This window comes from Heptranchias perlo, chromosome 32 (genome assembly GCF_035084215.1).
Source record: "Heptranchias perlo isolate sHepPer1 chromosome 32, sHepPer1.hap1, whole genome shotgun sequence".
NCBI classification, from domain to species: Eukaryota; Metazoa; Chordata; class Chondrichthyes; order Hexanchiformes; family Hexanchidae; genus Heptranchias; species Heptranchias perlo.
This window is the reverse complement of record NC_090356.1, coordinates 13470768-13587186: the sequence shown is the minus strand read 5'-3', so window position 1 is coordinate 13587186 and position 116419 is coordinate 13470768. Positions and strand designations below refer to the sequence as shown.

Genomic DNA, 116419 nt, shown 5'->3' with positions numbered 1-116419 from the left:
CAAAGGATTTTAATTTTTATTTACTAGTAAGTTGTCCACGGTTAGTTGATAAGTACATTTTAAAAAAATATATAAGATGGTGACAAAGTTGCGAGACTTCAGAAACCCACTTCACAGAACTGCCTAGTGGCCAGAGCCCGCAACTACATCAAGACAATTGACATTGGACGATTGAAAAGAAAATGTTGACATAGCAATTTCAATAGTAAATGTTGACAGAAAAGCGTTAGCAAAAATTGTGATAACAGGAGTAAGGTTTGTGCACAGGAAGTGTGCATCCTATGGAATAATACCATATATAGTTTTTTTTTGCCTCTTTGTTCTTTGTCCCAATATGTATTTCATAAAAATACAACTATCAGAAGTTGTTTTGAATCCAATATCTAATTTATTCCAACATCTCCAGAATTTGGAAATATATATATATATAAACTATATGTCATAATGTATGTTTTGTGATACAATGTGTGTGGAATACAAGACAAGTATTTTTAATGTGACGGTGATCCTGGGCCTAATTTAAAGTGTGGCTCAACTTTATGAGCCATGTTATAAACACAGATGCCAGCATTTCTGCACCTATATAAATTGACAACTATGAGATGGTCATTTTTTCATAGCTGCACATTTGTTGATAGATTTTCAAAACATTTGTGGTTATTAAAATGCATGTGTGCTGCTTATTTCCAGTGAGTTTGGAAAATGTGACTATTTGCATTGGTGAAGCAGCTCTGAGGAAATTCCCAGCCAAAATTTAACTTGACAGAAATAAACATTGCTCTGCAGCACTACCTGGTGGTCACAGCCTGCAACTGTACAAGACAAAGCAATTCTTTTCAATATATTTTGCTGTGACAGGCCTAGATACACCACAAGGCGTATTAACGCATTACAGCGCCACCTACATGGGGATAATGTGTGAATTAAGACACAGGTCACAAATGTGAAAGCATTGTGTTCTAACTAGGGGTGAGTGCCAACCCTAAATTAGAACAATATTTGGATATTCAGAAGTATTTAGGCCAATTCGACTTAGTTTAGAGTCTGGTTCAGATGTGGCTGTTACTTTTTAAAAAAAGTTTTGATACTCAAAAATGGCAGCACTTTGTAGCTGCCCTGAGAGAATCTACAAAAGTATAAGTGACTGAACTCAAACTAAATTAAAACATTCTGCACAATTTAAAAGCCAATGTGTCACCCCATCCATGTACAAAGGCTGGAGTCTCATGCTTAAACAGATCAAACCTGTGTGAGAATTCTAATGAGACTCTTAACGTTAACCCAGCCCCTGTCTACTGATGTTTTGTTAGCAGTTCTTGTCTTCCTTTGAATAGAGTCAGTCATATTATATTGATCTCAGGAAAACAATTTACCAAAATGCTGACTGCTCCTTTCGGTATATTTTCAAAGAACTGTCAGTGAGGCTGCTGTGCTAGCAGTGAAAGATTTCAGCTACAGATTCACTCTGTGCATCACGGCGAATGATGGAAATCTAACACAACTTACTTTTGGAAAATTCACCTGCAATGTCTATCTTTACTGTAGCTCATCGAAAACATTAATTGAGATTCAAATGCTGTGACATCCCTCATGTGTGGAAGGATTATCATTCCATGGCTGACCTAATGACCTGTCACTGAAAACCTCATCAAAAACCCATCTTTTCAACATAGCCTCAGTCACTTCTCCTAAACTTAGTCCATGGCCCAGAGTACATTCCCCTTATTATTCCTTTGTAAAGCATCGTGGAACATATTAACCAATTCTTCATGTTTTCTGTTCATTGTTGAATGTCCTTTAATGACTTTGAAGTGCCTTGTTTTGCAGTGAAAGTTAGCCCTTGAAATTCCAGTAACAGTAAAATATAAAGCAGTTGCTCCCTATTGAGAGGAATGACAGAACATTTGAGTTTCTCTGAATGTTTTGGATGACCTACAGTAAAGATAGACAACACAGCAGTATTGTCCAAAAGTTTTTCATTTGAATTTGTTGTTTGCTCCATTTTATTTTTTTTCTCTCTTCCCCTTCATGTCCTCCCATTCCATGCATTGTATGTTGTCCCCAAATTACCTGCCTCCATTCCTCTTTCTCATCCCCATATATTTGCCTCCATTCCCCCAGGCCTCCAAAGTTGCCAGTGCCAGGATTAAGCCCTACTCTTTCTTTCCCTCTGGTGAGATAAACAAGGGAATGCTGTAAGGACCCAGGGCTATTCTGGCCTCTATGTAATAAGGAATGGGCAGGTAACTCTTCCAGGGATGTAAAGGTTGTTGAGTACTTATCCAAAAGGTAACTGAAAAGTGCAAATTTGTAATTAAAACATTGTGCAAGGCCCACCCCAAATGTACAGGAAATATTATTTATTTTAAGATATTTTTATTTCCTTCCTCTCCTTTTTTCTGAAATGTTCCTAAGCCACGCACCATCCAGGTGAGAGGATGAAGGAGTGGTCTGGGCCCAAACCTCTGTGAAGATCTTGAATCCAGCTTTTGAATTGTGCGTGAGGGCACCCAGAGGCCACCTTCCAAATGTTTGTCTCTCACTGCACTGAAGCACCTGATCTCTGCCAGCACCTCTGTACAGCTGAGCTGGGAATTCAAGAGTGTGGAAGGTGCCGAACATGAACATGCATCGTACCATTCTGTGACAGAGCATGTTTGGGACACTGCATGAGCATCTTCTGAAAGTGAAGCAAGTAGTCTATAGATTATCATTAAATGCACTATGTTAGCCGAAAAAAAGTTTACAATTAGAGTGAATATTTGTTTACATATGAAAGTAAGAAATTACATTTATACACAAAGAACAGCTTATTTGGTGGTTTGTTTATTGACATATTATGAGTTGTCATTAAATTAGATCTAGTTTAGCACACATCTGTCTTCCAGATGATACGTTAAACCAAGGTCCCATCTGCCCTCTCAGGTGGACATACACGATCCCACGGCACTATTTCGAAGAAGAGCATGGGATTTCTCCCCAGTGTCCTGGCCAATATTTATCCTTCAACCAGCACCTAAAAACAGTTGATCTGGTCATCACCACATTGCTGTTTGTGGGATCTTGCTGTGCGCAAATTGGCTGCTGCATTTCCTACATTACAACAGTGACTACACTTCAAAAAAGTAATTCATTGACTGTAAAGTGCTTTGGGAGATCCTGAAGTTGTGAAAGGCGCTATATAAATGCATGTCTTTTTTTTTCTTTATTATGATTTTCCATTCAAATGGTGCAACAGGCAGGGTCACACTTATGAAAATACCAGCCGTTTAAAGTTTCATTGTTGTTTTGGTAAAAATTGTTCAGTTAATTTCAGTTGCAGAATGTTCCAGTCAATTATTGATTGTGTTCCAAATTTTTCCAGGTAAACAATTAAGACCTTCTTGGATGTATTTGTTTGTGGATAGTGGTTTTGTCTTGGGGCCTCTTAAATGAATCCATGTGACTAGAATTGTGCGGTGCTCATATTTTGTACATGTAACTAACTAATGAAAGCCCCTGAGGTACTAAACTGGCAGTTACCAAAAGAAAAACATTCCGTCTCTTTAAACCCTTTGTGTAGACATAGTCCTTGTAAATTGAACTTATCACATGGCAGATAAATCCTCAAATTAAATTAAATCTTCAGAGATGAGCATCCTTCAGTTGTCAGTGATGCAGATCGAGAGAGATGGGGGAATTGCAGGCAGAGAACGAGCAAACCCCATACTTTACTGAATCCCATTCGTATCCTTACTACTGGATCACAAGATCACACGATACTTATGGATGAACAAGGCCATTCTCTTTCAACTTCCAGCTTAGCTATTTTAACATCATTCATGGAATATGTGTTGCACATTTCCTTGCTTTATGCAGTACTTTATATTTGTCTGCACTAAATGTCATCTTCCACTCTAATATGTCTTATGAGGAGAGATTGTGTTGAATGGGCCTATATTCTCTGGAGTTTAGAAGAATGAGAGGTGATCTCATTGAAACGTATAAAATTTTTAGAGGGCTTGACAGGACTGATGCTGAGAGGCTGTTTCCCCTGGCTGGAGAGTCTAGAACTAGGGGTCATAGTCTCAAGATAAGAAGTCGGCCATTTAGGACCGAGATGAGGAAAAATTTCTTCACTCACAGGGTTGTGAATCTTTGGAATTCTCTACCCCAGAGGGCTGTGGATGCTCAGTTGTTGAGTATATTCAAGACTGAGATTGATAGATTTTGGACACTAAAGAAATCAAGGGACATGGGGATCGGACAGGAAAGTGGAGTGGAGATAGAAGATCAGTCATGATCTTATTGAACGGCGGAGCAGGCTCGAGGGGCCGTATGGCATACTCCTGCTCCTATTTCTTATATTATTAATAATGTCAAATATATGGAGTACACTGTGCGTCCCAGAGCAACTCTATTGCAGTTGCAGGGGTACAGCTTCAGACCAGCCTGAGAGCTGCTCTGGAGACACCTGACCTTGATGTACCTACATTCCCAGGCTGTTGTATATTTTCTTGGGGTTGGGAGGCTCCAGATCGGCTGTCAGGCCAGTCTAAAATCACACTTTCCCCCTGCTGATTGCAAAAGAATCATTTCAGGATATTCCTTGTGCCTGATGTCACTGAAGCAGCTTAGCAAGGAGGGACACCCTACTCACAAGTCTGTCTATCAAAAATAAACAAAGGATTTGTTTAAACTGTTAAATTGATTTACAGAAAATAACTGGCATACCTACCTAGTGCCACTCATTAAAAATAGCAATCACCCATTTTGGTTTAAAAATGTCTCTGGTCAGATCATACCTTGAGTCCAATGACAGGTTCTGGTTACTGAGGCACAAGAAAGAAATCCAAACCCTAGAAGCATTTAATAGAACAATAATGAAGCTTATCTTTAGGATCAGAAGACTGAAGTATGAGGAAAAATTGGTGAAATTTAGGCTATCTAGCCTTGAAAAGAGAAGATTGAGAGGTGACCTTATGTCGGAAAATCAGTTAGTAAATAGCTGCCTCTGCTTCACCCCTTCCTCTTGCCTACCAAGCCAAACCTCCCCCTGGGATCCCCCTCATCCTAGCCCTAGTGAGGTTGGAGTGGTGTTGAGTGTTCCTTGTTGGAAAAAATAAAGTGAGATCTACATTTATAATTGCAATAGGCTCCAAAATGCTAGAGAGTGCTCCATAACAGGTATCAAAAATCTAAATTTTCTAGAGGGCGTGTCCCCAAACCCTACCCTACAACTAATTCTCATGCTGTCAGCGTTGACATCCACCTTCAGTAATTTCTAAATCCAACAGTGCTGCAAACTCTCATTTAGTGTACTACAATAAAAGTGATTAAAGTCATATGGATGTAGCTGCTGAAGTTAAGATAAGCCCTGTGCCACCATTGTTTTAAGTCCTACACCCTGCAGGTCTAAATCCAGGGCTGCTTTGAGCAGTCAGTTTTGAGGGTGGCGATGCTTTTTAGATGCTATTCGTCAGCTTTCTTTTAGGTTTTGTGAGTTGCAGTGTATGGCCACTGCCTCAGGCATACACTTCACACCGAAAATCTCTCCCTTCCGAACCCGGGTGGCCTTGGCGAAGGAACACGCGGTGCCCATCTACGCTTGAGACCTTTCGCGATTCGTGGGCACCACAGGGACTGGAGTGCATAGTGGACATTGATAATATTATTATCTAAGTTTCCTTTGTTTTATGGTTTAGTTCTTTATTTGTTACGTCCCTCTAAAATGGGGAGCACTTCTGTTTGGTTTTTTTTGATGACACTGGGGCAACCCTTATTGGATTATTTAAAAAAGGCTGCACTGAAAATCTGGCATCTAGGGTTTGCCCTGTTCTAGCATATATGTCACTCTTGAAAATGAACACAGTTTAAGTTTTCAACCCTGTTATTCCTAAACACCTTCCCTGGTGTTGCTAACTCTAGCAGTCAGCCATATGGCTAGCTAGAGTTTGTTTCATTGTTGATTGATGGAAGCTGTTGCCTTGGCTGATACCCAGCAGCCCACAATGCCCAGCGGGAGGACACTCTTGACGGCGACAGGCGCTCTTTGTGTTTCACTGGTGTTTTTAAACGTACGCAGCGTTCAGTCGGGCGGTTAAGTTTGCCGGTCGTTGCTGCTGCTGCTGCTCTTGGTCGAGTTAAGCAGCTAGCGGGGAAGGGGGTGGTAGTAGTCTGTCGTCAAAACGCGTGTCTTACCAAAAATATATATGTGTATATACACACAATGATGCGAGAGGCGCGGTTAGGACGTTTGGGGAAAGGTTGATACGGCCTTTGTCTGTGGCGAGAAGCAGCAGCGGGAGCGGAGGGTGAGTGATGCGGACCGGAGAGGAGCAACGAGCCGGGTCCCGGGGCGGCTCACGAGCGCCGTGGCTGCATATTTTAAAGAGACCGACTATCCTGGGGCCGAGCGATTTTTTTTCCTCTCTTTAATATTGTGCGCTCTGGACTCCTGCTGTTTGACATGCTTTCGGTTATTTTCAATCCATTGCAAACTGTAGAATGCGCTAAATGGAAGACTAGTCTGTTACTTTAAATTGATCTTTTTTTTTGTACATTAACGGTAAAGAGTCAGACGCCCCGTTGTGAAACCTGGATGTCCTTGTGTGTAGATTAATCAGGAGCCCTGTTGAGTTTCTAAAAGTCGATTTGTGCGTTTTCTTTTTGTCCAGAAAATAAATGAATCTCGTATCAATTAATTCAGTTTGGTTTTTTGGTGTGCACACGATTAAATGCAAAAAAAAGGTTAATTTTTCTTGTGAAGAGTGCTTTGGCTGAGAGCATCGCAATCCTGTGGGGAAAAAAACATTAGCAGTTACATCTACGTGTGCAGCCATCAGACCAGAATTTCATAAAGTCAGCTTTTTCACCTGATTTCTCATCTCTTACCAAGTAACAATGTAATCAGAAACTATTGTTTCACTAAAAGCTGATTTCCTTCACTGGATACAAGTGCTGCAATTCCCTTTAAAGAAATTCTAATTCTAGACTTTGAATGCTAATTAAAAACAGTTTAACATGTATTTTTTTAAAATCAGCACAAACTATTTTTGATAAATGTAATGTGTTAGATGAAAATCCAGTGCATTCGTCACGTTTTTGTGAGGTTTTATCATGCACTGATCTGGGAGTAAATCTGTTTAGTATATAGTATTTTCAGCTTGCAGCTAGTATAAAAGTAGCAAAGATGTTAGAGAGGGTAACTTGCAGTCTATGTTTAAAAGTTGACAAATAACAGGTGGAATAAAATTCTCTTCCCTGGGGGTCGACCAGCATTTGTGGAACTTGCATTTATATTGTGCCTTTCATGACCTCTGGATGCTCCAATGTGCTTTACAGCCAATTAATAATTTTGAACTGCAGCCAGCATTGTAATGTAGAAAACGTGGCAGCCAATTCCATAAGATCCCACAAATAACAATTAAATAAATGATCAGATCATCTGTTAGTTGAGGGATAAATATTGTCCAGAATGTAGGGAGAGCTCCCCTGCTCTTCGAATAGTGCCGAGAGGGCAGACAGGGCCTCGGTTTAGCGCCTTATCTGAAAGACGGCAACCCTAACCATGTAGCACTCCCTCAAAACTGCATTGAAGAGCTAGCTTAGATTGTGTGTTGTAAACAATTTTACAACACCAAGTTATAGTCCAGCAATTTTATTTTAAATTCACAAGCTTTCGGAGATTTTCTCCTTCCTCAGGCAAATGTTTCAAGATCTCCTTGAAGCCTACGCATTTATACATATTGAACAATAATACATGGTGTTTACAGACTGCCCCTGCAACTGCCCGTTGCCAAGGCAATCACCGTGTTCAGACAGAGAGGTGTTACCTGCAGAACCTCCGAATACACATTCAACAAAAAAACAAACAGGGAAAAAAAACAGAGAAAAAAAAACAGAGAGAGGCAGAAACATCCGGAAGGCAGAGAGAGCCAGCAAATGACCCATTATATTAAAAACAGATAACATTTGTTCGCTGGTGGGGTAACGTGTAGCGTGACATGAACCCAAGATCCCGGTTGAGGCCGTCCTCATGGGTGCGGAACTTGGCTATCAATTTCTGCTCGACAATTTTGCGTTGTCGTGTGTCTCGAAGGTCGCCTTGGAGTACGCTTACCCGAAGGTCGGTGGATGAATGTCCATGACTGCTGAAGTGTTCCCCGACTGGGAGGGAACCCTCCTGTTTGGCGATTGTTGCGCGGTGTCCGTTCATCCGTTGTCGCAGCGTCTGCATGGTCTCGCCAATGTACCATGCTCTGGGGCATCCTTTCCTGCAACGTATGAGGTAGACAACGTTGGCTGAGTCACAGGAGTATGAACCATGCACCTGGTGGGTGGTGTCATCTCGTGTGATGGTGGTATCTGTGTCGATGATCTGGCATGTCTTGCAGAGGTTACCGTGGCAGGGTTGTGTGGCGTCGTGGACGCTGTTCTCTTGAAAGCTAGGTAGTTTGCTGCGAACGATGGTCTGTTTGAGGTTGGGTGGCTGTTTAAAGGCGAGTAGTGGAGGTGTGGGGATGGCCATAGCGAGGTGTTTGTCCTCATTGATGACATGTTGAAGGCTGCGGAGAACATGGCGTAGTTTCTCCGCTCCGGGGAAGTACTGGACGACAAAGGGTACTCTGTTGGTTGCGTCCCGTGTTAGTCTCCTGAGGAGGTCTATGCGATTTTTTGCTGTGGCCCGTCGGAACTGTCGATCGATGAGTCGAGCGTCATATCCCGTTCTTACTAGGGCGTCTTTCAGCGTCTGTAGGTGTCCATCGCGTTCCTCCTCGTCTGAGCAGACCCTGTGTATTCGCAGGGCCTGTCCATAGGGGATGGCCTCTTTGACGTGGTTAGGGTGGAAGCTGGAAAAGTGGAGCATCGTGAGGTTGTCCGTGGGCTTGCGGTAGAGTGAGGTGCTGAGGTGCCCGTCTTTGATGGAGATTCGTGTGTCCAAGAAAGAAACTGATTCTGAGGAGTAGTCCATGGTGAGCTTGATGGTGGGATGGAACTTGTTGATGTTATCGTGTAGTCTCTTTAGTGATTCCTTGCCGTGGGTCCATAGAAAGAAAATGTCGTCGATGTATCTGGTGTATAGTGTTGGTTGGAGGTCTTGTGCAGTGAAGAAGTCCTGCTCGAACTTGTGCATGAAAATGTTGGCGTATTGGGGTGCGAATTTGGTCCCCATGGCTGTTCCGTGTGTTTGGGTAAAGAACTGGTTATCGAAGGTGAAGACATTGTGATCCAGGATGAAGCGGATGAGTTGTAGGATGGCTTCCGGAGATTGGCTGTTGTTGGTGTTGAGTATTGATGCTGTCGCAGCGATGCCGTCATCGTGGGGGATACTGGTGTATAGTGCCGAGACGTCCATCGTGGTGAGAAGTGTTCCTGGTTCAACTGGTCCGTGGGTACTGAGTTTTTGTAGGAAGTCTGTAGTGTCACGACAGAAGCTGGGGGTTCCCTGTACGATGGGTTTCAGGATGCCCTCGATGTATCCAGAGAGGTTCTCACACAGGGTTCCGTTGCCTGATACGATGGGACGTCCGGGTGTGTTGGCTTTGTGTATCTTTGGGAGGCAGTAGAAGTCTCCCACGCGGGGATTACGTGGGATGAGAATGCGTAGGATGCTTTGAAGGTCTGGATCGAAGGTCTTGATCAGTTTGTTGAGCTGGTGGGTGTGTTCTTTGGTCGGATCTGCGGGTAACCGTCTGTAGTGTTCCTGGTTGTCCAGTTGTCGGTATGCTTCTTTGCAATAGTCTGTTCTGTTCTGTATGACTATGGCTCCTCCTTTGTCCGCTGGTTTGATGACGATGTTGCGGTTGGTCTTGAGAGCGTTGATGGCGTTGCGTTGTGCTTGGGTGACATTCTGGACTGTCTTCTGAGTGCGGCTGATGAATCTGGCATTGACGCATTTCCTGACAGCTTGAGCATACATGTCCAGCTGAGGGCAGCGACCCTCCGGAGGAGTCCAGTTTGACTCTTTCCTCTTCGGTTGCTGTACCGCGGATCCCTCTGTCTGCTGTTCCGGATCGTCGATTGTCTCATTGGGTTCGCTGTTGAAATCTTGGGGTTTGTGGTAGAATTCCCGGAGCCTCATTCTCCTGATGAATTCCTCTGTGTCCGCCGCGAGACTAGTGGGGTCCATTTTGGTAGTGGGGCAGAAATTGAGCCCTCGGCTGAGAACTTCGATTTCGTCTGGTTGAAGGGTGTGATCACACATTTAGATTGTGTGATTTAATTGTCGAGAGTGGGACTTGAACCCATGACCTTCTGATTTAGGCAAGAGTGCTACCACTGACACCTATAAGACAGCAAACATGCCATGCCGAAGAACCTTCTGGAAAGCCTGCCCTCCCCTTTGTCAATTGTGGGATATTTTATAGCCATCATAAAATCTTGCTAATCTTAAAACTCAAATCTTTGTTTCTCAGCATAAAATCTTACTCAATTGTTGAGAGATTGCCAGAGGATCCTGCTTTCCTACCCTTTGTTACACAATACCACCAAAATATGAGCTATTTTAGCTATAACCTGGTGTCTGCATGTTGTTTACAGTGGTATCCATGAACAGAATGGCTTCACCAAATAAATAAAATCATATCAAACTGTAGTGTTCAATATTTTTAAAGTAACTAGTACACTGCTTTTTATAGTAGTTGTGGGATCCCTCCAAGACTTTGCCAATATATTCATTGCAGGGCTAGATTAATTGTTTGCTATTAGATACATGCTTCCCTTGCCCAAGTTATTTTCTCCTCTTTTCAGCTATCACTGGGCCATGAACCTGCTTTGGCCTCTCCATCTGTGCTACTTTTCAGCCCAAGAGCAGGTTCTTCCCCCTCCTCACACTGGACTCTTAATAGCACTGTTTTCCACAGCTGCCACAGTTGAGATCAGCAACTCTACAGTGTGGAGCACTGGAGGGATCAGTTCATATCCCATCACTTCATGAGGCTGTGAATTGGAGTTCCATATGGCATGTAATGCCTTATGCAAAGTTTGTGAGCTCAAGCCCCATTCCAGGACTTGAGCAGTTAACCTAGCCAGTTGCATTAGTGAGTGAGGGTGTGCTGAATTGTCTGAAGTACTGTCCTTCAGGTGAGATATTAAATCTGTCTGTCTGTTCTGATGGTTCAAGTGGACAGTAAAGATTCCATGGCATTATTTGAAGAAGAGTGGGGTGTGTTTCTACTACCTTGACCAATATTCTTCCTTCAACCAACACCATCAAAAATGGATTAACTGGTCATTAATATAATTATTGTTTGAGGGCCATGTTGGGTGCAAAATGGCACATTTGTCCAAATAACAACAGTGATTTAATTTCAAAGACTAATTTGTTGTATGCAAAGTACTTTGTGACATGCAACAAATATGATAAGGCTTTATATAAACGCAACATCTTTCCTAAAGAACCGTAGTAAATTACACAAGATTATTGTAACTAAATTATATGAAAAGTATTGAAATATTCTAGTGAGAAATACTTTGAACATAAATGACTTTGGTGTTATTTCAAGTGTGTGCAAGTGATAGGTATGTTTTTCTAGTATGTGGTAATATTTAGACTCCATATGCGAAGCTTAGGTGTTGTCTTTTTCAAAAATTTGCTGATATTGAAGTATTGTGGGTTAAAGTCCTATTCCAGTGACTTGAACACAAAATCTAGTTTAACACTGCAGTGCAGTACTGAGAGTGTTGTACTGCCGGAAGTGCTGTCTTTCAGATGAGACATTAAACCCTGTCTGTCCTCACAGGTCTGGAGGTCCAAGGTAGAATGCATCCGCAGGGCCACCATGTACAAGACCCCAGACAGGGGAGGGGAGGGAGCGTCCCCAACGCTGCTCTGATCCTGATGGCCATCTTTGTGTGTGGCTGCCTCAGGATATGTGTAAAGCCCCAGTACACAAACACCAAGTGTCACTACGTGCTGGGTTTCTACCTGTCCAACACACTGAGAAGGCTGGGTCTGGCCACGCTGGCCAAGCAGGTGCAGGACTTCCCGTCCAATCCAGCTGGACCGTCTGTTGTTCTCCTCTTCCCCCCCCCCCCCCCCCCCCCCCCACTGTTCCAGGTGGAAAAGTTCCTGAGGAGGAACCCCATCAACCACAAGGCCGTCAGACGGTGGTCGACACAAAACGTTCATAGTCCTGCAAGGAACTGAGAGGGTGGACTCGATTGGTTTCTTCCCCGACCAGATGTCGATGCCATTTGGTAGAACGTCTCGTCGCCGGAACTGACCAACAGGCACCAGGATGTAACCTGGATGGTGGTGAGATAGGCCCTCCCAGTGCGGTCCTTCCAACACGCACGGAACCTCAGCGCTGCCGTGAACTGCCCTTGAGGCTGTGGCGGGGAGGAGACCGTTTTCCACCTCCTGATGGGCTGCCCCTTGGCACGGAGGGTGTGGAGAGAGATGCGTTGGTATCTGTCCCGGTTCATCCCAAACAGTTCGGTAACACAGGACGCTGTGCTCTATGGACGCGCACTGAGACAGATATCACCTGCGGCTGGAAGACCACCAACTCGTTGAAGGAGGCCCTTTGAACCTCCTGAAACATGCTGGTCTTCCAGCTGAAGGAGCTGTCCACGACCGAGTGTTGCCGACTGGCACACTCCAAGGTCCAGGAGTACGTGCTGCGGGACGCACTGAGGTGAGGTGCGACCTATGCAAGGGCTCTATGGGGAAAGGCCACCCCTTGTATATTCACTGAGTCATAAGAAATAGTGTGTTTGAATTGTAATGAGATTGCTTTGTACAATCTGTAGTGTTTTGGTTTGAATTGTACTGGTTTTTGAATTGTGATATTCACATTGAACTGTGTGGATCCTTAAATTCGAAGAAATAAAGTATATTTTGAAATAAAAAATAAAGTCAAAGATCCCATGGCACTATTTCAAAGACGAGCAGGGGAGTTCTCCCCGGTGTTCTGGCCAATATTTATCCCTCAACCAACATCACTAAAACAGATTATCTGGCCATTATCACATTGTGCTTTGGGATGTCCCGAGGTCATGAAATATGCTTTATAAATGCAAGTCTTTCTTCCAGGTTAAATTGGCCAAGCAGAAAAATGGCTCAATGCTCAATTTTTCCTTTGTAGCTAAATTATCAATGCAGTATAAAAGTATGAGACTGAAAGTTTGAAATTCAGACTAATTATTCAAGTGATTACATTTTATTTGAAAGCAGTGTCCTCCATGGTCAACTTGTTTGGAAATAAAAGGTCCAGTCATCTTTGAACAATTGCTATTTGTATACAGAACTCTGAAGGTTTATTCCAGATTTAGTATTAAATATCATATGCTAAAGGCTGTCGCCTGAGCATGTCCATAGTTGTAGTTTGTTCTGTCCATGCACGTCGTGACATGTTTTGGCACATCATGTCATGGCATTGTATTTGAGAGTCGCTGACACCTGCTGCTTCTGCTATGCTTTCAGACTTCTGTGGTATTTCTGAGTAACCATTGTTCTTTAACATTATGTTGTTCAAGAAGACCAATAGACGGTGACTTGCTGCTCTCTTTACAATGAAAAACAAATTAAACTTCAGTCAATGCTGGAGTACTTTGTATAAAATTATATGCATGAAATCCAACAATTGACTATTACCTAGTAATTTGTTGGCTTAAAGAAGTGTATTGAATTCACTAAATGTGTATTTGCTCAATTTATCTTTATGAAAGAAACAGAATAATTATGGATCATTAGAACATACTAAACTGATTTACTGCAATTATAATAGTGAAAATCACGTGCATTGTGGCAGAGAATGCTGTCAATATGTGTTGAATCTAATCCAGAGTCTTAAATTTCTGGCAGAGGGTTCTCCACAGAGTTCCTGTTGGAATAATTAAAATACTAACTAATGGGATTAAATGCAGATGTGTTTAAAAAAGACACATTTATGCTCTCTATATTAAAACTAGAACTGGTTCCATAGTATTCTGGAGCTGTGGAATCCACCCCCATTCATGCTGCAGGAAGGATTGTTCAGCAGCAGCATGTTCAGTTCATTAGTAATTTTATTTTCTGGTGCTGTTTCTTTGCTGATGAGGAAATTCTGCATCAGCTGCTGACGAGAATTGTTGGGCTGTGTACTGAGCTCGCCCATGGCTAGAAAAAATGTCAGCTTGCATCATCACTATGAGCTGTTCACATTTACTAATGCTTGTGTTGCCTTTAAAGCAGCAGCTGAGTACCAGTGTTTCTTGGCCTCTCTAGCGGCAGTAACCAATTACTTGGACATATGAGGGGCTCGGGGTAATTCACTCCTTGATAGCCCCTCTCTTCCTATGGGGATCTGGTTGGCTTTTGACCTGTTCCTCCCACTAGCTTCTAGGCAAGATCAGCATCCTGAATTTTAAACAGTATCCTACAATATAAGTGGGCTACTTCCACAGTGCTGGCAGCCCAGTGTTTTACAGAATCATCTCGTTGAAGTGGTTCTCTTGTACAAAAGGGGGATAAGTTTGCTCTTTCAAAACATTTAATTCAGTTAAACAGCTGTTTAATAATTCAAACATAAACTCTGTGGGGAGAACTCTCATTGTGAAGGGCTTGCTGGGTACAAACACGTTCTATCTCTCAGTGGCTCAGAACAATAGTACAGCTATATTTTCAATTTAAGTTCTGTTTATGGCTATTTGTAAAAGTTGTGGTATTTTGGAACAAGTTATAATTATCTATACATTTACCCCCATGAAAGCTAATGTGCCAATATGCTAACTAATGTAAAAGGAATAGTATTCAGAAATAAAAATATCACCAATTGAAGTTCATCCCCCTAGTTTTCCAATCATTGCAGCTTTTCTTCTAAATAAAAAAACTTTTTCCAATTTACTCTTATTCCTTCCGCTTCTCCAATTTTCCCTTACCTCCTTTCTTGATGGCGAGTTACTTTTGCTCTTAGTGTTCTGTTCCCCACCCTGTCGTCCTCTCCACCCCCCCATCCCCCTCCCTGCACAGTGCATTCGTGAAATGTCAGTAGGTCTGCTGAGGCTTTTGTCTTAATACTGTAACTTGGAAGCAGCTGACCGGACTGAACAAATGTGAATGTTATCCACTTAGCACACGCGTGCAGTGCTAAGTGATTAACATACCAGTAAATGCTGGTATGTGTGCGGTGTTTTTTTTAAATTTTAAAACAGAATTTAAAATTGAACTTCTGTTCAGTTTTCAGTTGTAAACAATTTTACAACGCTAAGTTATAGTCCAACAATTTTATTTGAAATGAGTTTTCAGTGATCATAATTATCAGATTGGCAGCCCCAAAAACAGTCTACCAAATTCAGCATCTTGCTGAGGTACATCGAGGGAATAGGTGTGTCAAGGATATACAACCAGTTGGTGCAGAGGCATTATTGTAACTGGCACCTGACCAAATTATGTTGTGCACTATCAAATTGTAAAATATGATTTACAACTATTATACAATAGCATAAGAAAAAAATGTTTCCTGGGATGTGGGCCACTTCTCTTGCCCTGAGAAGGTGGAGGTTAGGCTTTCTTTTGAACCGCTATAGTCCTTGTGATGGTGCTCCCAAAATGGTGTTAGATTGTAAAGATACCTTTGGTTTGTTGAGCAGAATGTTTGCCTTGATTTCTTACCCCCCCCCCCCCCCCCCCCCAACCCCATTCCATCACCACTGCCGCCACCAAGCCATGGCAGATGTTTTATTGCCATTTTGTCATTGAGAAATCCTGGGAAAATGGTGGTTGAAAGACTTCTGGTACATCGCTCTCTGTCTCTGCCTTGGAAAGTCTTTGCACAGAAGGTATATTTCTGTCCCCTCCCCCAACCATCTCTGCAGATCACTGCTGAAAATATTGTTTGCTTCTGCCTTTGTGTTGGAAATTCTCTCTCGCTTCCCTTCCCCATCATGAACAATATGAAATATGATTGGGGGAGGGTGGAACGAAGAAAAGGGTGGTTTGCACTGCTGATGTAGCTGAAATTCACAACCCATTAGTTTCAATTTCAGTAAAAAGGATCCTTCTGACTGCTTTGTCCATAGCATGGCATGAAAGCAGTCAGAACCATCCAACAAATGTAGTTTTTACCCTTAAAACCTGTTTGGATTTAAATGTTTATTAGAACATCAGAAAAGGCAAGGACGCAAAAAGGCAATTTTCATACAAGGCACATTATATACTAAATATTTTTGCTGGTTAGTTTTTAAAACAAACTTTTTTTTTCCTTCTTCTTTCAGCTGCTGATTGGATGTTGTAGCATTAATAAGGTGGAAATTATCAATGCTGAAAAAACTGGATAGTGACCAAATTACACATTTGACATTAACAGAGCCTTATACATAAACCTTTCTTGGCTTTAAGTTATTGGCAGAGTGACTAATTGACCTACTGTAGATTTCAAACATTCGCTTTCAGTAACAGACCAAGCCGCAGACTGCTAGCTAGAACATGTCTTTAAAGGAGAATTCCCAACCTCTGCTGGACAATAAAAAGCCTCCTGATGAGAATCTGCCAAAAGAAAAGAACTTTCCAAGTCGTTTCTCCCTCTTCAATAGGAATGAAAAGATTGTAATTACAAGAAGTGACAGCTGCACAGATGAAAGTGTGTTAAAAATCACCATCACAGAGACGACAGTGATTGAATCAAACTCTGGAGTTTGGAGTGCCAAGGCCATGATATACCTCAGTCTCTGGTATATTTTCAGTTTCTGTACACTCTTCCTTAACAAATACATCCTGACTTTGTTGGAAGGAGAGCCAGGAACGCTGGGTAAATATCTAATATTATTCATAAATCAAATCTTTAATGTTAATGTATTTCTGCTTTCACACTGACCGTGCTGGGCCTAAGTCTGGCTAGCTTGCCAATTCTAACTCTACTCACACAATAAGTAGTTTTGACCTAAATGACTTTTTAAGATTCTGTACATGCTCAGTGCTACCTACTCCCCACCCCTATTCAGGCTAAGTGTATTCATTATAATTTTATAAAACTGACAATTATATATGAAGCCAGAGGCAAAATTAGTGAGTTCATCCTTCTTTGAAATGCTGATCTCTTATGAAATCACTTCAAAGATTTTTGTTAAAAGGAGTAATAGTTGTGCTACTGTATTTTCTTTTTCTGCTATCAATATGTAGGAAAATGTGTTTGTATAAAAAGATTGTATATGGAGATTATATTTTTAACCACCCAGGATCACTGTGGTGTTGGATACTACAGACCTGTTTTATTTGTATTAGGAATGTCTATCTTAAATCTAGAAACCTCCCCTGTTTCTCCCCCCACCCCAATCCCATATCAGTTTCACTGCTGATTATGACCAACTGGTTCAGAATTAGTGCCATTGATCACTGTAATTAAATACTGAATTCGTGATTAATGAAGATTGACAAGTGGTGCTTGTACAAATCCTTGATTATCTTTTGTTGCTGTGTCAATTTTTGCAGGTGCTGTCCAGATACTTTCAACTACTGTGATTGGCTGTATCAAAATGTACATCCCGTGTTGTTTGTATCAGCATAAAACCCGAGCTGAATACCCACCAAACTTCCTTATGATTATGTTCTTTGTAGGATTAATGAGGTGAGCTGGAGAAGGAGAGGCGAATTGTATCGGTCAATCAACCAATCCTATTTTGATATTTTTATGTACCATTTTGCTCTTTAGATTTCTGTGCTTCACTCTTGGGTATACAGGGTAGGCAAGAAACCTGTTCCAGGCTGGTTGCTGTATAAATGGATATTAATTAAAACAGAAGAACATCTTGTGTAGAAGCACCTTTTGTCTCTGCAAGTCAGCTGTTACTTAACTGACTATCAGTTCAGATAGTCAAATATTCTACCCAAAGTGGACTGACTGGGAAGGTAATCTTAAATTTAGATTATTGCATTGTAGTGACATTATAAACATCTAGTTTTGAAAATATGCTGAAGATTTTCCTTGTATTCTCATCTACAAGAGGTTTTGTCCTAGTAAAAAAAAGTACTCGATTGAAAAATGTAATCATCCTGTCAGTTGAACCCTGGTCCTGTGTTTATCTTTTTACTTTAAAACATATTTTGATGTCATTTAAAGCTACACAGCAAAATGTTATAATGGGAGTAGGAAAAATGATGAGAATAATAGAAGCTAACAATCCAAAAGCAGAATTCACAAAGGAAGAGAAAGCTAAACTCCCCAATGGCTTAGTGGATAAATTCACCACCGTGTGTGGTATTGAGACACTCCCTCTTTTTTTTTAAAAAAAGGTTCCAGGTTTAATTGCTGTTCCTGAGATAACTGAGAGCTAGGCGATGTTATGGATGTTACATTTGACCTCGGCAACACTGGATTACATTGGAGAAAATTTGCCTGGTTTCCTGCTTTTGACTGCTATCTAGTGACCCATGTTGGGAAAAGGGGATGTGTGTGTACATGCATGCATGTGGATACTGGAGGAGCACATGATTGAGTTTAGCTGTATTGCCCCTCATGATAGAATAGTTTACCAGCATGTATTGTCTAGACTTTTGCTGATATTAAACCAAACCCCACAAGGAGTGAAGAAAATTTGAGAAAAAGGTTTTGAAGTAGGCAGAAGGTTTGACTGGAGTGTAGTTACTTAACACTGCCCTGTCATGTCTGAGACTTGGATTCAAATCCAGCCCAAACTGATGGGATGAAAGTAACCTTGTCTGCTGGTTGTAAAGGTCTTGTGTGAAACAAGTTTGTGCAGTCTCAATCCAGTTTCTAGTGGGTAAGGGCAGCAGAAAATTGGACTGGATGGCCTACTGCCGCAGTTCCACCCCGACCTCAAGTTTCCTTCCCCCCCCCCCTGCCCTAGCAGGGAAGGCAGCCAGCTGTCCCTTTGCTGCCCCACTCTATGTAAAGGGATCAGCAACCTACCTGTTTCCCTACCTTCCAGCACTACTATCACTTAACCCGAGGGAATGCCAGGAGAGGGGTGGCGGTAGTTCCTGGGGCAGTTGCTCAGTCCAAGACCTAAAACACAATTTTGATGCGGATCTTTGGTCTCTTCTGTCCCTTCAGCTGCTGCAGCAGGTGCCCCACTACTGCAAGACCATATCTCCCTCTCCTGACAGCAGTGGGCTCCCTCCATCAGATTCTGCTCGGAGCCTGTCCTGCACAATAAATGAGGCCCATCCCAAGAAACTGGGCCGGGGTCGCAATGAGGTCACGTGGTGGGCGTATGGCGTTGGCCTATTGCTCCTGGGGCAGGTTGAGGGAAATGAAAAAAAAAAGTCACACTCATGGAGTAGGGGTGCTCTTCTGAGGTTTGGACTGAGGCATGTTGGGGCTGAGTATAAGTAACTTTGTGTGTGGCCATGTATATTGTGTTTGGCCATGTATATTGTGTTTATGCATGCACACAAATTATTGAATTTATGATGTAATTAAACATGAGAGGCTTCATGCATAACATATAGAAATGGGAACAGATCATTAGGCCCATCAAGCTGGTCCCTTTCAGATTCATCTTGACCCCACTCCAACCCTCAATCCCATCTCTCCAGAAACACATTTTGTTGCCTCAGGAGCCAATTAACATTTTTCTGTTGTTAAAAATTCTTGTCCTCCTTTTCCTTTTTTTCTACGGGCTTTTAAGATCATAGTATCGTGATGCCCTTTCCCTGCATTTCAATTTATAAACAAATACCATTCACTTCACTGCCTTCTCTAGTAACTTATTGCACAACTCTATAACCCACTCTGTACAAGGTCACTGCCTAGCTTTCCTTTCTATTCCTGACTTCCTAATTTTTAGCGCATAAACACTAGTATTTGAGCTGTTCATCAATTTATTCATTATAGTGATCAACTTTCGGTCTTTATCTTCAGTTTGTAAACTTCAGAAGATCCATATCAAAATTCTTTTTTGTAAAAAGAACCAACTCAACCTTTTTAACCTTGCTGCAAAACTTAGATTCTTGATGCTCACAATTGTCTTAGTTAGTCATACTCAATTTCTTCTACAACTTCCTTTTTTGGTATTGGTAAAGGTTACAGCCTCGTAACATACTCCTGTTGTAATTGTAGGCTCAGAATATCCCAGAGATTTGTGCAATTATAATGGGGCCTGATTTACGGTGTGAAAGTCCCAGGAAATTATGGAGTGAGTAACTTCAGCCATTACTTAAGCCACTCCATAATTTTCTGAGACTTTTGCACCACTCTGCCGTTCCCCTTGCTGAGACAGTTGAACAGCTAATTATCATAGTTCTGCCCGCCATTAAAATCAGTGGTGAAATCAGAGTTTGCCACCGCCACTTAGACCGTTGTAGAATCGCGCTGGCAGGCTCAATATGTTTGGTGTAATCACAGGAATCATAGTTTACTATTTGAATTAAGAAATAATTGTGTCGCCCTCTTTAGGTGCTCTTTTTAAATTATTCAGTGGCGTAGTTATGACAGTGTCTAGGATCATTGGTACGAAGTACAAAGTAACAGAAATGGTATATACCTGGGGAGATTGGGTTGCCAGGCCCGAGCCTTAAGCTACCATCCGAATGTGACTTTTTTATTTGTAATATGGATCGTTAATGCTATGCGTTGTGAATATGGTCGTCGGTGATCACAATGTGTCCATTCACACCTTAGTACAATCGAAGTTACAAGTCGGAAGTAGCACCGAGATCACAGACTGCTTGAGCAACTGAAAACTAAAAACCTCTGGTTTCCGTATTGTCTGTACAACCTCAATGAGCAGGGAGGGGGCCACTATTCCATCTAATGAACTAACCAGATAAAAACAGTCTTTAAGGTGAATCAGCTCTCCATAACTTGAATTTGTGCTTGTTTCTGCCCATCAGTTCAACCTTTAAACATCTATTTAAACACTTACGATCCTGAGTAGCATCACATTGCAATGAGTTTTTACTTCGACCATTGGCCGTGGTTCTGATTTGCCGACGCTTGCTGCGGTGCATTCTAATCAGTTCTCCAGCAAATTTTGGCTGAAGGATCAGGGTGCACAATGGGCGAGCTTGTGGCGTGTGTCACCAATATCGCCATTGCAGCAAATTCAGGGCTGTAGTCAGTTATTCAATACATTCCTACCCAACTATTGGAGGAATGATCAATGTTCCTGTGTACCAACAGCTTGAGTAAGGGACTGAGGTACTTATCACTATGAGGCATCAAATTAAACATATTGGGAATTCTTTATTAGGTAACTTTCGATTCCTGTAAATATGTCATGTTACTAAATTAAACATCAAAATGTGATAAAAGTGATGCCTCCCAAGTTAATTGCAATAACTCTTGTGAACTTTACCTCTCATTAATGCAAATTGTCTTAGACAATCTGTATTTGTTCACGATTAATACTGAGTATAGCTACGCCACTAAATACTATCTGCTTGCTTTTAAATTTCACTAAAGGGATTTGTTGATATGCTGTTTGTTTGTTGTGCAGGTTTACTACTGTAGTTTTGGGATTGGTAAGCCTAAAGAATGTAGCCGTTTCATTTGCAGAGACTGTAAAAAGTTCAGCACCAATCTTCACCGTAATTATGTCTAGGCTTATTCTGGGAGAATACACAGGTAAGGATGCCTGTTTCAATATAAATATCATTGTAATATTGCCACAAATCTGTCCCCAATGTAATCATGGATTGTAGTAATAAGTGTCTATTTACCTGTGCAAATAATGTTGGAAAATAGACTTCCCTTATTGCTCAAGCTCTTGTCCTATCTTTATGGAACTTGGAGGGTACTTGGGATCTTTAGGGATTTTTGTAGATTATACATCACAACAAATATTTAAATCCTAGTTTATTAAATATGTACACGTTTTTTATATCTAACACAAGAATCCCATGCAAGTATAATGGTATTACTGCATTATCTCTTCTGCTTTGTAATCCTAGGTTTATGGGTTAACCTGTCTTTAATACCTATAATGGGTGGATTGGCATTCTGTACAGCCACAGAAATCAGTTTTAACATGCTTGGCTTCTCAGCTGCTTTGTCCACCAATATCATGGATTGGTAAGTGTACTTTTTGTATACATTCCCATTTTTTAAAAAAAAGACAAATTTTGATACTTTCTTGCTTGTAAATCACAAAGCTGTGCAGTATTTAGCTGCAGTGTTGCAAGTTTACAGATCCCATATTAGAACTGTTGGCCTAGCAGTATTGGATCTGGAATAGAACTTGTAATGTTGCTGGTCTGATTTCTTCCTTACAAATACCAAAAATATTTTTACTCTAGTATATTTTCTTTTACATTGAGGATTACTGCATGATTTCTAAATCCCAAAGAATGAATGCAGTTATTTTAGGAGAAAAGGACTTGAATTTATATAGTGCCTTGTCATCTCTCTACCGTCTCCAAGTGCTTCCTGTGCAATGAACAATTTTTGAAGTGCAATCACTTACATTGATAAATACAGCAAAGTCTCTCAAACGTTAATGAGATGAATGATCAGTTAACCAGTTTTTGTTGGTGGTAGTTGAGGGAAAAATGTTGGCTAGGGTCCCAGAAGGACTTCGGTTTAATTTTGATGTGAAGAACAAGACCTGTAAGGATGCAGGACTTCCTTATAACTCACTAGATTATATGATCACCTCCTGAAATGTGGCTTGAACCCATGACCTTCTGACTACAACCTGCAGTGCCATGGAGTTCTATCTGCTAGTTCTAGTGTTAACAAATGAGCCTTCCAGGCATGCAGTTTTAGTTCAATTTTCTACTTGAATACGGGCTTCTACAGCAGATGGATAAAACTATTTGTTCTCATTTGTTGATTTTTGTTATCTAGTTAATTAAATTCTCAAAACATTACACCACTATTAAACAGATGCTTTAAATTCATTAGAATGTATAGATTATATTTTGCACATTCAGGTGCAATTTTTCACACTGCATGTTTACATCAGCAAAGTGATGGGAAGTGTCATTGAAAAGTGCTATCAAGCGGCACTTACTCACCAATAACCCCTGCTCACTAATGCTCAGTTTGGGTTCCGCCAGGACCACTCTGCTCCAGACCTCATTACAGCCTTGGTCCAAACATGGGCAAAAGAGCTGAATTACAGACGTGAGGTGAGAGTGACTGCCCTTGACATCAAGGCATCATTTGACCGAGTATGGCACCAAGGAGCCCAAGTAAAATTGAAGTCAATGGGCATCAGGGGGAAAACTCTCCAGTGGCTGGAGTCATACCTAGCATAAAGGAAGATGGTAGTGGTTGTTGGAGGCCAATCATCTCAGCCCCAGGACATTGCTGCAGGAGTACCTCAGTACAGTGTCCTAGGCCCAACCATCTTCAGCTGCTTCATCAATGACCTTCCCTCCACAATAAGGTCAGAAATGAGGATATTCGCTGATGATTGCAGTGTTCAGTTCCATTCGCAACCCCTCAGATAATAAAGCAGTCCGTGCCTGCGTGCAGCAAGACCTCGACAACATCCAGGCTTGGGCAGATAAGTGGCAAGTAACATTCACATCAGACAAGTGCCAGGCAATGACCATCTCCAACAAGAGAGAGTCTAACCACCTTCCCTTGACATTCAACGGCATTACCATCGCCGAATTCCCCCCATCAACATCCTGGGGGTCACCACTGACCAAAAACTTAACTGGACCAGCCATATAAATACTGTGGCTACAAGAGCAGGTCAGAGGCTTTGTATTCTGCGGCGAGTGACTCACCTCCTGACTCCCCAAAGCCTTTCCACCATCTACAAGGCACATGGGAACAACACCACCTGCACGTTCCCCTCCAAGACACGCACCATCCCGACTTCGAAATATATCGCCGTTCCTTCATCGTCGCTGGGTCAAAATCCTGGAACTTCCTACCTCACAGCACTGTGGGAGAACCTTCACCACACGGACTGCAGCGGTTCAAGAAGGCGGCTCACCACCACCTTCTCAAGGGCAATTAGGGATGGGCAATAAATGCTGGCCTTGCCAGCGACGCCCACGTCCCATGAACGAATAAAAAAAAATATGCGGCAGGATTACAGGTCAAACGTGGCAACGCTTTTCTGTTTTAAGCTTGGATAATTATCCACCTGATCTAATAGCAAATTTTGTGCGTCTTTCCCATTCACTTCAAATTTGCACTACTACTCATCTAAGTATAAATTTTCCAATGTACACTTCAATCAACTCATGATACATAAAAGTTAATCTGAAGATATTTCATGGTTTATAATATAGCATTTTGCTAACAAGGGAGCCTTGGACAAATGTAACACTTGTGGCCTGTACTAATTAGGTAATTAAAAGACCAATGCATTTTTTGTAAATAATATCCAATTTCTAAATGAACCATCTATAGGTCACGATAGGTTAGTCACACACACACCTGATGGCACAGCAGGCTGTATGATAGAAAACTAGCCAGACATAGAATAATGTTCCTTTCACACTTTTCCAGTAGTTAAGTTATCATTAAACAGCTGTGAGTGACAGATTTTTGTGATCCAGCCATGGAGTGGACAAAATGGCTTAATGAAAATGTACCAAATGCCAGTTTACCCATGAAGCTCAATCTTTCCAGAAAGTCCCAGATCTAAAAATTGATGCTGTTCCACAAGCAGGATACACTCTGCCTACCAATCACAGAAAATCCAGTGGAGTCAATGATGCACATTATAGTTAAATAACTTCAAATTTACAGTGCTAAATATAATGAGTTTATCATTAACAGTTAATGACTGGATCCATGAATGGAATGTAGATAAATTGGACATGGAATTTGGATCACATCAGTAAGTTTAAATATCGCAAGAAATGTAGGAATAGGTCGTTGAGTCCTGGAGGCTGAAACTGTGACGCCAGGCAATCGCCCAATTGTATATCAAAAGGCAGGCGCAGTGGATTACAGATAAATATTTATTGATCATTTGCCTTTTATTGCTGGGTACACAAATTCCATTAAAACACTTACTTTAAATGAAAATCATAGTTATTAAAATCTTTCCCATTCTATATTAACTCTCAGAACTGAACATGTTAATTTTTGTTTCTATATTCCCCTCGCCCCCACCTCCATGTATTTCTCCTGATTGACCTAAGTAGCCTTTAACAAGCACATTTTTTCATAAATGTATTTTAGCATAAGAGTAAGTCTCAGCATAGCTGTGAAAACAAAATTCTATCAGTCTAATTCACCTGTTTGTTCACACCACTGTCAAAATCACAAATCCTTTCCAAATGTAGTGATTTAATGCCTGCTAAATCTAGCTTATTACAGCCTTTGGAATCTTGTATAATATGACAGTTACATTGTGGGCATATTTAGCACTGTTATCCTAAATTCCTGTCTCCCACTCGCATTGCAATTTGCCTCATCTATAGCATGCTGTTTTGGTGTAATATGATAAGGGACTACTATATTAATTTTAAACTTTAGGTTTTTAGCCAAGAAAATGGTTGCTGACTTAGCTGTATAAATTAGTCAGTTATGTTGAAGCATACTCTTAAGTGGCACATGTGGTAACAATTTTTTTTAAGTTTACAGAATGTCTTCTCTAAAAAATTACTTAGCGGAGACAAGTATAAATTCTCGTAAGTATCAATCCCTTTCAATTTCATGTTTAGTATCACTGCAGTCTTGTTACTTAATGCGACTCATTCTGTATCATGCAATTTGATCAAAACAAAATCAAACTTTTTTTCCTCCCTCTCTGGGGAAGTGTTTTGGTATTTGTTCAGTAATTCCCCTGTGACACCGCGACTGAGATTGGGAACTTTCCACGTATAGAATTGAAGATAATGCTTATCACTTCACTATATGCCATAGTGCATTGGAGCTTTAGTGCACTGTTCGACTCACAAAAATCTCTAGTCTAAATATATGGGTTCACATACACTTTTGGAAGCATGTGCTCCCTTGAGGATTTGGGTGTTAGACTCGGTCGTTATAAATGGTAGAAAAGTTTCAAGGATCTTTATGCTCTCTGAATATGGTTCTATTGATGATCGTAGCACCAATGCCTCTTAACAGCATCCAGAGGTTTGTAACTAAGCATTTGGCTTATATTTTTTGGACTCAATTACACATGTTTCAATGTTTGTGAGGTATTCAGATCTCTCCATATAAGTATATATGCAAATAGCAAGACAAATAATTTTTATTTCTATAAAATTTAAAATCTTAGTTTATTAATTTAAATTTATCTAGATGTGTCCAGCCAGATAGCTTGAGAAAAATCTGTTCTTGGGGTTTTGAAATTCTTTACTGAAATTTTTCACTGACAAGTATTCCATTAAAAATATTAATAGTTCCTTTTACAATTTAAATGAATTTACTTTTGAACATGTGCCCTTCCCTCCTATATTTGCTAACCAGTATTTTCCCAGCCTTCCTCCCACCGACTCACTTTTTCTCTTGGTCTTGCTGCTGCTTCCTTTGGGTTTGCTTCTTCAATCACATTGCCTGAGCTCAGACTCTATTGCATTACGTTTTGCCTTTCTGCACAGAAAATGTGATGGATGAATTTTAGGATGTATTTACACACCAACTTTAATATTGCAGAAAAGTTTATGCTATGCTGCCATTCCTGGTTGGTGTGTTTAAAAAAAGAATAAATACCCCTGAACTGCAGATTCCAGACTGCAGTATAAACATGATATAACCTTAAAATCAGAGCCAGGCCATTCAGGAGAGAAGTTCGGAAACACTTCTTCACGCAAAGGGTGGTAGACGTGTGGAACTCTCTCCCACAAAAAGCAGTAGATGCTAGCTCAATCAATAATTTTAAATCTGAGATCGACAGTTTTTTGCTAGCCTAGGGTACTGAGGGATATGGAGTGGGTGGATGGAGTTAGGATACAGATCAGCCATAATCTCGTTGAATGGCAGAATAGGCTTGCGGGGCTGAATGGCGTATTCCTGTTCCTATGCAGTTTGGGTTTCAAAGACCACACTGGAGTAAGGGAAGGCCTAGAACTTTGACAACAAGGCAAGAAAGATGGAAAGTTTAATGAAGTATTGGATATCTGACATTTTTCATTGCTGGTACATTTTAGAAACTTTAGAAACTATTGCATGTGCATGCGCTTTGAGTATTATGGCATCACACACATGATACAACATTGTCAACAAGCTTCCGAATGATTTGAAAGCCAGGATGTAAGATTGGGTTTTGGCTGAAGCAGTCTAAATTGGCTCGCCAATCCTAAACCGGACTTTAGGGCAATTTTCGCTCAATTTATTTGATGCAGTATAAATGCGTCCCGACGAAGACTCTACCACAGCCATGTGATATAAACTAGATAAACTACTTAGAAATTTTCATTAATGAAAAGCGAAGGATACAGGTTGCATCAAATATCATTTTGGGCTTTTAAATATATGTTTGATTTATTTAGATATAAACACTGTTGTCATTTTAATCATTATGTACTAATGCATGTAAAGAAGTTGTTTCCTGGTGGTAGAAAGTGGCAAATAATGATTTTTTTTTTAAGTTAGTTGTACTAAGTGCTCAGTAGCAGAATTGTAAATGTTTTAAGTTGCTGGCTGAAATCAGACTTCTAGGATAGCTATAGAATTCTACCAGAACACTTTCATTACAACAGCATGTATACTGTGTCAAATGCTGTTATCGACTTGTATGCATTTGTAGTCTTGGCTTTTAGCCTGAAACAATCTATAATGTATAATATTTGGTCACTTCAGAAGCTATATTTAAATTCTCAATTTAACAATCTTTTATAGCAGTGTGAAACTGCCATTACAGGTATACTCCAATCTGCTGGGGTAAAACAGTTTTTCAGTGAAGTAGGATGTTCTCAGTTGATCTCAATGTTGTAAGATATACCTATTTTACAATATGTTCTCTTTGGATTTCTAGACCATCTGAACTACAGTTCTACACCAGTGCTGCTGCAGTGGTAATGCTAATTCCTACATGGATTTTTCTTATGGTAAGAGGACTTATTTAGGAGCTGTAGTACTAGTTTTTAGCTAACCAAAATAAATATCTGGTTCCCCTCGACCTAAGCACCATTCTTTTTGAACATAGATATTTTTGGGAATGAATCACAAGCAATATCTCAAATCAGGTTCTTATTTCTGTTAAATTCCAAGGTTTTAATCTTTATATAAGGTTTTTATCCTGGATCAATCTGAGAAACCAGAAATAATTCAACCTGGTTCCAGTGTACTTTCCTTGAAACAGTCTAGCATTTCAAAGTCATTTTACATGTGCTTTTTGTTTTTTCAAATGTGGGAGGGATGTAATGCAATGCAGCCTTTTGAGAATGTATTGCCCCTTTTTAAGAAAACCTGGTTTTACTCCTTTTTGATCCTCCTATGCTAAGCACCTCCTGTAGCTGAAAGGATGGAGCAGGCAGCTTGTCCTTGGACCTCATTCAAAATTTGAGGCCTTAAATCAGCACTAACGTCGGAAGCATTTTATATAAAATGCATAAAATTAACAAAGTATCGAAGTCTAGTTCTGCGAAAAGAGTGGAATGAATTATTTTGGTTACTGTGTGTGTTACCTCTTGTAATTGTTTTTGGCGAGTGCATTCGGGGTGGGTGGGGAAATCACATTTCATGAAGTAAATGTAGAGAAATGCATGGACCAGTGGAACATATCTCTATTCAGTGTCTTGTTTTTACATTTTATTTTCTTTCTCTCTGCTTTGGTTCTCCCACACTATCCAATGTAAGAATGAGCAGGCGACTTCCTCCCCAACTTTTTGACTATCATTCTATGAAAGAAGAGCACAAGATTAGCCAGTCATCTTCTAGTGGCTTAGTTAAACCTGAATGCTTGAGTGAGGATTTGTGGGTATTAGCCCATGTTGTGCAGTGTCTTCATGCAGGTGTTTTTTTTTAAGTAAAATTTTGATTTGAATTATTACTGTAGTGTACAAAAGATTTAAAGGATTGTGTGAAGACTGTAGTCATAAGAAACTATTGTGGAATTATATAAAGAGGGGTTTAACTTGGCATTTTTAACTCTTCATCCTATTTCAGGAGAGCATTCTCCATATGCTGTTCTGCTTTTACACCCTGAGTTGGAATCTGGTCTTGGTAGGCACATTGGAATCTACTTTTAATACTGAGAGTGAGCAAGTGCTGGCTCCTTGATTTTACATAACTAAAACCAGCAGTCTTATCCCAACTGCAGAATCATAGACCCACTATCCTGAAGATCTGTGCAATGGCATCTCCTCTCACGGACATCTCTGGAATACCTCAAGGTGCTGTCCTTGGCCCCTTCCTTTTGCTAATGTGCATGTTATCATTAGCCATGAGGTGAGCTTCCACATAAATGCTACCAACGTCCAGCTCTAGATCTATTTTCCCACCAATACCCTTAACTCCATTGTCAACTCTGGTGTCAGTTTGCTTTTCTCACATTAAGTTGTGGATAGCCAGAACTTGTTCAACTGAGCATTAGGTAGACCAAAGTACCGATTTAGCTTCTGCTGAAAATTCTTACCCTTGACCTGACTCCATCCCTGTTCCCGTCTGATAGCTCAGGATGAATCAGATGGGTTACTTCAGTGTCCTGTTTGATCTCCAGTTTCAAACCCATGTTATCCATAATCAAGACTGCTTGCTTCCATTACTGCCTGTGCCTTTACCTCAACCCCCACCACCACTGAAACCCTTATCCACACTTTTGTTACCCCCGTACTTGACTTCTCAGATGTCCTCCGTACGAGCCCAATGCTACACCAAGAAAAAGACGTAGAGACAGATGCACACAAACTATATGATGGACAGACACAGACCAGTCAGAAGGAAGGACAGACTTACAGAAAGTGAAACAGACTTGGAGACAGGGATACAGAAATGACAACAGTAAAATGTCTTGCAGCCATAAACTTAGAGTGCGAAAAAGGAGGGAGACTGAAAGTGGAAGTTAAATAAAAGGCATAGAGAGGGAGACACAGTGTAGATGCATACATTTTTTGCCCATGAGCAACATTTGAGGGGAGATACTTTTATTAATAAAATGTCAAAAGGGTATCATGCAACTGGCATATGGTCTTCTCTATGTGTATGTGATTTATAGTGGTTGTTGGAGGCCAATCATCTCAGCCCCAGGACATTGTTGCAGGAGTTCCCAGGCCCAACCATCTTCAGCTGCTTCATCAATGACCTTCCCTCCATCATAAGGTCAGAAATGGGGATGTTCGCTGATGATTGCACAGTGTTCAGTTCCATTCGCAGCCCCTCAGATAATGAAGCAGTCCGAGCCTGCATGCAGCAAGACCTGGACAACATCCAGGCTTGGGCTGATAAGTGGCAAGTAACGTTCGTGTCAGGCAATGACCATCTCCAACAAGAGAGAGTCTAACCACCTCCCCTTGACATTCAACGGCATTACCATCACCGAATCCCCCACCATCGACATCCTGGGGGTCACCATTGACCAGAAACTTAACTGGACCAGCCACATAAATACTGTGGCTACAAGTGCAGGTCAGAGGCTGTGTATTCTGCGGTGAGTGACTCACCTCCTGACTCCCCAAAGCCTTTCCACCATCTACAAGGCACAAGTCAGGAGTGTGATGGAATACTCTCCACCTGCCTGGATGAGTGCAGCTCCAACAACACTCAAGAAGCTCGACACCATCCAGGACAAATCAGCCCGCTTGATTGGCACCCCATTCACTCCCTTCACCACCGGCGCACAGTGGCTGCAGTGTACCATCCATAGGATGCACTGCAACAACTCGCCAAGGCTTCTTCAACAGCACCTCCCAAACCCGCGACCTCTACCACCTAGAAGGACAAGAGCAGCAGGCACATGGGAACAACACCACCTGCACGTTCCCCTCCAAGTCACACACCATCCCGACTTGAAAATATATTGTCATTCTTTCATTGTCGCTCGGTCAAAATCCTGGAACTCCCTTCCTAACAGCACTGTGGGAGAACCGTCACCACACGGACTGCAGCGGTTCAAGAAGGCGGCTCACCACCACGTTCTCAAGGGCAATTAGGGATGGGCAATAAATGCTGGCCTTGCCAGCGACGCCCACATCCCATGAATGAATTTTTAAAAATCCATATTTTATATTGTAATGGTTATGTTTGCTGATCGTTAAATGGAGCTAGCCATTTGTAAGTACGCTGACTCCGGGCTGTTGGAATGTAGTGATTAATATATATAGACCCAAAGCAGTCCATGCATTGGTTGCCTTTGTGCAATTGGTAAATACCAGCTCCTTTCCTTTGTCTTGTAGGATATTCCAGTCCTTGGAAAGAGTGGACAAAGTTTCAGTTTTAACCAAGACATTATGATGCTGCTTCTTACTGATGGAATCTTATTCCATATTCAGAGTGTGACTGCATATGCTTTAATGGGAAAGATATCACCTGTTACTTTCAGGTAGGCTAATGTGTAGAGAGACAAAAGCCAGTAAAAATTGTATATATGTTTGAAAAGGAAAGTGAAGGCATACCTGAAAGTTATGCAACTCAATCTGGAAGTGCAAGAAGGTATTGCATCAAGAGACTTAAGCTCAGAGCACGGTGCTTGTCTGAACTTCTAAGTGTAACTGCCTTGGAATACCAGGGTCTACTTTCCTGTTACTATTACTGAGAGTTGTTTTTCACTAACATCAGCAAAAAGAGGAACACCCACATGTCAGTAAATTTTGCTGTACATTTGCAAAGTCTGTATTCAGATGCATGTAGGTTCTACACATTTAATTCAAAAATTATTCTATAACTATATATTCTTTTATAATTTAAAATATATACTAGAACAATTCCACAGAAGTGAGTCACACATTAAGTAAAAGTCATAATATCCAATCAGTGATTTCCAAAACACGAGAAATCTATTTGAAAACGATCATGAAAGAACTTGCATTTATATGGTGCCTTTAACAACCTCAGGACGTCCCAAAGCGTTTTAAAGCCAACAAACTACCATTAAAGTGTAGTCACTGTTGTAATGTCGGAAAGGCGGCAGCCAATTTGCGCACAGCGAGCTCCTACAAACATCAATGTGATAATGACCATCTAATCTGTTTAAGATGTTGGTTGAGGGATAAATATTTGCCAGGGCACCAGGGAGAACTCCCCTGCTCTTCTTCGAATAGTGCTATGGGACCTTTTACATCCACCTGATAGGGCAGACGGGGCCTCGGTTTACTGTCTCATCCGAAAGCTAGGCACTTCCAACATTGCAACACTCCCTCGGTACTGCACTGAAGTGTCGTCTAGATTATGGATTCAAGTCTCTGGAGTGGGACTTGAAGCCACGACCGTCTGACTATATTGACCTAACAGTTAATAACAGCAAAAAAACCACAAAAATGAAATGAAAAATACATAGTGTGTGTGTGGTAGGGGGGGGTGAAGGAAGAGAAGTACTAGTGCCATAGTTCTGGGGAACAGAAAAATAAGTGGCAAAGAGTCAATCAAAAATGTTAAACTGACACCTGTCTGACCAGCAGATGCATATCCGAATCATAGGGAAGAAAAGTGAGAACCTCACGTTTATGTGCGTGCACTTCTGTAAAATCTAATGTTGTAAATACATCAATACAGGAATCTTGTTAATAGCCACTGAAATATGTAAACTACACTTTCTGCAGTTTACCTTACTGGGAATTTTGTTTTTATTGCTAAAACTCCCCTGCAGAAATTTGGCCTTGATATATTTATCATTATCATCTGTTACAAAACTTTCAATACAGATTCATAAATATTTCTTCCTCTTCCCTAAAGCTACACATTTTGTTGCATTTTCAGTTTGTCAGCTGTGCCTGTTAAATTCTTCTCTTTGTGAAGTGGCTACATCTTGATTGTCTCCAATCCCTTTGTGTCAACTTGTCTGTCTTTTTGCATGTGCATAGAGGGCTCATAGAACGATGCAAAAACAAATTGCCTTGCCATACACAAGTGAACATTTGAACCCTCCAGATGCAGACTTATATTCAATGTTAGTTTACAGATTATTTATTCAGGTTCTATTATTTTTATCTGATTTTGTATTACAAACATTTTTAGACTGGTTTAATTTGACAATACATAAAAGCAGCTTTTTTTTCTTAAAAGGCTGCTTTGCTAATTATAATTTTAATAATTAGAGTTGAAACGGTGGAAGCTTACAAACTTGGGAGTGGAAATATTTGCAATGAGAAATAAAGATTTGCTATTAAAAAAGTTTAACTAATTCTTTGCTTCCAACAATTTAGTGTTGCTAGTACTGTGAAGCATGCCCTTTCGATTTGGCTTAGTATCATCATCTTCAGTAACAAGATTACTGCACACTCAGCCTTTGGGACGTCTTTGGTCATCGTTGGAGTGTTTCTGTATAACCGAGCCCGGCAGTATCAACAAGAGAAAATCCAGGCTTTGGCATCTTGTAATAATAATGGGCAGGAAGTTCAGGCTCTGCGGAGTGAGGACCTTTAACAATCTCGAAAGTAAACAGATTTAAAGATTTTTAAAATTCCAATTGTGAAAATTGTAACTGTTTCTAAAAGATGGCATTGTACTTCAGTAAAGCTTGGGGAAGCACCAATCACTAGAGAGATCTGTTTGGGACTGCTTAGTACTGTGTGTCCATTTTATTCAGCTAAAGGTTTTCTTTTGACTTGAGCCAAAGTATAACTTCATTAGGCCAAGGAAAGTTAACTATTCTTACTGATCTATGTTTGGTCCAAAAAATAGATTCTCGCACTTATTTTTAACATACAGAAGTTAACCTGTCCAGCTTAATTTCTGTTTTTTAAAGTGTATTGTTGCTTTTTCATTGAGAACGGTTAATGATTTTATACATTAATATGCTTTTTCACACTAACATCAAGCACCCAGAATTTGTTTAAAGCTGTAAAGACATTTGTGTAATCATTGAACCTACTCCCTCAGGGTTTACTACTCCGAACTGTTTGTCAAATGCTGAACTTTCACCAATGAATGGAGTGTGTGCAGTATTGTAGCATTTCAAGGATTTATGTTTGAATTTGAGCACAAGTTGCATGAAACCATCCGTGTACTTTGGTGCCCTGAACTGAGCTTTTTACATGAAACAGCAATTACTTGTTTACTGTGTAAATTTAAACTTAGGTGGAAAGTTTGAATATGATGTAATTAGATTAGATTAACTTTTGAAAAGTATTTTGTGTGAAAGTTTTTTCTATAGTTGTACTGTCTATTGAGCTCAATATTAAAAATTGTTGCTTTACCCAGGGCAAGTAGCTACTCCTCCAGGCAACTGAACTTTGTCAAGTGCTTGATATTTCAGACAAGTTGCCCTTATTGAAATTACTTGAAGTTTTACTAGTTGAAGCACAGAAAGATTCTCTTCTCCCAAATGCACTTTAAGACTTCATGTAAACCACTATATTCAAAACCTAACTTCTTTTTCCCCTTGGAAAGGCTTTTCTTGCCAACATTGTTTATAATTGGCTAAATACTCGAAGTGTTTTTAATTCTTCATTTAATCTAGAGCAGTATTATGGATTCAAAATGGAGAAGTCTGTGATTTTGATGATTGGAGTCCTCCTGTCTGATTAATTGAGGTCTGGTTACAAGCTCATTTCATGGAGTCTGTCATTCCTTATATTTTATAGTGTTGGAGTTTGAGTAATCTGTATTATTAAACTTGCACAAAACCAAAATTATCTTGTTAGATTTTACATATCAAATCAATGATTTGCTGAATCCCCATAATTTTAAGAATGATGTATGAGCAGTGACCAGCTTGGCAAGTGGAACTGATCGCCATGATTGCTCATGTACCACAATTTGTATGGAATTGATTTTGATCTGTTATTATGAACGCTCTGCTATATATTGTAAACATTTTTCCATATTTGATTAAAAAATCATCTGACTTTTTCTGAGTGGTCCCTGTTGAATGTTTTATTACAAACCTGTTTGAGGATCAAGCTGTGATAGGTTCTATATTCTTTCTTTACTCTTTCATAACCTCAGGATGTCCCAGAGCACTTCACAGCCAATTAAGTACTTTTGAACTGTAGTCACCTGTTGTAATGTAGGAAACATGGCAGCCAATTTGCAAACAGCAGTGGTCCCACAAATAGCAATGTGATAAATGATCCAGATATCCTGATTTAATGATGGTGATGGAAAAATAAATATTGGCTAGCACATCACTGTGAACTCACCTGCATTTCTTCAAATATTGCCATGGGATCTTTTACATCCACCTGAGAGGGTAGGCAAGGCCTCGATTTAACTTCTCATCCAAAAGTCAGCACCTCTTACAGTGCAGCAGTCCACTGGTACTGCAATGTAGTGTCAGCCTAGATTATGTGCTCCAGTCTCTAGAATGGGGCTTGAAGCCATGACCTTTTGACTGAGGTGAGTGCGCTAGCACTGAGGTAAAGTAAAATTCTGTTGTATATTTGAGTACCTTCATTAACATAGAAGTTACAACATGAAACCAGGCCATTTGGTCCAACCAGTCTGTCGGCATTTACCCTCCATGTGCACAAGTAGTTCTAATCACATTTACCCTCCCTGTTCCCATATCACCTTTTCCTTCATCCATCTGAGTCTCTCTCAAAAGCCTAGACTTGCAGTTGATATTTTTCCCATAGCAATCAATCTGCTTGCAATTCCTGAATGCTGCTGTCTGAGCATGTATAGAGTACAGAAATTCCTGTACATCCAAAGTCTGAGTCTCTGTACAACTTTTTTTTTTCACCTATAACAGAATTTGAATTTCTTTTCATTCTCCAGCTTTGTAAAAACAATTTTAAAATCTCTTTTTCAGGTAATGACACATTCAGACTATAATCAAGCCCTTAAGTTTTACTTTAGAGAGACAGCATCTGCCTCCTTGCATTATGCTGTAACATTGCATGCATTGTGCATAAATAAGCTGACCTCACCAGGTAGTGCAAAGTGAGATCATTTATATAATTTTCTGGCACTCTGGGCACATTGTGCAGGGATCACCAGAGCCACAATGTTGGGTACCAGAAGCCAGTGAAGGACTGCCCATTCTGCATTGATTTTCTGGAGTAGGGGAGGGACACCGGGCATGGGCGTAAGGGGCAGATATAGCATCAGGACACCAGGTGATGGAAATAGGAATATTGGGACAACAGCCATGACTTATTTCCATTAATGCTGGTCTCCCCTTCAGTCCTATTTCAAATGGATGCTGTGTGGTCAGAATGCTGCTCGGTTGTAAAATTAATGGTGAGGTTAATGACGCGCTCTGTTATTTATGCGCAAATGCTACAGCAACTTCAGGTGAGGGACAGATGCATGGTTAAATGCGAATATCCAAAAGTTGCTGGCGGAGATGCGCCACTCCGTCTTTAGCTCTGAATAAGGAATTTCGCTGCCTGGCTCACTATTAAAATGCATTGAATGGCATGAAGTTGCTGCATTTGCGCATTAGGTACGAACTAAACACGTCACAGAAAGTTAAGTCTTGTCCATTTCAGTCTAAGTACCCTTTTACCATGTGACAATAGTTAATTACTGCCAATCAACCTCTGGCACTGAAAATTAATTATTACAAATGTAGAGTCTAATTTCTTCAGGCTTTAATTGTTGGAGTTTTTTTTACTTTTCCTTTTTGTCCTTTTCTCTTAATCCAATCCTTCTGTCCCTCTTTTTTTTCTATACCTGATTTGACATTGAATTTACACTTCCTTCTCAGTCCTTGCCCTGTTAATTTCATAATTCAACCTGATTGGTTAAGGAGATACACAGTTGCTTGATCTGTTCACTCAGGTCCTAGGTGCCCAGTTTCCCTAGATGTACTGTTATCAGGTTGCACTTTCAGCAACTTGCCATGCAAAAAACCTAACTGGGCAAGGGTAAGTCTAACTAATGGCAGATCCCGTTAGATGCCCTGCTGTATCAAATTATGGTCCATTAAAAATGATGAAGCCATTGGTTTTCATTTTTCCAGAAAAACAAACTGAATTATGGAATGTGATCCCAGAACATTACAAATCCTAAAATCCAATGTAATAAAAAGGAATTTAAATTATTCAGTCTTTATAAAGCAGTGCCCTTGTTCTTATGTTTTCATTCGGGGCTGTTTTTAAGTTTTACTGTTTTTTGAACTGTCAGCTTTTATGAAGCTCTTAATTAGCTTTTGCAAGTTTTGTAGGTTGGCATTTGTGGTGTTTTAAGAGTGGTCTGGTAAAATTCCAATGATAACAGTGACATTAAATTCTGAGATTTTTATTGGTGTTGTGCAATTGCATCTGTGATTTTGTCCAGTTATAATTAAGGCTACTGGTGGTGGAAGTCAAATTCTGCTTTTATGTAATTCTATTAATTTTGTCATGAAAACCACAAAACAGCAGCCTTGAAAATGAGTGATTATCTTTCCTAAATAGTGAACTTGGCAGGTGTGCGTACAGCTATTTTGTTCCTCCTAGGAGGTAAGATCCAAAAGTCCTCCAACCCCTACAGAAAGTAGCAAGTTCATCCTACACTGGAAACATCTGTGAACGCATGCGTAAGGCTTCAGTCGCGCCGGAAGTGACGCGTTGGACGCGACGCCGTGGATGAGGTGCGGGTGCTGGGGGTCTGCGGAACGAGGTGAGGCCGAGGACTGGAGCGTTTCATTCCGCGGATTTGTGCTCGTTGTGGTTATTTAGGCGGGAGACCCTCAGCTCCGTGTGTTAAATACCGTGACCTGACGGTACTTTTTTCCCTTCCGTTTTAATGCACGGAAATCGTGGGCCTGAAGCGGGCGACACCGCGCATTGAGCGCCCGGGGGTCGGGGGTGGCCTCTGCTGTCGGCCCCCGGCCCCCGGACGCCCTGCTGTGAGGTGCTAGATCGTTAATCAACTACTGTGGGTCAGGAAAGGCTTTTATTTCTTTTGTCCAGAGCACTAGTTGGTGATGTTTGAGACGCCACAACCTTTGAATCATTGATTTGTCCACATGATGGAAACCTGTCACTGAGTGTGTGCTAACACTGTCATGTTTTCAGAAAACGTGCCGAAAAGAACAATTATATTTTCACTAAGAGACAGGGCAAACTGGCCAATTATTTGAAAATGAATAAGACCCTTCATTAGTTTGAAAGGCTGTATGAAGTTCTTCTCCAATTTTTCAGCTACCCCTTTAAGAGTATGTTTTGATCTACTTTCATTCTGAGGCAAACTCTGGATTGCAATGGGGAAGAGAAGAGAGCTGGCCCTAGTCAAATCAAACTGAGGTAACTAATGAAAAGATCCCATTTGATGCTAAATCCAGGTTTCATTTCGAATTCTGCTATTGCACCCACTGCCTCAGCCCCACAGGATGCAAGTACTGACCTATTGTAGTCATGAATGATCAATGTTAAAAAGTATCATGAAACAACTACACTGCACAAAGTTATATGTTCATTTTTTTCCATTTGTCTCCCCTCCTCTCCTGAAGGTGCTGACTGTTGATGGGCTATGGGTCCATAGGTGCTAGCAGTCCTAGTATCTTGCCCAAGTATCCATTCTTCATATGTGAACCTGGACAGGGAGTGTTGGTAGGTTATTTGATCATGAAGGGCATCATAGCTGAGTCCAAACCTGTTTGGACCTGGTACCCTTATACATGCACTTTTCAGCAAGGGTCACTCAATGGTGATTAGGAGCAGTAATTCTGGTTTATTTCTTTTTCCCTGCTGCCTTGGCTAAGATCAGCAAACTTCAAATGACTAGGAATGAAACCTCTGACTTAAGTAGTCCCTTTACCTACTAGTCTTCAGGAAGCTGTGATTCATTTATACGTTGAAAGTCTATGACTGACAAATCAGTACCACTTCATTTAACTGTAATCTTCTTTGGTTGCAAGTGTACCAAATGTTATGCTTTAGAGGATTATATTTGTTTATAGCAGAGAACTGGATCTAGTGCTATTAAAGTTGGTACCCTAATTACTGACATTTGTTAAGGTACAAAAAATAGGTTGAAAGTTTAACTACTGTTGACTATGAAACTCATTTCTCATTTGTGTCATTTTCTAGTGAGGCACGGATGTAGTTACTTGCTAATAATGTGCCCAGAACATGGTTTGGAAACAAAGTCACATTGCAAAAGTTAATTTTATTCCCAACAAAAATCCCACTAGGATAATCTCTGTTCTAGAATTGTGTTAGTTCTTCACATGATAAAATGCAACCCACATCCTTTTGAGGCAGTCATGAAGGCATAAAGGTCACTATAAATTGTTTCCTTTAGTAGTCTTAGTTTCTGATGTGCAAATAGCACCATTCCTGCACACTGTAAGTGATGAAGATTAAAACTTATAGAAAGCATATTTTCCCATAATGTTATTTGCTAATGATGGACTATTAAGTAAGGAATTATCCCTTTGAATGATTTCAGACTGAGTACATTTTTTACATTTATTGGCAGCTCTTGAGAAATTTTAATACCAGAAAACAAAATTACTTAGTCTCTACTAATCAAATATGTGTATTGCTTTATTATTCTCAAGTTACAATGTTGCGGCCCAAATAAGCATTTCTCAGTTTGGTATTAACTTAAGTAGCAATTTTTTGATTTACAAAATGCAATTCTGTTCTAGGAACTATACTGATATTTCTGTATAGCACTTGAAAGCAAAATTCAGTGCAGTTGTCCTAGTGTATAATGTAACAAAGGATGAATTGATTGCACAGTAAAGGATAGAAATTATATAACTCTTAATACCTTTTGCTTTCAGTGTGCTGTATAAAAACATTCGCAATTCTCTTGGAGCAAGAGTTCATTTGTAAGTCTGAACAGTCACCACAATGAGACTTGTAGCAACATCCATTTTCTCAGCATCCTTCTAGTGGTAAAGTTACACTTGTGTTTACTGTACTGCATAGAGTTGAAGTTTAGTGATTGGATTTAGATCTTGTTCTCTGCTAGAAACCGTTAACATGTAGCTTTCCTTTAAATTCTCTGTAGACGGGTTGTTGGAAATACAGTAGAGTCCACGTTTTTCTCCCTCATCATAACACACTTTGTTTGAAATCCCAACTCGTGAATGGACACCAATTAATTTTTGGTCTAAAAATGCTGCCATTTTTTATTGTCAATTCCTGCCAACTTTTTAATTTTTACACAAAAATGTTCATGTACATGTAGGCTTTATTGTGATTTTTTTTTTGTCACTTCAGGTTAACTGCATATCAAGGGACAAGGAAAGACACTTGAATGGGAGCTTTTTTCAAACCAAGCATTAATTCTGGTTATTACATTTTATTGACTTTTGAGACGGCAAGGCTCATCAGGAAATGAGATTTACAAATGAGCAGTGACATATCCATCACACAATGTAAAAAGAATGCAATTAATTCAAATATATATCTGTATTTTATGTTAAGTTTCTAATATATGCATTTGTATGAAGTTCTACAGTAATTTTGCTGTGCTGTTTTACAGCATAACTAGTCAGATGCAAGTGTTTACAGGTCCTTCTAGATGGTAGAACAATGTTAAGCTCCACAACAATGGCAGTAGCAGTTACAGCAAAAAGTGATTCTTATTTATTTTCTATTGATTTCGCAGAGTATTTCATCATGAATGTTCTTCTAATAAAAACAATTTCCCATGGGAGAACAGCTACCATTTATTGTCACTTTTTTTAGCTGGCAAATTGAAAGTGACAATAAAAGGGCTCCACTGTACTGCAGTAATAAATTAACTGTATTATCTAATCTAAGAACTATGATACATGCCTGTATCAGTGCAATTACACGTTCAAAATAAATACAGGGAGCTTCATGAGAAGCCAAGTAACACGTTGATATGAAGTTTTTTATTTTTACATGTACCTGCACAAGCTGATTTATAGCAGCGATGTCTCTCACCGTATGTCTAAAGAGTTTGATTTTGTTTGCCTAAATTCAAATTGTGGAGCTATTTTGAAATGATTTTATGGTTAACTGTAGCTTGAGCTGTTATTTGAGTGGGATGAAAGATAGTTATCTTAGCAGTAAAGTAAAAGCTTATGAACTGCCTGGAATACTTTTTTAAAAAAATGTATATGTATAAATTGGCTTGAAATCCAAGGCCCAAACACAATTTGACTTTATTTTATACTTGTATTGAATATCATTTGGGTCGGAAGTCTAAGTTAGAATGACTTGAGTGTTGCTGCTGAGGTGTACAGTATAGTTTGCAAAAGTGATTCTGAACTGAATTTTCTTGACTATCCAAACAAATAATGACCAGTACCTGGTCTTAAATAAGTCATTTTCAGTCTCTGCCCCAGCCGCTGGCAATGCATCATTTACTGGGAGGGAATAGATACCTGCTTGCAAGCTAGTAACAGATTGAATTGGTGGTGGTAGCGATAAGCAGCAGATGGAATTTGGTAATTGTTCAGTATAGTGGTATCAGTTTGACCTGACATTTCTTTTTGCAAGAGCCTTATGCATTATGGATGGGGTAAGATTTTGAAAAGGGTTTCTGAGAATTTTAGTGTGCAGATCAGAAGGAAGAAAATGTCTGCACCTTAAGAAGTGGAAGTGGTCTGCGTATAACTTTTTTAAAAAGTTTTTTTTTGAAGTCCAGCATGAGAAGGTTGAGACAAAGAGATTGTGTCTCTTCTAACCTAATGACTAGCATGTAACTGATTCTGTTTTAGCTCAGTGTGGTCTGTACCAATGGGAGATGAAAAGGATAACTGGAAAGTAAAAACTCTTGAAGAAATTTTGCAGGAAAAGAAACGACGAAAAGAGCAGGAGGAAAAGGTTGATGTGAAACGTCCAAAAAATGTAAGTAGTAATGCTGTCAGCATTTTGTATCCTAAGTTAGTGTGTTTTTGTGGTGTTGCTTACTTTAATAACTATTGTCAAACTTTATTTGCAGTATTCAGCTAAACCAGTGATACTCCTAATTCAGCCTAGGAACCACTTGTGCCCAATACCCATCCATATGTGGCCTCCACTCACAGCCCACCTACTGTAGGATGTTGGCAGAGTTGGGATTTAGCCCCTTTCTCTCTCCTTTTGCTTTCCAGTAAGAGAAGCACTAGGAATTTGTGCCATCCCTAGATCATATGAAAGTGCTGTATCAAACTATAGGACCTATAGTTTAATAGAGCTATCAGTCCTATAGTTTTCTTTTCCTCCACTTGGCAACTGCTGAGATTGACATGCTTGAAATCAGAAGCTCACTGTGTGGGGAATCATGGGCGCAGACCCACAATCCATCACTCTGTGGTGCAGCATGTTGGATCATTCCTGGGAGTGGCCCTCGAGCAAGAGACTGCTCAGGATTGTAGCTGTCGACAAGTTAGCGAATAACACTGAATTAAAGAAACAAAAAATAGGTTCCAGAGTACACTGATGAATCTTTATTTCCCTCCATCCTGCAGTACTTGTATATGCTAAAGTCTATGAAAATGCTGTTAGAGTAGATCATTATTATAATGAAATCTTGTTTGTCAGGGCAAGATTTCACTACATCAGGAGTCAACTGATTGAGCCTTACTGACTGACAGTTGAATGAATTGGAGAACGCAGCAAGTTGTGATCCTCAGACTGCCTATGTACCAGTGCTGTAGAGGTGCCCAGAAAGCTTGCTAAGACTGTTACCTGAACTCGGGTGGAACTGTAACTTACTGCATTCTCTGCTGCCTCAGGTCATTTTACCTGAAACTGCTTGTATATTTTGCAAAAAAGAAATAAAATGGAAATTTTGACTTTTTTGTAGTTGAACACTTATAAAAGTGAGATTCAGTTAGTGTACAACAACAACTGAGCACCTTCTTGATTGAAGGCCCTTGTTGCCTTTGATCCAGGAGATTTGTGATGCTGCATCTGGGTTAAACAATGGCAGACGTTCACTGAAAGTGGATAATAGCAGGAATGTTCTGAACCAGCCATATGAGTGAATTGTGGCCTTGCAATCTTTTACTATAACATACTCAGCTTTGCAATAAGTATTAAATTGATGCTTAAATAATTCTGACAAGCATTTAAAGTTGATGATTTTTGAACACTATTTTGCTCCGTACTGGCAAACTGCATTCCCACTTTTGCTACAAGATACCAGAAGAAAAATGTAGAATGCGTGTTCTGTACTCAATTTTTTAAAGAAAAAAGGTTCTTTCCTCTAATTTGATGGGTATGTTAGCCTAATGGTTATGATACTGGAGGCCCACAGGCCGTGAGTTCAAATCCCGTTATGGCAAGTTACGAAATTGAAATTCAATAAATCTGGTTATTTGTGGACTACTATCACAAAATGACCACGAAAGCTGCCTGATTGACGTAAAAACCTAACTAGTTCACTAATGTCCTTCGGGGAAGGGAACCTGCCATCCCCACCTGATCTGGCCTACGTGTGACTCCAGTTCCACACTACGTGGTTGACTCAATGCCTTCATGGCTACTAGCAATGGGCAATAAATATTGTTTTACCAGCATCCCAAGAACAAAGAATTTTTTAAAAATTCCCAGCTTGGAGTTCACTAACGTCCTGGTGAACATCTGTGAGCAGCTTAGCAGTAAGAAGAAATCAGGTTAATTCAGTTCAGAAACTTTTCTTCTTAATCTCACAACATATTTTAGTATGTACTGCTAGAGTCAAATAATTGGAGAGTGCAGCTTTTAAAAGTAAGTCCTCATTGTGACTTGGATTGCTTGTTCCAAATATTTGTTTATGCTGAAACTTGAGGCAAACTAAAAAGGGAAACTTCGGACTGCAAATATACCTATTATTTAATTACATAGAGCACTTCTTCAGTATTTTCTTCCTGGAAAAATATATTTTCCTCAGTTCATTTATACCTCACATTGTGGCGGTGCCCAAGCCGGATTCTGGTTAGTTATTTTTTCCTGAATTTTTCTGGCAGTATATTCAGTCTATTGTTGACCCACTATAAGAATTAGCATACTTTGTCACATGTTTAAATTAAGTGTGTATGACTCATTCAGATTTACTTTGTTTCTAAAATCTATACCATCTTTTTGTTTCATTCAGTGTCTCCACTGAAAAGGTGCAGATTTTATTCAGTTCAATTACATTTTCTTTTATTAGTTCGACCTAGTTAAAGGCAGATTGGCAAAAGGAAATAATAAAATGTATTTGGCCTTATCTGACAATACTTTATACCAGTTTTTAACTCTCCTGGTGTAATGGACATGTTTACTTGTCTAGGTGCCATTAAGCTCCAGGGGCCACCAACAAGGAGACTTGTTCGCAGCCTCTTCCATGTTGTGATGCATAAAAGTGCGCCCAAGGTTGAGCTGTGGCATCTATGATGTGACCATGTCAGTTTTAAAGGTGTGGGCTTTCAATTGCCTGGAAAACTCAATGTTTTTAAAAGCATATCTGCATCTGGAAATCAACCTAGAGGCAAAAGGAGAAAGATAAGTAAAATATTTTAAATTAATTTTTTTACGGGAAAGGGGGATTAGAACAGATAGATGTTAAATAATGTCTTTAAAAGTTCTGTAAGGTAATAAAGCTACTTTTTCATTACTATAACATTAAAATTTATTTCAGCATCACAGGGCTGTGAGCTGAAAGCATACAAAACATTGCCATCCAGGACACAGGTTCTTCATGTTTCTTGCACGTCTAAACAACAGCGAACACGTCTTAATTTGATGACTGCACCCATTATTCCATCATATATTCATGATGTTGGTCTCACCATCTCATGTGATCGCAAATGGAATTCTCTTCCAGGCGCTTGATTTCCTCATTTGTGTTAAACTACTTTCCTCATCAGTGTTTCTTAACACTCTGTAATAAAGCCCAAGTCCATCCAAGAGTAGAATACTGCTCCCATATCTGGGGAGTCTTCTCACTCCTTGCTCACACTTCTGAACAGGATACATAAACAATGTCTTGTGATAGGCTTCTCTTTCACATCACCTCCAAACTCCCCCTCTCACTTGTAAAGTTTCTTGTTTTTTTTGTATTTATCAATGCTATTGTGGTTATTGCTTCTCTGATATTTCCTCTTATGCTCCACATATGTTCTTTCTCCTCACTAGGTTGCTACCCAGTTGGTTTTTCCAACAACCCAGAGAAGTTTTTGAAATTGCTGCCAGTTACCCTTTTAACCAGCAGTGCACGAACCTTTTTTAAAAAAATGTATTGCATGTCAAGATACAACAACTGCAAGTTTTAAAGCTGCCCTGAACTTTGGATTTTAGTCAACACCGTAAACTGTGGAAGTATTTTACAGCTTACTGAGTGAAAGCACTCCACAGACATAGAGGGCTTTGCATATCTTGCGAATTGACGTTAGTGGTAGAAATCTGTCTAATAGGGTGAAGAAAGAGTGGAAAATTTAAAAATATACAACTTGAAGTTAATGGTGAACACTTGTTCCTAAGCTGTCAAAAATTTCTTGATTTCAAAATAATATTGGATAGAGTGTATTGTATGTACCACAGTGGAGTCCTTTTATTGTCCCTTTCAATTTGCCAGCCCAAAGAAAAACTTTAAGGAGGTGACAATAAAGGGTTTTTTCTCCAACATAATGTAGTTTTCTTGTAAGAAATGTCGCATTTTGCAATATAGGCGCAGGGAAACAAATCCTTTTTCCAGCAACTGCTACTGTGTTTTTATGAAAGCTTTATTTACATTGTTGATTCGGAAGCGGCTCTTAGCACTTCGTTGTGATTGAGCTGCAGAATGATGAACGCCAAAAGAGCCACAACTTTGCATTGTCATCGATGCTGCTAAGAAACCTGTCAAACGTGTGATATCAGGTGTATTGACTAAATTGTGTGACTTCTCTATGCCACTGTTTTTCATTTTTAGATTCTTTACAAGCCTTGCCATTCTCAAAACTATCAGTAACTCATGAAAATGACATTTCAAGTCCACTGATGTTTAATGAACCAGATATGATGAGAAAATTGCAATAAAGTATATACGGAGATGGAAAAATGAACATAAGTGGGAATTGATAATGAAAAGTATGTCATAAGAACAGATGAATTGGAACATGAGAAAAGTGTCATAGACAAGATGTGAAAACTAAATTGTTAACAATAAGTGTACCAGTTCAAGATTACCATCCTATTTTTATACATCTCAGTTGGATGACAGGGATTCTAAACGGGACTCACTGGAGGAAGGAGAGCTTCAAGAACACAGGGACAAGATGGAGATAACTATACGCAATTCACCACACAGACGAGAAGGATCTATAGAAGATCGGTATGTTAATCTTAAAAAAAAAGTAAAACCACCTATTTTCTCGTCCTCCCAATGCACTTCATTGTAAATGCATTTTAAAAAAATTATTCAGGTCACTTACTTTTTTTTGCAGATCGGTGAAAGAAGTCATTGGCCCTTCATGTAGACCCTTCACCAGTTTGATCCTCTTCTGATCCCGTTCTTCAGACTTAAAATGTTTTCTAGCCATTGCTAAAATAGGATTTTGCAAGATGTGTTTGTTGCCTTGTTTTGAGACTTTAGACTATTTAAAATAGAGAACCCAGAGGACACCTAATTGGCAGCTTTTCTTCTAACAACAACTTTGGCAGTTTATCTTTTTAGAAGGTTGATCCATTGTGAGACACATCTTAGTTTGAGAACTAAGGGCATGTTATAGGTGTATGAGTTAGGCCTCTACGCCTCCTTTTTTGTCACGCTTGGTAACTTCATGTACTGGTGTAGTGGAACCCTCTTCCCCATCCCCAGTGGAAAATAAAAGTTAGTCCAATGTGTGATGAGAAATAGAAAACTCTGCTGTAGCTTAAATTCTACTGAGGAAGCCCAGAGCAAGCATTAAAAAAATTCCAGTCTATTGTCTGTATAAATTGCCCATATAACCACTGTTATTGTACTCCAAAAAAAAAAGTTAATTCATTTTGTGAAGCCTTTGAGATGTTTTGACAACTGGATAAGGCACTATATAAATACAAGTATTTTTCTTTCCTTTTATGATTATCTGTGGATTTTTTTTAAAGCTTAGACAATTTGCTGTTAGCTGCATGAGGGGAGTCATACATTTAGTATCACATGGATTGTTTATCCCTTTTTTAAAAATAAAATATAGAAGTTGCAAATTTTAAACTTCATACCATTTTATTGTACTGGTTTCAATAGAGAACATATTGAATAGCAGTTCTTAAGTTTCTAGCCAGATCCATAAATACAGTTGACAGGTCTTTATCCTCTTCTGAATAAAACTAAGATGGTTAATTAGAAGTAAACCTTCTCTCTCGGCTAGAAAGCCTTTTAAAAAATTATTTTGTGGCTCTTTTAGTGCTCTTGAGCCCACAGATTTTGAGAACTAGGCTATCAAGTTTTCTTTAACAACGATTCTGCATCTTTCTGGGCAGTGTGTTTGCAATTCAAATGCATCAGTTTTAATAATGTTGCTAATGATATATGTTTTTTTAAAACATCTAGAGGTGAGGAGGATGATTCTTTGGCAATTAAACCTCCTCAGCAAACCTCCAAAAAAGAAAAATCGCATCACAGAAAAGAAGAAAGGAGAAAGGAAAAACGAAGACATAGAAGTAGATCTGTTGAAGGTGAGGGATGGCAATTTGATGAAGATTCACAGTGTTTAATGTTTTATTTTAGATGACTTTACATAATGTGAAAAATACTGCAGCATTTGGAAGAATTAGTGTTGTCGTGTGTCCTCTAAAGTAACATTTCTGATTTTTGTTTTGAAATGCATTAGAAAGATGAAAGACGAGCCCTTGATTCTTAATGAAAATTCTAAAACATTGCAGTAACCATGTTGGGCATCATGTAGAACACACTTCTTTGCAGTTAGGTTAAACAAGATGGAGGTTAGGTTATTTAAACAAGATGGAACAGGAAAATAATTAATTTGCTAATAACTTTGGTAGGCAGATGAGCAAATAGTTATTGCTGATCGAGAGATAAGAAAATGTAATATTCAGAGTAAAGAAATGCAGATATAATAAGGTGTTTAGATATTGAGCCTCAGGGTTTTTTGCCATTAAAGAGGAAAATAGATAAATAGAGGCATCTCAAAACATGATTCCACTCGTTAAAAAGGGACAAGATGTAGCTCCGAGGGCATGGTGTGTTTCCCAGATGGGACTTCCACACAAGGTGAAGAATAAAAAGATTAGATGCAAGTGTAAAGAAGACAGCAGAAGTAATACGGATAGAAATTGCTGAACAGGGCAAAAAGTAGTAATTGGCAACTGCTACTCACTGTCATTCGGCAAACAGATAGATAGGGAACTGTTTAAGGCTCATAAAAGGGGCCACAGGAAAACATAACAACAACTTGCCTTTATGTAGCGCCTTCAACATAGTAAAACGTCCCAAGGTGTTTCACATGAGCGTTATCAAACAAAATTTGACACCGAGCCACAGAAGAAGTCAGGTGACCAAAACCTTGGTCAAAGAGGTAGGTTTTTAGGAGTGTCTTAAAGGAGGAAAGGTGGAGAGGTTTAGGGAGGGAATTCCAGAGCTTAAGGCCTAGGCAGCTGAAGGCACAGCCGCCAATGGTAGAGCAATGAAAATCTGGGATCCGCAAGAGTAATGCAACAATCCTTGAACTACAGAACAAACAAGGGATGCCAGAAAGAGAGAAGTGAAAGTACAAAATTTCATAGAGCTATAACTTAAAATAATTGAAATCTGGATATTAAGATGCATGTTATGTTAAATGTAGTGTTTGAATGTTAAATTTAATATTTAGCAGGTAACCAAAAACAGTTAACCTGCTAATAGTTGGATTCTTAGGTTCTATAGATCATTGTGCTTATTTTTAATATTGCATTAAAGGATCAGGACAAAAATCATACCGATTTGTAAGATTTTAGAGGAACAAACTTATGAGAAGAGTGCTAGGCAGTAGAACTGAAGAAAAATGGGCTGCTTCATGACCACGTTTTTTTGTGTGGCAAGAAGAAAAATTGCAAGGTCAAGACTGCAGTGGCTGTATAAGGAGGCCATAAAGTGGTGAAGAATTAAAAATTAGTTGAGGGTAACTGAAATGATTGTTAGGATAGTAGAACAATAGAAAGATGGATAATAGAGGGATCTACAAAATGTTGTTTTAAACTGTGTATGAAGTAGATGGGAGTGTTTTGAACCAGATAGGACCTTTTAAGGGATATTTGGATATGAATGTTCAGGGATCACAAAATGGCAGAAGTGTTAAATGAATTCTTTACAACAGTCTTCAGAAATGAATCATGGGAAACGAAGACTGTTACGAAGAAACTCAAAGAATTAAATGTCTACAGGGTACTTAAGGCAGATGAGATGAACTTTAGAATCTTCAAGGAAATGAGCCAAGAAATGGGTAAGGCTCTCATTGATATATTTAGCAGGTCTGTAAATACAGAGGGTGTACATGAGTGTGAATGTTATCCCAATGTGTGTATTTTTATGGAATGAGATATGAAACTATAAATCAATCAGTCCATTGACAGTACCGAGAAATTGGTGATCATTTTACAGGATGCAATAAAGACCATAAGGGTTAGTCAGCATGGCTTAAAAAAGTTATAACACAGAAGGTATAGTCTCTACTGGAATTCTTTTGAGAAGGTAATTAAATTAGTACACAAGGGCAATGAGGTACAATTTACTTGGATTTAATTTGCTAATGTGAGGCTTTTAAAGACATTGAGGCTCATGAAAATAAAATTTGATGCTTGGATTGGAAACTGACTGCAAAAGAAAACAAAAAGTGATGATGAGCAGACAAAGTCCTTTCACTAGGGGACCTGGTTTGAAAATTGTCATGACAGTTGAAAACAGTGATTGTGTCAATGACAAGTTGAGAGAGGTCTGTCATGGTTCCTTTTTTATTTATACTTCATAAATGATATAAGTATGGGAAAAAGCTACTAGGCCCAACAAGTCAGTACTTTTTTTGATTGATTATTATCAACTCTACCTACCTGTCTTCTCACCATAATCCCTTCTCTCCATAAATATCTGATTGCCTCTTGAATTTAGCCTTATACTCTGTTCCAATGATCTTCCCTGGTAATTTATTCCACTAGTTTATTGTCCATTGTATGAAAAGGTTCTGCTTGACTTTCCACCATACTTCTAACTTCCTAGTTTTAATTGTGTTCCCTAGTATGTGGATAATTTTGAAAATTTCAGCTGAGTTGCCTCAAAGTTGCTTTTCAAAAGAGAACAAGCCCAATGTCCTTAAAGTTTTTGCATAACTTAGATTCCTGGTTTGAGGAAACAGCTTGGTTGCCCACCTCTGTAGGGCAATAATAACCTTTGTAAACAATTTTACAACACCAAGTTATAGTCCAACGATTTTATTTTTAATCCCACAAGCTTTCGGGGGCTTTCCCCTTCCTCAGATGGTGACTTCCACACCGCCTGAGGAAGGGGAAAGCCCCCGAAAGCTTGTGGGATTAAAAATAAAATCGTTGGACTATAACTTGGTGTTGTAAAATTGTTTACAATTGTTAACCCCAGTCCATCACCGGCATCTCCACATCAATAATAACCTTGCAATAGTTAGGTGACCATGGCTACACATAGCAAGATGGATTCTGACCAATGTCTTAAAAAGCAACAATCCAACCTCTTTATTTATTTTCTTTCTGCTCATTTAACCTAAAACTTTGTATTTTCTTACTGCAACCAAGAACTTGTCTGACAGTTTCACACAAAACCCCACAGATCTCTTTCCTACTCAGCATGCTATTTAGCTGTCCAGTTAATGCATGCTGCTTTTTTTGGATCCTTGTTACCATACTAGTTATTTTACACTTATCTGCATTGAACTGCATATAAAACCTACTGGTAATGTCATAAAACACGTTTATGATACCAAGTTATATAAACTGATGACATATGAGGGAGGTTGATGTTATTCAGAGAGATTTGGTCAAATTAAGTTGATGGCCAATGGAACAGTGCATGGATGATTTTAATATGGAAGAATATAAGTTGATGTAAATTTGCACATGAAATGTGTAAACAGTATTCATTGTGCTGGGAAAGGTTTTGGGTGTGATTTTGGATGTACTTGCTGAAAGTATCTAGTCAGTATGAAGCTGTGGAAGTGAATAAAATACATGTAAAGTGATATTGTAAGTTGAAGCATGTTATTTTAATTCGATTACTCATTTATAAAGCCACCTTTAGAATATTGTGTGCATTCTTGACTTCAAACGGTCATTAATGCATCATATCAAATGCCAAGAAGGGTGATAGGGTCATAAATTTTAGAATTATCCATAAGTTATGAAGAGAAACTCAGATTAAACTGTTTTTGTTGGAGAATGATGGCGGGAGGAAGGAGAGACATGATTCAGGTTTTGAAAAATGCTAACAACTATTGATAATGTAGATATAAACAAACTATTTAATATAGACTATGACTGTGGAACTAAAAGATCTAAGTACAAAATTAAACTTCAAGCAACAACAACTTGCATTTATATAGTGGCTTTAACATAGAAAAATGTCCCATAGAGCTTCACCAAGTCATAAGGAGAAAACAGTGGACACTGAGACAAAGAAGCAGATTTTAGGAGAGGTGACCAAAAGCTTAATCAAAGAGGTGGGTATTAAGGAGGAGAGAGATGGAGGGGATTAGGAAGGGCTGAAGCAAGACTAGATGATTTTTTTTCTGCCTCTCAGATTATTAGATACCTGATTTTACAGCATATTGGGTCAAATGATATCCTTATCAGCTCTCTGAAAGAGCTCTCCATTTAATCCTATTCCCCTGGCCGTTCTCCATGCTCTTTTAAAATGTTATATTTCAAATATTTATACACTTTTTAAAAAGTCATTATAAATCATTCCATGTCTTAACCATCTGCATAAAAACATTTCTCCCAATTCCTCCCTTCATTCTTTTGGTGATGGTCTTAAATTTATGCCCCCTAGTTACTGACTCACTGACAATGGAAATAGTTTTCCCTACTTACCTTATTAAAACCTTCTAATGAAAAGAAACCCAGTTTCTCTAGTCTCTACTCATAACTAAAGCTTCTCATCTTGGTATCACCGTAGCAAATCTGTTGCACCTTTTCCATAGCCTTGAAATCCTTCCTAAGTCGGGTGGCCACACAATGTACTAACTGCAGCCTAATCAATCTTTTGTATAGGTTTAGCATCATCCCTTTGCTTTTGTACTCTGTCCTTATTTATTAAACTTAGGATCCCATATCCTTTTTTAACACTTTATGATTTTTTTCTTCCCACTTTTAAAGATTTATGTATCTGAAACCGTAAGTCTCTCTGCTCCTCTACACCTTTTTAAAGTTTTACCATTTAGTATATATTTCTCTCATTCTTCCTACCAAAATGTATCACATATCTCTGCATTAAATTTCATTTGACATCTATTTGCCCAGTCTGCTAATCTGTCTGTCCTCCTAAAATTGCTTACACTCCTCTTCACATTTCAACATGCTCCCTATTTTTGTGTCATTTGCAGATTTTGATATTGCGCCACGTCTACACAAGTCCTAACCTTTATCGATAGAGAATATCAGTTGTCTCAGCAATGACCCTTGAGGAGCACCACTGTTTACATTCCTGCAATCTGAAAAAGATCCATTCGCAATTTCGCACCTTTTAGAAATCTGTCCTGACTATCCTCAATTAACCCATATATTTCGAAGTGGGTATTCATTTTATACCGTATTATGGTCTCTAGATTCATACTGTTGATTTTAGGCTGACTGGTTTATAGTTACCTAGTTTATTCCTTTCTCCCCTTTTAAACAGCGTTATTACATTGGCAACTCTCCAAGCCTCATGCACAACTTCCATATCCAAGGATGTTTGAAAGATTATGGTCAGGGCCTCTGCTCTTTCCTCTTTGACTTCCTTTAGCATTCTAGGATGCATGCTATTAGGGTTTGGTATCTTTTCTATTTTGAGTTTGAACAATTATTTTTATTAGTACAGCATTATTTATAGTTATACTATCTAAGTGTTCCATCCCCCCATTCACTTCCAATTACCACACTCTTCTGTGAAAACAACAGCTAAGTATTCATTTAGCATCTGCCATTCCTTGATCCTCCGCAAGATTTCCATTTCCATCTCTAATTGGTCCTATCCTTTCTGCAGTAGATTCTCAGTAAAAGACGTAAATGCTAATTAATTAATCCTTTTTAAAAAAAATCTGGATAAATATCTGTTTAAGAACAGGAATTAAAGTTGTAAGGATAAGCATGAATTTAGTTAATCAAATATTGTATGGAACAGTTGCTCATGCACAGAAAAGTAACCGAAATAGAGTGTGATGATACTTGCTGCTTCTAAGAACATAAGAAATAGGAGCAGGAGTAGGCCAATCGGCCCCTCGAGCCTGCTCCGCCATTCAATAAGATCATGGCTGATCTGATCCTAACCTCAAATCTAAATTCATGTCCAATTTCCTGCCCGCTCCCCGTAACCCCTAATTCCCTTTTACTTCTAGGAAACTGTCTATTTCTGTTTTAAATTTATTTAATGATGTAGCTTCCACAGCTTCCTGGGGCAGCAAATTCCACAGACCTACTACCCTCTGAGTGAAGAAGTTTCTCCTCATCTCAGTTTTGAAAGAGCAGCCCCTTATTCTAAGATTATGCCCCCTAGTTCTAGTTTCACCCATCCTTGTGAACATCCTTACCGCATCCACCCGATCAAGCCCCTTCACAATCTTATGTGTTTCAATAAGATCGCCTCTCATTCTTCTGAACTCCAGTGAGTAGAGTCCCAATCTACTCAACCTCTCCTCATATGTCCGCCCCCTCATCCCCGGGATTAACCGAGTGAACCTTTGTACTGCCTCGAGAGCAAGTATGTCTTTTCTTAAGTATGGTACATGGGGGGGGGGGGGAGCAAACTTAATGGTGTAATGACTTTTTCATTTCTTGCTTTTTTAATAGTAGTGGATCTCTTGTGGTGTTGCTCACATGGTTGCAATGTTTAGCTGCTAACCTGGCCTATGCTATTAATAAGCAATCCTGGTACTCATACGCAGCTGAGATCAACCAGAGGGCATTTGTTACTGCTCGGAAATTTCAGGCTTTAGGTCTGATAAGCTTTCTTTTTTCAAAGATTGTTTTGCGTCTGTCACAAGGTTACTGGATGGAGTATCGTATTGCATGAAGCAATGTGGGTGAGTCTGAGAGTGTAAAAAAAGCAATTAAAACTCCTTCTGGGAATCATGGTGAGTACCTCCATCCTACAAGTCCATGACAGTGTTATAGCACTGTGCTACCCAACACATTTTCTGATACAGAAAATTCAGAAGCTACATGAGTGATTCAGTTTCAATATCATTTAATTTACAACTGATAACTATAATTAGTTTAATTAAAGTTCAAGAACGGTATAACATGCAAATGTTTGTAAACAGGAAAACACATGAGGGGGAAAGAGAAAGACAAGGAAAAGGAGAGGGAACATGAGCGAAGGAAACGACAGCGAGAGGAGCAAGATAAGGCACGTAGAGAACGGGAAAGGCAGAAACGGAGGGAACTTGCCAGAGAACATTCCAGGAGAGAAAGGTGAGGGAAAATAATTTTCCTCTGGGCTGGCAGGATGTGAAACAGTTGTTAAGCATATCTAATGAAAAGAAAAGTTATAAGTACAGTACATACAAAATATGACAATCTTAGTTATGTTTCCATAAAGTATTAGTACAGAAATCAAGAGTTTATTCCATTTTATGTTTACTTTTCTGTTAAGTTTTTAGGATCTATTCAGATTTCTCTCGTGCTTAGTGCTAAAGACCCACTCTCAAATGAACCTTTGCTCCCTATGAACTGGAGTGACAATTTATACACACAGTATCTGCTAATGTAGCATTACCAAGCTTTCAGACAGAAACCTTTGTTACTGCAAAAAGCTTATTGAATTGATACCCGTCTGCATGCGATGCAAGACCTAGGGTATAAACTTTTGAAAGGTAAAGGTTAAGCAGCAAAAGGTCAATACAGCATTTGATCGTAGAACATGTCGCATGTACATCCTCGGATATACAACACCCCTAAAACTAAGCAAGGGCAGCATCTGCAACATAAAAGGTTTATGTGGGTTTAATGTACACATCACTTCCACGGAGACTGCAGTGCAGTGGCATTAGAAGAACTCACGAATTGCAGCAAGGCTGAAAAATACATACTTTCCATTCCTTTTGAAGTTCAAACATTTTCAAACAGGAACAACAAAAATCTAATGTCTATCTTTCACAATTGCATGAGGCTGTCATACATCCACAGCAATTAAAACACATGATACCTGCGGCCCCGAGCGATCTTTTCCTGGTGTAGCAGCAGATTCAAATTCAATAGCTCAGCTCCCTCCAGAGCTCGAGCGAAACTGTTCTAACACATGGGTATTTTCAGAACAAAGCAATCAGGTAAATAAGGTTGCAGTTAACCCATTACATGTTAACAACATTGTTTCATCCCATCTGTTTTGCCTCGAGGGGTGAATACAGTGGCTTATTGAAATGCGCAGTCCCCAAGCTGAATTAGTTTCAACAGAATCTATTTTAACCCTGGATATACAGTAAAGAAAATAAAAAAAATACTCCATTTTCATCCCCACTCAAAAACATATTAGTACAGAAGTCCAGAATTTATTCCATTTTAGGGTTTATTTCCCCAAGAATGCAGCAAGGAACATCTATCCCTCTGCTGATATCATTCTGGCCATTAGGAGATGTGCTTAGTGGCACAATTAGTTAGCACATTGTCTTTTCATCTGAGATGTATGTTTCCTTCCAGTCCACTAGTGAACATAAGCCCACAACACAAACTGCCCACTGTTGGGGCATTACAGGGATTCCACATCTGGCTGTGCAAAATCTGATTTGGGAAAACACCAGGTACCTAAGCTGGAAATGTGTTCCATTTTCTAATGCTGACATCCCTTACATTGATGACTACAAAAATAATGATCAAAAAATATATTTTTTAAATGATTTGAGACATCATCAGGATTAATGTTCCTGATCGTGTGTCAAGTGATGACCTTTTCAGATCTGCCCTGATAGCCTGTTGCCTGATTATCAGTTCTTTTCTAATTCCCTCTACGCTATTGGAGAACAGTGTTTTACCCCACCCTAATTTCACCCATTGCTGGTACTTCTTCAACTTCCTCCCTCCTTCCAGGCCGTACATCTAATAAAATGGCCAATGGCATTCTTGCCCTCCAATTTATAATGCTGCCTGATGGACACTCCCCATCCAATTAACTCTTTTCTCCCCCACTCCGTACTGTGCTTACTGCCTCTCTTTAACTGGGATTGCAATGTCAGTGGAGTGGAGGACTGAATCTGCATCTTACCACTCTAGCAGGACGCATTGGTGCTCCATAGCGCTGCTTCTACATTGATATAATATCAAAGTCTTTTAAATGTTAAGGAGCAGTACACAGCAGCATGCAAAAATGTGGAAAAATGTTATTAATTTGGAATAAATTAAAATTGAAAAGTGACTAATAAAATACAGTTATGTTAGGCTACTCAACTCAGTGTTGTCCTCCCAACAGTATTGATGCTTAATAATGACTCTGACATTGAATTAAGTAACCTAATGCTGCACTTTTTTTAAACGCCTCTTATGAGGAATGTTTGATTTCCACTCAACACCATAGGTCTGATTGTACAATTGAGTTTAAATGTTGTCAAATGGGGAATCACCAGCATAAATATGTGTCCTTATATAAGTAGTATTTCAAAAGGGAACTCAGCCTTATTTCTTTTGTTGCTTTAAAAATGTGAAATTTCATTAGTTTATTCACAATCAGTACCTTTGCCAAGTATTCCTGCATTAGAGTTCAGCTTTTAACATTATGCCCAAGGACTGTAATTTATCTTTTCATTAAATCAGTTTTAGGAAATGGTCCACAGCCAAAGTAGTCAGTATTTGTGTTTTATAAGTCCATTAAGAAAAAAGTGGCTGAAGTAGTAAAGTAGGCTCAGTTTTCAGAAAATGGCATGTATGTTTTTACTTGTCAAACATTATGGCTTTTTCCTTATTGGGGTCCCTTCATTTGTCAAGTGGACTGGTTGAAGTTCAGAGGACACTTTCATTTACTTCTTTGCACTAAAGTCTATTTTTTGCTAATGATATTAGAGTATTTAATTGCCAAATATATCATTTCTACGTCAATGGAGCATAATTTCGCTGCTCTCACCATCGGACTTGAGGGTGAAATTCAACTTTGGCGATAGCACAAAATGCGCAATGGTGAATCGGCTGCATGTTATACACAATGTCCTATTCTCTCTTCCATTAACATCAATGTATACCAAATGGCCATTGTGCCCTCTCACCGAAGATAAGTTTCACCCCCGATTACTCCATTTGTCTCCTTGCTAGCTTTGAAACCGCCACCCTCCATAAACTTCAGCTTGTTTAAGACTTTGCTACTCATATCCTATCCAACACCGAGACCGACTTGCCCACCATCCCTGTCCTCACTGATCTACATTGGATCCTGGTTTCCCCAACACCTCAAATTTACAATTCTTTTTCTCAACTTAAATCCCTCCATGGCACCATCCTGCCCATCTCTGTAACCTGCTCCCCTCCAAAATCTCCATTCCTCTCATTCCATATGCATGAAGAATTCAGGTGAAGAGTAACACTTGTAACATGAAACAATCGTTTGGAGAAAAAAAACATAAATCCAAGGAACATATCAGATTACCAGCAAAGAGCAAATAGCATGTATGACTTTAGGAGGGAGAAAGAAGCTTAATTTTTGACAAAAGTCTATCTGGTTATGAGTGAAGGAAGCCCATTGGGATCTCCTAAAAAATCATGGCAGCGTGTTATATTAAATCTATGTGCAAAGCAGACACAATTACTGCTTCGTTATAAATAGGGAGGAAACAAACCACATACCTTGTGACACAGAAGACCTTGGTCCTGGACTATTTAGCATTATCTGAAGCTTTCTACCCAATAAAAAATATTGTAAAGCTGAGTTTGTAGAATATAGCTCGTAGCATTGGTCTTCCGAAAACTAATGTCTATCAAACCATACATTGAAAAAAAGTTACCTGGATTCTGCAGTGGGGTTATTTAAGTGGGTTTTGTTTTTGTTTTGATAGGCACATGAAACCTTTTATAGATACAAGCAATGTGGGGCAGGGCAGTCCTTGGTGAGTGACGTGACCTGTTGTATGTGATGTGTGAAAACACCACTTGACTTTTTTTTTTGAATGCTTTTTCTAAACTTACAAAACTTTGGTGAATCTTCCAGGGATCGTCTTGAGCAACTCGAGCGTCAGAGGGAACGGGAAAGGAGAATGAGGGAGAGAGAACAACTGCAAAAAGAGCAGTGGGAACAGAAAGAACGAGAAAGGCGAGCTGAGGAAAGGCGCAAGGAACGAGATGTCAGGAGGGAAGGTATTTATGCAATTTAAAGCAGCCAAGCCTGCTAGTATGGATATATCTATCACTCCTCAAATCCAACATACAATTTGTTTTTCCAACTTTTAGAAAAAGGTGCTTTTATTTCAAATAAAGGGTATATCTATCTGAATATATCTGCCCAAACTATCTATATGGTACAAGTTATAAAAAGTGCACTAAATAATTATACTCAACACTGTCCAGTATGTTAACCTCCACATTCCTCTATAAGGTCTTTTATCGTCTCTATCACTAAGACTCTCTACTTCCACCTCCATAACATCACCTTCCCCTATCTCAGCTGTTCTGGCACTGAGACCCTCATACACGCCTTTGTCACCTTTAGACTCGATTACTCCTATTGCATCCTTGCTGGCCTTCATTAAACTCCATCTTGTTCAAGACTGTGCTGCTCATATCCTATCTTGCACTTGCTCACCGCCCTTGTCCTCACTAATCTATATTGGCTCCTGGTTCGCCAATGCCTCAAGTTTAAATGCTTAGTCTTATCTTCAATTCTCTCCCTCATCCTGCCCATCTCTGTAACATCCTCCCCTCCAAGCTCTCTGTTCCTCTGACTCCAGCCCCTTGTGCATCTCTCTCCCCTCCCACACTGGGTTCTTGTCTTTTTATGAAAAAAGAATGTAAAATGAATAGCACATAGTATGTACCTGACTAGTTCTATGAAAGAAACTTTGTGCTTGGTACAGCACATTGACCAGCAACATGCTAAAAAGAGGATACTCCATTTACATGGCATTTTCCTATAATATCTGAAGCCCTGTCTATGATCTGATCTTTAACCAGTCTGACCAGACCCATAGAGCTCAACATTAGACATCAACTTGGTCCGGTCCAGTCCAGTACAAATAATACATTTAAAATACTTTTTACAATAGGGGTTTTAATGATTAATTAGGCATATTTTTCTACTGCTTCAGCATACGAATGCCGTGGGGCAGGTGATCCTGGGCCTTTTTGGGATTCTATGTGCCTGAAAAAGACAATTGTGAATAATCCATCAGGTAATGTACTAAAATGGGGGCAGAAACGAGAGGTCTTGTATTCCAGTGTAAAACTATCTCAATAGTTCACTCTAGCTATTAATTCATGTTTCAGTTATTTTAAAACTTATTTTAGGTAAATGAATGCTTTCATAATGTAATGTTTTTGATCTGTTTTTATATTGACTTTTTATGATATTCCAATCACTTCTTTACCAAGAAGTAATATCTGCTACTCCATTTTCCATCTTGAGTTGCCCTAGAATAGGTGACTGAGATCTGGTTAAAGCACAGGATGCAGCAGACTCTTAGACACAGCAGAAGATTGTGCTGGAACATGCATTACATTAAAAGCTAGTCTTTTCAAGAATACAGCCTTTTAATTGTTTTAATGCTTGGCCGTTTTGTTTAATTGGAATTGGCTAGTGTTATTTTTCCTGGTTTCTTTCAGCTATGATGCATCACCGAGGATTGAAGGAGGAATATGGTGAAAAACCAAAGACTCATCACAGAAGTCGTAGTCCAGTGTGGCTTCACAGGGAGAGGATTGAACTAGGAGAGGGAAGGAAAAATGGTGAGGACAACGAATGATTAATCTAATGCTGAGGAGAAGTCTTAATGACATACATTTTATATAGTCTGAACAATATTGATAATTCTGTACAACAAATTTGGTATAATGGCTTAACCAAAAAAAACAATTAAGTGACATTGGCAGCAGAACTCAAGCCTGAAATTCATGGTATGCAGACTGGTGGCATATTTTTCGGTAAGATGTTGAATCCTGCTCTGTATCTTGCTTCCATCACACATTATGTAGCATAGATGTATACTTGAATAATTTAAGGTAAGCAATTTTTTTCTGTTTCTGATGGCAGATTTGCTGTGTGTGAAAGCATGTTGATTATATGTTGAGAGGCAGTACATAGGAAAGTTTAAATTAGAATTTATCTCCAGAGTTGATCAAGATCTGGTGAAATTATAATTCTGGCTCCATGCCACCATTGCATAAAAACAAGTACAGATGAGAAAAATCACAGCTGATGGTTATTCAAAGTACACTGCTGCCTATAAGAATTATTAACCCTAGTCACACCATAAAAATCTAAAGGACTTCCCATGACTCACATGCTATAAAAGAAAGTTGACATTCTATACAGCACATCAGAACCACAGGTATAGTCTTGATTTTTATGAGCGTAACAATCCAGCATTGAGTTATGAACACACGAAAAGAGGGTAGAAAAATAATCAGGCTCATCAAGCCATCCCCATCCAGTCAACTGTGCAGCCTTACACACTGTTCATCCACTCCTAACCACACTACCTCCAGGGAGCGGTAAAAGAAACCTACACTCAATTCAGGAAAAACTTCTGGGAAATTCCTCTCCAACTCCTTAAGACATTCAAACTCTAGGATACTGCAGTGAATACTGTGACTAATCACTTGCCTTGTACAATTGGAAATACCCTCTTCTGTCAAGAAGCTTGTGGTTGGGGGGAGGAACGGAGAAGAAAATAGGTGTAACAGATTAAAAAAATAGCAAATAATGGTAAGCAGAAGAGTTAAGGGCAAAGTAATGAAGAGAAAGAGGATGGCTATGAAATCGATAGTAAGAATGGAGAAGAGAGAGCTACAGAGTAACGGAATCGCAAAGGATGAAATAAGTGTTTAAGGGAAGGACTTCCAGTGGGTAGTCAAGAGCTTATAGATGATGGCATTAACATTTTCTTTCGTAAATCTTTCTGTGCCATTTGTGTTTTTCTGTGCAGTAAAAGAGGAGAGGCATGAAGAAAAAGACCTGCTGTCTGATTTGCAGGACATCAGTGACAGTGAAAGAAAGACAACATCTGGCGAATCCTCCTCAGGTACACTGGGGACATCTTGGCCTTCCTAAAAGTAGGGTACAAGTGCTAGGCTGAAAAGACTAATAAATCATCGTGTAATGGCACGGAGAACTTCAATGTGATGGATGCATCTGTTACATGCTGGATATCCTTGGCTTTGCCATACCAATATGTCATATCTTTGAGCGTGACTGGAAAAGCCTGCAAGGTATTTACACTGAACACTTACCAAATGAGCAGTGGATTTATATGGAGTTGCAGTCCACAAACTCAGAAATCTAACTCAGAAACAGACATATCCTGTTATCTCCTGCTCATTTTTTTTCTACAATGGGTATGAAGAATAAAACATTCTACAGCCACTGCATTTTGCATAGTAAGATTGTACTTGCAGCATTTCACCAGTGGACGGGAGGAAGAATCGGTGGATAAGTCATCCTAGGCTGCTGTCATTCAGCTTTTCGAGTTATGGAGCTTTTCAGCTGGGGAGTAGGGCATGATGTGATCAACCTAAAAGGAGGAGGCAAAATAAGTTTGAACATCAGTGGGAATGATTTTCAGGGAGTTGCAGCGATTATTTGTTTAATCCATGAATATTCATTTACTTTCCCCACACTGCTGAGCTCAGTATGTCCTCCAAGCCAGTTCCCCGCCATTATATCAGGATTGAATGTTAAACTCCTTCAGTGGCCTTATCCTGTAGACGCTTTTCTTGCAGAATATCTTTAAACAAAAATACTTTTTTTTAAAAAGAGAAGCTAAGTTTATCATAATTCTTTGTAACCGGTCACTTTTAAAAGGGGGTCTTTATGGTGATACCTTCTCTTTTATGACCTGCTGTTTTGTTTTTGTTCCTGAATTTCTTTAATAGGGTCTGGAACTGCCTCCGAGGAAGAGAGCAGCAGTGAGGAATCTGAAGAGTCTCCTAGTCTGTCTGAGGTTGAATCTGAACAGTCTCATGGTGAGGACCAAACTATTTCTCACAAATCCCAGTGCATAAGCTTTGAAACCTATAAACCAGCTGCATCTGGGTAATGAATAGTTCTGCATTACTGTGCCACAGCTACCTAATAGCATTTTATTAATAAAAAGCTTTTAAATGGATAAAATGTTCTCCCCTCCTCTCAGTGGTGACACGTACCCGGGTACGATGGAAGCAGCTAATCTGTCCTTGTTAATTGTCTGCTCTAAATGATCCTAATGGAGAAGAGGTTCAGAATAAACATGTTAAAATCTTAGATGGAATAAGTACATGAAGAATTGAGCAGCTGTTTTGTTTTTAAGAGTTTGACTTTCTTTGTATTAGGAGAAATTAGTGAAGAGGAACACAGTGATGAAGAAAGACAGAATGGAAATCACATCCAAATAGGTAAATGCTGCTTCTACATGTTTTCCAATACTCAAAATATAACTTCTTATTTGTGCTTGTGTGAGTTATTTGTATTTTCTGATACTGAATTTGTTAGTTACAGAATCAAAATTTGATCATGATTCAGAAGAGAGTGTGGAGGAAGAGGAGGAGGAGATGGAGGAGGAGGAGAGTCCAATCTCGAACGCTCCCACTGAGGGAGAGTATGTTCCCGACTCCCCACCTGTTTCACCGGTTGAGTTGAAGAAAGAACTGCCACAATACTTGCCTGCTCTTCAGGTATGTAACCAGGATCTTACTGTTATAACTTGAGACAAACCTTCTAAAATTATTAGTGGAATTGCACACTACAGTTATTCTGCACTCTACTCAAATAAAACAAAATGATAAACCTATCAATGAGTTCTTGCCCAAGAGGTGCACAAAAGGCATTTTGTACAGAATTGAAAAAATAAACCTACAATGGGCATAGGTCTCGCAGATTCAGCCGAACAAGCATAATGTCATTAAAATAAATGTCGTCTAGTCTAGCAGATGGCAGTGTAGAAAGGGGGAGAAAACATTCACGTTGACGCTAAGTCTAAACATTTTTAATAATTTAAAACATTTGCTTGAATCATATAAAATTAACTATTGACAAAAATAGTAATGCAAAGTTCCAACGTTAATCACCCACAGGTTTTGGGCAAGAGTGCTTGAAGAACTTGAGACTCTGGCTGTATTTTTAATTCCCTGCTATCTGCACATATAATTATTCAGTCTTGTTCCCTCATCAGTTTGCTCATTTTCCTCTGAAAATATTGCTGCTCTTTCCTGTTTTTGCAACAGGGGAGTGTCAGCGACCAGCTCTCATTTGCTGTGAAACAAACCTGTTACCCACATTGATAATAGAAGAAAGATTTGCATTTATAAAGCACCTCGCCATACATCTCCGAAATGTCTTAAAACAGCACATACAATTACTGGCTGTAATGATTTATAATTTAACTTTGTTTTTAGGGTTGCCGCAGTGTAGAAGAATTTCAGTGTCTTAATAGAATTGAAGAAGGAACATATGGTGTGGTTTATAGAGCTAAAGACAAAAAGACAGGTGAGTGTATTGCTTATTTTTAGCATTGTAGCTAGTTAGCCACCTACAGACACATGCCATGTTCATTCTATAATTCAGACAGTTCTGTATCTCATTTAATTTAAGCCTTATGTGACTTGAAGTGTGCAAAAAGCAGAAAGAAATAGATCAAGGTACTGGATCCTCTATAGCACTGGATTGATTACTTGCAGATACTTTTATCAGATTGATGTAAACCCCATCAAATGTGCTAGAGTCAGAGATAGTATGGGGCATTGTAATGTCTCCATTATGGAATGCTTTTTAAATTTATTCTTGGGGTGTGGGCATCACTGGCAATGCCAGCATTTAATGTGCATCCCTGGTTGCCCCGAGAAGGTGGTGGTCGGCATTTTTATTCTTTGTAGCAGTTTGATGCAACTGAGTCGTTTGCTAGGCCATTTCAGAGGGTAGTTAAGAGCCAAGCACATTGGTGCGGGACTGGAGCCTCATTAGGCTAGACCGGGCAAGGACAGCAGGCTTCCTTCCCTAAAGGACATTAATGAACCAGTTGTGTTTTTACAACAATCCATTAGGTTCAAGGGCACTTTTACTGATGCAAGCTTTTTATTTACAGATGTTTAAAACTGAGATCAAATTCTCAAACTGCCATGGTAGAATTTGAACTTGCATTCACTGGATTATTAGTCCAGTAATATAACCACTTTGCTACCTTTCCCATTGACCGAGTTGTTGAAATCTTTAGGCAGGACATAATTGTGGCTTCAAAATATTTAAAGCAGGATTGTAAGAAGGATAGTTGAACTGTCTGACAGAAATATGTGTGGAAACAAGACTCGTTTATTTTGTTAATTGAGCCTTTTTTCTTTTTATTTTGGAAACACTTTGTTGCATTATGCTTTGTGCATTTTGTTCACTTTTTGCATTTACTTTACAAGGTAGCTTCTAACGATAGGAGCGCTATCATGGGCAACATTGTAGAGTAAACAAATCAGACACCAGTGTCGGCAGAGGCACAAGGCAGTATGGCCTGGTGCCATTGGGGCAATTAATGAATGGCGACTGTCACCAGCGCTGGGATCAGGCTCACCATGTTGCGTCTGACTGCAGACCCTCTTTGCCAGCATTTCGCATTCAGTTTCCACACTTCTGTCCTCTACGGACATTCCCCTTCTACTTTCTGAAAGGCTCGTCATAGATATCATTGGCGGTGCACGCTCATAAGTACACACTTGTTTCCTTTAAAATATTTTTAAGAATAGATTTCAACCGGCCTTTTAAAGTAATTTAGTCTCCGCAAACACTGTTCTTTTGTAAATATTGATTCTAGGCACTGCCCATGTCCTTTCTGAAAAAATAAGGAGAATGCTGAATTTTCATTCCTCTGTAAGGGCAGTAATCAGGCATTCACACAATTATCCAGCTTTTGCACTGAACTATTCATAAAGTGATTATCATTATTGCAACACAGAAATAATAAGCATGTTGTTCTTGATTGTCACTGTCAAAAAATATATGGAGTAAACTTTCTTTAGGTTATTTTTTGGTGTAAGGGAAATAAGAATTCAGTCAATTCCCAGACTCTGCCTGATCCACGAATTTGACTGTCCTGGCTGACTGTTGTGTGGAATTCTAACTAGTTTATGCCTTTGTTGGGATTTGTAAATGGCATAAACGTACAAATAATACCTTTTAAGATCAAATCTTAAAAGTAATGGTGCATTTAGTGTGGGATTTTTGTTTGTTTCAGATGAAATAGTGGCTTTGAAACGATTAAAAATGGAAAAGGAAAAAGAAGGATTTCCGATTACATCCCTACGGGAAATCAACACGATTCTGAAAGCACAGCACCCAAACATTGTCACTGTTAGAGTAAGTAAGCAACAATTATATTTTTATGGGACAGAAATTCTAGGATATCTGAGGTTACCCTAGATGGTGCTATGTTAGATTTAATTTAGTGTGGACTATTTCAGCAAATTTTTCATATTTCTTCATTTCCATTTGATTATTTTCAGTGTGAGGTGATATATTTGGTACTCTTGTTAAATTTGTACTACCTGTTGGAATATCCCTGGGGGAAAAAACAGTTAAGCTTCCTAACTATTTAGTCTGTCAGTTGAACTGATTATAGATTATTATATATAAACTTATATATTAGAGAGACTAGATATTAGTACTGTAATCGCTTTGCTCGCCAGGAGAAATGAGTGTGCTGTAGTAGCAAGAGGTAATACTGCATGTGCAAATAAATATCCACTGAATCTTCTATTATTTCTTCAGGAAATTGTAGTGGGAAGCAACATGGACAAGATATATATAGTTATGAATTATGTTGAACATGACCTCAAGAGTTTAATGGAAACCATGAAGCAACCATTCTTACCAGGTACAGTTGTTTTCTTGTTGCATGTTGTGAACAATACAAAATCAGAAAGAAATATAAAACTTTAAAAAAAATTACAGGTATATGTACAGAAACAATGCAATTTTTCTGCTTAATATTTCTGCATTACAGCCTAGCACTCTATAAATTCAAAAACTTTCATCAGATTTATATGGTACAGAATTACTTCAGTATTAAATTGCTAATTTTTAACTACATGTTCCTTATTTGCATTGCAGCCTGTTCAGTATTAGGTCAGCTTTCTCAGATCGAGTGACTTCTCAGTATATCACTCTGACATACTGTTTATTGTGCATTATTTATGGCTATGTGATCTATAATGAAAGTATTCAAAATTCTCTGTGTATCATACAGACTCACGTACAAGATTGGAAATGTTTGCTCCTATTTGGTTTCCAAAGATGGAGGTTCATCTTGTATGTGAATATGGATCGATATGTGGCTGGGACTCGTTCTGTGCTCAGATCCTTGTGCAAGTTGAGTACTGAACTTGCCAGTATACTTAAGACACTGTCACAAAGCATCAGAAGTTACAGTCAACAAGGGCAGTGCTCAACCAGCACCCACAGCCAAACACTATGAGCCCTAGTCAAAACATCGCAAGTGAAAATGTAAATTTTCCACTTTCTAACTCTCCCTTTCTCTCTCAGGAAATAAGTTTTCCACTTTATGGAAAGTCACCCCATTATCACTGTGGCTCCCAGAGAGCAGTAAATTTTATTGTAAAGTTTGCTATTACATATGATGACTATTGAGAACACTGCTTACAGTCACTATTATGGAGTGGAAATCAAATTATTCTAATTTTTAGTTTGGAAATTAGATCCTTTTCTTCCAGCATATGGACTTCTAAGTAAGGATAGCAACGTGTGATAATATTTGAAACATACCTGTATGGTGGTGAGAGGAGAGTGACGAACCAGGAGTTTGAGGGTAGGGTCCACAGTAATGCTCAAATCTTGACTTCATCTTGTGTAAGATCATACTTTACAAAAACGCAAAAAAAATTATCAGTGTCTTATATGTGAGTTGTTTCATAAATGAATATATCTGGTAATGAATCATTCTACAAAATAGCTTTTGAATGACTTTGAATGTGAGCATAATAATGAAGAATTACAGTCATTATAATAAATGTTCCACTGTGTTTGATGATGTGATGGGGATCAAGCTGTCAACAGCTCAGGATCTTCCACCACAGCATAAATCTCTGTGGTACATTCGTTTTGATTATTTGTAGGTTGTAATGTAATTACTGCACCGTGGTAGTTGAGCTCATTTTAGGAATGTGGGCTTTTATCAGCCAGTAGGATTGTTGGCATTCAGTATTATATCTGAAAATGTGAGTTCAAAGTTTGCATGCAATCTGTAATTTGGCCAAAGTGTGGAACCAAACTTCAAATTTTCTGTCGGACCCCTGTGATGTTCTTTTTGTCTAAAGATTTTGTGTAAAAATAACATTCTTGGGATGTGGACAACGCTGGCATGGCAGTTATTTATCGCCCATCCTTAGTTGCTGTGAGGGCACTGAGTCAACCCTGGGCCTGGAGTCGTAACACATAGGCCAGACTGGGTAAGGATGGCAGGTTCCCTTCCCTGAAGGACATTAGTGGGTTTTTACGACAATCAGGCAACTTTCATGGTAATTTTTGATACTAGCCTACAAATTACCAGATTTATTGAATTCAATTTCACAACTTGATTTGAACTCCCGACCTCTGGGTTGCTAGTCCAGTACCATAACCACTGAGCTACCACACCTATGGAATTGTTTTCAGGGTTTTATTGTCATCTCTTGTGTTATCCACTGAAGTTGGACACAACAGGCAGAAGTTCCTAAATAGGGAGAAACTGTTTACAGTGGCAGAAGTGTCTGTAACCAGAGGACACAGGTTTAAGGTGATCAGCGAAAGAGCCAGAGGCGACATGAGGAATTTTTTTTTTACACAGTGAGTTGTAGTGATCTTGAATGCACTGCCTGAAAGGGTGGTGGAAGCAGATTCAATAGTAACTTTCAAAAGGGAATTAGATAAATACTTGAAGAGAAAAAATTTACTGGGCTATGGGGAAAGAGCAGGGGAATGGGACTAATTGGATAGCTCTTTCAAAGAGTTGGCACAAGCAGTAAGGGCCGAATGGCCGCCTCCTGTGCTGTAAATACTATGAAGTTCCCAAGGATCTTTTATAAAGTAGTGGATGAAACACTGATCAGGATTAGGGCAACAGTTAGGGGAGATGATCGAAGGTGTAGTTGAAAAGATAGATTTAACAGAGGTCATTGAAATTGGGGAGAGATACAGCAAGGCAGAGGAGTTTAGGAAGCAAATTTGAGAGTGCAAGGTTGTGATGGCTGACTGATCTGCCGCTGGTGGTGGAGCACAGAGAGGGCAAGAAATCCAGTAGACTAGAGTCAGAAGAAAAAGGGCTGGGCTATAAATCTGGAGAAATTTGCAGAGGTAGAGTGGAGCAAGACCATGCAAGGATTTATAAATAAGGGTATTGGATATTGAAATCAGTGCAGTAGAGAATGAGATGCCAATGGAGGTTGGCAAGTATGGGATATTAGGTAAGGGGGACTTGGAATGGGATAAGTTGTGGGTAGTGGTGTTCTGCATGAGTTGAAGATTGTAGAGGTTGGGAGGCTGACTGGGAAGGTTTGGAAAAATTGAGGCTAGAGGTGACAAAAACATCAGGAATTTGGCCATGGTGAGTGAGATACTGATGGAGGGAGAGCAGTGTTTTGGAGTTGGAAATAGGCAGTCTTGAAGATAAGCCGGATGTGGGGTTTGACGCTCAGCTCAAGGTGGGGCAGGCCACTGAGGTTGTGCATTGTCAGATTCAGCCTGAGGACATTTGGCTACTTTAGGACAGGTAGGAATGGAACCATGAAAGGACAGTACCACAGAGGACGAGAGGTGGTAGTCAGCCATATCAAAGACGCAGAGAGGTTGAGGAGGGGTAACACACTGTAGTGGCATTCACAGTGTGTTGTTGACTTGGACCGGAATGTAGATGGTGAAGCCTTGCAGGTGAAAACTCACCAACCTTTAAAATCTGTTGTTTCATTTCCAGGTGAAGTTAAAACACTCATGATACAACTTCTAAGAGGCGTGCGACATCTTCATGATAATTGGATCTTACATCGAGACTTAAAGACGTCTAACCTACTACTCAGTCATTCGGGAATACTTAAGGTTGGTCCTACAGCATACATACTGCAATGAGAAAGTAGATATTACTGGTGTATTTCCACTGTGGTGGGATGACAACCTAGTCCCTCTTCCTCTGGGACAATTAATATCACTAGAGAAAAAGTACTGGACAAACTAATGGGACTAAAAGCCGACAAATCCCCTGGACCTGATGGCCTACATCAGACGGTTCTAAAAGAGGTAGCTGCAGAGATAGTGGATGCATTGGTTATGATCTTCCAAAATTCGCTAGATTCCGGAATGGTCCCAGTGGATTGGAAGGTAGCAGATGTTACCCTGTTATTCAAGGAGGGAGGGAGAGAGAAAACAGGGAACTACAGGCTAGTTAGCCTGACATTGGTCGTCAGGAAAATGCTGGAATCCGATATTAAGGAAGTGGTAACAGGGCACTTAGAAAATCATAATATGATTAGGCAGAGTCGACATGGTTTTATGAAAGGGAAATTGTGGTTGATAAATTTCTTAGAGTTTCTTGAGGACATAACTGGCAGGGTAGATAAAGGAGATCCAGTGGATGTAGTATATTTGGATTTTCAAAAGGTGCCATATAAAAGGTTGTTATGCAAGATAAGGGCTCATGGGGTTGGGGATAATATATTAGCATCGATAGAGGATTGGTGAAAGGACAGAAAACAGAGTAGGGATAAGTGGGACATTCTCAGGTTAGCAGGCTGTAACTAGTGGGGTGCTGCAAGGATAAGTGCTTGGGCCTCAGCTAGTTACAATCTATATTAATGAAGGGACCAAGTGTAATGTATCCATGTTTGCTGGCGATACAAAGCTAGGTGGGAAAGTAAGCTTTGAGGAGGACAGAGTCTGCAAAGGGATATAGACAGGTTAAGTGAGTGGGCAAGAAGGTGGCAGATGGAGTATAATGTGGGGAAATGTGAGATTATTCACTTTGGTAGGAAGAATAGAAAAACAGAATATTTTTTAAATGGTGAGAAACTATTAAATGTTGATGTTCAGAGAGACTTGGGTTTCCTCATACAAGAAACACAAAAAGTTAGTATGCAGTTACAGCAAGCAATTAGGAAGGCAAATGGCATGTTGGCCTTTATTGCAAGGAAGTTGGAGTACAAGAGGAAAGGAAGTCTTACTACAGTTGTACAGGGCATTGGTGAGACCTCACCTGGAGTACTGCGTACAGTTTTGGGCTCCTTATCTAAGGAAGCATATACTTGCCTTAGAGGCAGTGCAACGAAGGTTCACTAGATTAATTCCTGAGATGAGAGGGTTGTCCTATGAAGAGAGGTTGAGTAGAATGGGCCGATACTCTCCGAAGTTTAGAAGAATGAAAGGTGATCTCATTGAAACATATAAGATTCTGAGGGGGCTTGACAGAGTAGACGCTGAGAGATTGTTTCCCCTGGCGAGAGAGCCTAGAACTAGGGGGCATAATCGTAGGATGCGGGTCAGCCATTCAAGCCTGAGATAAGGAGGGTTGTGAATCTTTGGAATTCTCTACCAAAGAGGGTTGTGGATACTGAGCTGAGATGGATAGATTTTTGGTCTCTAAGGGAATCAAGGGATATGGAGTTCAGGCAGAAAAGTGGAGTTGAGATCAAAGATCAGCCATGATCTGATTGAATGGCGGAGCAGGCTCGAGGGGCCGTATGGCCTACTCCTGCTCCTATTTCTTATGATCTTATATAACCATATAGTTTTGTGATCCACACGTTCACAGTGGTAGATTTTATTCATAAACACAAATAATTTGCTAGCTTTGCAATTTCTCCCAAACCCATGACCTCTACCACCTAGAAGGACAAGGGCAGCAGACACATGGGAACACCACCACCTGCACGTTCCCCTCCAAGTCACACACTATCCCGACTTGGAAATATATCGCTGTTCCTTCATCATCGCTGGGTCAAAATCCTAGAACTCCCTACCTAATAGCACTGTGGGAGAACCTTCACCACACGGGCTGCAGTGGTTCAAGAAGGCGGCTCACCACCACCTTCTCGAGGGCAATTAGGGATGGGCAATAAATGCTGGTCTTGCTAGCGATGCCCACATCCCATGAACGAATAAAAAAAAATTATTTTCTCTGTCCTATATAATGAGCCACATGATCTGTAATGCTCCTTCCCTGCTGTGTTACTTTTTATTGTTAAACTCTTCCCTCCCCCTTTTTTTATTAAGGGGGTGTTTTCTTCCATGCCCTATAGATCTTTGCACCATTCCCTGCTGCAGGGCAACAAACAACCTGCTCCCAGCCAAGTTCTCATGCTAGTTTTGCCCTTCATCCAGGCGTAGGTGCATGAGAGTAGTGAGAGCAATTGGTCCTGAGAAGGAAATCTGCTTTTCCCTCCCACTTGTTTTTTTTTAAAAAGCACTCTGCCTCTGCTTGTTACCTCATCATAACAGTATGCCAAGAATGGGCACTTGTACAAAACTGCTCTTACCACTTTTCAACACAGCACATCAGAGCCTGACTAAAGCTACATTATCAAATAGTATATTCACTCTAATAACTGATCGCTGATGCTCTTTCCAGCCAGGTGTAGGATGGCATATCTAATATTCATTCATAGTTACAATTGTAGATTGCATCACTGGTAAGCACAATTTAAAGGAAACAATAGGGTTTGTCTTTTTTTTAAAAAAGATTATCAGTAAATTTCAATGTTGATGGTTCTGCAGCAGGTAAATCCTATGTTTGGTGCAATGTGCCTTTTAAAGTACATCTTTGTTAATATTTGTAGAATGTTGACAGTTGTTTCCGAGTTATGATGTGGAGATGCCGGTGATGGACTGGGGTTAACAATTGTAAACAATTTTACAACACCAAGTTATCACAAGGTTCTGTGATCTTAAAATGCAAAGGATTCGAAATTGTCTTTTCCACACTGCCTGAGGAAGGGGAAAGCCCCCGAAAGCTTGTGGGATTAAAAATAAAATCGTTGGACTATAACTTGGTGTTGTAAAATTGTTTACAATTGTTTCCGAGTTAGTTCAGTAATGGATGTTAACTTGCCAATGTAGTAACTTTAAAACAAATTTTAATAAACATTCTCTAGATTGGCGACTTTGGACTTGCTCGAGAGTATGGCTCCCCATTGAAGCCTTACACGCCAGTAGTGGTAACTCTCTGGTACCGAACACCCGAGCTGCTACTTGGAGCAAAGGTTAGTGATCCGAGCCTGGGATGGGAATAATGCTGTTCACAATAGATAGGGGGAAAAGTGAAAGAACTGCTTCTAACAGTGTCTGTGCCACCTTACTGGTTCAAAGCATTGCTTTTGATTGATTCTGCAGATCAGCAGAGAAGATACTAATTGTCTTTATGCAATCCATCTACCTTGATTTTTATTATGAATCTGTTATGGTATTGTACCATACATTGCCGCCATTCTGGTGGCCTTGTCAACCAATTACTCAGGTTTGCATTAGCACTATAGAAATAGTGCCAAACATGAGGTGGCATAAGTATAAAATGGGGTTTTAGTATCACTTTATGTTTCCCTCTTCGCCCACATTGGTTGCCTGATTAAACTATATACAGTAACACACGGCTGGTTTATTTCGGTAGAAGTGAAATGTCTGTTCCATTACACTGAAGTAAACGTGGAGCGTATTTTGCTATAGATGTGTAAGATCAGCGAATAGCAATCGGCAGTCTTGTGGTTCACTACAGTAGTTATGTAAAATCAGGTTTGCTTCAACACTTATTTTAAACTGCACAAGTCTCTTACTGTTTGTATTGAGATTGACTCACTAGTTAGCTGATTGAGTTTTAGTGTTGGATTCAAGAAGAAAAATGTTGGGCCTGTTGTATGACTGACCATGCTAGCATCCCTACATAATAGGCACTATTTGCACATTCTGAAAATAATTTGGCTATTTAGAAATGTATCTCTACTTATCTCAATTTTTGCCTATTCAGAAAGGGGCTATTTTGATCTTGGTGTAGGATGACTATGGGCGGTTTCCTTTTTTAAAGTATATATGTGAAAACGTTGAGAAAATTTTACATTCATTGGCTGCTGCTGGCATCCTGCCATTTTGTTTTCTTTGCAGGAATACTCGACTGCTATTGACCTGTGGTCAGTGGGCTGCATCTTTGCTGAGTTCCTAACTCAGAAGCCTCTATTTCCAGGGAAATCGGAAATAGATCAGATTAACAAGATCTTTAAGGTAAGTGACTTTATTAAAACAGGCATGAAACTTAATTTCATACAAAGGTCTTTACTATTCGCCTTCTGTTTTCCACCAACCAGTGTAATTTCCTGCAATGCAGCTTTCCTCAAACCTGCCTTTTTGGTGGGTTTCTGAAAGTTGGGTACCAGAAATAAATCCTGACTCCACTTTCTCTTGACACAATGAGAAAGCTACTGCCAGCCTGATATCCTCCACCTTCCACTTCACCCCATGTACTTTTAATTGTACCTATAAGTGCAATGCCTCCTGGATTTAATTTTTTTTTCAAACTCACGAAGAAGTTGACTGTTACTGTCCGTGCATGTGCAGGCCTATGCTCCGTGGGTGTTCTTGCAGCAGTTGGCACAGTTTGGCATCTGCCTCTGTGCTGATCTAGACCTTGAGAGAGAGGTCCCCGCAGTCATTGGCAGGTCGATGTGCCAGGGCCTGCAAAAATAGTTGGTGGCATTTTGGAGGATGCGGCCAATTGGGCAAGTGCTGGTGCTTGATCGTTCTGGCATACCTTCTTTCCTGTAGTACCACCTAAAACATGTTATGCTGTGATTGGGTAATTCTGAAGAACCATTCACACAACAGTTAGGCATTCATGTATCGTGGTGGAGCCATCAAAGGTATGCAGGCTCAGCTTTCTTTGGAGAAAGGAGCTTCCACCAGCACTGTGTCCATTGATGTGAGGTAATTTCGCTTCTATCTGCAGATTCTTGTGCTGGCATGAGGTCATGGAGCAACTTTCAAACAGTCTGGCATCCCTACATAGATCACCTTCATCTTCCAAACAGACCAGCTCAGAAGATTCCCACTGGTGCCAGTAAAGGGCGCTGGAACCAGAAACTAAATAATTAGGAACATTTATCAGAAAGGCTCAGGAAAGCTTAAATGCCAGCAGGAAAAAAAAGAAAAACACTTACCTGTTAAATTCATGGCCCTTTAACTGCCCTGCTGCCTGAAGATCAACTTCTAACATCACAACGTGGCACATTTCCTGGGAGCTCAGTGGAATTGGCATCCAGCATGACTACTGGCTGCAAAAGGCGACTTTTTTAATATCAAAGTGAAACTTCCCAACTGCTTCAGATGGGAACTTCCAACGCCCACCCTAGGTCCTACTTGAAATTAGTGCATGGCTGAAATTAGATGGAAAATGGCAGATTGATTTCAACCTAATTTTAAGGTTCGGTGCACCCTGATAGCACTCGAAAATGGGCACAAACAGGGCGGACTGAACAATAAAGTTAGCCTATTGTGTGAACATATCAACACGTTACTAAATCGCTCGGTAATTTACTTGTGCCCACTTAAATTTTACACTCCGTCAACAGCAAAATGACTGTCTCCAACATGAAATTTCATCCCATTTCTATCTTTCTGTTCAGGAATTCACTACTGAAAATCTGCTTGCTTCCTAGATTGCATGACACAGGGGCCTTGGCAGCTCTCGTCTATCTTACTCCTATGCTATTCTCAGTCTCCCAAATATGCTTAAAGGGATTCCACTTTCCTTTACATCTATATACAAGTTGCTCCAAATTAATATTTTCAGAGCAGAATGCTTCAGAAGAGGCTCCGTAGCTATTCTTCCTAATGCAATCAGTTGCCTAGTACCCAACAGGGTGGATATAGTTTCTGTTTGTTCCCCCTATCGGCAATACTAGCTGATATACGTTAGTATCTACTTGCGCTTTGCTGCATTCAAAATCGTATTGAATACCTATCCCAGAAGGATAGGTATTCAATACTAATGTGGAAGAGGCAGAGCTTTTACTGAGCATTTGATCCATGGAGTAGTGCCACTACCATTTTTGTCACTGCCATTGGGTATCAGTCTATCACATTTTATATAAGTGATGAGAGGACTGGCAGTATTTTAAATTGAAAAGCCTCATGCGGTTAAAAGCCACATCATCATTCAACTAGACAACTTTCTAGTGAAAGAACAAGTGTAACCCTACATTCTCAATTTAATTATTCCTTGGCCCAGACCAAGTTTCCTCTCCTATTTGTCTGGAAGATTTGGATACTAAAGTGAGGTTTATCAATCTCTCATTTTGTGAATATTTTGATTTTTGATTTTTCTCCTTTAGGTCCACCCCACTTGCAGAATATCCTTCAGGAACTCTCTGATCTAAGTATTTATAAAAGTGTTCTTTTGATTGTCCCCAAATGATCATAAAATTCATTTAGTGAAGCTGCTTAATGGCTCGTGTTTAGAATCTGCCAGAATGTTTAGGTTTCTCAGAATGAGCGATGTTGGCTTCCTGAATAGGTATCATTGTCTGCACATGACCCGTACAAGATCTTAATAACTTCACAACTAATAGAACCCGTGTGGAGTTTTTTTCCAAGGGAATTTTTTAAAAATGTTTTGCCCCTTAAAATGTCTGACCACTTACACCTGCCTGCCTCAGATGCCTTTGCATCTCCATTAGTGTCTTATCAATTTCCTGCATTGAGTACTGACCTTTCTGTTCCCTCCCACTGTCCCTTTTCTACCTTGGGGATCATCAAACCCTCAAAACTTGATAAAATTACGAATACCTAGCTCTAGATTCCAGTTGATAGAAGGACTGGTAGAATGCTTGAAATTCTTTGGTTAATCCAAACTGGTTTAGGATTTCCCTTACAGTTTCTTTATAGTTACACTGCTACATCTACTTGAAAGTGAAGGTTACAATTTAAAATGCAAACCACCTTCATTACATCAACTTCAGTTGTAATTATTTCTGCCTTGCAGGAGTTAGGCACACCAAGTGAGAAGATCTGGCCTGGTTACAATGAGCTTCCTGCAGTGAAGAAAATGACCTTTACAGAATATCCATTCAACAACCTGCGTAAGCGGTTTGGAGCCCTTCTATCTGATCAAGGTTTTGACCTCATGAACAAGTAAGTGCAGGGGTTTCCATGTGGATTAAATAGTATTTGTGTTGATTTAATTAACTCCAGTTTACAGTAGTAGAGACCAGAGAAGATTTATTTGAAACCTTTGCAGGTGAAGATTAAGTGTGGTCAACTGAAAATTGAATCCTGGATCCGCAGTGGGCTTTCACTGTCTTTTCAACCCTAGGTTCAAATCTACCCAGATTAATAGGGCGAGATTGTCTTCTACCTCCTGGTGGTAAGGGTCCCAAATGAAATGGCTTTGGACAGTCTGAGCCCAATTTATAATGGGTGCATTCAACAACCCATCATTTGGCATTAAAATGGAATTCTTACAGATAGTTTGTGCATGTGGCAGAAAAATTCACACTGGTGCTGTATGGGGTTGTGCCTCTGAATTTGGATACTAATGTGGAAGAGGCAGAGCTTTTACTGAGCATTTGATCCATGGAGTAGTGCCACTACCATTTCTCGCAACACTGCTAAGTTCCTCACGGATGTTCTGTTGCCCTAGGATGGTTGCCAAATCATTTTCTTTCCTTTTTAAAAAAAAAATGATCTCTTCATCAGCCGTGGTTCAGTGGTCACACACTCACCTCTGAGTCAGAAGATTGTGGGTTCAAGTCCCACTCCAGAGACTTGAACTCATAATCCAGGCTGACACTCCATTGCAGTACAGAGGGAGTGCTGCGCTGTTGGAGGTGTCATCTTTCGGAGATGATGTTAAACCAAGGCCCCGTCTGCCCTCTCAGACGGACATAAAAGATCCCACAACAATATTTCTAAGAAGAGCAGGGAGTTTTCTCCAGTGTCCTGGCCAATATTTATCCCTCAGCCCACACCTTAAAAAAACAGATGATCTGGTCATTATCACATTGCTGTTTGTGGGACCTTGCTGTGCGCAAATTGGCTGCCACGTCTCCTACACTGCAACAGTGACTCCACTTGAAAAGTATTTCATTGGCTGTAAAGCGCTTTGGGATGCCCTGAGGTCATGAAAGGTGCTATAGAAATGCAAGACTTTCTTTTCTTTTAAAACAAAAATGACTGCCCCTGAAGCAGGAGTACTGTCTGCTGACTAGGCAAAAGTAGAAAAGTGTTCCTTTCTCCAGCGTTGGCATATAATCTCCCTTAACGAGCACCAAAACATACCAAGAACACAAAACTGCATAAAGTAAATTGGACACCACCAATGTTGAAAAAGGCAAAACAGATGACGAGGTAAATTATGAAGTAGTGATTAGGTGACACCAATCTTGGGCTTTAATAGACTGAAAATTGTAAAAGCCCAGTCCTGTAACTTAAATCTTCTCCATAATTGCTGCTTAACTGTCTAAAGCCTGAGCAAGTTTTATAGGTCATTTAGATAAACAAGACGTGCTGATTGCTGCATCTAAACTTTATTATTTTTATTTAAAACTGTTTAATTTTTATTTCATTTCAAACAAGGCACTGGTGAAAAACAAACTCAGTGCCCCATGCTGGCTGCAGAATGAGATTATGCAGCCATGAAATGTGGGTGTCCAGTGCTGCTACTTAAAAGTTTATTTTTTGATAAGAAATGAAGCAGATCTATTACAAAGTTGACAATGCCTCAAGTATAGTGAGAGCACAGTTCTACTGCTAGATGTTTAGAATTCTCTCTTTTTAAACAGATTTTTGACTTACTGCCCAGCCAAAAGAATTACAGCTGAAGAAGCACTGAAACATGAATATTTCAGGGAGACACCACTCCCTATAGAATCAGCTATGTTCCCAACCTGGCCTGCAAAGAGTGAGCAACAAAGAGTTAAACGTGGAACTAGTCCTCGTCCCCCTGAAGGTGGACTTGGCTATAGTCAACTAGTAAGTTATTATTTTTTATTTATAGCTTGCATTTATACAAGGCCTTTAACACAGAAAACCGCTCGAGGTGCTTCACAGAAGAGAAAATGACTGCATCCAGTAGCTGGAGAGATGATTGAAGGCATAATCAGAAAGATTTTTGAGAATTTTAAAGGCGAGAACTATCAAGATAGAGGGGTTTAGGGAGAGAGGTCCAAAGAGTGGGGCCAGCAATGGTGCAGCAGAGAGAATGGGATATACTGGAGGCTTAAATTGGGGGCCATATTCCCAACATGCCCTGAATAGCTTCCCAGTCTACCCTATTTATTCTTAATTTCCTAATTTCTAATGTCCCTTATACCACAGTGATTGTTGGATGCATTAAATTATCTGGCACAGAAAAAAATTACCATTCTCCTCTTCCTGTACCAGCAGCCATTGCCATTTTCAGGGCTACGGGGATAGGGTGGGGGAGTGGGACTAGCTGGATTGGACTCGATGGGCCAAATGGCAGCCTCCTGTGCTGTAACCTTTCTATGATTCTATTACCAGGGTTGGACTGGTTCAGAAAACTCTTGTGATATCACGGAGTCAAATGTAGTGGTAGTTCATTAATGCTCCTATTCCCCAGCTCAATAACTTCTTTTTCTATGTGTAACAGCTGGTTTTAGCCACTTGTCTGGTTAATTTATCATAATGGCAGATAATTGGATTTGAAGGTTCAAAGTTCAATCTCTGCCTTGACTGAAATTCAATCTGTCACCTGTCACCACTTCTAAGCCAAGCCTCTAAATTGAGTACTATGTGGCTGCAGAAAAATCCATTGCGGGTGGGGGTAGGAGAGATCCTGCTCAGCTGGTCTGAGAAAATCTGTAGCAGTCATGATCTCTGGTTATGCTGTTCGGGCTGAAGGAAGGAAGGTAAAGACACCAGGTGGGAAAGGAGGAGAGAAGTGAAACAGCAGCTTTGTAAACTTTTTTTTGTTTGTTTATTTGCAAATTCTTTCCGTTTATAGGGAGATGACGATTTGAAAGACACTGGCTTCCATCTAACAACCACAAACCAGGGAGCCTCTGCTGCTGGTCCTGGTTTCAGCCTAAAGTTCTAATGCACTGACTTTTTATCTGAAGATACAGGATGAAGGACAATTCAGTAGCTAAAAGATGCCCTTCACATTTGGTATCTTAAAACTCCGCTTCATAGTGGAAATTACGCTGTATTTCTAATACAGCCAAGCTTCATCTTTCAATTTTTTTAAGGTTTTAAACTATCCATTTGTAAAATGTAAAATAATTCAATCAAGTCATTTGCAATGTGGAGAATAATTGTTAAACTTGACTGGTCAAAGTGGAATATTTTGTGTACATGTAGAGTTTTGGTAAATTTAAAAATAAAGTCCAATAAAAGTAAGTTTTACTTTTCTGGTGTATTAGATTAGCTGAAATCTATACTCAGTTCAGCTAGAGAGTACAGAAAGTTATTTTTTCACGGTGTTAATCCATGCTACATGGATAGTATATTAATGTTAGGCAGTGATGTAGTTAAGGTAGCTTTCCACACTGAGCTAATTGGCACTTGTGAAAGATACAAATTAGAGATTGGCGAGATGTAGATTTTCAAGATCAGTCTGCGCCAAGGGTCCATTTGGGCTGTCTGAACCAAAGCTTTAGCTGAGCCAATACATTTTTAGTGTGATGTGTACAGTTTGAAAAATGCATTTCTGGCATATTGCAGACGGGTGTTTGCAATTTGCACAGATCTAGAATGTAGCAGGAAAGTAATTTTAAAAAAAACTGACTGTAAATGGTTTGTCCAGTCATGTGCAGGTAAAGTGGCCTTATTCATGTGACATTTCTGTATTGCCCTATGTGCTATTGTCTATTTTACAACATTTTTGATGTAAAACACAAATCTAGATTATGATAATTTTCCTACTTGATAAAACATTCTAATTATACAACATGTTTTCAATTGAGTTAAATTGCAAATCAAACATTCCTGAATAATTCTAAGTGCAAAACCTACCTTTACAAAACTTGTCTTGGGAATACAATCATTGGGTTATTATGAAGATAATATAAGAAGCTCATTAGCTTTTACTTATGTGTGCAAATTGGACTGACATATTACATATAGTACAGGATAGGATAGGAAGAACTATAAAGTCATCCAAAGGAAGACCAAAAAATGGATGCGATGCAAAGACATAATGAGAAGAATATAGCGCAAAATATAAAGAATAATAAAATATTCTTTAAGTATATATCAGGAACAAGAGAAGGGTATAGAGGGACATTGGATTGTTACTAGTGACTGAGGAGGTGGCGTCTGCAGAATTACTAAATCATTATTTTGTGACTTTCCCCATTGAAAGGGGAATGCTTGAGTTGAGAGTATAAGGGAGCAGACTAGAAACCTTTAATAGAGAGATTTAGGAAGCTGAAGGTAAACAAGGCTCTTGACAATTCCACCACTGATGGAGTCAGCTGAGGAGATTACAGATCCCCTCACCAATATCTTTCAAAGCTCATTGGAATTGTGTAATGTCCCAATGGATTAGAAATTAACAAATGAGACACTTTTTTTAAAAGGGCAAGGAACTGTGGGCCTTGCCTCAAGTGTGGTAAAAATGGTAGAGACTTTGATGAGGGATAGCCACGGGACCATCTGTGATAGAATCTGATTAGAGAATGCCAGGATGGATTCTGAAAGGGCAGGCATGTCCTATCAATTTACTGGATTTCTTTAAGGACGTTACAGATGTGGGGGATATGGGTGAAGCAGTGGATTCAGGAAGGCATTTGACACTGCCCCACATAACAGACTGATTCACATGGTGTGTGTCTATGGGGATAAATGGCAAAGTATTAGTCTGGATTAGTGTGTGGCTGAAAGATAAACAGCAAAGGGTGTGGATAGTTGTGGAGGTATTCATGTGGAAATCAGTTGCCAGTGGAGTTGATGTTGGGGCAGCTGTTTATAATTTTTGTAAATGACTTGAGGGTATAGAATATTGTCTATAGTGTATAACGTTACTGATAACATCAAATTGGGTGTAGTAACCAATGATCCGGGCAGGCTAGGTTAATGGGTAGATATAGCTCAAGGTGGATAAGTGTAATGTCATTACATAGAAGAAGCAAGGTTGAAGATAAAATATTAAATGGGAACTTGCTTGAGGTAATGGCACAAAAGAGATCTGGAGGATTTAATGGACAGATTGTCAAAACTGTTCAGTGTTCGCAGCCGATAAAGGAAACAAATAAAACTAATGTGGTTTATAAATCAAAGGAGGTGATGTTGAAGTTGTATCTGGCCTTGGTGACACCACATCTGGCACATTGTTTTCAGTTTTGGTCTCCATATTACAGAAAAGCTACAGAATTATTGGAAGGAATCTAGAGGGTAGCTACAAAACTAATTCCTGAACTTGGAGGGCTCAGAATTGAGAAAAAAAGTTATCTATCCTGGGACTACACTCTGAGGGACTTGATGGAGGTCTTTTTAAGTATATCATGGGTATGTGAGAATTGGGATCCAGGCAAGTTCTTCTGTTGGGCACAGGCTTCAAGAACTAGGGTTCACAGTTTAAAGTTAAGGGGGTAGAAGTGGCACCTGTTATAAGCTCGTAAAATGAGGGCCAATTTCGGGGCTGCCCGAAACAGGGGCCTAACTCCTTTTTTGGGCCCTCTGATAGCATCGTCATGTCCGATTATCACTGGAGAGATTAGCACAAAAATAATGAATCTGCTTTGTCATCAGTAATTTAGTAGTTGGATATAAAATGTTAACAGTTTCATCTACTCCACTGATGGACCATTTAACTCTAGCCCAATTTTCAAAGGTGTGACATAGCAATTGCTGAGATACCAATTTGTTATACATTGTTACTTATAGCTTAGAATTTAGAAGCTCATAAGAAAAGAATTACTCAATTTTGTCCGACTTCTGGATTATTATTATGCACCGATCTCTTCCCTTGGACAACTGATCAACATACATTTTCTAGGATTAAGACATTCAAGTATGAAATTCTGGAATGCATATCCCATGGCTTGATGATATAATAGACCATGGTAGGGCTTTGTCTGCCCGAAGACAATTCAACTACGCTCTGACTTTCAATCTCTTTACATATGAACCTGCAACCAAGATATCTGATTCTGGATACCATCAGGCCAAAGGTAAAGTGCTACCCTATTATCAAGTGATCTATAATTATTTACGACTGACAAGCTGCTGTGGAAGTCACGTCTCACTAATGGATGCAAGGAAGACTACTAATCCAGGACCTGAAACTGTTGACATCTGATGAATTTTCGGTGATGAACTGCGGCCCAAAATCAGGCTGAAGTCTCATTAGGCTTCTGCTACTTGACCTGAACCTTGGCAGAAGTATTTTGCTTTTTAGCATATGGAATCTTCCTTGTGATGTTGTGGGACGGCTGTAATGCTTTGTCAAGTTGATCCATCAGTTGTATGAATATTTGCATCTTCTGGGAGACTGGCCCATTGGTCATTACTAAGAAACATAATCCTGACATGGTAGTTGTCTAAATATTACATACTCATCTCAATAAATGGTTTGACATTTTGTGAAGATTTCTTGTGCATAATGTCCCATTATTCTGATGGTTATAGGAACAGATAACATTTCTTTTGGTTTTGGGGGGGGGAAAAAGAGAGCAAATGAAATTCTCTGAAGGCCATTTATCTTGCAGTAGTGGCTTTGTTGTTAACTGATATTTAAAAAAACCTCTTTTCCAAAATATTAGTGCCATCATAGTATGGTGGGGGAAGAAATCTCAGCTGTTTTTACATGGAACTTGCAACTTGATCGTTGAATGAGAAGCTGGGATGGCCACTAGAAACTGTGGAGGAGCAGAGAGATTTGGGTGTCTATGTACCTAAATCACAATGCTAGTGGATAGGTATAAAAAGCAATCAAACAGGCTAATAGAATGTTGACCTTTATCTCAAAGGGAAGTTATGCTTCAGTTGTACAGAGCCTTGGTCAGACCCCATCTGGAGTATTGCGATTAGTTCTGGGCACCGCACCTCAGGAAGGATATTTTGGCCTTGGAGGGGGACACAGAATTACTAGAATGGTACCAGGGCTTAGAGGGTTAAATTATTGGCTTGTATTCCCTTGAGTTTAGGAGATTGAGGGGTGAGCTGATCAAGGTGTTTAAAATGATAAAAGGATTTGATAGGGTAGACAAGAGAACCTACTTCCTCTGGTGGGGGAATCCAGAACAAGGGGGTGTAATCTTAAAATTAGAGCCAGGTCATTCAGGAGTGAAATCAGGAAGCACTGCTTCACACAAAGGATAGTGGAGATCTGGAAAACACTCCTTCAAAGGCAGTGGATGCTGGATGAATTGAAGCTTTCAAAACTCGGATGGATAGATTTTTGTTCGGTATGGTTATCAAGGAAAATGGGTCAGAGGCGGGTAAATGGAGTTGAGGTACAGATCAGCTATGCTCTAATTGAATGGTGGAACAGGGTCGAGGGGCTGAATTGCCTACTCCTGATCCTATGTTCCATGTAATAACAACAAGGGACACTTGCTTTTGTGCCTGTAGTTTTGCAATATACTATAAAGCTGCTCTACATCTGCTAGTAGACAACATTTGCTCAGTGTACATTATATGATAAGAATATAACTATACTTGGAAGGTACATTGTGCATCAAATTTGCAAGTATCCTCAAGGGCACAGTGTGTGTACCTGTAAAGCTCTCCCAATCTCGGGTTCGACCCGATGAGTCTGGATTTATTGGAGAGACTTGTAAAAAGAAAGGAGCTATTTGTGACCTTGAAATGATGGTTTATTCCAGTCGGTCACATAACAGTATTTGATTCCTCAGGTCTGACTCAATGTAGCTATCTGTTGGGCTTTATATTTTTCCTTTTGGTCTTTAGGTTGCTGTTTGAGAAATTCAAAGTATGGGTATTTAACCTGCGACCGACACATGCCCTGCCAGGCAATTCATAGGCCCCATTATGACTTGTATTAGAGTCTCAGCACCTCTGAGGTTATCATTTTCAACTTGATCCACTTTTGATTTGGACTTGGTTGCAATCAGTTTTTTTGTTCTTGAGCGAGATCAACCATTAAGATTGTTTTAACAAAAAGGATGCAGGAGCTCACCATCTCCACTCCATACTACGTGGTTTTCCTCCCATCGTCATCATACTTGCTCTTGGATGGAGCACAAGTAGTGAATGAAAACATGGAAATCCAAAAGTACATCCACTTCAACTCTATTAGAAACTCTGAGCAAGCAAAGATTTAAACTATTCAAATAGTATATAATAAATATAATAAACCCAGGATTGGAAACTTTCCTCTACACTATTATATAGAATACCTTCTCTTAAAGTTAGCTTAATAACAGCCCTACCCTTCAAAGCTTTGTAAAGACAAGATATGCACATTCATAAATACTTACATTATAATATTTTGGCCAAAAGAAAACCATTGGTCTACCTAGCCTACCCTTCCAAACCTCCCATGAGTTTCCTTACCATGATTCTGGAACAATAATCCTGTATACCTTTTCCTAATAGGAATTCATTCAGTCCTTTTTTAAAACCTGCTATGACTTTCTGTTCCACCACCCATGATGGGTAAATTGTTCCATATTTTTATCACCCTCTCAGTGGCCTAAATTTCCCATTTTCTTTTGACTGCTAGGGTTGGAAATTCATTTAGGCCTGTTGATTTAACACACTGACCTCATCAGCATTGACAAGTTCACCCTTATTTAAATGAGCTGTGAACACTCCCTGTGCACATTGGCCCATCATGGGGAGTATGCTTGATGGGTGGGCTGGATAGCTGGCAATCAAAATTTTAAATAATGCAGCCACTTAAACAAATTGGCTCCAGGGGATGGGGGGTGTTAAACCTTCTTAAGAAGCTTTAGAAAGGCTCAAAATAGTTTTTAAAAATTTGTCAACCTTTCCAAAGGCTGTAAAGTAGCGTGGGGTAAGGTGGGTTTCACTGTTTGACCGTCCCTACAAGACAGCAATGCACTGTGGTTGCAACAAAGTGGTGACAGGCTGAACCCTGTGTACAGTCCCTGGAAAACAGATATGGTAGAAGATGGCATATGTTAAAGGAGGTGGCAAGTGAAGATACCCAACAGTACCATATATTACATAGATGGTACAAGTTTGCATGCTATTTTAAAAAAATGATTCCTGTGAGCCTCTTCCAAATTTACTGTGGGTTCATCCCAAGCCCACACCCAGACTTACAGCATGAGATGCACAGCCACCCTTCAATAGGGCATACATTGAAGCTGCAACTTACAAATGAAGTTACAACTTACACTGACATCTTCCAAGCTCTGTAACGAGCTCCCTGCTGAACCTGTGGGGGTAGTAGTCCTCTGTCATTGACAGGTAGGTGCCTGCAGTTATGGTAACTGATGTAAGCATAAGTACAGCCAATGTAGCTTAGGTACCCGCTGATCGCTCTGGCATATCTTCTTACTCTATTTGAGGACATCATTATCTTCATTTGCTGCAACTTGCAGCTAGATGCCTTGTGATTCAGTGAGCTCCAGTGAAAGCTCGCATTGCAAGAACTCATTTCCATTCCAACTTATTTTTATTATCCATCTTTTCCTGTTCTGCTGAAGTCCTGTAAATGCTCCACTTACAGTTCTCACTCCAGTGACTTGGGCAATACTAGTCAGTTTTTTTTTCCAGGATGTTTCAAAACAAACTGTACTGCAATGAATAAATATTATCCCCCCAAAATTATTCCAAAAATACATTAAAATTTCATAAATATTGAAAAAAATCTTGAAATACACCCAAAGCTTGTTTACCTTTAAAAGCTCCATCACACATGGAGCTTCGCTTGTGCACATTGCAAATGGGCTTTGAAAATAAAAAGCACAATCCTGGCACAAAAATCCAAGCAATTGCCCCAGATATATTTAAATGTGTCTGTATGTATTCGGGGGGTGTTAATGAGGCTGTGGCGTGAAATCTGCTAACACTCGAACACACAAAGTACAGCCAGCCACACAATTGCAGGCAGAAGGAATTGAGCACAAAACGTGCCAATGGCCTGTTTATCCAATTTTCTGAGCCCCTGGCATCTGAGTATAAAATCTACCCCAATGGTTTCCAGGCATTTCCAAAATAAAGGGAAATAAAAATGATTTGTGTGGTTCCTGAGCCTAAATTTTAAATACTGTTTCGTCACAAGTTAGTACTTTCGCACTAATAATTTGTTTGGCTGTGATGCAATTGAACAACCTACAAAACCTACCGACTAAGCTCACAGTGGCAGAATAGCCATTTGGATAAGGTATTGGAAGGATGCAAAAGTTAGGGTCCTCAGACAAGGACATAACATAATTTGAAAAAAAACAATCAAATGAGAAGCAATTGGCCCTAATATGCAGGTGAAAATAGTGATCATATCTTAATAGCTCAGGGGGTAACTACACCTTCGGAAGGACATATTGGCCTTGGAAGGAGTGCAGCGTAGGTTTACTAGAACGATACCCGGACTTCAAGGGTTAAGTTACGAGGAGAGATTACACAAATTGGGGTTGTATTCTCTAGAGTTTCAAAGGTTTAAGGGGTGATCTGATCGAAGTTTATAAGATATTAAGGGGAACAGATAAGGTGGATAGAGAGAAACTATTTCCGCTGGTTGGGGATTTTAGGAGTAGGGGGCACAGTCTAAAAATTAGAGCCAGACCTTTCAGGAGCGAGATTAGAAAACATTTCTACACACTAAGGGTGGTAGAAGTTTGGAACTCTCTTCCGCAAACGGCAATTGATACTAGCTCAATTGCTAAATTTAAATGTGAGATAGATAGCTTTTTGGCAACCAAAGGTATTAAGGGATGTGGGCCAAAGGCAGGTATATGGAGTTAGATCACAGATCAGCCATGATCTTATCAAATGGCGGAGCAGGCATGAGGGGCTGAATGGCCTATTCCTGTTCCTATGTTCCTATGATATAAAGTTAATATGATAGTGGACCATCTAGCAAGTTGCAACTTTAATTCCTTGTCTGTGCTTGCTACTCAGCTGGAGGGTGGTGGAGAGTATTCTTAAGCTAGGTAGAGAAAAAATCAAAGATAGGGTTCCTGTACTTTCCAGTGATGCCTTCTAGAAAGTGTGCATAATGTGGGATGATTTGGTTGTGCTGGCCTTACTACCAGATCATTTGAGAAGCTCCCCTCGCTCTTATTTAAATACTTTTTTTTTACTTTTACACATCCCTTTTTTGGACAGACACCTTGTGGGAGTAATAGCACTGTACCTGTGGGCAAACAAACACTCACCTGTTTGAATTCCTGGCCTTTGAGAAAAAATGAGGCAACTGATTCATTTAAAAATATAGCTTTCAGCTGAACATTTTGACACATCAGTCAGTCAGAATTTAATGTATCTTTAAAGATGACTACAATCTATAGCATAAACAGATAATTCCACATCTACAAACACTGCTCTGAATACACATTAGCATACAGATGCTTGTTCAGTATTTTTTTTAAAATGCAGTAAATCATTACAGACTAAGAACCCAGTCACAACATTAGATATCTTATTTTTAGCACATTATTACAGACTTCCTTTAATTAGTTTAAACAGCTTCTTATTCTTTAACCACTAGCTGCCAGGAATATTTTGTAAGGATTTTGTCTCTTTTCTTCACCATGCATGTATAGGTTCCTTGATTGATTGCATTGGCAATGATGCTGAGCCGATTGCCCTTCATGGAGATGTAACCAGGATATGAAAACTCTAATAGTTCGCCATCTTTGTACCACCTGAAAAGGAATTTGTGCTCATGAATCTGTGTACGGGTGTTAATCAGCAGCTTACCCAGACAAACAGGCATTCTACTCTCTCTTCCACTTGTATAAAAACTTCTGAAGACTTATTTCACAAGATTGCCAGATACTTACAATTGAGAAAGGCCGTTCAGCCCATTTTAATTGATGCAACCAAAACGACCCTACATCTCCCATACCAATGCTGCATCTCAATGCTTCTGAAATTATTCCAGGGTTTGCGCCGCCACCATTTCAAGTATTGATCGCTCTCCGTGTGAGGAAGGAGCTCCTTATATCAGTCCTAAAAGTACCTTTTACTAGCTTGAATTTGTGCCGCCTTGTCCTATTCCCACAGTTTAAAGTAATATCCTGGACTTACCTTTTCCATTCCCTTAACTATTTTATAAGATAACCTTTCGGATGCTTCCTCTAGTCTTTCCTCATAACTCAAACCTTTGACAATAGGGATCAGCTCTTCTCTGCACTGCGTCCAGCACTTGAATGTCTCCTTGTTTCTCAGCAAACAGGAAAGGACATAGTACTCAAGGTGTAGTGTGATCAAAGCACTGTACAATTTGTTCACGACTTCCTCTGATTTGTACTCTACTGTATTGATTTTTGACTTGTACAGGCAGTGACAGAAAATACTGAAGGGTGCCAAGTGATACAGTAGGTTTGTGTTCTCACAGAATGTTGTGTGCTAGGCTCATTAAGCCCCCAAGTTCTATTTAAATGAAGTATCCACCACAAAATATGGCCTACACACCTGAACAACAATCCATCTGTATGAGTGCAGTAGGGGATCCTGCCATAATTTTTTTTTAAATTTGGACATTCTGGCCTCAAGGCCTCTATTATCCTGCACCCCTTTACGGCCAGGACAGTGATCAGTGCAGAATACACAGCAAGAAGCCCTTCACTGGCTGCTGACACCAGACAATGTGGTCATGACACTCCCAAGGCATCTTGGGAGATATAGCCAGAGCGCCAGTAAATTATGCAAATAAGTTGAGCTCATTGGTGCACGGTTCAATCCCCGCTCCAGACAGTCCCGGCGAGCGGAGGCCGGCGCCCCAGACAGTCCCGGCGAGCGGAGGCCGGCGCCCCAGACAGTCCCGGCGAGCGGAGGCCGGCGCCCCAGACAGTCCCGGCGAGCGGAGGCCGGCGCCCCAGACAGTCCCGGCGAGCGGAGGCCGGCGCCCCAGACAGTCCCGGCTCAGGCTCTGACTCGCATACGGTGGGTGTGGGTGGACCCCCCTCATCAGATGGGTTGTGGGAGCCCATGAAACCCTCCTGCTGTATAGGACTAATCACCCTATTGGCTGCTATAAGGACAGTCACAGCCGTAGAATGAGCGCTCACGCCTGTCAAGACTGTTAATCAGCCTGCAAATCCTTCACACTATGTGAAGATACAAAAACAACAATGTTTTGATGGGAGAGACAGAAAGAGGCGTTTCTGGAGCTGCTAAAAGGAGACAGAGCAATGGGGATTCGTAAAACCCAGAGAAAGGGGCACAATTAAAAATTATAGGCAGCTCCAAATCTCATCAGCAGGTGGCGCTAATTCAATTTGGTGGTTATTTAGGATTCACTAACGTATTACTGATAACAAGCAGACTGTAGAAATGTTAGTAGCTAATTGTCTAGGCATTAATAAAGTGTTTCATTTATTTAAACTTAAGATTAATTAAATAGCTTTGACATACAATATGAATTGCAATAGACTGTAACAATGTTCAGCAGGAGACTAAACTAAGGATAGAACTCCTTAGACTAGACCACCGAGCACTGACAACCGCACAAACAGCACTGTCAGAGCAGAAAGCCAATTAAATAGCAAGAGTTAGGGTGCTGTAAATATCAGACATAATAGTTGTAATTGAATCTAAATAAAGTGGACAGAATGATAGTGATTGTATGTGAAATTATAAGGGGCTGTAATGAACAGCACAGCATTGGATGTAATCACAGTTGTTTTTTCAGACTGCCACTCAGAGTTGCTTTAATTAACAAATTAAAAATGTCTTGTGGTTCTGGGATGTCAGCAGTGATAAAAGTGCTGAAACTATAACGGCCGACTGACTTTACAGCTTTCAATTAGCTACTAAAAATACTTGCCCACCCACACCTCCTCCCCTCCTCTCCTGTCGGGGCAATTCACACGGCTCCACAAGCACCCACTGCCTTACCAAAGCTTCATTCGTCACGTCAGCCTGTTCAGTCAGTGCCAGCAGATTACTTGAACGTGGAGGAGCCTGGCCTGCCCTAGGGTCCACATACATGCAATTTCAGGCGTCACTGGATAGTGATCAGGAACAGGAAGCCTGGCTCATTTGTCCCTCCGTAGCCCAGGGCCACTTAGGCCAATCCAACTGCTGCCCCAGCTGCCATTAACTCATTAAGTGCAGACCGGGAATTGTCCTTGTTTAATTTATTTATATCTGCATTGCTGTTTGTAGAGTGATGGTTTGGGTGCGTATGAATCAACTATTTCACAATATGCCACTTGCTTGTCTGGCCAGCAAACATTAAACTCTTGAGAAACCACAAGCGTTAAATGTCCTGGCCTAAATCTGTGGCGTGAGGCGTATGAAATCCTTCTTCACGATCTCTTTAATTTCTGGGTCTCTGGTTCTGTCGATGCCGCCTGCAGTCAGTTCTCAGTCCATCTCCTGTCAGTGGTTAAAAAACTGCAGCCTGTCCAAAGCTGATAGATGTATCTCCAAACAAAGACTCTGGATTGCAGAAAGAACTGATGGATTTTGTTAGGTTTCAAATTATTCAACTTTCAAAAGGTAAAACAATTTTTTTTAAGAAAGAACGAACTTGCATTTATATAGTGCCCAAAACTCTTTACAGCCTATGAAGTACTTTTAAAGTGTAGTCACTGTTGTAATGTAGGGAAACACGGCAGCCAATTTGCACACAGCAAGGTCCCACAAACAGCAATGAGATAATGACCAGATAATCTGTTTTAGTGATGTTGGTTGAGGGATAAATATTGACCAGGACACTGGGAGAACTCCCTGCTTTTCTTCAAATAGTGCCATGGCATCTTTTAGTTTCACCTGAGAGGGCATACAGGGCCTCGATTTAACACCTCATCAGAAAGATGGCACCTCCGACAGTGCAGCACTTCCCGAATACTGCACTGGAGTGTCAGCCTAGATTCTGGGCTCAAGTCTCTGGAGTGGGACTTGAACTAACAACCTTCTGACTCAGAGATGAGAGTGCTACCACTGAGCCAAGGCTCACACCTAAAAAATCTTAAATTGAGTTTGATGCACAACTAAAAACATTTTGAGTCCAAACGCAGGGCACTGTCTGTCCCCTGGCATTCCCCACACAATGAATTCCCAAGTCTCTGTCAGTAAAACATAACATAGAGCAAGGGCATCCAACTCTATCTCTCCTCAACAACTATTACTTCAGGATCCTTCCCGTACTATCTGCTTCTCTGTCCAACATCGGTTCCTGGATGAGCAAAATGTCCTCAATGTTGACAAACTGAAGCATTCCTTTAGCTTTCATCAGCACCTATTTACCTCTGGCTTTGACTCCACCAACTGCCTTAGCAGCCTGCTTGGGCTGTACCCAGGGAGCATGTAACCTCAGCAATCTGTTTGAGCTTTAAATTCCATATTCAGTCTGTCCCCAAAAACCAGCAATTTCTCAACTATCGCAGGAACAAGTCGCGTAAACAAAATTGAAGATTATGTACAGATCCTAATTCATTTGTTCCAGCATACTGACCCGAAACAATCACTTGTTAGATCTCTAAACAAGCCACAGTAATTTTCCTCCCTTTCCACAGGCCGACATCAACAACAACTTGCATTTATATGGCGCCTTTAATGTAGTAAAATGCCCCAAGGCGCTTTACAGGAGTGTTATCAAACAAAATTTGACACCAAGCAACATAAGGACATATTAGGATAGATAACCAAAATTTTGGCCAAAGACATAGGTTTTAAGGAGCGTCTTAAAGGAGGAGAGTGAGGCGGAGAGGTTTAGGGAGGGAGTTCTAGAGCTTAGGACATAGGCAACTGAAGGCATGGCCGCCAATGGTAGAGCAATTAAAATCAGGGATGCGCAAGAGGCCAGAATTGGAGGAGCGCAGAGATCTCGGAGGGTCGTAGGGCTGGAAAAAGTCACAGAGACATGGAGGGGGGGCTGGGGGTGGAGGCCATGGAGGGATTTGAAAACACGGATGAGAATTTTAAAATCGAGGCATTGCCGGACCGGGAGCCCACAGGGGTGATGGGAGAACAGGACTTGGTGCGAGTCATCACTGAACTTCTGTCATCAAACTCGCCGTTAAAATACACAATTCTCTGTCCAACTTTTGCGTTGATTCAGGTACAGTCTGCTGCAGCAGAACTAATTATTTGTACAAGTCATAAATATTTAATTGTGGAAATAAATTTTATAAAGGAAGTAAAGGACTTACATTTATATAGTGCTTTTCATGACCTCAGGATGTCCCAGAGTACTTTAAGCCAATGAAGTACTTTTGAATTGTAGTCACTGTCGTAATGTAGGGAACACAGCAGCCAATTTGTGCACAGCAAGATCCCACATACAGCAATGAGATACATGACCAGATCATTTGTTTTTTTTGAAGCGATGTTGGTTGAGGGATAAATATTGACCAGGACACTGGGGAAATCTCTCCTACTCTACTTCGAAATAGTGCCATGGGATCTTTAACGTCCACCTGAGAGATCTGGGGGCATTACCACATTGATGTTTGTGGGACCTTGCTGTGAACAAATTGGCTGCCGCGTTGCCTACATTACAACAGAGACTACACTTCAAAAGTACTTCAGTGGCTGCAAAGCGCTATATAAATGCAGGTCTTTTCTTTCTCTTTCTTTCATTTCTTGCTATGATTAGAGAGCATTGATCTCATGTGGAGATGGTTTCCGTGCACATTGTCGAGATGATGGACTCCTCCTACTTGTCTACAACTGCATCTGCAACAGATTACAGGTAGTTTCTCAAGACTTGCAAAACACCCTGGAGACAGCGTCAGTCCAGGAGATGTCTGCAGCAATAAGGCATCTGGGGGAGGTAGTAAGGACATTAGTGACTTGCGGAATGGCAGCTACCAATCATTCAGGATCAGCCTGAAAGCCACACACACAAAGCTTTCAAGACCCAGTTGAGAATATTCAGCCTGTAATAATGCCAACCAGCAGCATCTGAGCATGCGCCCAACACCAGTAGACTACAAGGTGTGGGCGCAGATGTCGTTGTCTCTCCGGAGAGTGGTATTGAGCCTGCTTCCTTAAGGTCCCCTTCAGTGCCTACACATGAGGGAGCTTAAGACATGGGCCCAGCACCTATTACCACTGCAAGATGAAGGCTGCTGGAAGCTGGTCCCTCTTTGTGATGCGATGTTATGTGCGGATGATGCAAACCTTAGCTTATTCGTGGAGGTCAGATCGCCAACTAAAGAATCTGCGTTAATTCTTCAGCACTTCAGTACAAAAGCCTTTGCCAATCAGCCATGATTAAAGATACAGTGGTGCAAACTATTGCACAGAGTTCTGATGAGCAAGACATCTGATTTCTGAGGACTTGTTAATGCCTTGACCGTGTGCAATTTAATCATCATCTAAATTAAAGCTCCAATAAACTGATTAATTTCCACATCAATCAATCTGGCCTGGTTCCATAGACAATTCATTTCCAGGGCAACATTATTCAGATCCTTAAGGAGCATGATGGTAAGCAGGTACTTAATTTAGAGTCAACTTTGAGCACAAAATCAAATACAGACTGAAAGTCTTCTCTGTTAGCTATCAATCCTCTGCAAAGTGAATCTCAATCCAGCTCCTTGTGGGATTATGCCTCCGGAGAAAACTGTACCTAATAACTGGCACTAAGTTTGTAATCTCACAATGAAAGGGCATAAAGATGGCTGCTGGAACAATGTTACTGGTCTATTTGGAGGTGCTATTCTCAGGTTGGGGTGAAAATACATTGCTGGGGCAAAGTAAAGGTAATTTTACTCTGCATCTAACTAGCCTGGATATTCTTGATGCTGACACTGGGTGCCCAAAATGTAAAGAAATCATACACAGCATTAAGTCACTGAAGTAACACATTCCAAAGTATGGACCATTTAAAGAACCCATTACTTACTGCACTATCCCTTTCTTATGAGCAATCTTTTGTCCACATCGAACTGTAACATTCCGTCCTTCGGGAACTCGCTTAACCTTTGTCCTGGGAGGTACAGGAGTAGGTGCATTGGTTGGAAATGGAGGATCTGCAGAATAACATATTTTCACATTTAGATCCATTATTCACCAATTTTAGTTAATTAATGTCAGGTTAGATGTACTTTTGAGAAATGAAAAGCACTAGAATAATTACTTCAGAGCTCTAAGTCCCAGTGTTGCCTCAAATCTAATGATGGGGGTTGTGATGAGTTTTGCAAATCCTTGGCCAAGTCACAAAGCAAAGTCTTTAACAAAAAACAGAAGCAGACTGTATACATGTGTCTTTCAGGAACAAACATTCTGTTTTTAATAATAGGAGGAACATGTGATTGCCTGTTTACTGGGCTTATAGTGGCAACACCCTGAGTCAATCCAGTTTTACTAAGAATGTAGTCATAATACTGCACCCCTTTTCACTTTAGAATTTAAGTGACAATTCAATGAGACAGTACAACCACTGTAGCCCTTTCAATACAGAAACTGCTCATTTGGTTGTCTTTTTCCAATAAGGGTGTACATTCAACGACAAAATAATCCCAGAATGCTAGCCTGAATTACAAAGAAAAAAAATTGAAGATGTTCTATCTTGAGAAAGCAGTGAAATGGTGCTGAACCCCCTCTGCATGTACACAGCTGACAGCCGTGGTGAAGTCAACAGGATGGATGCAACGAGCAATGACCTTGACTGGAAAATTGTGCCCATTATTTCTCATTGTTGGACCTCTGTCCCTACAGCAATCAGTTGTTATTGTGGAATTCATGGGGTCACAATCAGAAATAAGTTGACTTTACTGTGCCTACCGCCATAACCTAAGGTTAAAACCAGAGCATGGAGCAGTGACTACAATAAACATGAATGAAAACACAAAGAGGGAAGAGTTGGTAAGTGGATGGCAAAGGATGCTATTGTACCTCTGCAGAAGTCACAGCTGAATGGACAATGCTTCTTCATTAATGTGAGATGTTTCTCACAGAAACCCTTCTGTGTCCAGGAAGGACATTCATCGAGTCTGTCCACGCAACCTTAAAGCAAAGAAATAAGTCAGGTCAGTAATCATACTTTTAATTACTAAAGCGTGCCCCTTCTTTGTCCCCCCTCATTTATTGCTCATACTTTGCCCTCTCCTCTCACACCATTCTCTGCAATCTACTACAATGGCTCTGCCAATGCCACAGTTGAGTTTGTCAGGATTAACTCGCTTGTTTATTTTCTTCCCTTCCTCCCAGTGAGGAAATTCTTGGTGTCTCCTCAGCAACTCCTCTTAGAGGTGTGCCCAAAATTGGGAATTCATAATGTGGCAAAGAGCATGAGTCAATATATAGCACAGAGTATTAGAGTAGCAAGCTGTGCCATGCGTACCATTTTAGAAAACAACACTGAAGAACTGTGTTAATTCTATTTTGAACTGGCAAATGAACATCAAAATGGGTCAGGGATAATTTTCATACATAAGATATGAACAGGGGTGATGAGGAACTGCTGCTTTTTCTACAGACAATCTCAAACAGAATTGTTCAGATGCCAGATGTTAAAAATGTTCCTTTCCATAGAGAAAAAAAAATCAGATAATCTTACAACACAAATCCCATCTGTAGATCACTGGTGTTATTTAGAAGGATCAGAGTCCTTTGTGTTTGAAATTTATCAATTTTGAGAGCATCAAAAACTCCCATTAGAGAACGCTTTGAGGAATGTCACATAGGCTCAGTAAAAATTTTTTAAGTCAGGCGCTCCAGCCTCTACTAGGGTGACATCTGTGCTGTGCAGCCACACGTACCAACAAAAGCCTATGAGGCTGAGAAAACATTGAGGCTGTGGGTGGATATGGTGCTGCAGGAGGCTTTCAGTACTCCCACATCACAGGCTTTAACATCATATTGACCTGTACCTTTGCTGCGTTGAGCTTGCAGCTGCAGTGGGCGCTGGTGTATCCATAGACCTAGATTTTATCCTCTATGGATTAATTTTCCTTACTTAAGAAGTCAAAAATGCAGCAGATGGAACCAATTTGATAACTGGAAGACTCCCCAGCTGCAGAATTCACCTCACATTTTCTCTCAGCTGTTTTTATTTTAATATCAATGCAGATTTTGAATTTATTTTCAACAAAATAAAATAAGGACATTAATGTAAATACCAGCCACTGCCAAAAATAAGAACATTATAAGCACAGAATTTATGTCTGCGACCTCAAATAATATTGGAAAAGTGACTTAAATATTTCCATGGTCACAGCACATTATTAGTGTCTTTCAAACTCCTTGGTGTTTAGGTTGTTGTCCAGTAACTAAAGACAGTTCTCAAGTTAGTTCCTCGCAGGCCTACTCGTAGGAGCCTTCATCCACACATGTGATGTTGTTCACCACACCACTCGGTGGGAGGTCTCTTAGCAGCAAGACGTCTCACCTGAAGAGAGTAAATGGACAGTGGGAGATGTGAAAGGATGCTCGATGTGATTTACGTGCAGATTTTTACTTCTATCCCTCAGCAAAGTGCATGGCCTCCATTCTTCTTTCTCTGACAGTGCGTCCAAGATGGCAAACCCACTATATTAGAACCAGGACTGTAAACCTGTGTCACACCAGTCCGTGGTACAATCATTGTCTGCGCCACTACTTTTGTAGGTGAGGGAAGTACTACAGCATTAGGTCTTACCATACAGCTTCCAAATCCCCCATATATCGTCCTGAGTGATTTTAGTTTTTCCAGTTAAAGTAGCATTTTTGTTCATCAGTGCATTAGAGTTCAGTGAGTGCATTAGTCCAAGACTATGTCCAATCTCATGGGCGGCAATGTGTACTAGGTCAGTGAGCCAGACCACTGCAATAGAGATAATAGTCATATTCAGAATCACATTAAAAAAAACAATTAATGTTTATTTTGGAATCATGAAAATTTAAAAAGATAAATTTCATATATCATACAATATAGTTCGGACAAGAGTAAATAGGAGACTTACTCCCAAACCAATGCCACTCTACAGACTAGTGCATGAAACCCTTACAATGTGACTTATGTCAACATAAATGCAGTTTTCAGCTGGGGTTTTTCAATAGCGATCAAGAGCAGGAATCCTGGCTGATATTTCTCCTTCCCCAGCTCAGGGGTGTTGAAGATAATTTTTTTTTAACACCTCAAATGCCACTCCAGCTGAGATCAGTTCACACCACCTGTACGTTCCCCTCCCAAGTCACACACCATCCCGACTTGGAAATATATCGCCGTTCCTTCATTGTCGCTGGGTCAAAATCCTGGAACTCCCTTCCTAACAGCACTGTGGGAGAACCGTCACCACACGGACTGCAGCGGTTCAAGAAGGCGGCTCACCACCACCTTCTCGAGGGCAATTAGGGATGGGCAATAAATGCCGGCCTTGCCAGCGACGCCCACATCCCGTGAACGAATAAAAAAAAAGACCAAGGATTGATCCTGCGACTATTCTGGTCTGTTTTGGCTCAGTGCAATGGCAGGCACTGCATTTATCCATTGAGCCAGCCAAGTTTTCTAGCTTTACAAATTAGGCATAACTACCTCATCTGAGCAATTGACAGCTGATTGAGGTTTGGTACTCAGTTGAATCCTGAGAACTAAACAATCCATCAGCCACAAACTTCTCAAGAATATTCACTTTTGGAAACTGACAGTGAAATTATGAGCAAGAATTTTATGGTGCAAATTTCATGTTCACTTTTAATTATGGTGGGAGATCTTTCGGCATGTAGCCTGTTATTACTTTCAATTTGTTGTACTTTGGTAAATAGTAGAAATAACAGATGCTCTGGTATATGCACAAATTGTTACTGTGTATAATTTGACTTCTTAAAACACAGTAAAAGTTGTAATTGGATCAAATATTTAGTTAGCAGAATAATAGAATACTGATGGGCAATATTTCAGTATTTTTCATTTTTGTTTACACAATAATATTATAAACTATACCTTTCCTCCAGCTGAAACGAGTTTTACCCAATATCCAATGTTCAAAATCATCAAAATGGATTTCTCCATGGGATGGGAAAAAAGCATGCGCTAGTTCTCCAGTTATCCCATCAAAACAGGGATGAGAAAGAGTTTGCCAGCAGTCAGTGTGATTTATGGAATAAAATCCTAGGAAAGAGGATGAAAAATAAAACATTAATGGAATCATAGCCTTTTTCGACCATCAAAAAGGTTTAAAAGGGAACTCATGATCAAAAGCGTCCATCAAATGCTCTGAGCCATATCCTGTTGTGTCCTGGAGAAATCCAATTTGTAACTTGGGATGAACGTTTAGATTTGGTTGGATTTTGGAGTTGGATTCCGACCTTTTCCCTCTCCAGTTCGAATGAACTGAATTGCAATTGGACCAGAAAGTCACTGCTGAACAACGTAACATAGGCATCTCACCTTTAACAAAATAAAACGTCTCAAAGTGTTTCACAGAGGCAAAACCAGACATTGTGCAGTGAAGTTAGGGAAGGTGATACAAGGTATAGTCAAAGAGGTAAACTTTGAGAAAGCTTTTGAAGGAGGAGGGGGAGATTGAACTGTGGCTCACTCCGTACAACAAAGGAGGGAAATACATAATTAAATTAAACTTCTTGGGAGGAAGGTGGAAAATGGCAGACAGATCCAAATATTGAACTGGAAGACAGAGCATGTATGGCATGCACTAATAGTAGGCCTGTACAAGGGTCTCAAGCATAAGTTTACAATCTCCTAATTTTTGAATTAGTCTTTGATGCCATTAGTGAGATGAGAATTTTTTTTCAAAGTACCCAACGTTATGATCTACGTGGCCTGTCACTGGTCAAAAGATTTAGAGTAGATGCTGCAGTACTTGAGATACAGTAGGCTTTATCTTACCACACTTAATTCCAATAAACTGTTTCTAGGTTAGCCTCTTCCTCACTCTGACAACGGTTTAGAGCAGGACTCAACAAATCAACTCATGGCAGTTATTTTGCTAACCTGGCAAAATTCCAGTTTATTCAGTAAGGTAATGGTTAATGGCTTACAACACATAAAAAATGTATTTGGAATCTCAACACTAAAAAGTTGCAGTCCAACCCATATTAATGAGCCATTAAAGAAAAGTGGTAACTTGTTTTTGTTTTCATTGTACAATGTCACAAGGGTCAAAGTCTTTATCATTGAAAACCACTGAATATCCCTCTATTTTCTCCCTTCCCCTTTCAGCTCTGCTCAAACCATTGTATTCAACCTGTCCCCACGCCTCCATCTCTGTTGCTTTTGAGTTAACCACTAGGAGAAGCAATAGTGGTTTGAAGACAATTTTCCCTCTAATTTTCTATCACCCTCCACCTGCCATTGTTGGGACACAAGTCTCAATTTCATCCTTCCCTCTCACATAACTAAGATTGGCAAATCACACAACTGATTGTGGTGCAAACCTACATCCCACCACAATGCCACCAATCCGTCATGTTTTAATTGCATAAATAGAATATGGACTTCCTGTAAGTTGTTACTGGTGATGTATGATAGTTCTCATTATATTAAACACAATAAATCTTGCCACATAGTAAACAAAATACTATAAAGGTTTACTCCAAACATAACTTGCCCTTTCTGATCCTAAACAGAAGATGGACCTCCAGCTGTTTGACTATTGAAAATGCAGCTTCATACAATTAAGATGAAGGAGCATATAGATATAATGCTCATTTATTGATAGATCAAGTTTCAAACTATTGCTTCTGGTGCTACAATGTGTTGTCACTTGCAACAACTTTGTAATTACCAGTTTATGCACCGACTGTCATAAAATGACACACCAGCCCACATACATGATTCGGGTCACAATGTGAGGCTTGTCACAAATTGAGTAAAACAGAAGTTCTATTTGTTTTAGCTTAAATGCATGAATCTATAAACCTTACCCACAAGGTGCTATTAGTGTTAAAATCCACAGTGTGGTTGCTGGCCTTTTCTAGATGTGCTTTGGATCTACAGTCACATGGCATTATGGCAACCAAAGTGACCATCTTATTAGCCCAGTAAGGACTGACAAAATTCTCCCAATGGAAGAAATATATAAAAGGAGCAATGATAAATGTGAGAAATTAAAACCAAAAGATTTGTTAAAAGTAGCATTATTTTCAGTGATGTAAATGAAATAATGAACTAGCCCTAAGCTGAGCTGAGCTTCAGATTTTAAGCATATTGTTACTAGATAAAGTGCCTCACATTTGTGGGTATCTTTCTAAAACCTATTTTGGAAGGTTTAGAAAATAGAAACCTCAGACATGATCAGCTATGTGAGTCACCAACAAAACCATTACCTCCTACTCACCTATTTTAATATCAGCATTGACATCTGCAGGAACCTCAGTGAAATTGAAAGGAGAAATTTCACTCCACATTTGAAAAGCGTCAGCAATTCCTTTTTCCGTATCCTTTTCATTTAGAGTCTTTGGAAAGGATAGAATTCTGTGAATGGAAGCAACTTCATTCATGGATGATATTACAAATAAAATGTACACAACGGGTATGTACTATATATAATTTCACTGCATATTCTCCTCTGGTAAGGTAGGCATAATGCTTTATTGGATAGACTTTTCCATGACTGCACCTTGATCAGCCTGGTAGGGTGAATTGGACACTGAACTCTACTACTTCTCTTGGAGTTGGAATGTGTCTCTATAATATGGGTTTCCGGTGGTTCAAAAGTAACAACATTTGAACTTGTGAGCTTGAGGTTGGAAGTCAAGTGTTCAATTGTGAAGTTACTGCATTGTCCCATTTTTTTGTTTTCCGCTTTCCCATATGGTCTCTCTATTAATGCCATATACACAAGCCTACATTTGGGTTGACTTTAGACTTCTCTATGACTTTGATGTCAACATCACTCTACGTTCAGCTAACAAGGAGCCTAATTGGAGCCCTTCTTCCCTGTGATAAGATGCTCCTCTCTACCAGGAACCACTTCTTGCAGCCCAATAGACCAGTGATGAACTAGTCTATAAGCCTGCTGAGCAGATTTAGACACCAGCCAGCACAGATACCAGTTCCCTTTCATACTATAGATGAAATTGTCAAAATCAAAAACAAGTATAAATACATTTATATTTTCAGGTTAGCATCGTCAAACTAATGGTTCACCCTATTTAAAAATGAATGCTCTGCAGAGAGGGAAGAAAGTTTTAAGATTAAATTTTAAAAGGTTTGTTTTGCATCAGTTGCAGTTATACTGTAGCCCACGCAAACTTCAAGGGGGTAGCTTTGCACTGCTTGCCAGACTTTGATGAATTAGATTGCAGTTAGACTGCAATATTTGCATCAACATAATGTGAAGACTATGTTTCATTGACACAAAAGCTGCAGTATAACTGGGCCATATAACTTATTTAAATTGAATTCCCTTGCATTATATTTATATACAAAACTTTGTAATCAACTTATCATAATCAGCTTATTTACTGCAACAGAATTAGTTAGCTTTAACTAAACACAGAATCAGTTAAAAAAATGGATAATTTATTAGTGCTTTGTCTTTGCAAACAGTTGAAGTAATTTTATTCCACAAGATCACATTTACACTTTTTTTTAAAAAGAAGATTGGACAGATGATAAACTCTTTATAGTGTGTGTGACAGCGAGACACAGACAGGCAGTGTTTTATCTGGCTTCTCAATTAATGAGGGTATCGTGAATAATGTATGTGTTTCAGAACATGTGATTAGGAGGAGTACTATGTGTCAAAGTGTTAAGATAAAAAGGAATAATGAAGCAGAGCAGGTCGGTAGAGAATTTATTAAGATGCTCACTTCTATGTTTCTATGGTTGCAGCTTTGTATTTTAGTCACAGTCACAGTTTTCTTTGCAAACCCTGTGTGATCAGTCAGCTCGTAGATGAATGTTGAAGTTTCTTGTAGAGGCAGAGCATTATCTGCCTTGGGGAAAAACCAAGATACTGTCACGTCTCTCAGTTAATGGCCTCCTGTCTGTTGAGGAAGGCACAATATTGCCATTGGCAGGAGGGAGGCCACAATCTGGTTTCTCTTCCTCTCAGATGTATGAGGCCTTGATGGGAGAGGAAATCGTGATAAAACAAAAGGAAATACATTTTAAATAAAATAAAAACTGCTAACTGTAGTATTTACACTCAAAAAGAAACACTCATTGATAAAAGGTTTCACTAACCCTGTCCATTTATTAACAATTCATCTTTGTCACTTGCTTCACTGGCACTGAAGCAAAAGTCGCTGATGGTTTTGGGAGAAGACCTGTACTTGGTTTGCATTCTCTTCATGTCTCCCCGTCTTAAAGACAGGAAGACAAGAAATAATAACGCATTCCAACAGCAGGAAGCAGTTCCAGCAACAGAAAAAGCACAATTAGAGAAGGCACAGTGTAGAGAAAACATAGCAGAGGCACAGTTAGAGAAACACATGCATTGCTAGTGATCAGTGAGAGCTTCTGAGGTTATAGCAATAAAGAACATAAGCTGTCAGCAAGCCCAACCAGTAGCAATACTAGCCTGAAGAAGTGGCTTTGTGGCTTTCAAAGCTTAGGTGCTTGAAAGATTGTGCATGTGTCAATCTAACAGGGTTAGGATGAGCTTGAAAGTGTTCAGTTGTGAATCTTTTCTTTGTTATATAGAGAATATTCTGCAATTCTGTCATGAGTTTAAAAGATCCACTGAACAAGTGCAATTAAGGAAGAGAGGCAATGTTTCTCTACTTTCTGAAGATCAATGCTGATTACCAGTGCTCACCTTCCAGCTTTGTGTGTTAGCTTTAATGTTACAGGGATGAGCTGGAGTTGCTCCCACTCAGTGATGTATCTAAAGAGTTCACTGAGAACTAATTATACAGGTGCTTCATGAGCCCCTAAAGAGACAAATTCATTAATTGAAACAGGCATCGCAATTCACTGGATAATAGGAGGATCTGGTTAATGTTCCTTTTAAACTAAATCGTTTCACATTAAATTTTGTTGCTGATTTCACAGCAACAGCTCTGTGGTGAAAACAGTTACCTAACCCACTGCAGCACACAGCCAACCCTTCAGAATAGTTGCACCCAACACATCAAGAGAATTGGAGTATGGTGTAATACTGTCCCTCAGCTACTACGGAGATAATCTGAAGATACGCAATCAATGGAGCACCTTGGTGGATCTACCAAAAGGCATAGCTCCATAGAAATTAAAGCACAGAAGGTGGTCATTCTTCATTAAGGGGGTGCAGTGCAGATTCACCAGAATGATACCGGGACTAAAAGGGTTAAATTATGAGGGCAGGTTGTATAGACCAGGCTTGTGTTCCCTTGAGTATGGAAGATTAGAGGTGATATAATTGAGGTGTTTAAGATAATTAAAGGATTCAATAGGGTAGATAGACAGAAGCTATTTCCTCTGGTGAGGGAGTACAGAACAAGGGGGCATAGCCTTAAAATTAGAGCTAGGCTGTTGAGGGGTGATATCAGGAAGCACTTCTTCACACAAAGGGTAGTGGAAATCTGGAATTCTCTCCCCAAAAAACTGTTGAGGCTGGGGGTCAATTGAAAATTTCAAAACTGAGATTGAAAGATTTTTGTTAGGCAGGGGTATTAAGGGATATGGCACCAAGGCAGGTAAATGAAATTGAGATACAGATCAGCCATGATCTAATTGAATGGTGGAACAGGCTTAAGGGGCTGAATGGCCTACTCCTGTTCCAATGTTTCATTCAGCCCATTGTGATTTTTAGAGACAATATCTTGTCCAATAATGTTGAAACTTGAAAAAACTGAGTATCCCACTGTTCCTAGCTTTTCACCATTTAAAAAACTCAGATCTATCCTTTTTTGGTTCAAAATGGATGACCTCACACTTACTTGTGTTGAAATCCATCTGTCACAGTTTTGCCCACTCACTTAATCTATCAATGTCTCTTTGTAATTTTATGCTCCCGTCTACACTACTTACTATGCCATCGATCTTTGTGTCATCGGCAAACTTGGATATATGGCTTTCTATTGTGTTATCTAAGTCATTAATAAATATAGTGAATAGTTGAGGCCCCAGCACAGATTCGTATGGGACACCACTAGTCACTTCCTTCCAATCTGAGTACATACTCATTATCCCTACTCTCTGTCTTCTACCGCGCAACCAATCTCCAAACCAGATCAATAATTTACTTTCAATTCCATGAGCTTTAATTTTAGCTAACAGTCTCTTATGTGGAACCTCATCGAATGCCTTCTGGAAGTCCATATAAACTACACCCATAGACATCCCCCTATCTACTACTTTAGTTACATGCTCAAAGAATTCAATTAGGTTTGTTAGACATGACCTACCCGTTACAAATCCATGTTGATGCTCTCTCTAATCAGCTCAAATTTCTCTAAGTGTTAATTATAGATTTCAATAACTTCCCTACAACAGATGTTAGATTAACAGATCTATAATTTCCTGGTTTCTAGTCACTACGTAAAGAAGGCGGAGACACAGCATTATGGGACTGTGTCCCTATCTCCTGTCATTACCCTCCAAAAATTAGCTTTCCCCAGGCACTAGCGACAGGAAAATTGGCCTCCAGAAGTCCACCCACAAGCAAGGTGAGATTAGCTGGCCTATATCGACCTGGGTTATCCCTTTCCCTTTCTTGAGTAGGAGTGTAACATTTGGTACCCTATAGTCTTTTGGCAGAATTCATGTTATGGTTAGTGTCTCTGCTGTCTGCTCCTCAATCTCCTTTAGAGTTCTGAAATGCACACAATCGGGACTGGTGACTTTTCCACTTTTAGTCCGATTAACTTTTTAAATCCTGTCTCCTTTTGAACATTTATCTCCACTGGTGGTTCTTTCACATCCTCATCGGGTATTACTGCAGTCCTACTTTCTCCTTCCTCTGCATAAACTGAGGTGAAATACCTTTTAAGGCCCCTTCATCTCTAAGTGGTCCAACCCTTCCTTGACTATTTTCTTACTTCTATGTATTTAGAAAAATCCTTGCTGTTTCCCTTTATGTTGACTGTCAGACCTCTTTCACATTCATTGTTAGATTTTTTTTTTGCTTTTCTTTTATAATTGTATACCCTTGGACAATTTTCATTCCCCTTTGAATAGCCTAGGCAAAACTGGTAAACTCGCTCCACTGGGAAATCCTATACATATGCCAATGGAGATAGGAATTTGAAATTGGGTTTCTTGGTTGAGTCTAAGAATTTAACAGTGCGACCACAAGGCCACTATCAAATGTCTTTGAGTAAGCAAAGTTACTGGACAAGATGTTGGCTCTAAAAATCAATGTGAAATGCTTCATGGATCATCAGAATGAGAAAATAGAACAAAAATTATCTGCATTGCCAATTGCCCATCCCACATGATGTTCATGTATATTATCAGCTTTATGATTTTATTTTTAACAAATCAACAGAGGATCCAAGTGGGAACATTACTGCATTTACAACAGCCGTAGCACTGCATTTAGGGCATTGCTGAGGAGGAGTTTTGCCAAACCAAGAGATTTCTAAACCTCACTTGAAAAAACAGAGTAACTCAGCGTGGTAAACCACAGTGCTCCAGTCAGCAGGAGCTATTTAGAGCAACTCTTTGCAAAAGAATGCAAAGCAATTTGCTACACAAGATACGATTAAATCATAACTCATTTTCCTGCTTGCACGTTGCATAAAATGAAACATTTCTAAAAGCATTAGCTGAGAATTAGCTTCACATCAAAGGGAGTTCTGAATCAGATGACTCAGAAAAGTAACTTGCAGGCAGACTAAAGTATTGAACTAAATGGTTAATGGCTAAACTGTATGCACAGTCTGAACTGCAGTTCACTGTCTGTACAGTATTTGAAACTCCTTGAAAACTAATCCAAAACAGTCTCAATTCCAATTTCCTCTTTCTCTGCTTCTTTTCTGAAGGCATTCATTCACACTGGAGTGGGGTTCCGTATGGTTTGGTGGGCGTCCAGCACCTCACCCAAGTTGGCATTCTTCATATGTGAGTGTTGGCAAGCTATTCAATCATAAGGCCAGCAACTAAGCCTGATTCTGTTTAATTTCCAATCCACAAATGCACACATTTCAGCAAGAATTGCCAGCTAGCAATCAGGCATGGCTGATTTCTCTCTTCTCTAGTCCACTGCAGCCAATTGTAGTCCCCCAACTACTACCCCAACTGAGATTAGCTAACTCATCACAGACTGAAAACTGAACCTGGGACTTTCTTGGTCTGTATGGCTCAGTACCACACCAGGCGTAACTTTAGCCACTAAGCTACTAGTTTCACTCCAACCTCAATTCTTTAAGATGCATCACAGTAAAATCAGTTTTGTCTTTGATACTATATCCTCTGATAAAATAATGAAACTAATAAGTTTAAGCATTAAAGATTGGGCGAAATGGTCAGTCTAGTTTTATTGAGACAGTTTGCCCCATTAATCTCCCTCCCAATCTCCAGCCTGTCCTCTGTTACCTGCCTTTGTTGGAGCCAAGATTCAGCACTGCACCTTCTCCTTCTTCCTCTCAGCTTAGAGATAGTACTGGAATGGAACGGCTTTACGAGGCTAGGCTATTTCTTTCTCTATTGCAGAAGTAAGAGAGCTTCAATCATTAACTGTACTGGTAACATAGCTTTAACTTAGCCTTTTCACTGGAATAGGCCCACCTTCTAATATAGCGAGCATTCGTTGGGAAGGGTAGTGCTGAATCCCGGCACCAGCAACAGCTAATGGCAACCAGGTGGGTCAGAGTGAAAGCACAGAGGATGCTGTGAAAAATGGATTGCAGATACTTGTAGGAATTCTCAATTCCATTTGAAAGATTGACAATTACCAATGCAGCCAACAAGCAATAGAAACTTTTCATCCCATCATTCTGGCTTGACCTCAAATGCAGGTCCCAGAGGTTAAAGGTGTCACCAGTCTCCAGGAATGCTTTTCTAAAGAAAGCAATTTCAGGGAAAGTTTATACCAATGGCTTGTGGATCAAATGAAAGACAATTACTGGCAATCTTCATTCAGTAAGTATTGGATGAGAATTTATAGTTTTAAGTGAGAGTTGCTTGGGATTACTCATGAATGTGATGCAGTGGTGTACTGATAGTGGTGATGGAATACTTTATTAGAGTCCATTGGCAGGAAAACAATGCCTAAGAATAATCAAGACTGTCACTAAAAACCTAATAGAAAATATTCTATTTGCTGACACTGTTATCCTTCATCTTAATAAGAACCAGATGAAATAATATTAGTTTGTTTGGCTCATGAAAATCCACACAAACCATTGCATCCAATGAATTTGCCACCAGCTGCTAAGTGATGAAGTGGTAGACAAAAATACACATTATAAACAGCTTAAAGTAGATCCAGCCAACCCTAAGCACTCTACGAGTATCAGACACTGGCAAATGTTCTGTTTGAATAAACCTCATCACAGACAAGTCCTACTGAACCTTTTCCCTGTTGTTAGTGAGCCAAGATGGTGTGACATTATTGGCAGGACAGTCTGTGCACCCTTGCAATGCCTTTAACTATGAAAGTTAAGTTGTTGGGACTGAAAGTAAGTGCAGAAATTCTTCTGTTCTCCCTCTCCAAGAGCTTTTGTCTCTATTCAAGCATTTTACATATCTTTTCCAGGCCATAATTTTAGTGTTGATTTGCTCATTATTTGGATGGCACATACTTGTAGTTGCATAACACACGATATTTTCTGCTCCTTCCCCTGAAAGCATTACCATGACTTGTAGGGCCATACGGGTGGGATCAACTATCCTTTCTTTGGGCATTAGAGATAGGGAGAACCAGAATGAGAATGAGATTACAATGGTTCAGCAAGCAAAGGACTTCATGGTGTGGTCACACAGGCAAAGAAGCTCCTTAATACAATCTCTTCTCTGTGCAGAGTTAGCTTATCTCAGGCAAGTTGACATTGCAGCATTTAAAGTAGAACGCCCTTTCGTGAAAGTCTGCTCATGGATCTGATCTGGCAAAAGTTGTTGAAATGGTCACAACTGTGGCTGTCAGAGTAGAGCGTCAGGCAGCATTTGGCCTTCAAGGCAGACTTAAAAACTAACTTTCCATATCATGCATTTGTTTTCTCCTCAGTATAGTACAGCTGGTTTACTTATATTCATAATATCAAGGGGCTGAGTATCACTGTATTAAGCTGACAAAAAAAATATTTTGTGTCTGTGATTGTGAGAGGATACGTCCTTTTTGTAGGAAGAGGTGTGGATTATGTGCGTATAAGCTTATTGCTTAAAGTAAACGGTGATCACTGATCTATAGGACGCAAGAACAAAATGAACAATTCTCAAGTGGGACCAGATATTAGATAACATTTTTCCACAGAATATTAGATATGTGGAAGAGACTCCCTTCAAAAATAGCTAATCTACATTGCTTAACTTGTTTAAAGAACAACCTAGAATTTCCCTCATGCCACTAAACCACCATTTAGCGGTAAACTATATAGTTCATTAAGGTCCCAGGTTTGATTCTCAGTTTGTGCTGTTACCTGATCTCTGCTCTGACAGCAGTGAGTCACTACAATTGGCCTCAGCTAGAGGGTGTAAAAAGCAGAACAGCGTTCCCACTCTTGATCACTATTTTGTGCACCCTGCAGGGAAGCAGGCAAATGTACACTCTGAGTAAGTGCAGGATCAGACTCAGCCTCGGCTGTGATGCCCCCTCCTATAGTTGAATAGCTTGCCAAAACCCACAGTCTGGGCTCACATGTGAAGAATGGCCTCTTGAACAATGTTGGTGTCTGTGAAGCTATGGAGAATATGGGAGAAAATTTGAGGAGGAGGGGGAAAAAAATCAATATCAGGTTAGGAATAGGATTGGAGGTTAAAAGGATAAGTACCCTGCATCGATACAGATAATTAAATTGTCTATGGAGCCATAGGAACCACCGATGGAATATCTGCGGAATTTATGAAGTCAAGGGTGAAGGGTGGTGTTTCCCCAGGGAAAGAGTCAACCCCGGCCCCACCTGGTCAATTTCTAACAACCAAAGACATAGCATCAACACAGAGACCTATTAGTGAATTGGTTCTTTCTCCTCAATCTGGGAATGGTGTAGGTTTTGGGGGAAAAGTAAAAATTATGGGATTAAAGAGTATTTTAGAATTGCTGCCAGAGATTGGTGGGAAATGAAAAATAATCTGTTGAATTACTGAAAACAATCACAAAATAAATGAATATAGTTTTAGTTAGAAATACCGGAGACCAGGATCAGTATTACTTCTGGGTGGAAAATAAGCAATGGGAAGTAATCCACTAGTTTATAATGTCAAATAATCCCACCATAAAGCAATTGGGAACTTAATTTCCCCTCCCGCTCCATGCATGCACACACATGCACACTCACACACACTCACACATGCATATAATAAGAATCTCAAAACAATGAGATATTCATTTTAAGGCTCTCTCTGGATTCAGAACATCACAGGATAAAAGAACCAGGATTTTTATGCTCAATATCCCTTCAAGCTTACTTGTATGTTAGGTTGAAGTGATCCCATTTCAGCATCTGAGGAGTTAAGGTGTACCTCTTCTTTCTCGTCTGATGTTGTACTGTGGAGTGGACATTAAACACCAGCAAGCCAGAAGGTGCAGCCCGTTCCTAAAATATAAAGCCATCAGTTGCTTATAGAATTTGATTATTGAGCAGAATTCTTATAAAGCAGTTAGTATGGGGTTAACAGTGAGAAAATGCATATTATGCAATGGTAAATACTTTGTCAGTACCAAAAACCATGTCAGATTTACATAAAAACTGCAGTATGAGTGGGGAGTGGGACCACTGACCTGATGACCCATTAAACTCTGCCAAGCAGTATACGATCCCCTTGAACTGCAACTGGTGCAAAACAAACTTTTAAAATTTCATTTTTTATCACTAGTAAAGAATAAAATGTCCCATTTAACTTTAAAACATTAACTGGCATTTAGATGCAAGTGCACAGTGATGTGGAGCCAGCAGCGCAATTTATTATTTCAGCTCTCAGTCCTCTAAACCAGGTGCAGATTACTGGAGTATAACAGGGCCTTATATTGCCCTAAAGTGCAGCTTGTCGCTCAGTTTCAAATGAATACAGAATACCTCGGACCACGTAAGGTTAATAAGAAAAACTGTGCACCTAACAATGAAATATATAAAAGTTATTGAATTCATTCATACACTTTATATAATGGAGTTTCTCCCACATGGACCTCTTCACTTTCACACAACCTGCAGCAAGAAATGGATGAAGTCGCAAAAAAAAAACCCCATTCTCTCAGCTTGGCTAATTCACAATAATTTGACCAATAATAATTATTTGGGGAATAGACAAACTCTCCATTGACACATAGACAAATAGTTGTGGTCACTTGGAAGGGGGAAATGACCTGAGGCTGCACAGAGTTTAGCGGGTCACAAATAACAGTTGAACTCCCAGGATGTGCTGAGTGCTGCAGCCTGCTTTCTATATTTTAGCACCCATTTTTTTTAAGGCCTCTTAGTGTTGCTGAGCTTCTTTTTCCAGCTGGAATATCAGGAGAACAATGTGGGCAGGAAGGTTATCTGGACGGCTATCAAGTCTCACAGGAACTGTACTGCACTTCTCTGAAATTGGATTGGGCTCGTCCACTTTTTCTTCCACACAGCCACTAAAAGCTCTCTGTTTGGTAAAGAAAGAATGTGCGTTCTTTTTAGCTTTAGTTAAAGGAAAGGACCTGTATTTATACAGCATCTTTTACAATCTCAGGACGTCCCAAAGTGCTTTATGGCTAACAAAGTACTTTTTGAAGTGTAGTTACTGTTGTAATGTAGGGAAACGCAGCAGTCAATTTGCACACAGCAAGGTCCCACAAACAGCAATGAGGTACATGACCAGATAATCTGTTTTAGTGATGTAGGTTCTTCTTTGAATAGTGCCATGGGATTTTTTACGTTCACCTGAGAGGGCAGACGGGATCTCAGTTTAACGTCTCATCCGAAAGACAACACCTCCAACAGTGCAGCACTCCCTCAGTACTGCACTGGATTATGTGCTCAAGTCTCTGGAGTGGGGTTTGAACCCACGACCTTCTGAATTCAGAGGCAAGAGTGTTGCCACTGAGCCAAGGCTGACACCTGCCAAGAACAGAAATAACGTGCACAGTGAGTTAAAATGATGGTCACAACCGTATTACGTCACTGGAGCTTTCAGGCCATCATACTTGCCGACAAATGATTTTAGCAAAATCAAATTCCAATGGTTGTCACAAACATTTGGGGAGATAGGACAGATGTAGAGAAGATGTTTCCATTTGCAGGGGAGACCAAAACTAGGGGCCATAGATATAAGATAGTCACTAATAAATCCAATAGGGAATTCAGGAGAAACTTCTTTACTCAGAGAGTGGTTAGAATGTGGAACTCGCTACCACAAGGAGTAGTTGAGGCAAATAGCATAGATTCATTTTAGGGGAAGCTAGATAAGCACGAGGGAGAAAGGAATAGAAGGATATGCTGATAGGGTTAGATGAAGAAGGGTGGCAGCAGGCTTGTGTGGAACATAAACGCCGGCATGGACCTGTTTGGTCGAATGGCCTGTTTCTGTGCTGTACATTCTATGTAATTCTATATAATTTTTAATAATAAATAAATGTTTCTCACAAACAGCTTAAAACAAATGAATGATAATAACAGATAGGTGGCATATCATGTTGCGCATCAGCATGTAATGCTATAGATTGGGCAGGATTTTGTACCTGTCATCCCCTTCATATGTGGCAAGATCCAGTAAGAGCAGGTGGTGAAAGGGGGCTTGGCACCTCTCCATTGGAAAGTGGGAAAATCAAAGTCACCCTGGGTCCAAGATGTTCCCATGTACCACTTTGCAAGAGCAGTATTGGGAGGAGCTGGGGACTAAGTAATTTCCCTTTCAACCAGGAAATAGTGCACAGCCCTTTAGCGGCTAGGGCACTGGGGATGGGGGGGGGGGGGGGGAAGAGAAGATAAATGCCACCAGAAAGTTAGCATCAAAAGTAATCAAATTATTCATATCAGACAAATTCCCCAAGTCTGTTAGTGTGGCGTTTTACTATTTCAAACGATGGAAAAACAGATGAAGAGAATGGTAACTATTCATGTGTTGCATAACTTTCTATTATAGCAAAGAACAGAATTGCAAATTTAGATTATGAAATTAGAGAATGCAGATTTACAGAGATAGACTCTTCTTGGCCTAATATACATAATTTTAATTTAATTTTAAACAAAACACCATTGAAAGCATAAGAAGCAGATTTTCAGGAATTTCAGTTCGTCAAGGGTTAAGATCAACACAGTTTATACTCACTAACTGAGGTCTCCCAACAGGAAATGCATCCACATCTCGCTCTCCAGCTATAAACATCAACGCTAGTGCAATGCATATAAAAACTCTAATATTTGTCAAATAGTCTTTATCTTCCAACGATCGAACAAACTCCATCTTGGTCAAGGTGATATTAGTTTGTTTTCTCACGTTTCCTTCAGTGTCCCAGACTCGGACCACTCTGCTCAAGAGCATGTCAGGGAATCACTGTCCCGTTTGCAGTTCAATCACACTATTTAGCTCGATTTAGTTCAGTAGCACTTACATAAACTGCATTTCCGAGTGGCTGTGACAAGCAAATAGTATCGCATTACTTCAAATGTAGATCTCAAAGGTCTCCATCCATCAGTTTGAAACTTAGCAAGAAACAGCTGGGTATACTGAAACTTCTCTGAATTTAGACTTATTTCAGCACTGTAATCAATTTCAGATGTAAAGTCATTGGCGTATAGTACATAGCAGAACAGTGCCAAATGAACACAGGCTAGAATTAACTCCATACTGGACAATTTATATATTATTTATAAATGCACAAGGCACTTGCCTCGAAGCTGCGTTTGTCAACAGATGTTGTGCCCCATTAACTCAACAGTACTTTTGAAAAGGGCATTTTTTTTCTAACTGAATGCAGGTGGCTGCTTGGTTGGGCTCCGTACAGATACTCGTTTAACAAATACACCCCCTCTCCCTCCAACTTTTAGCAAACACACCAAAGATCAGAAACTTGATAAAATAGCTCCAGACAAATATTCTTAGGAGTTTGGCTTGTTTAATATGGAGCTGGTAGGTGCCAGCAATAACAGTTGCTATAGCAACAATCCTGGCATACAGATTTCTTCCTCCCTAAAAATATTTAGGTTAAATACTAAATACTACCAAGGGATGTTAGACTCTGGAGAGAATCCTTTAGACCTGAAATATAGGTTATACCTTTCTTTTATTAAATTATCTAAAATTTTTATGTCATTTTCCTTGTTCATTTTTTCACTGATTCTACTTTATTCCAGATGGTGCTATTTGCTGCCACACCTGCTTATCTCTGCTGTGATGATGTGTGTCATAGAATTCTCTATGGAAACTATCAATGGCAATCTGTGATTAGAACCTTCATCCATTGCACCCTATCAGCACGATACTGATGCTATCACAGGTGCTGGCTTGGGTACAACATTGGGAGAGCAGGACAGAGGTCCTGTCAGACTTGATGGCTAAGAGTCAAGATAGCTCCTTCTAATGTTTTTTGCATTGGAATTCTTGTCAGTTTATATGTTTAAACTCACCCAAATTCCCAGAAGTGTCATGTGATGTGATTGGACTATCAACTGCTCTGTACGTTTAATGCTCATTTTTGATGACAGTCACCACGGTAACCTGTTTATACTTTGTGCAATTAGTTATTTCAGGTATTTGTTTCTCTTATCTCCTTTGATAGCTTCAAAGTCAGACTCTTCTTGTTACACTGCAATAGGGGTACTGTATACCCTCAAAATTAACAATCAGGGACCATTAGTAGATTATATCATAAGGAGGGATTGGGCCACAATAAACAACACCTTTAAAGAATTCTGTACTAAACTATTCATCTCATATTTCTATTGTAGAATTTCATTGCATAGCTGAAACTTCCCACTGTATTACTGAAACACACAATAAAATAAGAAAGTAAATTGGGGTTGATTTTCACTTCACGCCCGATGGAAGCAATCAAAGGTCCCAGCCATTTTCAAGATCAGGCCTCTGTCGGCAAGTTGCTTGCGAATTGGAGGGGGAGGGATGTTTGGCAGATCCACCGTGGAGCCCATCCGATGCAGGGAGAAGGTGGTCCCGGGGGAGGGCCACAGACGGTCAGGCATTGGGGATGGGGTAGGGTTGATTAAACAAAACTTGTTTGAAAACTTTTTTAACACTTTTTTTGGGCGTTGTGGCAGTCCTTGGTTCATTTCCAGCCATATGTATGAAAGCAGGGAGATATTTTCTATGTCAAACACTGCCAGGTTAAAATCATCAATTTTTTGCTCAGGAGTCTGGTGTACGGAGGCGACCAAGTCTTCTGCTCCATCACCTCAAAATGCCTGATGGATATATACACTTTATGAGAGAGTTAGAAATTCCCCAAACTGGAGGCTATTTGGGAGATTTAATAGGAAAATGCATTGGGGTTCATTTGGAGACCCCACTGGGATCAAGTAGACAATGTCAGACTGTGATTAAGCACACTTTGCAGCATCTTGTCTTCCAAAACAATGTCCAGGAAGGAAGGGTTCAAAGAATTGACCTAGCTCACTCCATATATAATGAAAATTAGAAGATTATTTTCAGAGGTTATAGATTTACAAAGTAACAATAGCTTGTACAATGCTCAGATTTCAGCAATTCTTGGCAGAATGTTTTGTCTGAATTAAAAGGAAAAAATGAAAAATTTGGATCATTATAATATTCACCAAGTGTTTAAAAAGTTAAAGGAAAAATGGATGAGACCTTATCTTCGCATTCCATTTAGTGATATGGCTTCCTCTAATCAAAGTCCCAGGGGATGAAGAAGATAAGCAATCTGCTACACTGTGGAAATTGGTAAAGAAAAACAAATTAATCAAAGTTTAACTCTTCCTAAATCCCAGAATAAACCCAAATGAGGCACAAGCCTCAGATTTAGTTTTAGTTATAGGGATGAGACGGGGAAGAGAAATTGCGATTGGCTTTTTATACAGGAAGAAAAATGATTAGGGATTTATCTCATTTAGGATCTGTTGCAGTCCATTGGTCTGGGAAGTTCATGTGAGCATTATCTGATTTCTGTGGTGACATGTACTTCCACAAAGGGGAAATGGATATTTGCATGTGCATAACACTGTGCAAATATGTTGAGAATATTGAACATTATCCCTTTGAGTTCACTTGGCGGCCATAACTCTTATAATTTTGCCTTGTTTGGTGCAGTTCTAATTTTTATTTTAACATACAGAAACCTCTCATGATGACGAAAGTCACAAGCAATAAAGTTGACTGATTGAGAATGAGTCCACAGTAAAGGGTTGATATTGGTAGCAAAGTCTTCAGCTGTTGTGGCCCTACTCCTTGAAACTCTCTCCCTAAACCCTCCACTTTGCTACTTCTCTCCACCTTTAAAAACCTCCTGAAACCCTATCTTTTCGACTGTATTTTCTAACTCTCCTTGTACTGCTAAGCATCAGTTTTGCGCCTGCAAAGTGTCTGGGAACACTTACTACATTAAAGACACTAAATGCATGTTGTTGATAAACAGAGGCAAGAAGGGTGCTATGCTATTCAAATATTGAGTTACCTGTAGATAGCAGTGACACTGTTTCACACAGTGAGTGAGATTACATTCATGATGTTCAATTTTTTTTTACAATTTAAATTGATTTTTTTTGCATCCGTATCACATTGCAAAATGAAAATATATCTTTATTCCAAAAGTTTTGTAAGATAACGGATAATTTGATCTTTAAAAAAATTCAATGATGTTGAATCCAAAGACTTTCCTATCTGTGGCGGTGATTCAGCCAGATCCCAAATCATGGCTGATGTCACCCAAAAAAAGAAACGTCATTGACATGTTTGAGGAGTAGGTTGAAGATGAAGAAGAAACAGAGGAAATGAAGGAGGTGGACACCACTGACACTGAAGAGTCTGTAGGATGACCTCTCACTTGCAAGCTCCTCAACAAAGGTGCAGGTCATTCAAAATGTATTGGTGCTGTACAGCCTGGCTACAACCAACACTGTAGCACCATTGTATCTTTGCATCATCACATGAGCAATGTTGAGGCACAGATAGCCAAGCATGATGGCTCTCTCATCAATTGGCTACACCAATCCATTGTTTGCTGCCTTTTTCCACATACCTCATGAATGCCATAAGTCAGACTTTCTTTGATTGTCAGCCAGACAGGTTCATTTATCCAGCTTCAAGCACTGCCTGTTAAATATCCATATTTAAATAATAAAAGCAAACACACAGCAGTTAAAATCCTACCGTATTCTTCTTAAATGATAATCCTTTGAAAGATATTTGTGGTGTGGCTTTCTTCCAAAGTCCTACTGTATAGAGTGCGTGCTTTTATATATAAGCAGTAGGATTGTTAGCTTTTACTGTGTAAAATATGAATATTTAATTTAGAAAGTACCTAATA

The 116419-nt window shown here is 39.8% G+C and overlaps 3 protein-coding genes across 23 annotated transcripts; 2 read left to right on the top strand and 1 right to left on the bottom strand.

Moving 5' to 3' along the window:
* Positions 1–6012: 6012 nt before the first annotated feature.
* On the top strand, positions 6013–34730 carry si:ch73-236j9.2 (solute carrier family 35 member E2A). Its single transcript, XM_067970420.1, has 9 exons — positions 6013–6293; positions 16180–16712; positions 17393–17528; positions 21361–21488; positions 21815–21935; positions 25415–25468; positions 27760–27832; positions 31118–31263; positions 33083–34730. Exons 2-9 carry the CDS (start codon positions 16391–16393, stop codon positions 33300–33302), a joined length of 1200 nt encoding a protein of 399 aa, XP_067826521.1. The 5' UTR covers positions 6013–6293; positions 16180–16390; the 3' UTR covers positions 33303–34730.
* Positions 34731–37325: 2595 nt separating this feature from the next.
* cdk11b (cyclin dependent kinase 11B) lies at positions 37326–82516 on the top strand. 20 transcript variants are annotated; one of them, XM_067970402.1, is made up of 24 exons: positions 37385–37427; positions 39983–40053; positions 41455–41584; positions 45874–45995; positions 47196–47320; positions 48958–49083; positions 54124–54274; positions 57835–57885; positions 57987–58132; positions 59080–59163; positions 59594–59716; positions 60916–61011; positions 61862–61951; positions 62297–62359; positions 62457–62638; positions 63359–63449; positions 65179–65300; positions 65712–65817; positions 68908–69029; positions 72074–72181; positions 73074–73190; positions 75946–76094; positions 77744–77933; positions 78928–82516. In XM_067970402.1, exons 3-24 carry the CDS (start codon positions 41474–41476, stop codon positions 79018–79020), a joined length of 2568 nt encoding a protein of 855 aa, XP_067826503.1. In that variant the 5' UTR covers positions 37385–37427; positions 39983–40053; positions 41455–41473; the 3' UTR covers positions 79021–82516. The 20 variants fall into 20 exon arrangements, with proteins under 20 accessions (XP_067826511.1, XP_067826502.1, XP_067826505.1 ...); XM_067970401.1 differs by lacking the exon at positions 39983–40053 and having other exon boundaries at positions 37354–37427; XM_067970404.1 differs by lacking the exons at positions 39983–40053; positions 41455–41584 and adding an exon at positions 38260–38359 and having other exon boundaries at positions 37384–37427.
* A 4803-nt stretch (positions 82517–87319) lies between these two features.
* Positions 87320–112683, bottom strand: mmp23ba (matrix metallopeptidase 23ba). Of its 2 annotated transcripts, XM_067970085.1 has the most exons (8): positions 112249–112683; positions 109417–109544; positions 100259–100395; positions 97903–98070; positions 96619–96783; positions 94875–94985; positions 93883–94009; positions 87320–87724 (listed from the first exon to the last, which is right to left on the bottom strand). In XM_067970085.1, exons 1-8 carry the CDS (start codon positions 112459–112461, stop codon positions 87550–87552), a joined length of 1224 nt encoding a protein of 407 aa, XP_067826186.1. In that variant the 5' UTR covers positions 112462–112683; the 3' UTR covers positions 87320–87549. The 2 variants fall into 2 exon arrangements, with proteins under 2 accessions (XP_067826186.1, XP_067826187.1); XM_067970086.1 differs by lacking the exon at positions 109417–109544 and having other exon boundaries at positions 100259–100376; positions 112249–112681.
* Positions 112684–116419: the final 3736 nt, after the last annotated feature.

Excerpts from the sequence above, each read along its gene's own strand:
- si:ch73-236j9.2 (XM_067970420.1), top strand. The coding sequence starts at position 16,391 with ATGTCTTTAAAGGAGAATTCCCAACCTCTGCTGGACAATAAAAAGCCT. Across the intron at positions 17,529-21,360 it reads TTCTTTGTAGGATTAATGAG|GTTTACTACTGTAGTTTTGG; the intron begins GTGAGCTGGAGA and ends TTTGTTGTGCAG. Across the intron at positions 31,264-33,082 it reads ATATCACCTGTTACTTTCAG|TGTTGCTAGTACTGTGAAGC; the intron begins GTAGGCTAATGT and ends CCAACAATTTAG.
- cdk11b (XM_067970401.1), top strand. The coding sequence starts at position 41,474 with ATGGGAGATGAAAAGGATAACTGGAAAGTAAAAACTCTTGAAGAAATT. Across the intron at positions 59,717-60,915 it reads AGGAGAGGGAAGGAAAAATG|TAAAAGAGGAGAGGCATGAA; the intron begins GTGAGGACAACG and ends TTTTCTGTGCAG. Across the intron at positions 73,191-75,945 it reads AGATTAACAAGATCTTTAAG|GAGTTAGGCACACCAAGTGA; the intron begins GTAAGTGACTTT and ends TCTGCCTTGCAG.
- mmp23ba (XM_067970085.1), bottom strand. The coding sequence starts at position 112,461 with ATGCTCTTGAGCAGAGTGGTCCGAGTCTGGGACACTGAAGGAAACGTG. Across the intron at positions 94,010-94,874 it reads CAGCTGTGACTTCTGCAGAG|ATCCTCCATTTCCAACCAAT; the intron begins GTACAATAGCAT and ends GTTATTCTGCAG. Across the intron at positions 87,725-93,882 it reads CATAAGAAAGGGATAGTGCA|GTGGTACAAAGATGGCGAAC; the intron begins GTAAGTAATGGG and ends ATTCCTTTTCAG.